Below are 121,896 nucleotides of genomic sequence, written 5' to 3'. Positions count from 1 at the left end.
GATCTGCCACGGCTGAGGTGTTCATCCTACCGTGTTTCAGGTCTGCTTTATGTTCACGGATGCGGTCTGAGACATGTCGTTTGGTTTCTCCAATGTAACTGCTACCACAGAGGCAACTTAGTTTGTAGACGCCAGGGTACTGTATGTCTGGAACCACGTCTTTTATAGACGGGACCAGATCACGGATTTTATGTACTGTGTTGAATCGGACCTGGATCTTGTGTTTATTCAGGATTTTGGAGATCTTTTTTGTGACCTCCGCAATGTAGGGTAAGGTGATGGTTTTGAATGGCTCCTCATGAGGATCCTTCTTGATGGTTGGAGTGATGGCTTTGCGAATTGTGTAGTCGGAGTAACCATTAGCCTTGAGAGCTTGGCGTACGTGCTTGAGTTCACTGGCAATGTGTTCCTGGTTGGAGATGCATTGGGCTCTATGGTGTAGAGTCTTGATGAGGGAATTCTTCTGGAATGGATGGTGGTGGGAATCTGGTTTTAGGTAAGCATCCGTATGGGTAGCTTTCCTGTAGACAGAGTGGCTCATTGAACCATCAGGTCTTCTTTTAATTAGGACATCCAAAAAGGGTTGCTTGCCATCTTTTTCGACTTCCTTGGTGAATCTGATGGCTGGGTGTATGGAATTGATGTGGTCGAGGAATTGGTCTAGAGCAGGCCGGCCATGTGGCCAAATGACAAAAGTGTCATCCACGTACCTCTTCCATAAGGTCGGGCGTAGAGTGGCAGTCTGGATGGCGTTAGTCTAAAATTTATCCATGAAAACATTGGCTACAACCGGAGATAGGAGGGAGCCCATTGGGGTGCCCTGAATTAGTTTGTAGAAAGTTCCATTCCAGGTGAAGCATGTATTGGTTAAGCAGTGTATCACCAGGGAGGGTACCTCAGTATTCAGTCCTTGATGAACCAAGTCTTCAATGATTGCGATGGTGTCAGGTACAGAAACTTTGGTGAATAAGGAAACCACATCAAAACTGACAAGCAGGTCGTCTTGGGACAGGGAAATACCCTTGATTGTCGATACCAGGTGAGTAGAGTTTAGTACCGCAGATGTAGTATATATATTTTTTGTTTTTTTTACGTGGTGGTTTGGCTGCTGCAGCTCCTTACAATAAAAAAAAATTCCCTCCCTTTATTACTGATAATCCTACTTCCTCCCTTTATGACTGCTAATCCTACATAATAAACGAGCATAATATGACTTTGAGACCCCCCCCACTACCTACACATTCTACAAGTAGTGACTAATCCCATATCTGCATTTTACATAAATATGCTAAATTCCTCTGTTGATATGTACCGAAAGAACCAAAGAATAATTCCTGCAGTCACGAAAGCTCCAAATTAAGTTTGAAAAAAAAACACAACCAAAAAAACCCCCCATCTGATCTGGCAACAACCTCGCAGTAGCTCTCAACGTGCAGGTCCCCAAAAAAACTCTCTAACATGGTAAGCGTCGGGTGGTGGTGTTCACCGCGGTCATTATTCAAGCTTGGTGGTGGTGGGGGGTGGTTGGTGTTGGTGGGGGGTGGGGGTGGTTGGTGTTGGTGGGGGGTGGTTGTGGGGGGTGGTTGTGGGGGGTGGTTGTGGGGGGTGGTTGTGGGGGGTGGGGGTGGTGGTGGTGGGTGAGGGGTGGGGGGTGGTGGAGGGGGTTGGGGGGGTGCGAGTCGAGAGAGAAGTAGAGCAGCGGTGCAAGTGGCAGTGACCACAACCAGCACCAACCACCGCCACCACTTTCCCACCACTCCTCGCGCCTCGCCACCCAACGGCGGCCACGCACATTTATCAGCAGCGGCAGAAGCGGCAAGCCGGTGGTGGTGGCGGCGGTGAAGGGGCCACGGCAGAACGAGCTGAGGGGACGTTAATAAAACAAATACACGGACGGAGAGAGAGAGGAGAGAAGGAGACATCTCTGCCCCGAGACATGACTTCGAGAAGGTGAGGAGGAGGAGGAGAGGGATGGAGTTGAAACTCTTAACATCCATCCAAGCCTAGTGCGTGCTCCGTCATCATCGTCATTATCATCATCAGCCATCGCCAATCCACTGCTGGATGAAGCCTTGTCCCCACGCCCGTGTCTCATCGAAATGTTCCCTCATCGGGGTCGTGGTGGTTCAAGTCCACTGCTGTAAGGGGCGGCCGAACCAATCGGTCTTTCTCAAAGCCATCATTTTCATCGTCGGTCATGTTCGATCCACTGCTGGATGAAGGCCTCTTTCCCCCCATTCTCGTGTCTCACGATAACATCGCTGTAACACTACGCTTTTTAATGCATATGCAACGTAAACGATCGAGATGGAATGGGCTGTGTGATGTTATATATTACAACAACAAAAAACTCCGTTTGCGTCGTTAATGAATGCCCGAGGTTGGGCCTAGTTGCTGTTGGGGCGCCTCGTTCTTGCCTAGATTTTGGCACGGGGCTGAGGGCTTCCTCGCCCCGTTGAGGCGGGCGGCGAAGGGTGGTCGCGCTATGCGAACAACTTTAGTCTCTTATAAACAAAAAAACATGCCATTTATACATCTTGTGTTTGTTGCAACAATATGCTGCAGTGTTTAAACCTTTAATATCTCTTACAATAGACATACCGTTAGGTGTCCGAAGTTATGCGACAGAGTGTGCCCTTTGGTTGGGATTAAAGTCACTTAAAATGTGACGTCAAGTTTTGGGTTTTAAACAACATTTTATATTTTAGAGCGGTTAGCAAATTAACACAAGATACAATTTCACTAAATGTTAGCCCGTTGGGTCCCGTTATAGACAGCAGATGTGTTCTGTGGTGGAATTAGTCGTGTTTTTTTCAGCTGATGTACTTGTTTAAAAGTGTAGTGTGATTTGGTAAAAGATAACTGGACTTAGCACCATTTACAATTACGCAATCTATGCAACAAGGACCATTTTCAAATCCAAATGCTGCTTTTTACTATTATTATAATTAACGTCATCCTCCGTTTCCCTGGACAGCGTATACAACACGACATTAGAGAAAAAAAAATTGGTTTTCATTTGTATACGTGTGTTTTGGGTTTTGTTTTAAATCTATCACACCATAATGGCATTTGCCTTCACAAATGGAAAGCATGCATGGGATATTCACAAGCAATGTTTTTTGAAAATGGTAAGATGGGCAACCTTTGCACTTCCTCTCTACATACATACTCGAGCTTAGTTAAGTTGAATTGCATGTACTAAAACATGCTTTAACCCCGATGTTGCGTGGCTGGGTGACCAACATGCACAGCTGCTCGTGATAGAATGCGTGGCAACGCGGTTAACATCAAAGGCCCGTGCCACAAAATCCATTGTTGTACCGTACTTGTTAGCTCTCACGTCATTACCTTGACAAACCCGCGCCAACTAGCGTGGTGAAGTATGGTATAATAAGCTCCGCGAACCGCACGGTGGTAGTAAGGCCCTCATCCAGAAGTGGGTTTGACAGCACACATTTACATGCTTCAGAACTCCATTCATCTGCCTGGATATAGGGGGAGAGTGGCATTTCTCGGATGCTGTCATCTGCGACACCGTGTACTGTAGGTCTGTCCGCTATATATGTTTAATGTATATTCGACGCCGTATTTCGCGGTAAACAGGAGGAATTAGCTGAGCTCCGGAGGATGAGCGAACCGAGGGTAATCCGCGAATTTCAGGAATGCGCGGATTTATGGAGTTGTGCTTTACACTGCATTGAAACGCGCAATTTTTTGCACGCGTAATGTTTTATCTGGGAACGTTAGAATGCTTAATGCTGTTTTGGTCAGTTATGTTGCACTTACAACAAAATGATGACATTTAAATAAAATAGTATTACACTTTATTTCCAATGCGGTGTACTATTTTGCATGAATGCCGGTTGTATTTGTAGCGATTATACGAAGTACTCCGACCTCTGCATTCATCTCGGATCCCTTTTGCGAGCAAGATGTCACTGGACCCTCGCTTGGTTTTACTCAAGGAAAATAATGAAGCCGTTAAAATGGATCAATTCAAATGACTCTGTCTATTTGACAGACCTGTTCTCCACCTGAAGACGGCTGCTTGCGTTGTGGCCGAAACGTCGTGAGAATTATTTTATTATGTTTTATTTTTATTATTTTCCTTCTACGTGACTTTACCGAAAGAACCAAGAAGGTGGTGCAGTGGTTAGTGCGTTTCTTAGTGAACCCCTTGGGACCTGAATTTGGTTCCCCTTTTACTGACATCGCTGGTGACTAATATCCGAACTAGTCCTGGTGCCACACATCTTCACAAACTCACACTGACCAGTGTGGTCAACTGTGGTCAAACAGTCGACGTGACAAACGCAGCATGGGGAGGCCTTCATCCAGCAAAGGGCATGATTGACAAAGTGTTCACAATATGCGGAAAAGGGCTTTCAGAAATTCCTGTGCATTCTAAGTTTTCCTGTAGGGCGTGGTATAAAGGCTACACAGTAATGCACTGTAATTGTATATTTAAGTGTAAATGACTTCAAATTTCTATCTTTACTCTTTTTTCTAATTTAAGTTAATTTAAAACAGAGTAATGGGACAGGTTTCGACATTTATAAAACATGAGATGAGATTAGAATGGTGAACATTTTTGTTCAGTTTTTTTTAAAGTTAAGGTTATACGTGAGATGATCGACACCTTTTTGTAGTAGACTACAAACTAAGTGCTTTGTCTTACACTAACTCTGCTTAGATTTTGCAATCTGATGACATTGGGCGCATTAGAACATGGTGGTTATCAATTGACTAAAAATGTAGATAACTTTTGTCATATGTCGTTATGGTTCACGCAAAACAAAAAGCTGTAAAGGTATGAGCCCGAATGATGCTTGGATGGGCCACCCCCAGGTAGAACGGATTGTCATAGGCTGCTGCGAGGCTACGTGGTGAGCAGCAGAGGGCATTGCAGCAATTTCCATTGTTGCACTATACTTCTATGTTCCCACATTTTATTCTCCCCGCTTTCAGCAACCCACACATATAATCAAATAACCCCCATGACCAGAAAGGCACGCTACATGTACATTGTTTTTCCAGGTCTACTGTAGTTGTGTACGAAAGGCAAATCTCGGTATCCACCATTAGAAAAATGTGGTTCGAAATGGCACGCAATGACATCTCGCGGTGCCTCCCAAAAATGTTGATCACTGGTGCTCACAGCTCGTGAAGAAAATCGTCATTTGGAGTTGTCCATTACTTTACTTTGAAAACAGCGTGAAACAATGTGGTGGTTAAGACCGTGATTTCACGCTGCCGTCGTGGTCACACACTTAACATGCTACGCACGAGAGTATAGAACACGTGCGGTGTTTCGGTACTGAGCTATACAAATTATACAGTCGATAAAGTGTGGTACAATATTGCTAATTGGCGATGTACATACAACATTTAATATGGAGAGCAAATATCCTTCATTGCATTTTTGTGTTAAGTTTAGGTATTGTAATACCTAAACTAAGATGGCCACTGCATCTCACGATTTCAGATGCGCTTCTGCGGCCGTCTGGAATTCTCCTCCTTCCGATATTAGGAAGCCACTGGAGCTATGCACTTTTAAATTTAGATTGAAAACTCTATTCTTTAGTACTGCTTTTTTGTGTTAATTTATTGTCCTTCCCCCACACCTGTGATTAGCACGGTTGGCTACATACGGTGCGAAAGAAGTTCAACATACATACAAACAAAAGTGTCCAATTTTTTATTAGGGGTATGTATTTTACTACATTTCGATTTAAAGCTTTCGTGACTGCAGGGATTCATCTTCTTGGTTCTTTCGGTAAAGTCACGTAGAAGGGAAGTAATAAAATAATAAAAATAAAACATAATAAAACAATTCTCACGACGTTTCGGCCACAACGCAAGCAGCCGTCCTCAGGCGAAGAATGAGAACATTATCAAGCTAGGAGCTTATATAGGTGTAGCGAGGAGGAGCGCCTTAACAAAAGAATGTGCATATGAAGAGGAATTTAGCATACCAATGGACAATTCGTAGGGGGTGGGCGGAGGGGTTTCAAAGTCCCATTATGCCCATGCATTATGCAGGATCAACAGCACCACGGGGGGGCGCAAGGAACAGCGTTAATAAAGGACAGGAATGTTAGTGATATGTAGCTGCATTTACCAAACAACCACGTAGAAAACCGAAGTGAAAACTACATAAAAAAAAACTAAAATATAAACTGATACTTACTATACTCTACAATAAGCTGAGTTACTAACAACAAATAATAAAATTACAATTCTACGTCGTAAGAAGTATATAATATACTTCCATCTAAACTTTATTCTCTTAGCATATACAGTACTATATACTGCCATAGATAAACCCAACATTAAATTATATACTGTATTGCTGTAAACCACCCTATACTTTATACATTTTAATATAACACTATGTATTATTCAACTCACCCTAATGTGTATCGAAATGGTTTATTACGTCCTTCCAATGATTGCTAAGCCTGAATCCATCTTCTCGGTTAAAATTGTCTCTGTGTTTGTATATGTGGATCGCCTCATGAACGAATCTCTCATGATAGCCAGATGGCTTGCAGAGAACCTCCGTCTTGGAGAAGTCAATGTCATGTGAGCCCACTGAGTTGTAACAGTGGTCTGCCACGGCTGAGGTGTTTGTCCTACCGTGTTTTAGATCAGCTTTATGTTCACGAATGCGGTCTGAGACGTGTCGTTTGGTTTCCCCAATGTAACTGCTACCACAGAGGCAACTTAGTTTGTAGACGCCAGGGTAGATCACGGATTTTATGTACTGTGTTGAATCGGACCTGGATCTTGTGTTTAATCAGGATTTTGGAGATCTTTTTTGTGACCCCAGCAATGTAGGGTAAGGTGATGGTCTTGAAAGGCTCCTCAACAGGATCTTTCTTGATGGTTGGAGTGATGGCTTTGCGGATTGTGTAGTCGGAGTAACCATTAGCTTTAAGAGCTTGGCGTACGTGTTTGAGTTCACTGGAAATGTGTTCATGGTCGGAGATGCATTGGGCTCTATGATATAGAGTCTTGATGAGGGAATTCTTCTGGGATGGATGGTGGTGGGAATCCGGTTTTAGATAAGCATCCGTGTGGGTGGCTTTCCTGTAGACAGAGTGGCTCATTGAACCATCAGGTCTCCTTTTGATTAGGACATCCAAAAAGGGTAGCTTGCCATCATTTTCGACTTCCATGGTGAATCTGATGGCTGGGTGTATGGAATTGATGTGGTCGAGAAATTGGTCTAGAGCAGGCCGGCCATGTGGCCAGATGACAAAAGTGTCGTCTACGTACCTCTTCCATAAGGTCGGGCGTAGAGTGGCAGTCTGGATGGCGTCCGTCTCAAATTTTTCCATGAAGATGTTGGCTACAACCGGAGATAGGGGGGAGCCCATTGGGGTGCCCTCAATTTGCTTGTAGAAGGTTCCATTCCAGGTGAAGTATGTATTGGTTAAGCAGTGTCTCACCAGGGGGGGTACCCCAGCATTTAATCCTTGATGAACCAAGTCTTCAATGATTGCGATGGTGTCAGGCACAGGCACCTTGGTGAACAAGGAAACCACATCAAAACTGACAAGCAGGTCCTCTGGGGACAGGGCAATCCCCTTGATTGTCGATACCAGGTCAGTAGAGTTTAGTACTGCAGAGGTGGTTTTTCCAGTGAAAGGCCGTAGGATTTCGGACAAAAAACGAGCCAGTTTGTAAGTGGGGGAGTTGATAGTAGAGACAATGGGACGAAGAGGTGTATCTTCTTTATGTATCTTTGGCAAGCCGTACAATCTTGGTGGCCTGGCTGCAGAAGGTTTCAACGAGAACTGTTTGGTCTGATCAATTAATGCGGTTGAAGCAGAAATGATGTTGTTGGTTTTGGAGACGAGGCTGTTGGTGGGGTCTCTTTTTATTTTTGTGTAGCTGCCATCGTTGAGTAGTTCTTGAATTTTGTTGTTGTATTCTATTTTGTCCATGATGACAGTGGCATTGCCTTTGTCGGCTGAGAGGATGACAATGTCATCCCTCTTTTTTAATTGAGCTAATTCAAAACGCTCATCTTTGCTGATGTTGCTAGCTGGCATCTTAGCGTTTTTGAGGGTTACAGAGATTTCAGATCTTGCTACGTCTGCAGCGATGTGACTCAAGCCCTTGAGAGCTACATCTACTCGAGCAATTAATCGCAGTAACAGTCCTATTTCTGAAGGTTTGAAATCCGTCTTAGCTAAAGGACTAAACTTTGCAGTCACACCTAGACACATACCAGTTAATGATATAATTGCTCGAGTAGATGTAGCTCTCAAGGGCTTGAGTCACATCGCTGCAGACGTAGCAAGATCTGAAATCTCTGTAACCCTCAAAAACGCTAAGATGCCAGCTAGCAACATCAGCAAAGATGAGCGTTTTGAATTAGCTCAATTAAAAAAGAGGGATGACATTGTCATCCTCTCAGCCGACAAAGGCAATGCCACTGTCATCATGGACAAAATAGAATACAACAACAAAATTCAAGAACTACTCAACGATGGCAGCTACACAAAAATAAAAAGAGACCCCACCAACAGCCTCGTCTCCAAAACCAACAACATCATTTCTGCTTCAACCGCATTAATTGATCAGACCAAACAGTTCTCGTTGAAACCTTCTGCAGCCAGGCCACCAAGATTGTACGGCTTGCCAAAGATACATAAAGAAGATACACCTCTTCGTCCCATTGTCTCTACTATCAACTCCCCCACTTACAAACTGGCTCGTTTTTTGTCCGAAATCCTACGGCCTTTCACTGGAAAAACCACCTCTGCAGTACTAAACTCTACTGACCTGGTATCGACAATCAAGGGGATTGCCCTGTCCCCAGAGGACCTGCTTGTCAGTTTTGATGTGGTTTCCTTGTTCACCAAGGTGCCTGTGCCTGACACCATCGCAATCATTGAAGACTTGGTTCATCAAGGATTAAATGCTGGGGTACCCCCCCTGGTGAGACACTGCTTAACCAATACATACTTCACCTGGAATGGAACCTTCTACAAGCAAATTGAGGGCACCCCAATGGGCTCCCCCCTATCTCCGGTTGTAGCCAACATCTTCATGGAAAAATTTGAGACGGACGCCATCCAGACTGCCACTCTACGCCCGACCTTATGGAAGAGGTACGTAGACGACACTTTTGTCATCTGGCCACATGGCCGGCCTGCTCTAGACCAATTTCTCGACCACATCAATTCCATACACCCAGCCATCAGATTCACCATGGAAGTCGAAAATGATGGCAAGCTACCCTTTTTGGATGTCCTAATCAAAAGGAGACCTGATGGTTCAATGAGCCACTCTGTCTACAGGAAAGCCACCCACACGGATGCTTATCTAAAACCGGATTCCCACCACCATCCATCCCAGAAGAATTCCCTCATCAAGACTCTATATCATAGAGCCCAATGCATCTCCGACCATGAACACATTTCCAGTGAACTCAAACACGTACGCCAAGCTCTTAAAGCTAATGGTTACTCCGACTACACAATCCGCAAAGCCATCACTCCAACCATCAAGAAAGATCCTGTTGAGGAGCCTTTCAAGACCATCACCTTACCCTACATTGCTGGGGTCACAAAAAAGATCTCCAAAATCCTGATTAAACACAAGATCCAGGTCCGATTCAACACAGTACATAAAATCCGTGATCTGGTACCATCTGTAAAAGATGTGATTCCAGACATACAGTACCCTGGCGTCTACAAACTAAGTTGCCTCTGTGGTAGCAGTTACATTGGGGAAACCAAACGACACGTCTCAGACCGCATTCGTGAACATAAAGCTGATCTAAAACACGGTAGGACAAACACCTCAGCCGTGGCAGACCACTGTTACAACTCAGTGGGCTCACATGACATTGACTTCTCCAAGACGGAGGTTCTCTGCAAGCCATCTGGCTATCATGAGAGATTCGTTCATGAGGCGATCCACATATACAAACACAGAGACAATTTTAACCGAGAAGATGGATTCAGGCTTAGCAATCATTGGAAGGACGTAATAAACCATTTCGATACACATTAGGGTGAGTTGAATAATACATAGTGTTATATTAAAATGTATAAAGTATAGGGTGGTTTACAGCAATACAGTATATAATTTAATGTTGGGTTTATCTATGGCAGTATATAGTACTGTATATGCTAAGAGAATAAAGTTTAGATGGAAGTATATTATATACTTCTTACGACGTAGAATTGTAATTTTATTATTTGTTGTTAGTAACTCAGCTTATTGTAGAGTATAGTAAGTATCAGTTTATATTTTAGTTTTTTTTTTATGTAGTTTTCACTTCGGTTTTCTACGTGGTTGTTTGGTAAATGCAGCTACATATCACTAACATTCCTGTCCTTTATTAACGCTGTTCCTTGCGCCCCCCCGTGGTGCTGTTGATCCTGCATAATGCATGGGCATAATGGGACTTTGAAACCCCTCCGCCCACCCCCTACGCATTGTCCATTGGTATGCTAAATTCCTCTTCATATGCACATTCTTTTGTTAAGGCGCTCCTCCTCGCTACACCTATATAAGCTCCTAGCTTGATAATGTTCTCATTCTTCGCCTGAGGACGGCTGCTTGCGTTGTGGCCGAAACGTCGTGAGAATTGTTTTATTATGTTTTATTTTTATTATTTTTTTATTATTTTTTTTATTATTTTATTACTTCCCTTCTACGTGACTTTACCGAAAGAACCAAGAAGATATTTTACTACAGTTTTACTTGTCTAATAGAGTAGTAACACCACAGTATCGTATTTAGAGCAGTTCACTGAATCTCAAGGTTGATTGCCAGGAGGGTCCTCCTTGGGATGTTTGGCCGGAAGCATTTGTCTACATTCAAGAGTATGATTAATGCTATACTGATATCCAACATAGGAATGTGGTCTGTACAGCACTGGCTCGGAAAGATCCAGATGTGCAATGTTTGACCTTAAAAGCCACGATTGAGTTGGGACAATTATTACAATGCAGTATTTTGCAATTCATCATTGACCTCATAGCACTTCTGAAGCACGTTGCATCGGTTGAAGAGTTAGTCCCTCGTTCGAAAGATAACTTACTTGTTTACGGTATTGTTACACAGTATTTTATTAATTCTCATGATTCAGGGTGGTGTTAAATGGCCATTTATGGATTTTTTTTAAAGCAGACATTAAAGAGATCCTATGACGTATTTCCCAACCAACAGTATGCAATTGTGTACGGATGTTGTATCCACAATTATAAGTCTTAAAATGAAAACTTGTAGTGATTTACGACACACTTGGACATGGTACAAGTGGCAATCCGCACTTTCAATCGCTTAATTTGGGTGGTTACATTGCCTCATCGCAGCGCGTTCACTACTTTTTGTATAGGTTCATGCGTCAGATTCCCATTGGCCATCCTGGTTCATACCATGGGTGTTATTAACCACAAAATACACGCTGTCTGCTTCACATTGGACCGTTAAAGATCCCGTGACGTGATTTGCAAGGGTAGGCCATTGTGTGCCGCCGTCATTGTGCAAAGTTGTCAAATTGTAAAAATTACACCGCAAATTGTTGAATTTGAATTTATAATCCCACCATCGCTCCGTACTGGCAGGGGGTTACTATTGGCAGGAGCCTGCCGAAAAAGTCACGAGGCTTGGTGAAACTCTCACGGGTAAGAAAGCCATAAGAGTATAAAATAGGAAAACATCGGAAGGGTCAGGATGAATGGAGATGCTTAACGCTTGAAATGCAGTGAATGTGCGCCTTTGAGAGGCAGTACAGAAAGTAGATTCTAACAGACTTTCTGTACAGTGGAGATGAAGTTGTTTCCCCATGTATGGGTTTTATCAGGGCGCTCTAGTTTCCTCCCACATGCGAAAAACTAAAATTATTTAATAGTATTTGGCCAAACATAACTACAAACCAGACCCTTTAAAATATATTCTTTAAATTCAGTCAGGCTTTTCTGGGTAAATATTTGAAAGTACTGTATTGTAAGAATAATTGTCCTTTATGTAGCTTGTATTACAAACCTCCTGAGTTACACAGCAAATTGGTTTTAAAGGGGAATGGGGTCCATACAGATCGGAAACATGGACTGATACGGAACATGGAACAAAAGCTGAGACGTACACAAAGATGCGTGAAGTATGCATTTTGGAAATTACCCTGAGAGAGAAAGAGGAATACATTCGTCAGAAAACAAATGCAATTTCGAGACATCGTTTTTGACTGTTAAAAAAAAAGTGAAGTGGTGGGCATGTCTAGGACGATAACGAATGGACGAGACTGGTCATGGAATGGGAGGGGAAACGCAAAGATGGAGCAGCTGTATCAGCTCGCACGCAGGAGCGGAGATGGATTTTGGCAACGCAGGACCACGAGGGATGACTACAATGTTTGGCGAGGGGGTGGCTTAATACAGCAGTTGATAGATAATGTACACTGATGACCTAAACCAAAGCATTTAAATCGTACATAGGACAATATGTATGTGTGGGTACATAATTGACACCTGCGGCTATGTCAACCATTTATTTATAATCAAACTTTCAACATGAATTCTTCACACGCCTCAGTAACTTTGCCGGAGCAGTCAACACCTGATGACGGTTGCTTGTGTTGCTTCTGAAACGTCGTGATTTAATTTATTTTCTTTACCTACGGGACTTTACCGAAAAAACCAAAGAGTATGAATTCGTGTAGCAATGAAAATGTGTTGCATCATCAACTTGCCCTTGTGTTTTCTGTATCTATTAAGATAGATCAATTCCGATTGTGTTGTCATCAACATTAGACAGTCCCAATTCTCACTTTGAATTGCCACAGCTAATAGTGCACCACCCTGTGTCAAGAGAATGGCCCCTGAAGAGATGATATCACTTCAATAGCCCTCTCTGGACACACTCGTGGCGTATCGTTTAAATGCCCCGCAAATAGTGTTTTGCTGCATGTCAATGAAAGTTAAAACATTTGCGAGAAAAAATCTTTTGCTCAAAAATCCAGATTAAGTAGGGGGGGGGGGAAACCAAATTTTTTTTAGTTCAATCAATTGTCACCGGACCGAGACCATAGACTTACTGCTCTTGGAAACCCGGTTTATTCATGGGTGGCTGCCTGGTTTTGAATTCAACGAGCTCGGTGGTGATGACAGCTCGGTGCTCTGACCTGGTATTACCCCCACAGACCCACGTGTTCATTTACGTAGATTTTATTTCCCCCCCTTCTCACCACGCGTTGTAAAAGACAACACTGACGGAATTGGCCGCGTGACTGCGCAATATAAACTCGCAAACATGTCCACAGTTTGAGCACGTGATCACACGCTGTTTTGGCTCTTGCAATACCGTACATCCGTTATCAAGACCATTGTAGTGACCTTTGTTGAGTTGTAAATATAATTGCATACTTGAGTTGTAAATATAATTGCATACCATATTTTTTTTATCTTTAAGTAGACTTTTTCGCTGCGCCAGGTTGCCGTCGATGTGAGCTACCCAAGCTTGCAGTCCAGCAATGCATTTATGAATCCATCTGTGTGGAGGTGTGTGTGCATCCCCCTTTTATGCTTGGTGGGTTTTGTCCAGGTATTCAGGTTTACTCCCACAAACCCAACGGGGTTTCCCTCCAGATTTAGAGACACGCATTTAGATGATTATTTATCTGCTATCAATTTCCACGTGATAAGCCACTTGGTTGAGTTGTCATTTGTGGCCAGCTCGCGTCTGTATATTAAGTTAATGCCTCAGTGGGATTTTCCTGGTAGGATGGGAAAGGTTTAGTTTTATGTTTTTTGGGTGAGTTGTTTACCTTTCTTGTACTTTGCACTGCTGTCGTGTTTTGTTGTTGTAACGTTATTACTCCGTGCCCCTACTGGACATCTGTGGCAAAAGAGCTTTATAGCTGATCGGATTCCTCCAGTATAAATATTTAGATTTTGATTCTGTTCAATGGTATTGGCCAAACACCCGATGCAGGAGGACCCTCCTGAAAAAGGATTGAGACAAAGGTCAGGCTTTCCTTGGTAATAAAGGCCATTTATGTATTGACGACGACTACGATGATGAGAACCCTGGAATTGAGCTGAGATTTTAGCTCTGCAAGTAGCTTGACTGCTGTGAGCTTTACCTGTCTTTAAGTAAAGCTTCGGCATTGCACACATTCTGTGGGCTGATCTACTTGCGCAGCCACATGCTTCTGTATATTTTTGAGCCAGAGGACTCTTCAGAAATGAGTTCCTGGGAGAGATGGCGGTTATGTAAACGTTGTGATGAAAATACATTGCACTGCGCAGTCGTAATACCTCGATATGCATATAATCGATAATCGAAAGATTTGGTATATAACGAACTTTGGATTTGTCATCATTATTTTACGCAGAAAACTAAAAATTAAGTAAAATAATGAATAAATGCACTGCCATTTATAAACAAATTAATTGCTCTACAGTGCTATATACATAAGAATAAAATAACGTTTCTTTACCGTTTCTTTTATTCGTCAGTTTTTTTATTCTAATACTGTACAGTAGAAAATATCATATTTTCAACATGAATTGTGTTTGTTTACAATATGAATAGCAAGTTATGAAGTGTTTATAGCTTGAGTTACGAAGGCTGGGAACACATCCTCCGAGTACTAATGTTATAAGTTATTCAATATACGAAGTCTCAACATACTGACGAAGCTCCAGGAACACATCTACTTCGTATATTGAGGTATCACTATTTATAAACGGTTGTGCTGCTTTTTCCAAGGTATTGGTACTAGTTTCAAGGAAACATACAACCACTAATCTTAATCGCATAGTTCTGTTTTTTTTATAGCAGTAAACATGCAGCGTTCGACTTGCTTTGGCATGTGGTTTGAACGTTTTGATCAAAGTTGGCCCAATGTTCCATGTTTCCTGGTAGTCGTTGTTGGCAGGAGTGGTGTAAACATTAGTCTGCTTGACATTTGAGCAATTGTAATGATCTCGGTTATCGATTTGATTCAAATAGCGATTCATTGACTTTTTACAATTGTCGTGGATGTAGTGGCCTATTGCTGCTGGAAGGAGTCGCAAAAACCCATTAAGTACAACATATACTAATGTAAAAACATCGATAATGTGATGCAAATATTGTCAGTGAATTTTAACCGATGATGACTATTACCCGTAGTTTGTAGTCGTGTAGAAAAATGTTTGAATTCACTCTGATGGACATTGTTCCCTGTACGCTTCATGAGCGGCAACCAATCCCTCAAGCAGTCAAAGGTGGATAAGCTCAACATGTTGTGATTGCCATCAGTTACGCGTTCAACGACTCGAGCCAGCCCCCTTCGGCTGCCTAGGTTTTTTTTCAATGCGCAGTGTTTTGCTCTCAAGAATATGACAATTTTTAAGTAAGAACTTAATTTGGCGGAGTGCCGGGCGCATTTCTGCGTGCATTGTGCTCCGAATGCGATGACCCGAGTCCAGTTCCCGGCTATGACTAATGTCGGTGACTTGAATGATGTTCTGAATTTGCCTTGAGCTCTCCATCAAGCCGCTGTGGCCAGTCTGCTTGGGTTAGGTCAAACAAACCCTATGGCCAAGTGGGGTATTATTTAGGGCAATAGGTTTCCATGTCTGCTGAAGAATACATTACATTATTGTACAACATGGTAATCTAGGATTTAATGTAAATCTAACTACTGTGATTGAATACCTATCCCTCTATTTAAGGAATTAAATAGGAAGGTTTATCCACATATCTGGCTGTCCGCTTATGATGCTAGTTGTAATTACTGGCGAAACGTCATACTCAGATTGCACATGTTGTGGATTTGCTCTCCAACACACAACCCGTGTGCTGTACTAGTAACGAATGGCATGTTCTGTTTACGTGACAAACCTTACTAGTTGGCTGTGTTGGGTGGTGGCAGGTTTAACGACATATTTATATTAACGCAATGTAACCCAAAAAACTATATTACTTTGATGTAGTTTGGAGACAAATGTACATCTGATGAGTCTGATTAATTAACTTGACGAAGAATTATATTATTTGGCAGGTATTAATTAGCAAAGTGGCCACATAAAAAGTGTTGCTGGCTCCACAAACATAGAATGGTGGAGTCCAAAACCCAGTTGGATAAATATTCTCTATATATCCTGTATTAGTGATAGGATAGTGGGTTTTGCACCATTCTTAGTGACAGGCTTGTAGGTTCGATACCTTAATAGGATAATGGATTTTGCAGCCAATTTTGAGTGTTCTGTTAATGGGCTATTACACTCGGATCAAAAGTTAAAATGGTGTGTTTGACAAACATAGGGTTTGATGGTCGTTTCAGTCATGGAGATGTAACAATCTCACCTGCTCCTGTAATTCAATGAATTGTCATTGGTATGAATGTCAGGGATGGGGTTGTGAAGTAAAGTAGTCTGTGCTGGAAAAAAAAACCCAAAAAGCTCTAAGTCAGCTTCAATGCCAAGTAACAGAAACATTCAAGACATGCATACACAGGATGTTACCAAACACCTGCGCGGCTGTTAAATATTGATATGGTGTGTGTGTGCGTCACCAATGCCATCGCAGGCATCTAAAGCTTTAGAAGGATGATCCTAATACGAAAAAAAACTTCACTCGACCATGTTTGCAAGTGTGTTAGTGTGTATAGTTTTATCGATCAAGCTCTAAACTGGTTTTTATTTTATAATTATTTAATGATGGATGATACGTTTTTATGGATACCCTGCACAATCGATTCTTGCACACACACTTCATTTACCAGATATGTAAGAAACGATTTTAATGAATGTCTCATTTAATCGCTACGTTCCTCTTTGGCAACCGGCCCCTCTGTTGACGTCTTTGTCATCGCTCGGGCATGCCATGATAAAGTTGACAGAATACCCCATTTCCACCAAAGCACTGCAGCATTGGCAGGCAGCCTTGAAGATAGAGTAGTGCTGTAAAGTATTAGCACACTGCCCTTTCTGCCAACTGACGAAATGAGTCCCTTAAACTCCAATCATCACCAAAAAAGAAAATTCCCTTTTTTTTTAAGTTGACCATTACAGTAATTGACCAAAATTATTCGCTCGAGCCTTTAGCGATGGGCGTAGTTGAAGCTGTTTGTATACAAAATTGATTAAACTCTTAACAATCCTTGCTTTTTTTTTAAGCGTGTATTTTCTTGTGACATGAAACGGCCCAAACCTTGTCATGATCGGTATTGTATGGGTCGTGGTGATTCCGCAAGACCTCTTTCTGCGTGAAAAATCCCAATTCTGCTCTTGGGCTGCCGTCGCATGTTTAGCGAAATGTTTAGCGGAAAAAAGACCCTGTCGATCGCGTGAGAGGCATGTTTATGCATAGAACACGCCATATACAATTTAATTGATTCGTGGATCTTGCAAATTGCATTCAAACATTTTTCGGCAACTTTTTTATATCAGTGGGGAATTTAATAATGATGAGCAAGAATATAAAGCTGGGAGAAATTGTTAAGATCTCGATTGGTTATTAATTGAATGCTAAGTTGCAGCCCTTCATCAATCGACTGCTGAAGCCCCCCCCCCCCCACACCGCTGCAGTCATGGGGTTTTGACCATACTTCACCACACCGGTCGGTGCCGAGTTAAGGTTGCGGTGGCACAGTTGTTTACGCACTGCGCTTTATGGACCTGGCGACATAATTTCAATTACTGGCCATGGCCAACAGTGACGAGTGATATCTGAACTGGTGCAGGGCCACTTCGATCGTGATAGCAATCAAGTGAAGTCCTCTGAAAATGTCTTTCTTTCTTTCTTATTTTTCTAGTCAAGGATACAGTTGGTGGTTAGAATCTTTTCAGAAACCATCGGCCACATCATACCTAGTTACGTTATTCAGTGAAGTCATTCCTGTCTCTTTAGAAAGCATTGGGATCATAGAAAGTCGGCCAACTCCATACTATCTAGAACTCTTGGCTCATTAGAGGGTGCGTGACGATCACAGAGGGTCTGGCACCTCCTTCCGATATGGAAACCTCGTCTCGTTAGGATCCTTAAGTTTGTCTTTTGTGTTACTCAATGTATCTGTTGTAGAACCCTCATGTCGTAAAAGTATTTGTGGCTCATTGAATGCTGGCTATAATGCCTGCAACAAGACATGTTTAATACCTTTAATATTTTGCTTGCGATTGTTAGCCACTGAGTTTATGTCAACTACTTTTTAGCCTTAAAAAAAATCGACCCCTAAAATTGTTTCAATATGAATAATTCCTGTAATCTATCATCATCCAGCTTTGCCTTGGATTAAAGTTGGACTTAACTATGTTTTTTTCAGAATTTTTAGATGGGAAAGTTTTTTGTCATTCACACAGGCAGACACAGTATAGCTAAAACAATTTTGCGGGTGAAAAGGTTAATAACGGATCGCCGGGCGAGAGTTGCATTCGTATCTCCCCTGATCTCTGAAGCTTTTGCGCAACCCTCCGGAAAATACTAATTCGGGGACTATGATACCTCGATGGAACAACTTCCCACCAGCCGCTGACGTCACGAGCTATGTTTAGTTGCTTGCCATTTATTTTATTCCGCGTCTGAATTAGGCGATCGCAAGCTGTACTTAATGTGCACACGCTGTACTTAAACTAATAATGTTTAGAAGAGAAACGGCTTAAAAAGTGTATTTTTGGGCGAGGGGGGCTGGGAAATTCCAACACATTTCTGAACTAGCGCTGCCTTTTAACCAGAGGTCGCAAACGGGTTTTGATTCCTTACCCGTACCCGGCCGGGTACGGGTACCCGTTCCCTACCCGTTACTCACCAGTGACTCACGGCCTACGCGTACCCGGCCGCACCAGGGTCGCAAACGGGTACCCGTACCCATACCTGGCCGGGTACGGGAAGCCGGGTATCGGGTAGGGGTACGGGTATCAGGTACCCGGTTGCGACCTCTGCTTTTAACGGAAAAGGTAGCATTTTAATGCGTTGGGTTTGTAATTTTCTGCAGGAGTGTCGTGTGAATGCTAGTCCCATATTCTTTGACGCGAATGAGGAAGCAAGTGCTCTACACTGATCGGGTTTTCCAATTCACCTTTTTTTTATTTTAATAAGTGCCCATCAGAATTAAAGAGCTTCGGGTAAATCGATACGACGGTTAAAAGTGTTCTTGCAACAAAAATATTCTCATTCGCGAACATGGTCAAAATAATATACGTCCCTTATATTTATTAGCATTAATGCATTATGGAGACGTTGAATAGGTTTTGAGTCAAATCGGCTACACGTGACGGATTCCATCCCATCACAAAGTTATAATTGGGAACGCTCCTGTTAAAATAACGTGTAATTTTCAGCACGTGACGTGAGCAATAGCCATTCAAGAGAAAGTATTTAATGCTGTAGAGCGGTAAGTTACTCAATCCGTACATTTACATTCTGTTTCGAATAAAGCCGAGTTGTTTCCCAAACATCGGAGTGTGGAAACCCCACGGTGACTGGTGCTGCAGTTGATCACGTATTGTCAAGTCTCTTAATTTGACATTACGTATAACTCTTACTTTTCAGTCAACAGGAACGTACGTTAAGCATGTTGAAATTATTCGCACCGTACATAGCCAATCGTGTTAAACTTGCGGTGTGGGGAAGAAGTAAGGACGAAACACCAAAAGCAGTTCTAAATAAATTTGTTTTCAATCCAACATTTCTGATTCGTCATGACCAATGACACACGCTTTCATTGTTTTTTTTTACTGGAGTGTGCTTCAGTGAGAATTGTTGCATTATCGTGCATCCTGTGATTCACTGGAAAATACCGACAATATGTTGGCCCAAGCTGAGACATCTATCGGAAAAAGCGGAGGGATTCTGTGTGGCGTGCATGGGGTCCATGTGGTGGATGCTACTTTTGATGCTGCTTTCACTGTGAGCTTCGCTCATGACAACTCAACATTCGGAGTCGTCGGCCCATTTTTGCCAAGTCGATCTCGGCCGTTCGGTACTCGACGGGCCGCGCCACTTATGTCGCAGCATTTGCAGTTTCGCCCTCGCTTCTGTCGGTGATCTGTTATTGATGTCCGCAACGTACTCCGCTGCATCAAGAGATTGTTCTGAGCCTTTTCGAAGCTGAATTGTGCCTTTAAAAATAGCTCCCGTTTAACATACCGCATGCGTTACTAGCCGCAGCGCTTTGCAGTGATCTTACGTGTGTAGAAAACTCGACACACACCGGTCTGTAACACTGCTGTGGCCTTAAACTGCAATATACTTGTAGGAACTTCCTGGTTACACCAGCCCACAGGGGATTATTGTGTTCGTCGTGCAGGGAGGGGCTGGGTGGGGAGGGAGGGGCTAGGTGGGGAGGGGCTGGGTGGGGAGGGTGGGGCTGGGTGGGGAGGGGAGGGTGGGGAGTGGAGGGGCTGGGTGGGGAGTGGAGGGGCTGGGTGGGGAGGGGAGGGTGGAGCTGGGTGGGGCTGGGTGGGGAGGGTGGGGCTGGGTGGGGAGGGTGGGGCTGGGTGGGGAGGGTGGGGCTGGGTGGGGAGGGTGGGGCTGGGTGGGGAGGGTGGGGCTGGGTGGAGAGGGTGGGGCTGGGTGGGGCTGGGTGGGGAGGGTGGGGAGGATGGGGCTGGGTGGGGAGGATGGGGCTGGGTGGGAGGGGTGGGGCTGGGTGGGGCTGGGTGGGAGGGGTGGGGCTGGGTGGGGAGGGGCTGGTCACCCCGTGGTGCCTTGTGCCCCCCCCCACAGTCGGGCATATTTGCGGAATACACCACGCCGCCATTGACCCTGGCCATTGACCGAGCAACCCAACTTTCCTACCAGCTCCCTCCGCAGGAATGTGTTAGAGTGGTTGACGTTTCAGGCAACGACCCTCTTTCAGAGCACATAAATTATTCGTGTGATATGAAGTTATTATGTGCTATGGAGAAGGGTGCCTGCCCGAAACGTCGCCTATTATTTCTTTTTAATTTTAATGCGGTGTTGTTATTGACAAATGCAAGGTTTTTTGTTGTTGTTATCTGCGCACCACTGCCAACACCGCAGTATCACCAAACAATGTTTTTAAATAATTTTCGTTTCTGGAGTAAAAAAAAGTATTTGCACTTGATGTTTTTTAAATAATATTTTATTTGTTTATTTTCTTTACGAAGGGTGGAAGGGTTCACCACACAGAATTTTGACAAATTGTCACAAACCAGGATGAAGATTACACTGATTCTTCACTTAACATTGTAAGTGAACGGTAATGCTAAAACAAATACGAATTCAGAATCTTTATTTATATTGGAGGAATCTGATGAGATATGAAGCTCTTTTTCTCACATGTCCAGGGCCGTGGTGTTATAAAGGAATGTTTAGTTTTTTTATGACGAGATGAATTAATGTATTTACTGAATGTATGTCGAACTTTTTTGGCACTTTACAAAGCCAACCGTGCTTATTGGATGTGTGGGGGAAAGTACAATAAACTAAACACAAAACAGCTCTAAAGAAATTAGTTTTCAATTTAGATTTAAAAGTGCACAGGTCCAGAATGGCTTCCTATTAATGTGTGGCATTATCAGTAACTTAACCATAAAAAAACATGACATTAACATTCAGAAACATTGAGAAAATTACTGCAACTTAAGTGAGAACAACTCGCGTACACGAGTAAAAACGTTTAAAAAACAAGTCATCGCAGGAAAGGGGAACTTAGGAGACCTGAAAACCATGTCCTCCTTTCAATTTGTTCCACGGAGGCATCATCCATCATCTTATAGCTGCGCCTTCCTGTCTTTTCCAAAAGCTTACGGGGTCGTTTCAGCGATCTGGCCACATGGCCTTTGGTGTAAGCTTCATTTAAACCAGCTGGAACCATAATGAGAAAAGCAGTGTCTCTCTTACTTATCAATAATAATAATTTACTTATCTTGGAAAACCACACTGCGTCAAAAGGACTCTTTTTTTCAGGAGGGTCCTGCTTTCGGTTTTAATTTGAATATGTTTTCAGCCAATTAAATGACGGGTGTTTATTAAACCGGAGCCCACGGAGAAAGTCCACACATGTGCAAGTGGGGGGGAGGGGAGGGCACCACCATCCCTGTACAGATGGAAAAAGATGGCAACAATGAGTCCACTTGCTGCTCTGCCTTCTCGTGGGCGAGCCGGTGCTCGACGCCCGCGGGAAAGGAGTATCGCAACATTTTTGCGTGATCCGCGAGCCCTTGGCCCCTCCACACCCGGTGGATTACAAGCAAATGTGCAAATAGCCACCAAACCAGAGGTCGCAAACGGGTTTTGATTCCTTACCCGTACCTTACCCGGCCGCACCAGGGTCGCAAATGGGTACCCGTACCCGGCCAGGTACGGGTACCCGTTCCCTACCCGTACCTGTACCCTACCCGAAATGAGTGACAAACGGTTACTCGCCAGTGACTCACGGCCTACCCGTACCCGATACCCGGCTACCCGTACCCGGCTGGGTACGGGTAGCCGGGTATCAGGTAGGGTACGGGTATCGGGTACCCGGTTGCGACCTCTGATTACAAGCAAATGTGCAAATAGCCACCAAACCCGCCTTGGCTTACGAAGAAGGAGACCCTTGTGTAGGGATGGCTAGGTGTAGAGTCATCATCATTATGATCAGATCTGATTAATCCACCACTAAAGGAGTTTGAAACTTCATTGATGGAAAAATAAAGCAATTATGACATCTAGATTTGTATTATTAAATTATCAAATGTCACTTTTTCTAGCACATTGCCTCTGATAATACGAAAAATGCAAGAGTACTGATAGTAAAATTAGAATAAATTTCTTAGCGTGCATGGGCATTGGAAAACACGCTTAATTTAAACACAGATGAGAGTGGTTGTGTACAGTTAAAGCTGGCAATAAGCACAGTTCTTGGATTAGCACTGTTCTTATATAAGCAACACACGTTTACACTACACTGGGAGGGGGAAGACGAAGGGCAACTTCTGATAGAAGCACACTCCAAATATAAGCACAGCTGGACTTTCTCCCAAAGGGGTTGTGCTTGTACCTGGTCTCTACTGTATATATGTGGTAGTTCAAGCAATGTGCGTATGGTCATTGCATCACGAATGTACAGTCACAAATGACTGGGTGGAGACCTTCAAAAACCAGCTGTGCACGAGAACCTGTCCAGACCAGGGAAGCGCCAGTCAGATTTCACTCTTTGCCCCGAGGGCTCTCAACCAGGATCCCAAAAAGCACTGGCTCATCAAGCTTGCAGAGGTGCATTCACGTCTGTTGGAGCAATCGGCAAGCGAAAACATGCCGGCTTCCAAAGATTCTTGGCCCAGCTGTAGCATGCGAGCACTTGGCATTGCTTGGACTCGACATCGGGAGAAGGAGGGGAGGGGGGGGAATGTCAGAACCCACCGAGTGGCCGGAGACGTCTTCACTCGCGTGGCTATCGCTTATCGAGCGAAACTGCGTTGCGTGTGTTTGCTCCGAACGGCGTCAGTTGGTGCCCCCTTGGTGTCAAAGTGCGAGGATAAGAAGTGAGGCTCCTGCTGTCCTTGCGGCGTGAAGTCACCGTGCCCGTGAACAGCCCTGTAAAATGACACCGCAACCACTACCTCCCATGTCGGCTGAATAGCACCTCGCTAACCCAATGCCAGCCGGTGCTCCCCATCGTGCATGGCAGAGCGACGTGTGGACCATGTCCAGAATCCTTGTGTGTTTCAAGGAACTGTGAACTTTAGATTCGCAATAGGCAAATTAAGTTATAAACCACCATTCGCTGCACATGGTGGTTGGGTGTTTTTTGTAGTCAACAGTATCCCTGTAATTAATTCCCCTTCCCCCCGTTTAGGTGTCACATATTAATTAAATAACAGAACGGATTATTTCGTGTTGTGATGAACGTAGTGGCAGTGTAGGTTACACAAACCTATTGTATACAAGATGTTCAAATTGGAAATGATCAATTCTCACACCGCTGATTTAAATGCATATGAATCGATTTATAACTCATGCATCGTTCCACCCTGAGCCACTGCTGATCACACGCAAATTATTATCGTGCCCTTGCGAATCTTAAGAGGCCTGTTTGCATTTGAACTTTACATTCTTTGTCGATGATAGTGACCACTGGCTGGAGCGGGGGGGGGGCCTGAGAGAGACCCAGCCATCTCCAACAGGATGCACGTACCAACGCAACACGCACATTCACAGCAGCGTGGGCTCCACAAAAGCATCCGTCGTCACCTTCCTAGCATCTCCGCTCGTCGGACCACAGCGGACGCAGATGCATTCCACGCCCAACCCTGCTTTTCCAGATAATGTAAAAAAAAACATGAACAAAATATAAATTTTTTTAAACTTTCTTTAATATGAAAGGGGCATCGCGTAGAAGCTGCCAGATTTTGTTTTGTAATAGGAAGCCAAGTTGTTGAGTACTGAGCTGTGTAGACTGGTGAATCGCGGTTCAGTCAACTGTCTGCACGCAATTTACTGCACGCAAGTGATAGCTAATTGAGCTTCGTTTCTAGGTCCAAGGTTAACGCGCATTTTTGTAAAGCCACCCCTACACTTGCCATCTCGCCATTCGTTGTCCTTGGTGGCTGATCTTATTCATGAACAATCGCAAGCTTTCTGCCCAGTGGCAGGGTCATCACTTAATCTCCCTCCATCCCGTCCGATCCCACTTCTCATTCTTCACCTCCCTTACTTGGGAAGGACAGTCAAGGTTGGTGTTCTTTTGGCATCCTTGACACTGTTTATGGGATACCCTTACTGACTGGGTTGGTTTGAAAATCTCCCTTGAATAATTAGCATCATAAATTCTCTCCAAATGCTGTATACATTTTTAAAAATACATTTTCTACAAGAAATATTATTCTGATGAATTCTTAGTATATGCAGTGTAAAGTCATACCCAGGATAAATTATAATAAAAAATGTAAAGCAATATCCATTTAACCGCTACAGGGGGTCCTCCGTTAATCGAGAATCGCGCTTCATTTTTTGTATAATATATTTTCTCGCTCGGGTATTCAGCGCCCAGTGGCATCCGCGACGGCGGCAACAAGCTCGCCGAACAATAACCGTGACGCGTCGGATAGGGGGCCCCCCCCCGTGCCAGGATAAGGTGAGGCTCCTTTGTGAGCGAGGCGAGTGTGAGCGCGCGCACACAGCTCGCCGCTCAGCGGGGGCCTGCCGTTTGGGTGGGTGGGGGCAGGAGGGGCCGACAATGTCGAGGAAGGAAGCACGTTGCACAACACAAAGCGGGCCGGGTTGAGCGCCCGGTTATGTCTCCGACACAAACACCGCCATTGAGTTTGGGGTTTTTTTTGTCCAACGCACATCGGCTTAATCATATCCTGCCCTCGGCGGGACAAAGCCAAGCCTTATTTTTTTTCTCTTCGGCCCCTACAATTTATCACACGTTTGTTCTGCGCGGGCGTCGGGTGCCGCGTTGTGCAATGAGCTGAATCGTAAACCCCCCATAAACGGCGAGCAAGCGGGCTGGCGGGCGAGCGAACGTGTAATTTTAACCTCTCGGTAGGGCGAGTAGAACGGAGTGAGTTGAGGATACACTTGTCAAAACATTTATCCGGAGTTCAATGAAGAGGGGAAAAAAAGAAATATCAGGCTCTGTTTGTGTTACGAGTTGAATTGCTGCAATCGCAGCATTGTTCGATAACAATTTGTAAAAGAAAAAATGTGTTCGATATTTTTCAGGCAGGGCTGCTCCGTCATGTTGAATGCATTGTTTATAAAGAAATGCCTTGTTTTTTTGGGCAGATTTGGCAATTAAACCTGTTTGTAAGTGCGAAAGCATGTTTGTTTATGGCCTTCAATTGTACGGACTTGTCCATAAAGGTAATATCCATAATGAATTATAATTGAACAGCAATTTGAATGGCAAGGTTCACATTTTGCTAACGAGTTCCTTAAATACTTGTGTTTTTAAAACCAAAAAACTTGAGTGATCTTCAACAACGCATTCATGAGAGAAACATTCTTAACGATCACAGCCTCCATGTTGGTGAACACTTAGTACTCCCAAGTCCTGGGATTCCAAAATCCCATACCTGTCGACCAAACACGGTTTGCCCACATTCTTGCACAGGGAAATTGAGTTTTCAGGTCCATACTGCGTACAGCTGCTTAAATTTGTGCACCAAAGAAAATGCGTCTATTTGTGATGGGACTTTGTGGGATGAACGTTGAGATTTATAAGGGCACGGGATGACCAAGAAGGTCTGGTGTGAAATCCCAATGTTGCGTGCGCCCCCCATGACTATGGCGCACATTCGGAGGTTTAAAGGGATGATGACACTTGTATAATACATTCTTGACATAGCCGAAGCTGCTGTACTTTTATCATCTGTAGTAATTAGATAGCTTTTGTGGTCACATTTACAATGTGCTCGTAGTTTGGTTTAGTTTCAGGAAAGTTTCCCAAACTCGACTGCCTGTGTGGCCCTCCATGGTCCACCTTTCCATGTTTTACCTGTCTTCTGATTTCAGATATTGATGCTCTCCAATGCATACTGCACACACCAGATGATTGGTAATGCAGAAAGTGCTAATGCAAAAGAAGGTACATCTTTTGTGTACGTGTGTGATCCACATGATTTCAAGACTGCTCTTTATTTGAGTGTGTGCCCTCTCGGTATCTTTATATCCAAGCGCCCTTTTATATCCCTTGCCACGATTGGTTATCGCACGTCATTCTAAAATATATATAACATGTATGTATCTACTTGGAACTTCTTTTTGCTGTGGTTGTCCCACCTGATGACGGAAGCTTGTGTTGCCTCCGAAACGTCGTGATTTAATTTAGTTGTTTTCATTTTTATTTTATTTTCACCTACGTGACTTTACCGAAAGAACCAAAGAGTATGGATTCCTGCAGTCACGAAAACTTCAAATCTAGAATTACTTTGAACTTCTTTCGCACTGCACGTAGCCAACCATGCTAATTAGAGGTGCAGGAGAAGAACAACCAACTAAATCCTCGGAGCTGTTCTATGACAAATTGATTTTGATTGTTTTACGCAGTCATTAGAAACTGGATCGTGACCATACTCTTTGGTTCTTTCGGTAAAGTCACATCAGGTGGGAAAGGTGGGAAAGCTTTCCCACCTGATGTTGCGCCCGAAACGTCGTGATTTATTTTATTTTATACCCACGTGACTTTACCTAAAGAACCAAAGAGTATGGACTCCTGCAGTCACAAAAGCTTCAAATCAAGATTGGGTCGTGACCATCATCATCACCCCGCTTCACTTGAGAACCCAGTTGAATTACCGGTGGCTAAAACCCGGATTTGAAAACCAGGATCTCAACCCAAGATCTGAATGTTGCCAGCTCGGTGTGCTCTGGACAGCCCCCCCCCCCCCGGGCCATCTCGGCAAACTCGCTGCAACACATTTTGAGCATAAAACTACAAACGTGCATGTCGCAAGAAACCTACCCCGCATAAGCGCCAGCTCACCTGAGTCAGAACGTCGTTGGCAAGTTGTAGGAGAGATGGTCGTCCCGTACGGAGTGTTTCACCACATGTCAATTTCCTGGTATTTGTAAACTTAAACGCTCGCAGCTTGGCGAGCCTGATTTAAGTGAAAAGCCATATTTATATCCTGCAGTGGCTTTTTTTTTTCATCGCCCACTGATACTTCAACTTTGCCAGTCGGGTTCGTGGTCGAGACTAAATGACAGAGTGGCAGCCCCAAGGGAGTGGATACTCCCGAGAGGTATTTTTACTCCACGAAGGTGGATTCAGCCACGTCCAGATGCACTATGCAGTTTGGTTATTGCATCGGGTTATCAGGAGAGAATAGTGATGGCTTGGGGGGGGGAGGCATTGATCCAGCAGTGGCGAGATCAACCCCGCTGGGGTGACTTGGTTAGAGGTTCCACAGGTACCTCGATCGTAATAAACATGTGGAGAGAGTTCAGTTAGATATTTTCCGTTCTTGTATTTTTTTCCCCCGCTCCAAATGCGCTGCCTGCAGAGTACTGACCTGTTCCACTTTCTTCCTCCCCGTGTGCTCTGTGCTGCCACCACAGATGGTTCCACCCCAACATTTCAGGGATCGAGGCGGAACATCTGCTAATGACGCGTGGCGTGGACGGCAGCTTCCTTGCCCGACCCAGCAAGAGCAACCCCGGGGATTTCACACTCTCCGTGAGGTGGGTTCGGGTGGTGAAGCATGCTCGATTATTCCCCCCGGCCCCATTGGACGGAGTGGGGGAGGCCTTAATCCAGCAGCGGATTGACAAGGGTTCGACATGTGTATATCACGTGGGTTCCTCCCCTCCCGCACCTCTCTGCCCTTCCCCCTCTCTTCTCGCCTCTCTCCTCTCCCTCCTGCCACCTCTCCCGTTCCCTCTCTCCGTCCCTCTATCCCACCCGCTCCTCCCCTCCCTTCGCACACTCGCACTCATTTCCTCTCCTTTCCTGAAATCTCTCCGTCCTTATTATGCTCAACACTCCACTTGTATCTCATCTCTTAATCTGCTTCCTCTCTCCGATCTTTCCATCTCTCCATCCTGCCTGTAGTTCTCTCTGACCTCTCACTCTCTCGTTCTCTCACTCCCTTCTCCGAGACTCTCCTCCATCTTGCCTCTGTTTTTGTTTATATCCCCACTGCTCCCTCCCTCCCTCCCCACCTTCATCCTTCTTTTGCCATCGTCCCAAACACATGGTGCTTCCCCCTCCCGCTCACGGTGGAAAAAAAAGTCCTGGATCCACACATGCCCCACGGTCCTAAAATTTAACACTCTATCCATTACACAGTCCGACTGTCAACTTTGTCTATTGACGCACGCGCGCTGTCATGACGTCCCCAAGCCCTCTTGCGCCAGAGTAATTCGGGTCGACTCCCGCTAATCTGTGACAAACCGGAGCAGCGCTCGCGCAAGCCGGGTATTTGAATGGGTGACTTTAATCCATGGATTGGCAGCGCCGTGAATTCACAAGCACGCTGGGGAAGTGGGGGGGGGGGGGCGCGCGGCTCTGCGCCGATATTGATCTCGGCGTCTCTTAATATCAGGTTCGTAAAATCCCGCACGTGGATTTTTACGCACGGTGTCGGCATGTGACGGTTTGCGTTACGCGCGAGGCCACCGTAAAGAAGGCATATGGCGGCGAACGTTGGCTCTGTTCGTGGCGTTAATCAGAACCTATACCATTCATCGTACAGGCTATGTTGCGCTATTTCTATCTCTCCCATTTAAATCTCTCCCATTTAAATTGCGTGTAAGGATGATCCTGTGTGTATGTGTGTGCGCATTTGTTTGCATGGTGTGGAGCAGAGTGTTACGGTTACCGATCCACACTCGAACTCATTAACACTAGTTCAATTCCTGCTCATGACCGATACCAGTAACGATTATGTCAACCGGTCTTGGGCCTCACCTAGGTCAGCTTGGTCTCAAATGAGTACCTGCTGTCATGTGTAAGCATCGCCATTGGGGAGACAAATGCGGTCGGGCGTGGTGCTGGCTACCCACCCCCTCGTGTGCTGTGCCGGCCTTCATAGGTGCTGCTCACTAACAGCACTTGCCCCAACAGTCTGTTAAGGCTATACGGGGGATCTTTTCTTTGCTTGCATAAAACTGTGAACAGTGGTGGAACTGGTTTCACGCACCTCACTATGATTTGAGTGACATGTTAAATTTTTGGGTATCCGGTATCATGTATTATGTGGTAACAATATTAGTGGCATGTGATATCTAAACCTCACCTGGGTCTCTCCTCCTAGGTTCTTACCGAGCTTCATAAAGAGTGACTGGCGTGTTCAAGCAAATGTTGGTGCGAGTGAAACATTGTATGTTGGACTTGACCCATGCCATACCAACCCTTCATGTCCTTTGCTGGCCATATGTACTTGCTAAAACAGCTTTCCTCTATGGTCTCTTGAGACTGCAAGTGGGCATTTGAGTTTTTACATATTTTATATTCACCAAGACTCTCAAGGCAAATGTTGTTCTCAAGAAATAATTAGTGGTGTTGCACGACCAAGTAGATGGCATGGCAACTACTATGCATATTCCCTGTGTCTTTCGGTAAAGCCACGTAGATAGAAAAATAATCATACAAAATAATAAAATATCACGAGGTTTCGATCGCAACACAAGCAATCGTCATCGGGTGAAAAAATATAGCGGGAGAGCTGCTGAGGCAGGATGTTCTAAAGGTTTGAGATGGGTGTAGCCCAAGGGTCAAAAGCGAAGTGGGCAGGGCTAGAGATGAAATTTGCATGTCAATGTAAGATCGGACGACGAAGCTGTGGAGGTGGTCATTGTATTGTGAGAGAATAGCATGTTTTCAGTTTTCCTACATATGACATGCTAATCTCTCACAATACAATGGCCACCTCCACAGGTTTGTCATCGTGGTGGAGCTCAGCTCTCCGATCTTACATTGACATGCCTCAGTAGCTATCCCGCTCTATTTTTCACCTGATGACGATTGCTTGTGTTGCGATGGAAACGTCGTGATATTTTTTTTTAATTTTCTATCTACGTGGCTTTACCGAAAGACCCAGGGAATATGAATTCCTGCAGTCACGAAAGCTTTAAGTCAAGATTTAACTACGATGCATGTCTCACCATCTCTGTGTTCTCATTGTTCACCCATCGCTGATAATATTTATCACACAGCACCAGGTACTCTGTTTAGGCTGAATCAAGTAAACTTGAGCGAGTCGCATGCATGTACAGTACAGTGTACGGGTGGGAATCAAACCCAGGCTCCTCGGGTTCATGACGGAATATAGTAAATTCCGACCACCACTCGTATAAATGATCGGCGTTGGCTGAGTAAGTGAGCACTTGGCTCCACGATTCCAGTGATTTGCGATCACTTCCTCCCCGTGGTGTGCAACGTCGGTGGCGATTTTTTATTTGTTCTTGGCCCAGATTCTCTCGGTCAGCTCGGCGTACGGTCGTAGACTATTTAAAAGTATTTGTATTTTACCAGCTAAGGCCCACTGAGCTCTATACTGTAGCTCTTTTCCAGAAGTGACCTGGCTATCACAAATGGTAGCCCAAAGAAGTGGCTTATCATCACGAGTAAATTTATAGCAGCCAAATACTCTAAACGATAAGTTGATTCTAAATGTGGAGTGGAAAACCGGAGGACCCAGAGAAAAATCCATCTAGGCACGGGGAGAATATACAAACTCCAAATACACAGGTGTCGGGATTGAACCCACTACCTCTTGTATATTAGGCGAGGTAGTTAACATCTCGCCACCGTGGTTGCTGGTGTGGTTTTTAACGCCAGCGTTGGGGAGACGAAGGTGGCAAGGCATGCGTGGTGCTGACTGCACCACCCCCTCGTGTACACTTTTAGCCTAGTGTTCAATGCAGGCTTTCCGCGGGCTAAATTGTGATCTTTGTCTCAGTGTGGGGGTGTGAGTGTGTGTGTATTTGGTCGTGTACAGTTCCTGGAAAGCACTCATGAATTCGCTTCAAGCTTTTAATCTGCTTACAGTGGATATTGTGTAGTGTTTTTGGAAAATGAGAATTTGGGATTGCCAAGTGCTGTGTTTGCCAGCTGTCCATGGCAAGCACACAGAATTTCTTGGAAGCCGTCATTAACCTGTTTCATATGTCTCGCACCGTATAAATCACTTTCACGATATTGGCAAGTGGAGTTTTTGTGCAAGGGTCAATGTTGCACACATGGCCTGAAAATGAATTTGCTGCTTCGCTTTCAAATACAAGCGGTCTCCAGTTTACGTGGGACAGTCTGATATACACGATCCACATTTACGTTGTTTATATAACGCCACCACGAATCGATTTGCGACGCGGAAACTTGTTTGACAGTGCATCTTCCAACACAACACATTTGAACAGAGTCAATCTGGTTTCTGCTGTGACTTGGCGTGGCAAGTGATGTTTCTACTGATTCCACTCTCTATGGTGAAATAGGGTCCGATTTCCGACGATCCAATTTATGACGGGGATTTACAGGAAGGCGTTGTGTCACAAAAGTGGGGGGGGGACCGCCTGTACTGTGTCTATTGGGGTGGCGGCTGGGTGGCTCAGTGGGTCAGAGGACTGAGCTGGCACGGCTGAAATTTTGGGTTCAAATCTGGGTTTCGGCCTCCTGCAATTAAACTGGGTTCTCAAGTGGAGTGGGGTGATGCTCTCAGCCCAGTCACCAATGAATGCTTGCCTCGTGAGGGAAAAAAAGCATGAACTCTTTGGTTTTAACGAAATTTAGCTGATCTCCTAGATCGCCCTGCGATGAACATTTCTGTGTTGAAGGGCATGTGTGGGAAAGTGATCTCCTCCATAGTGTGTCGATAAGAAAAGGTCGCTTGAAGGAATTTCAGAATGGTTCGGTGACATCACCTTCCGTTGGCCAAAATCAACCATGCTCGGGGAACACAGTGCCCTGCAAGAGTTCTGAATGGATTGGTCTCGTAAGATGGTGCCAAGAGCTCAATTGCGATACAATTGGTTAAATAGCAGCGTCGATCAAGTTGGTAGCTCAGAGTATATAACATTTGTTTTTTATTGTCAATAAGCCATTTTCCGTGTATTTTTATTTCTATGTTTAAGTAGCACTGTCAATGCTCTAGCTTTGCAAACGTTCCAGTTGGCCTGATTGTGATTCCCAAACTGTTCATAATAAACACACAACAACAGCAACACTTTTCATGTCTCTACTCCATGTGGTGTGGTTTTACCTTGTAGGGTTTTGTTCTTATGACCCTGAAGAGCTTTTCTTTTTTTCCACAGTTACTGAGCACAGGCCCAAAGGGCCCAAAACATCAAGCAGCCAATGACAATAATGAGCGATCGATTTAAATGATGATGATGATGATTATTATAAGTATCCTGGCTCTCTTGTAAATTGTGAATTGCTCATTAATTGTCTTTGTATTATTGCAGTGTAATACAGCTGTGCTTTTATGTAATTTACGAAAACATTGAGGTCGCCTTAGCCCAATCGCTAAACACTACAATCCCAAGGAACCATCATCGAATTAAAAAATAAATGTTGTTCTTAAAGGTAGATTCAAGATAACGATTGATGAGCTCCCATCGTCCCGATAACTACTTAACCCTTTCCCATTTCGATGATGTACATATACGTCGTAGGTTTTTCTTCCGATTCAGAACCGGAAGAAAAATTAAAAAAACTTTATCGGTGCCGAGGCTCCCACAAGGCCACCTGGCAGGGCATGTGGCACAGTTTGGCGCCAGCTAACATGGAGTACGGTCTTGTCGCTACAGTTCTCTACCGTGAGTACAGTGTCTTTAAAAGCAATGGCATTCCGCCTCTAAATAAAATTAACGCTCAGCCTCTTGCACATTCTGAGAATCGGCAGCGAATGCGGCCTATCCTGCAACTTGCAGACGTCTCGGAACGGAAAGGGTTAAGGTGCGTATCCCAGGCTGTCCAACTACTTAACTTTGAATCATTGTTGGTGAGAAAGAACAAGACTGTAAGGGTTACTGTAAGAACCCCGGTACTTCTCTGCAATATTGATGGTTTTAGTCTTTGTTTTCTTGTTGTTGCTGATGTGCCCACGAAGCACCACGGATCTCCCTTGTTAAATGGCCGGGAAACTGCCTAAACGAGACCATGCATGTAACAAACAAGATAAACTCAAACCGTCAAATGCACTTATGGCACTCTCAATGTTGCTGCGACGTCATCCTCGTATGTTTTAATACAGCGTCAATGCATTTACGTCGTTTCTAAAGTTTGGTTTCTTTTTAACTAAAGTTAAAAATGCGCCTGACAGCCTACGATTTTTTTTGCATTGCGTATTCTTTCTCTAACTTGGTGTCACTTGGCCCGGCACTGAAGCACAAACTAAATAATTGGTCACTCATCTCGAAGCAGGGCACTCCATGTTTGAGATGTTGGGACACGTTTCGGTGTTCTAGTACACTTGTAATTTTTATTAAATAAATATGAACATTTCTAAACTTTACTTTTTATTTTACCAGGTAAGTCACCACTGAGCCCATATTGCTCTTTTTCAGAAGCAGCATGGCCACAAATGATAGTTCAACACGGTGGTTTATCACGTGGAAATAAATAAATAAATGTAGAGGGAAAATCCGGAGAACCCGGAGAAAAATGCATGCAAACACGGGGAGAACTCCAGACATAAAGCAGGCGTCAAGGTTGTGATCGAACCGACGACCTCCTGTATACCAGGTGAGGCAGTTAACATCTCGCCACCGCAGCATCCCTATGCTTTCTACTTCTGCAGTGCAGCTGTGTGAGGTTGCGGTTGCGAGTGCTGGGTGATAATATGTCGGGGGAGGTTTTGGGATGGCGGGCGGGTGGTTTGTGGTTGGTGGCGGTGGGTAGTAGTGGTGATGGGATGGTAGCGGTGATTGGGTGGTTGGCGATGGTAGGCAGTGGTCATTTGGTGGGTTTTGGCTGGTGGTAGTGGGTGATGGTACTGGTAGGGGTGAGGTATTTAGATAATGGCGGTGGGTTGTAGTTGGTGGTGGCTCTCTTACCCTACTGTTTGTGCACAAGTCCGCTGTTTGTCTCTGTATTGCTCGTCTCTTATCTACCATTGCTGTATTTGTCGTCTTTCCTTTTTTTTCTTTCCCCTCTCCTTCCCCCCCCCCGGTATTTTCCTCGATGTGATTCGTATTTTCGCGCATTCGTAAAGCGTCTCGGGGCCGCTACTGCCGCCGCATTCGGGCACCAAGTAAGCGTAAACTGAAAAAAAATCCTCATCTCTTTGACGGACGGATTGCAGGCGGAACGGCGAGGTGACACACATCAAGATCCAGAACACGGGCGACTACTACGACCTGTACGGCGGTGAGAAGTTCGCAACACTCGCCGAGCTCGTGCAGTACTACACGGATTACCAGGGCCAGCTGCGCGAGAAGAACGGAGACATCATCGAGCTGCGATTCCCGCTCAACTGCGCCGACCCCACGTCCGAGCGGTACGGCAGAGGCCCACACAATGCCGACGGAAGTCGGGGCAGACGGAGGGGGGAGAGGGTGGCGGGACAAAACGTTATTTTTATATTCTGATCTTGCTGCCGACTTTGCAGTCATGAGACTAAGCGTCTGTTCGCATCTCTTGCCAAACCAGGGTATCGCCACATCTGTTAAGAGGATGGCGCTGTGGAAGGGGGGTGTACAAAGTGTTTGTGAGATTCCCCTTAAAGTGACCCTTTTTTATATCCACAAATTAGGAGTTGACACGTTTTCTCACGCCCCTGCTTGCGTAGAGATGCGTTAGTCGCGTGGCAGTCTAACCGATATTGTTTTCATTGTCAGAGCTGGAATTTAGCCAAATTAAGTGAAAACCAAACTTAATGTAAAGGTAATTTTACGCAGTCATTGTTGACCAGGCTGAGGCCACGAACTCGCTATACCTGAGAACCAAATTAAATTATGGTTGGCTATTCAGATTTCAACCTGTATCTCAACAGTGGTGGTTTTGGGTCGCCCAATAAAGAGTTATAATTTTAAGTAGTTGGTGGCTCAAAACAACATATTAGCCAGTTCTTGTTGCTATTGATGATCTTGATGGAAATTTCATTCATCTGCGAGAAACGGCAGTCATGAAGTGTCTAACCAATTTTCAACACTCCAGGACACATAATCCAAGTTATTTAATTTCATCGTCATCATCATTCGCCGTGATCCATCCTCTCCTGAATGAAAGCCTCCCCATGCTGCCGCTCTCTCTCATGCTCCTAAAATGTAACGATCTTTCTAGCACCTGCACGCGAGTCGATCTCATCGCTCCATCTGTGCGGAGGACATTCTCTCTCTCTCTGGATTTTTTCTGCCTTTGGCCTGCCACTTTGTTTTTAGTCTCAACTACTGGACGTCATCCCTTCTAGTGACGTGCCCTACACAAGCCCACTTGCTTTTTGCGAACATTCAATGTGACGTTTTTAACCTGCGTGTGTTGCCGGGGGATTTATCTGCACGATAAGAGCTATTTGTTTTCCTGGGTTGCGTCGACACGGGCACGATTGTAGTTTTTTTTTCCCACAGAGACGCTACCGGTTGTTGGTTTCTTGTGTTGGTAATGCACTTTTTGCTATAAAGCCAAAAACTCTACGAGGTGTGGTGCCAAACACCAGCTGTTATTGTTTAGTTGTATTTTCAAAGAATCGGAGATGGAGCGGTGGCGCAGTGGTTAGCGCATTATGCTTTGGACCCAGTGACCTCCATTTGATTCTGGGCCACGGCTAATACCAGCCGCAAGCGATTATCCTTACCAGTCCTGTAAACCCTTTTAACGAACCTGCACTGTCCAGGGTAGTGAAGTATGGTAAAAAACGATGACCAAAAGGAGTGAGGAAGCCCTAATTTAGAAGTGGATGGATAAAATGCAAAATGTTAGTTACATCTTTTTTATTCTATAAAAGGATTCCCAGGTGCAGTATGACAGTTGAGAACACACGGTCATGCAGCCAAACTCGCAAGAGGAGAGCTCGTGCATGCGCTGGGCAGGAAAGAACAGGTCCATTGGTTTGTGTCTCGTTATGTTAAAACAACTAAGGAGAAATACACCTGTCCCATGTGTTTTGATCTGTGTGTTGCCATGAGCTGCGTTAGCCAAGCTACGACACACCAATAGTATTCACAGTGCGGCCTGTCAATAAACGATAAAAGTAATGAGTGTGGAGCCGGGGTGGTGGTGGGTGAAACATCCCGAGCCAGTCCGCATAGCTGCCTTGTTATTACATCAGAGTAATTAATAAACATGAAAACTGAAATGCTTTTCGGACAACAGCTGCAGTAGGGTTGCAGTTGTCTTTAACGTCCACTTCACAGCATGGGACCGCACGCGTCGGGCTGCGGAAATTCCCTGCAGACCTCTTCTGTTTGACGTTGTGATTGACCGACTGACATGACAATCGGCCCTCGGCCCCTCTCCCTGGGGTCGCGACCCCTGCATCACAGCACAGGGGGGGGGGGGGAGCAAGCAGGAATTCCCATGGTTAATTCCCAGTGGCAGGAGTTTCTGCTGTTTGGAATCCGTATCAAGGGTTGGACAGCTGCTGGGTATTGGGTGTGGGGTTTTTGTTGTTTTCTTCAGCACTCTTCGACGTGCGAGGGCGATGGGTTCATTGCGTGCATGCATGCGAGTGCCTAGCAAGGCACGGGCTTGTGTACCCCCCCCCCCCCACGGTGCAGTTTATAACGCAGGCGGGCGATGATATACGGTGGAATAAAGAGCAGAATTAGACTGTCCGTCTTTTGCTGATGGCTGCGCCGGGTCATTAATCCACCGAAATAAGCCGTAAAAACCTGAAGGGAAATTACACGATGAACTGCAGTAGTCCTGTCCTGCACGCCTGCGTTTTTTGTGATGCTGTAGCTGCATGGATTTTTATATATATTTTTTTTAATATGCAAGAGCCGCACCTGATGCCGTGTCGCAGGACCATGCATAAGCTTGGCTGGAGTCGAAAGTGAATCATCGATTGTTTGCTTGTGAAAGCGAATGCGTTTATTTTTCGTCAGAATTTTATAATGTTATAAACTAGGTGTGCAATGGTTTCCGTAGTCGAATTCAGCTTGAAAAATGCGCGGGAAATTATTGAGGAACGAACAAAAAATAAGCTTGGAGAGTTTGTTCCCAAAGATAAATATGAACTGACGAAAAGTCGGACGACAAGCTTTTGGAACAAATAAAAAATGTCGATAGATTAATTGTTTGCTTATGGGTTAGGTCGTGTAAAAAGCATGTGTCGTAAAACCCTCCTCCACCTGACACAGCCCAGGAATTAAATTGTCACGTGAACCGAACGTGGCCAGATATATTGCTTGCTTCAGCAGCGCCACTGGTGATGTCGTTGGAGAGGAATCTCAGAACATTCATAAACAGTTACCGACGTTTCACTGGAGACTACACCCAGCATCATCAGGTTGTTAACGGGAGCTCGGATCTCAAATGGAAGCGCTTCCTGTTGGGAAATGCAACAGATGATGATGTGTGCGTGTGTGTACCTCGGGAGATTTTTGAAGGCACACGAGCATCCAAATAATGAAACGGACGCAAGCAAGAGGAAGGCGGGGAGTGATTTTTGAAAACGGTATAGCGTAACAATTAAACATATTTAAATTCAATTTCGCATGCCTGACTTCGTAACGTTAAACATCGCCGCACAGCGTGACGCTTCAAAACATTCAATACCGCTCGTGTTCGATAATGAAATGGGAATGTTATCGGTCAATATGTGCAAGGTTAACCTACCGAGCCAACCCACGGCATGTCAGGTCGGCTTTTTGTACTTTCTGTTTCCGAAGGTTGTCTGACCCCATTAGCACTGATTTCATGAGAAGGGAAGGGCAAAGAATGAATGAAGTAATTTCAGATTCCCAATCAGTGTCAGTCACCTGTGATCGATGAACCGATGTGGTCCGTTCCAAGTGGAGCTCTTATTACGAAGACACGTACTCTATTTCATTTAATTACTTTTCTGTTAATTTCATTTGTGTTGAGTGCTTAAGTAATCTAATAGCATATACATACCATCTGTTTATTCAGGAGAAAAAAAAAACTGACTTGCTCTCTTTGAGAAGGTGGTCGTGCTTTTGAATGTTTTTTTTTTACCGGTCTACCTCTTGAATGAAACAAATGATTTGCTGATGCTATTGTGTTGGCAGTGGTGCACAAGCAGAATAAATAAACCTTCATCACAACTGTTAACAGCACTGCCTTTGAAGAATATATATAAATATAAAATCGGCGACATATCAGGCAATGGTCCTTCTTCATCGCACATATCTCTCGCGAGCGATTTGCCTTTGGAAGTAAAGCGGAGCATCCGAATGAAAGTAAGAGGGGATCGCGCTCAAAAGGTTCCCACACGGACGCGTTCACAAACTGCAGCGACCGTGCCATGGAAAGTGAGTGCGTAAATCTGTTCGGTCACAGCGTCCATCCAATCGATGAATCAAGTCATTTAGGGTTGCATGGGAAACCAAACCCCTTTTACGAGAGACACCGTGAGAGTAATTGACCTGAGCGTGTTTCGTTTGTATGTATGTTCAACTTCTTCTTGGTTCTTTCGGTAAAGTCACGTAGAAGGGAAATAATAAAATAATACAAATTTACCAATAAAATGATTCTCACGACGTTTCGGCATCTGAAGACGCTGTCTTTCCGACAGACCTGTTCTTCACCTGAAGACGGCTGCTTGCGTTGTGGCCGAAACGTCGTGAGAATTATTTTATTATGTTTTATTTTTATTATTTTATTATTTCTCTTCTACGTGACTTTACCGAAAGAACCAAGAAGATGAAACTTCGTATAGCTATGTCATACTGATGACAACACGATATTCTATCATAAGAAATCCAAAACATATATTTTCAAACTTTTTACACGCTTTTATTTAACTTACTGTATGTGTTGTCGTATCCAAAAATCTTGTAACTCAATTTCAACCGTATTCCCAATGTCGTATCGACTGCAAACTTGGTATAGGTATGTCATACTGAAGACAATACTATATTCTATAATTGAAAATAAAAAATAAATATTTTTAAACAATATTTTTTACGGCTCTAATTGTACCCGCTGTAAATCACCACGGTCCCTGACGTCACGGCAAGCCTTGGGGGGAGCCACGCCGAGGGGCGGGGGATGTGGAAGGAGGGGAGGGGCGATGGTGGAAGGGGGCAGGGGTAGGGGCAGCTCGGACAGTACATTTCATTAAAGCGTGTTTTTAAAAAAAGTGTTTTTTTTATATTTTATTCCCCCTTGGAATTTGACGAGGCTTTCATTGTGTATATATATACACACACATATAAAATTAGCCTGTTGCCCAGACTATAAGGTGAAATTTATTCCCTGAATTTTAGAGCAAAGCTGTATAGTAATCCAATAGGTATGTCTGAATCAGAATCTTTATTTATCCTGGAGAAATCCGATGAGCTCTGAAGCTTTTTTCACAGATGTCCAGTTAGGGGGGGTGGTCAGAAAGTTAAAACAATTGTTTGTTGATTACGGCATTTTCGTATAACTTTACAATTATAATAATTTAAACTTTTAACGCGCACACAGTATTCACTCGCTCTCAAAGAGCGAGAACGACTCGCAGGCTTGAGGAACCACACACAGCCTGGAAGGCAGCTATGTGGTAGCCGGTGACACCAAGTAATTTACACTGGCTGAAACTATTAATTTTTGTACATTATTGAATGCAGACCTACGTGCCAAATGTGTTTTGAACTTGTCTTGGCAAATTCATCCATACATGTGCAGTAGAACCATGCGGAAATGAGGAATACTCGAAGGCCTGTTGCCATTTATTAAACCACTGTCACACTCGACACTCTACGCTCACACCAGTGTAGGTGCGTTCTCTCTCGGTCCTTTATCCCGGACACTGAATACTATTTGGGTCCTGCCCTCGGCTGTCCTTTGGGGCCCTCTCTCACTCGTCTGCCGGAGCGGGAGTTCAGCCAACACCGCTTCCGCGACGAGAAGAGAGAAACCCTCTCCGAGCCGACCCTTACTGAATTCTCGGGACCCTATCCTCGGCTCTCCCCTTGGCTCTCCCACTCGTCTGCCCGGAGCGGGGGTTCAGCCAACACCGCTTCCGCGACGAGGAGGGAGAGACTCCCTGCAGCCGATCCTTAACCTGTCTTCCCACAACGACCCCGCCTCCGTCACGGGGTCCCCCTTAAGAACCCCTCGGGTGGCTCCTCCCCCCAGCTCGGACCCGCCTTTGTTTCCGAAGGTGCCTCTTAAACCACCCGTGACGTTACGTCATCCTTGACTGTCAACCCGCTCACACTTTCTTCTGTTCGCCCCCTCATGGTTACTCACAATACTCCTCTACACAGAGCGAGATAATCTCTGCTGTGCATAAAATGTAGAGCTGGTTTCTAACGACCTGCCAAATGTGTATGAACATGTGTAGTTGACTTAATTTACTCATGGGTAGAATGTCATATCTGCTTTGGTCCCCTACAAATGTTTGAGATGGGATGGGATATAAGGCGCGTTGAGCCGCCAAGGCATTTAAGAGCCATAATAATGCAAAATACATGAGCATAAAATGTCTCCTTCATGCATCCATCTCTCCACATTAAAAAAATAAATTGGCAGAACGCATCGACTGCACGGCTTTGTGTGAATGCATAATTTCGGCAGCATTGATTCAAGACGAGCAAACTCTGGACCAGTTTCGAGATTCAGTATCTCATTAGCAGGGTCAGGCTTACTTGAATCAATTTCTTACCGGCAATGACCGTCACTTTACGATGCAGGTCCTCGTTTGACGTGAATTTATTTCATCTAAACACAAAGATTATTAGTGTTATTAAACATGCAAAGAGTACATGTAGCTATTTATTAAGCCCATGATAATTAAGTGTATCGTTACACACACACACACTGCCTATTAAATGTTCTCCCACATTCACGCTTATCATTTCAGAGCTGGGTATGGCCAAACAATTTTTTCCTTTAGGTTTGCCAAATGTTATCGCCAATTATAATTTGCTGGAGTAATTTCACGTCGTCGGGTTAAGAAACGTTCCTTGCAGCCGTTTTTCCCAACAGAACTTTGCATTGTTATGTCATGAGATGGCTTCAGAATTTGTGATACCACAGGACTACTTATAGAGTCAACTTCTATAGACCTCTTCTTCAACACTGGATGGTGCCGATTCACACCTCCCTTGGCGTGCAGTCTCTACGCATGCCTATCAACCAGTATTTATACATTTACAAATTCTGAGCTGATCCCAATGAATCTCACACAACTGCTTTTTTTTGTTCAGTCATCGGTGACTGGGACGAGACAATAAAACTTGTTACGCTTGAGAACGTTTTTAATCGATTTTCATGCAACGTATGTGGTCATCACAAGAACCCATGGGCTCTGTTCGTGTGCGCTTGCTTCATGGCCTGGCCCGCTCCTTCCCTGCACTGTTCGTCTCGAGTGCCGCGCTGTAAAAACGTACTGCCGCTCATATTGACCCGTAAATCAGTCCGACTGAAAATGAGCTTTGCGGAATTCTACGGCAGTAAAGTTTATTTGCTTCCAATTGATTTTGCTCTTGCCCGTGCACCGTAACTTTACCGATGTAATATATATTACAATTCTTTGTAAAATATCGCTCGTTGGAATTTCGGTGCATGTCTTATGTATACGAACAACGTAATAGTTTGCATGTGGCTCCTGACCGTAATGTCAAATGTTGATACCCAGTAGCATTGGTTTAAGAGGCTTCGCTTTTGTTGAAGTCAGCTAGCCCAGAGGTAATAGAATTTATTCTCTACCTTAATGCAATCCAGCTGAGTGGCTCTATCATCCGAAGGTCGTAAGGGTCAATGGCCATCATCCCTCTTGGATCAATAACAACAAAGAAGAACCATGCTTATGCATAGCTTCTGTAATGCTCTCCAAAAATGCCGGTTGTCCTCGGGAGTGATTCATGAGCGATTAACCCTTTCCCGTTCTGAGACGTCTGCAAGTTGCAGGGTGGGTCCCATTCACCGCTAAATCTTGGAGCGCGCAAGCGGCTCGGCATTAATTTTATTTAGAGATGCACAGCGCCGTTGATTTTAAAGACATTGTACTCACCGCAGAGAAGTATAGCGATACGACCGCACTCTTATACCTGGCGCCAAACTGTACCACATGCCCTCCCGCATGGCCGAGTGGAAACCTCGGTACCGATAGTTATTTTATTTTAGTTTTTCTTCCTGCTTTGTTCATAATGGTAGTGATCGCTCCAAGCGGTACGTCGGTAGACCGCGATGGGGCTTGGATAGCGGTTCTGCCGGGGAGTGCATGGACAAATCCTTTGATCAATGTGGCCGGTTTTGAATAGGGTTAATCCCCAGAGTGACGCAACTTTATACAAAACTACATTTACATTGTGTCCCCTCCCCCAGTTAGAGACAGATGGACGGCCAATGCATTAATGCATTAAACTCCTGTATCGCTGTATTGGACGATGGCCAATAGACGAGACTGGCAAAGCAATGGTAGCCAAAGGAGAGGGGCCCAATCACCATGGAGATGGTGCGATGAGATCGATACATTTTCACGAGTGAAATAGATTGTAGCGGCGATGGCGTGAGGAGGCCTTCATCCGAAAGTGCGTAGACCATCGATGACGATGAGACGAGCTGGACATTGGGTTATGGTGAAGCTTGGGTAAGGGTGCTAGAGATGGGCTTGAGGAGGCCTTCATCAAGCAATGGATTTACCGCAGCTGATGATGACGATGATAAGAAGATACAGATTTGTAGAGGCCTTCATCCCACAGCGCATAGACAACAGCTGATGATACTGAAGATGCTAACGACGACGACGATGATGATTGATTCTAACCGTGGCCACATCCATTTTCGTGCTGCCCCCCTCACCTTCGCACTCCGCGTGAGCAGTTGGTTCCACGGTCATATCAGTGGGCGCGATGCCGAGAAGCTGCTGACGGAGAAGGGGCGTGCGGGCAGCTTCCTGGTGCGCGAGAGTCAAAGCAAGCCCGGAGACTTTGTGCTGTCTGTGCGCACGAGCGAGGACCGCCTCGACAACAACGAGATCCGGCCCAAGATCACGCACATCATGATCCGATTCCAGGTGCGACGTGGGCGGAGGACGGCGTCTTGCTGAATTCGGAGGCGCGGCGATAAACAATGTTGCGGCGGTCACGGAAAGTTGGGGGGGGGGGTGCCAGTTGGCAGATGGCAAGCAGGAATGGAGCAGCCTCTGAGTGTGTGGAGGAGCTGTACCTGATGGGACAGGATACAAGGAGGCTTCGTCGGAAATGTGTGGAGGAGCTGTAGCCGAGGGGAGAGGACTCGACGTGGCTCTGGTGAGCACGTGAAAATTAGTGATGAAACGTTGAGGGTGGGTGGCCGGGTGGCACAGGAGTAACACTCGTGTCTCACAGCAAGAAGCGCCTGGGTTCGATTCCCGACTGGCGCCTTTCTGTGTGGAGTTGTCCGTTCTCTCCACATGTTTTCCGTGGAGTTTCCTCCTTGTACTCCTGTTTCCTCCCATGGCTTAAATAAAACAATATATGTGTATGTATGTTGAACTCCTTTCGCACCATACATAGCCAACCGTGCTAATCGGAGGTGCACTCAATATAACTTATTTTGGCCAAACATCACAAATTACTCAAATTGCATATAACAACTTGGCAGGGCCCTCCTAAAAGATGTATTGAGACTCAGTGAGGCCCTCCTGGTTAAACAAGCAAAATAATAACAAGAGTAATAAAATGAAATTTCGCCAATACAAAACCGTCCTCTATTTATGCATTGCTTTCCTAAGTAAATCTGTCACCTAACCTCTATCTTGACCTTTTCTCCGCCCCCCCCTACGCTTAGGACGGCAAGTATGACGTGGGTGGTGGTGACAAGTTCGACTCCCTCACCGACCTGGTGGAGCATTACAAGAAGAACCCCATGGTGGAGACCTCTGGGACGGTGGTGCACCTCAAGCAGGTCGGTGCCGAAGCGTCATCCCGCTGGTTAAAAAAAGAAAAACAAATCAATTAAATCACGACGTTTCGGGGGCAACACAAGCTTCCATCTTCAGGTGTAACCGTTACAGCAAAATTACTGTGATACTGTGATACAGTGATTTTGCTGTGACGGTTCCACCTGAAGACGGAAGCTTTGTGTTGCCTCCGAAACGTCGTGATTAAATTTTTTGTTTTCCTTTTTTAATCTACGTGACTTTACCGAAAAAACCAAAGAGTATGGATCCTTGCAGTGACGAAAGCTTCAAATCTAGAATCGTCATCCCGCTCTCCGTGCTCGTGCGGCTCGCATCCAGGCCAGGAAGGCCTGCTCTATCCCACGTTATGTAGTTCTGTTCATACAGGAGGCTGATGGGCCCAGTCTCTGATATAAGATCTTTAGATAATAGGTAAATAGACCTCCCCTGGTATGCATGAGGTCGTGGGTTCAATTCCGACCGTGATGATGGCCGTATGTTTGGAGTTTGCGTGTCTCGCTCCCTGTGGTCGCGTGGATTTTTCTCCGGCTCCTCCAGTTTTTCCCTCCACATTTAGAAACAATCGTGTTGAGTATTTGCCTGCTATAAATTTCCACATGACAAGCCACTTCGTTGAGCTATCATTTGTGGCGAGGTCAGTCCTGAAAAAGAGCTATACAGCTCTGTGTGGGCCTTATTTCATAAAATAAATATAATCAGGAGTTAGTTAACCAGTGTATGTTGAGATCTCTGGGCAGTGAACAAACTGGTCTTTGGGGTATGTAGATTATAGCCTCATAGACCGGTGTCTGTATATATATCTGTATGTTGAACTTCTTTCACACTGTACATAGCCAACCGTGCTATTCGGAGGTGCGGCAAATGTAGTGTCTGACTATAAACTTATAAATCGGGCTCTGATGAGATCACTGGGTAATAGACAGACTGGTCTTAGTGTGGTGTGTGCACATTGTATCTCACCAAACTTTACATTATCTATGGGGAAATCGTTTCTGCTGAATGCGTTTTTTGCTTTGTGTGGCACTTTTCAAAGATGCATCTACCTGGTGCGTTAAACGAGGACTTGCCGTACTTGGATGACGATTATTCCGATGGTATATTTCTCACCCTCTGCGCCGAGGCAGCCGTTCAACGCCACTCGAATTAGCGCTTCGAGTATCGAGCACCGTGTGAAGGAGCTGAGCAAGACCGCTGACAGCATGGACAAGTCAAAGCAGGGCTTCTGGGAAGAATTTGAGGTGAGAGTCCGCAGTCCGTGGGAAAACCCCCGTGCCGTGTTATGATACCTTGCTGATCTCGTCAAGGAGTATACATTATCACACGAACTCCGGTCATCCTCGCAGCCGCTTTTGGCTAACCATCGGACAAAGATGGTCACTGCATCGCGCGCTTTCGGATGCGCTTCTGCGGCCGTCTGGAACGCTCTTCCTTTCTGTTATTAGGAAGCCACTGGAGCCTTTGCACTTTTAAGTCTAGATTGAAAACTCGTTTTTTTCTAACTGCTTTTTATGTTTAGTTTGTCCTTCCTCTGCACCTTTGATTAACACGGTTGGCTACGGTGCAAAAAGAAGTTCAATATACATACATTCCTGTACCATTTGTATTTTTTGGCCAAAATATGAAGAGGCTCAAAATCGCCTGGACTGCACCCAATCTCATCAGATCCCGGCAAGCTAAGCAAAGATTTGTGCCTGGATATTGCTTCAATGGGTGACCAGATTGTTGTGGACTGGCATGGGGGGGCGGGGGTTGGGTGTTTAATTTTTCAGTAGGAAAATCCATCATTCTAACTGTACAATGTCTTATGGTGGCCCCACGTGGCTTTGAGTGTGGCCCCTGATGACGTGCGGCCGCCAACAATACACAAATGTGAAAACACCCCTCCATCATCGTACTGTCAAACCCCAATGGTTTCAAATGTGTGGCAGCCCTCACACACTTATGATGTCTTATCGCCAAAAGTGCCCCCCCCACCCCTCTAAAAATTAGTGAAGAACACTCGTCTATGTGCTCGTCTCTGCCGGCCAACGTGTCATGAAGTACGATAAAATAATCTCTGCGAAACTTCACGGCTCGGGGAAGCCCTCGTCCAGGAGTGAATTGACAAAGGAGCCTTTCGCGTGCACACAGCCGCCACGTTTGACGGCGACAAACAGGGTGACCGACAAGCTCCTTCAACCTGCTATTGTAAAAGGCAAAATTGACTTGTGCCTTTACAATATGGAAACAGCAACGTATGTACGTTTGGTACACTGCACGTCTTTCGCACCGTACGTAGCCAACCGCGTTAATCGGACGACGACAACAACAACAACAAGCCCTGAGTGTGGGCGGCTAGCCATCGAGCTGTCTCAGCAGTAGCCGGGTAGAGAGAGAGAGGGAGCCGAGCGTTTGCGTGCGCTTTTTCCCCGTCGGTCACCCCTCCACCAATGCACGCGTAGTCCCCGGGCGCCTGCGGGAAGAGTGGATAAGATCGGCGATAAGTACAGCACCGCAAGCCCAGGCTGGCAGTCGCCGGATCGCGAGGGTGCTCTCAAGCTTTACCGACAGCGACCCCGTGGGAGTTTGCAGCAGTCAACGATGGGTGGGGGGTGGGGGGCATAGGCAAACGTACAACGAGGTAGTTTTTGACTTAAAGCTTTCGTGACTGCAGGAATTAATATTCTTGGGTCTTTCGGTAAAGTCACGATGATAGGTTCAAAGAAAATAACAAAAGATTACAAAAAACTACGACGTTTCGATCGCAACATAAGCGGTCGTCATCAGGAAAAAAAACAAACGCTTGTGTTGCGATTGAAACGTCGTAGTTTTTGGTAATTTTTTTGTTATTTTCTTTGAACCTTTCTACGTCACTTTACCGAAAGACCCTAGAATATGAGGTAGCTTTTATTAAATAATAATTTGGGGAAAAAACTGTGCGTGTTAGATTTGGTTCGTGTCTCCCAAGTTTTGGACAAAACTTGAGCGAATTTGGCTGTTTTTTTAAATGGTTAATCTCGAAAAGCAACATAACTATATACTGCAGTTTGGTTCATATTGGATGATCCCTGTGGCAGTTTTTGTACCCCCCATCTCCGATGGACAGAGCAAACCCATGGATCAGAATAATTATTTATTCTGGAGGAATCCCATGAGCTATAACGTTCTTTTTCACAGATGTCCAGTCGTTAAATTCTTTTAACTCCGTTGGAAAGCGTTGACTTTCCAACTTTTCCTGGATAGCCTCGCCGAACCTTGAATATTTGCTCAGGAAGTTTCTACTGGTGATGTTTGCCAATCAGAAAAACGGTATTTAGGTTTGTTATTTACTAATTAAATGCTTTTTACTTAAGTGGCATCATTGAATGCTTCTCGTGTCTACTTTTGGTTTTAAATTCAACATCTCGAATTGAACAGTTGGGATGAAACTTGGATTTCTTCTACGTTAGTTTGCACAGTTAGTTTTTGCACGTCCTCACTTGTTTTTGTTTTCATATTCCTTCCTGGCTTCCACGTTTTGTGTGCTGCTCTCTAATGTTGCACCTGTTTTCTGTGGGCCTTTGTGTTTGCTCCTTTCCTCCTTTGCAATGAGTCACGATCCAATTCACCCGTTGAATGAAAGGCAGTTTATTCCAATCAGTAACTGGGGGGGGGGGGGTGGGGAAACGACGGATTTTTTTTCTCTCTTCCCCACAATTTCCTGCCCATTTAAGCAGGTTTCCCACCGCTTTTCAGCGATAAGCAGCAACAGCATGTGACTCACTCGTTGTCCCCGACATGTGCTTACCTGGCTACACAGAGGCAACTGCGGCTGCCAAAAAGTACAGAGAGAAGCACGGCTAGACGCACGCTTGGAATGCCGTAGAGAGAGATAGAGAGTAACACATTAATTAGACGACATATTGAGGTGAAAGGTGTTAAGAAAAGTAAGTGATCTATGGCGGGATGTGTCGCTAGAAGGGTTGGTGGCCCGGTGGTCGGGAATAACGATGAAGTGGCAGCTGCAGGAACGAACACGCCTGACAGGACATCTACCGCAGAGACGGAACGATGAATTCGGCTAGTGTGCAGACGCTCGATGGATTGTTCTGCCGTGAGACCGTAAAAGATTGCGATGCCTTGGGGAGAGACCCCCCCAATCGAGCAGTGGATTTATAATGGCCGACAACGATGAATGCCACTTCGTGTTGAGGCAAACAATGGGGGCATGGGAGGGCAGCGAAGGCATCACATGCTGCCATCAGCTGCCTTTTATTAGTTCTGGCCCGTGCGTTGGCTGCACCGTGGAATCCTTGGCACGGGTGTGGGGTGGTCGGGGTAGAGCGCCTCGCCGTCGGTCGCGTACGGAACGGTTCGGCACCCGCTCCAGTCGTTCCCGTCTCTTAAAGAGCACACGGCTTTTAAAGAGACAAGACAGACAATGGAGGGCACTGAGAACCCTTGGCTATAGCCACCCACCACCGATGTTTATTCCACCACCCTCCATCCCCCGCGAGAGAAGGGAGCTCTTCTCCGTCGTGAATCATTAATGAGCGACGAATCAAACTAAACCGCTGTGAATTAGCGTGCGATTGATATCCGCCGGTCACACTCCGTGTTTCCCATGGGGAGCTGTAAGGGCGTTCCCGATATTAAGACATAGTGCTCGCATTCATTCACAATTTGTCTTTTGGTCTTCCAAAATTGTAATTCACAATGTGGTGTGATTTCGGATTGTGAGGCCTCCTAAGTGGGGTTACTACGCTGTTGGCAGCAGAGAGCAGTGTAAAAAAATTAATTGTTGTACTGTACTTCTGTGCGCTCGGGTGTGTGCTACATACCTTCACCAATCCACACTGACCAGCAATCCCACAAGACCCGCAAAGGGTTGTGGAGGCCTTTATCCAGCAGTGGATTGATAACGGATTGTTATATAAACTAAACAATGAAAAACTATTTTTATTTTATCAGGTAAGGCCCACTGAGCTATATAGTTCTTTTTTAGAAGCAACCTTGCCACATATGATAACCCAACAAAGTGACTTGTTACAGGGAAATTTACAGCAGCCAATTACTCTGAACGCACGTTTCTAAATGCGGAGGGAAAAAACGCTCTTAGTATCTAGACAGCCTGTCATCTGACCATGCCAACGGCGAGCTCTGTGGCATATCTCTTGAGCGCGTACAGGTGGTGCAACTAAACTGGAGGGGGCCCAGGTGTTGTGCTACAAATAAAGGGTGAAAATTGTACCAGTTAATGATGATCATTTCATTTTATACGGCATCATTCATGCCAATTGCATCTCGCAGTGCCGTACAATAATTGTATATTTAAGGGATCCGTCCTATTTATAACAATTCTTGAGTAAATGAAAACCCTAAGGACATTTTTTGGAATAAACGGAACAAGGAATGCCATGAAAACAAAAGGTGTAAACGACAACAAAACTCCGTCGCAACAGCAACTAGACTGGGTGCCCCATTTCAACCCTTGCACCAGAGTTCATGCTCATCACGCCACACCAGTGCAAACCAACGTGAGGTCTCCTTATCGTCGCTTGTCTTTGCCGCCCCCCTCTCCCCCAGGCTCTGCAGCAGCAGGAATGCAAACTTCTCTACAGCCGCAAAGAGGGGCAGAGGCCGGAGAGCAAAGCCAAGAACCGCTACAAGAACATCCTGCCGTGTAAGCGTGGGCTTTAGCGAGCCCAGGGCGGAATGCCCCCCCCCGCCCGCTGCTCCCAACCCTCTCTCGTGTCCACCGCGTCCCAGAGGCACGCTCGAGCTGCTGAGCAATCAGCTTGATTTGCGTCGCGTTGGCACACGTTTGTCGCTGCGTCAATGCTGGTGGCAATTCCTCCAGCGGCAAGTAATGTCGTCAGCAGCAGCAAATCTGCAGGTCTTCCCCGTGACTGAGATCCGCGGGGGTGCCGTCTCTGCACATCCGTGCACTCGGGACAAAGTTCACCCTTGGCGCACTTTGCAAATATCGCCGGCTCCATCGATTGCGAGTTGATGGAGTGTCACGATTGGCGGTTGCCAATCGATTCAGGACTATATTGTTTTTGTATTTTTGTCTCTGGCCACACTCTTATGAGGTACGTCTTGTTTATATATATATATAATCTACGCATTCATCAATAACACTGTGGCCTTAAAAGGAAAAAAATATATAATAGGTGACGTTTCGGGCAATCGCACAGCTGGAACCCCCTTCTCAGTGCCCTACCATATTACAGACCAATTCAGATCTTATTGGTCACCCCGTGCCCTTATAAATCTCAGTATTCATCCTGCAAAGTCTCATCACAAGGGAGGAACACAAACAAATAGACAAAACATTTATTTTTGTCGCCTGTATTGAAACGACTGTACGCTAATATGGACCTGAAAACTCAATTTCCCTGCACAAGAATACGGGGTAAACCGTATGGGTTGACAGGTATGCAATCGCCCTTCTTCATAGCTCGTGAAATTATCTGTACGTATTTTATATCCTCTGCAAATGATGTTATTTTTTTCACTCGGTAATCAAACTGAATGTTTTAATCCTCGGAAAGAAATGCGCCAAAGTACGTTGGAACATATTTAATGGGGCGTTTTTTTTTCAGTCGTCGGATATTTCACATCAACTCACTCGCTGCACTTGAGAACCCGGTTGATTCACAGGGGGCTGAAGCCTGCGATTGAAGCCCAGGAGCTCGGTGTTGATGACTCGTCGCAGTCACATGATGTTGGCCCACAGAAAGACCTCCCCCCCCCCTCTCCTGGCCACTAATCTTTTGAAGTTTGATATTGGCTGCCCGTCTACACAGTCAAGATCCCCGTTTTAAACTTATATGCCCACTGGTATCACTCTCACTAACCCAAGCGCACTTTTTTTTTTACAGCCAATATGAAGGCTCTATTTTGTGTTACCGAGTCACGAGTTAGATTTTCTGAAATTCTCACCAGGCACCTCTCCACACTTGTCAGTTTTTGTCCGATGTGCCTGTGTAACCCTCTGTCTCCAAGACCCCTCCACACCCTGTACGCACAGAGGGCCTTGTAGTGCTGAGACAGTTGCACATTAGCCCGAGCTGTTACATGTCCTTGCTTTGCTTATGCCGTATTGTTTGTGGAGTTAGGAGGTCAACCGGAGAGCCCAGAGAATACCCATGCACATGAGTGTTTTACATCCGACACTGCTATCTCCTGGCCACTTAGCATCCCTACCCTACGACACCTTGCAAGCCCTGGTGGTCTTCCCGTCCAAAGGACTAATCAGGCGAAACCCTGCTTCGCGTATTTCTGAGACTTGGTGAATGCGGGGTAATTTTGTCTCGGGCGAGTGAAGTCATTCGTGGCATCGCTGGCAAACACAAGTCATGTGCCACTTAGCATTGGTTTAATTTTATATATATATACATATACCGAAAAGACAAAGACACCCAGTATAGCCATAACAGATTGTTGGGACAAGTGCTGTTAGCGAGCACCTATGAAGGCTAGAACGGTACACGAGGGGGTGGGTGGCCAGCACCATGCCCGACTGCCTTTGTCTCCCCAGTTGCGATGTTTACACACCACACCATGTACTCATTTGGGCTGAGGCGACCTAGCGGAGGCCCATGACCGGTTCAGATAATCGTCACTTGTGTTGGCCGTGAGCGGGAATCGAACTCGGGTTGCCTGGTTCGTAGCACAGCATAGCTAACCGCTACACTATCACTCCCACGTAAATATATACACAAACACACACACAGGATAAAGCAGTGAACTGGTGCGGTGAAATGCTGATAACGCAGCATGGGGAAATGGCGCTGAGGTCACTAGATCTCCACTCATGCCCAGTCTTGCTGTTGTGTTTTTATGGAAAGTCGTGTTTTTCTTGGGAGTGAGACTCCTTCGCTGGGCAAAAGGGTGGCTCGCGACACCGCGCCGATGCTGTGTAAACCTCCAGTTTTTTGTCCATCCACTGCTGGATGGAAGGGAAACTCTCCCCCCCACCGCCGCCGAGTTGTGTTTGTCTTGGCCTTTGTTTGACCGTACTACACCGCGCTACTCAGTGCGAGTTTGCGAATGGGGTGGGGGGGTAACCCAGGAACCCGTTCAGATGTCGCTCGACACCCGAGGTAGCCGTAGCCAGGAATGAAACTCAGGTTTTCCGGGTGCATGGCTTTGTGCGTGAACCACTGATGCAGCTCCACCCATTAGCAACCCGTGCATTTGTCAAGTCAACAACTAATACCAGTTGATTGTGAATGTTCCTCTGGTTTTCTTTAATAAAGTGAGGAGCCTTGTAGTATTAGAACTTGTCAATTTTATCCTGGGCTGGGTGAGGACACATGTCTGTTGTTTTATTTGTCTTCTCTATCCATCTGCCATTCTGTAATTGAGTGTATGTATTTGTGTAAATATGTATTTACATCTGTAGGTATGTTAATTGTATGGATTTATGCTTGTCCATCGGGCTACCAGTCCGTATCTCCATCTGTCTGTAAATCTTTCAATTTCCATCTGTTAACATAGACATAGACCAACCTGTCAATGTTATTCCATCATTCTGTCGACACCAATAGTGCTATCTCATAAGCTAACACGGCATGTGTGACCGAGATGACAACATGTTGGGCATGAATGCAATCTGTTTAATCTGAAGGTTTAGATAAGCAATCTTTTACAACGTATGCTGCGGTAATTCTGTGCACTCTGTTCTCCTTGGTGTGTGCTTATCCGTTGTAGGAAATATCGTTTTTTTTGTAAGTCGCGAAACAGTAATATGGAATGTGTTCTATCATGGGGGTAATGTTTACCCATGGTAGCAAATATCATTGCGTGTGCTGCTAATTTGTAATAGGAAGTGTAGCCCACGTGTAATTTTCTGGTTATCAATAGTGGAAAATTTTGCCACCTCCAACTCAAAATAAAACAATGTAAAATCACGCAAAATGCTAGTAACTGCTACGCACGGCCCTTTTGTATAATCCACTCCTGTGCAGGTTGTGGGGGTTATTTGACCATACTTCACCATGTTGGTCAGTGTGAGATTTGGAGAAGGCTGGAAGCAGACATGTGGAAGTGTAGACATCCGGTACAACATTGGTTATTGCTCAAGCATTTTACTGGCCCACTATGTAGCCCTGAATGCCCTCGTCCTAAAACAGCAATATTCAATTAACCCTTTCCCATGACGAGATGTCTGCAAAATGCAGAGTGGGTCCAGTTCATCGCTGAATCCCGGAACGCGTTAATTGTATCTAGAGAGGCATGGCACCGTTGTTTTTTTGAAGACATTGTACTCACGGCAGAGAACTGTCGGGACACGACCACACTCTACGATAGCTGGAGCCAAACTGTGCCACACGCTCTCCGGCATGGCCTCGTGGGAGCCTCGGTACCGATAAAGTTATTTCATTTTTTCTTCTGATTCCGTTCCGATGATGTACGATCTTTTCCCATGACGTACACGTACATCATCGGAACGGAATCGGAAGAAAAACTTACGACGGACATGTACATCATTGGAATTGGGAACGGGTTAATTGCAACATAGGTTCAAAGGGCATTGTAGGTTTTTAAATCTCATCGCCATCCACTGGACTGCAATATTCTTAACATTTAGCAACCTGCCTCTGCCACGCAACGAGTGTTTTTTTTTTTAGGTGGGTGCCACGGAGTGTCTCGTCATTGTTGTCGTTGCCGTGTTGTTTTTCAGTCGATCACAACAGGGTGATTCTGAAGGATGGTGATCAGTCCATTCCTGGCTCCGACTACATCAACGCCAACGTGATCACAGTGAGTCTCCCGGGAAAAGGTCCAGCAAAAACAAGTCTCTATAAATAACACAAACCACGCGGCACAGGCACGTCGGCCAGCCTGCCCCCACGTGTATTCCCGCGCTATTAGAATTCTCATTTGTGGGATGACCTTTTTTTTCATTTGGATGGATGTTGGAGTTTTGGGCATGTCGTTCCGATCGCGAAGATCTTTGTTAAATACCGTAGTCCTTGAGTTCAGAATCGGAGTATTTAATTTTGCTGGAGGAATCCTCCGATGAGCTTTAAAACTCTCGTTCACAGATGTCCAGTAGGGGCGGTTCAGAACGATGGAACAACAAACAATATAAAGACACGATAGCAGTCCAAGCTGCAAGGAAGGCAAACAAATCCCCCAAAAACATTAAATTTATGGCCAGGACTAATATAAGCGGTGAGTCTCTGGACCTGTCGTGGTGCCTCCTCTAGGTCCAATCCACCTTAAATGAGTCCCTAAGGCGATATGTAATTATGAGCACTGAGGAGACAATCGCGACACCCCCACCACCCCCTTTTGTGCGCAGCGTCAACCTTCGTAGGAGCTCGCCAACAACAGCCCGTGTGGGGGCCACGTGGTATCTTTGTCTTGTGTCAGCGCACGCATACCCGTGCGTGGGTATGTGCTCACGAGTGTACGTGTGTGTCTGCGTTTGCGGGGAGCGGTAGTGCAGCGCGCGCGCTGTGCTATGAACTCGGCGACCCGAGTTTGATTCCCGATGATGGCCAACACCAGTGACGATTATCTGAAGCCGTCGACTCGGCCTCAAATGAGTACCTGGCGTGGTGTGTAAAAATCGCCAATAGGGAGACAAAGACGGTCGGGCGTGGTGCTGGCCAGCCACCCCCTCGCGTGTCTTTCTGGCCTTAATAGGCACTCGCTAACATTACTTGTCCCTACAGTCTGTTAAGGCTACACGGGGGATCATTGTCTTTGTGTAAGCAGGCAGACATCGACAATGGGCGAGTGGGCAGCAAAGCGCCGAAACGGTACATAGCAACGCAGGGCTGCCTACAGAACACCATCGTGGACTTCTGGAGGATGGTGTACCAGGAGAACTCGCGTGTCATCGTCATGACGACCAAGGAGGTGGAGCGCAGCCGGGTATGTCCCCTCCCTCCTCACCGTTATCCCATTCCACCCAGCCAGTCTCCCCCCCCTCCCGGCCAGTCTCCCCCCTCCCCTCCCCACCAGTCTCCCCCCCCTCCCGGCCAGTCTCCCCCCCCTCCCCACCAGTCTCCCCCTCCTCCCAGCCAGTCTCCCCCCCCCCCCTCCCGGCCAGTCTCCCCCCTCCCCTCCCCACCAGTCTCCCCCTCCTCCCAGCCAGTCTCCCCCCCCTCCCGGCCAGTCTCCCCCCCCTCCCCACCAGTCCCCCCCCCCTCCCCACCAGTCTCCCCTTCCTCCCCACCAGTCTCCCCCCCCCCATCCCCACCAGTCTCCCCCCCCTCCCCACCAGTCTCCCCCCCCCTCCCAGCCAGTTTTCCCCCCCCTCCCCACCAGTCCCCCCCCCCCCTCCCCACCAGTCTCCCCCCCTCTCCACCAGTCTCCCCCCCCCCTCCCCACCAGTCTCCCCCCCCCTCCCCACCAGTCTCCCCCCCCCTCCCCACCAGTCCCCCCCCCCTCCCCACCAGTCTCCCCCCCTCCCCACCAGTCTCCCCCCCCCTCCCCACCAGTCTCCCCTCCTCCCCACCAGTCTCCCCCCCCCTCCCCACCAGTCTCCCCCCCCCTCCCCACCAGTCTCACCCCCCCTCCCCACCAGTCCCCCCCCCCTCCCCACCAGTCTCCCCCCCTCCCCACCAGTCTCCCCCCCCCTCCCCACCAGTCCCCCCCCCCCTCCCCACCAGTCTCCCCCCCTCCCCACCAGTCTCCCCCCCCCTCCCCACCAGTCTCCCCTCCTCCCCACCAGTCTCCCCCCCCCTCCCCACCAGTCTCCCCTCCCCACCAGTCTCCCCCCCCCTCCCCACCGGTCTTTCCCCCCTCCCCACCAGTCTCTCCCCCCCTCCCCACCAGTCTCTCCCCCTCCCCACCAGTCTCCCCCCCCCTCCCCACCAGTCTCCCTCCCCCTCCCCACCAGTCTCCCCCCCCTCCCCACCAGTCTCCCCCCCCCTCCCCACCAGTCTCCCCCCCCCTCCCCACCAGTCTCCCCCCCCCTCCCCACCAGTCTCCCCACCCTCCCCACCAGTCTCTCCCCCCCTCCCCACCAGTCTCTCCCCCTCCCCACCAGTCTCCCTCCCCCTCCCCACCAGTCTCCCCCCCCTCCCCACCAGTCTCCCCCCCCCTCCCAGCCAGTCTCCCCCCCCTCCCGGCCAGTCTCCCCCCCCTCCCCACCAGTCCCCCCCCCCTCCCCACCAGTCTCCCCTTCCTCCCCACCAGTCTCCCCCCCCCCCTCCCCACCAGTCTCCCCCCCCTCCCCACCAGTCTCCCCCCCCCCCCTCCCAGCCAGTCTTCCCCCCCCCCCTCCCCACCAGTCTCCCCCCCCCCCCCTCCCCACCAGTCTCCCCCCCCTCCCCACCAGTCTCCCCCCCCCTCCCCACCAGTCTCCCCCCCCCTCCCCACCAGTCCCCCCCCCCCTCCCCACCAGTCTCCCCCCCTCCCCACCAGTCTCCCCCCCCCCTCCCCACCAGTCTCCCCTCCTCCCCACCCGTCTCCCCCCCCCTCCCCACCAGTCTCCCCTCCCCACCAGTCTCCCCCCCCCTCCCCACCGGTCTTTCCCCCCTCCCCACCAGTCTCTCCCCCCCTCCCCACCAGTCTCTCCCCCTCCCCACCAGTCTCCCTCCCCCTCCCCACCAGTCTCCCCCCCCTCCCCACCAGTCTCCCCTCCCCTCCCCACCAGTCTCCCCCCCCCTCCCCACCAGTCTCCCCCCCCCCTCCCCACCAGTCTCCCCCCCCCCTCCCCACCGGTCTCCCCACCCTCCCCACCAGTCTCTCCCCCCCTCCCCACCAGTCTCTCCCCCTCCCCACCAGTCTCCCCCCCCCCTCCCCACCAGTCTCCCTCCCCCTCCCCACCAGTCTCCCCCCCCCTCCCCACCAGTCTCCCCCCCCCTCCCCACCAGTCTCCCCCCCTCCCCACCAGTCTCCCCCCCCCCTCCCCACCAGTCTCCCCTCCTCCCCACCAGTCTCCCCCCCCCTCCCCACCAGTCTCCCCTCCCCACCAGTCTCCCCCCCCCCTCCCCACCGGTCTTTCCCCCCTCCCCACCGGTCTCTCCCCCCCTCCCCACCAGTCTCTCCCCCTCCCCACCAGTCTCCCTCCCCCTCCCCACCAGTCTTCCCCCCCTCCCCACCAGTCTCCCCCCCCCTCCCCACCAGTCTCCCCCCCCCTCCCCACCAGTCTCCCCCCCCCCTCCCCACCAGTCTCCCCCCCCTCCCCACCGGTCTCCCCACCCTCCCCACCAGTCTCTCCCCCCCTCCCCACCAGTCTCTCCCCCCCTCCCCACCAGTCTCTCCCCCTCCCCACCAGTCTCCCTCCCCCTCCCTACCAGTCTCCCCCCCCTCCCCACCAGTCTCCCCCCCCCTCCCCACCAGTCTCCCCCCCCCCCTCCCCACCAGTCTCTCCCCCCCTCCCCACCAGTCTCTCCCCCTCCCCACCAGTCTCCCTCCCCCTCCCCACCAGTCTCCCCCCCCTCCCCACCAGTCTCCCCCCCCCTCCCAGCCAGTCTCCCCCCCCTCCCGGCCAGTCTCCCCCCCCTCCCCACCAGTCCCCCCCCCCTCCCCACCAGTCTCCCCTTCCTCCCCACCAGTCTCCCCCCCCCCCCTCCCCACCAGTCTCCCCCCCCTCCCCACCAGTCTCCCCCCCCCCCTCCCAGCCAGTCTTCCCCCCCCCCCCTCCCCACCAGTCTTCCCCCCCCCCCCTCCCCACCCGTCTCCCCCCCCTCCCCACCAGTCTCCCCCCCCCTCCCCACCAGTCTCCCCCCCCCTCCCCACCAGTCCCCCCCCCCTCCCCACCAGTCTCCCCCCCCTCCCCACCAGTCTCCCCCCCCCCCTCCCCACCAGTCTCCTCTCCTCCCCACCCGTCTCCCCCCCCCTCCCCACCAGTCTCCCCTCCCCACCAGTCTCCCCCCCCCTCCCCACCGGTCTTTCCCCCCTCCCCACCAGTCTCTCCCCCCCTCCCCACCAGTCTCTCCCCCTCCCCACCAGTCTCCCTCCCCCTCCCCACCAGTCTCCCCCCCCTCCCCACCAGTCTCCCCTCCCCTCCCCACCAGTCTCCCCCCCCCTCCCCACCAGTCTCCCCCCCCCCTCCCCACCAGTCTCCCCCCCCCTCCCCACCGGTCTCCCCACCCTCCCCACCAGTCTCTCCCCCCCTCCCCACCAGTCTCTCCCCCTCCCCACCAGTCTCCCCCCCCCCTCCCCACCAGTCTCCCTCCCCCTCCCCACCAGTCTCCCCCCCCCTCCCCACCAGTCTCCCCCCCCCCTCCCCACCAGTCTCCCCCCCCTCCCCACCAGTCTCCCCCCCCCCCTCCCCACCAGTCTCCCCTCCTCCCCACCAGTCTCCCCCCCCCTCCCCACCAGTCTCCCCTCCCCACCAGTCTCCCCCCCCCCTCCCCACCGGTCTTTCCCCCCCTCCCCACCGGTCTCTCCCCCCCTCCCCACCAGTCTCTCCCCCTCCCCACCAGTCTCCCTCCCCCTCCCCACCAGTCTCCCCCCCCCTCCCCACCAGTCTCCCCCCCCCCTCCCCACCAGTCTCCCCCCCCCTCCCCACCAGTCTCCCCCCCCCCTCCCCACCAGTCTCCCCCCCCCTCCCCACCGGTCTCCCCACCCTCCCCACCAGTCTCTCCCCCCCTCCCCACCAGTCTCTCCCCCTCCCCACCAGTCTCCCTCCCCCTCCCTACCAGTCTCCCCCCCCTCCCCACCAGTCTCCCCCCCCCTCCCCACCAGTCTCCCCCCCCCCCCTCCCCACCAGTCTCCCCCCCCCCCTCCCCACCAGTCTCCCTCCCCCTCCCCACCAGTCTCCCCCCCCTCCCGGCCAGTCTCCCCTCACCATGTCTCTGACACGAACACTCGCGTGGTTGCAGAACAAGTGCGTGCGCTACTGGCCGGAGGAGAGCTGCACCAAGGACTACGGCTACCTGCGCGTGTACAACGTGCGCGAGCTCTCGCTGCACGACCACGTGCTGCGCCAGCTGGAGCTCACACACGTCGAGCACGTGAGTGGGAGGGGGCCGGGGTGGCGTTGGGGGTGGGTGGGCGAGCGGACGGGTCACCGGCACGTTGCCTCGCTGATTTCAGCATTCTGCACTCGACTGTGTTTTTGCCACGCCAAGGTTTTACGTTCTGGAATTCATTTTCAGGTTTCATTAATTTTTTTATGTTATTGTTTCCCTTCTTACGGCTTCTTCGCGATTGTACTTTCTGAAGGTTCCAATCTTTGGGTTTCACCCGTACTGATGTTACGATTGTAATTGCTAATTCCGTGAGATTGTCCATAGCGTATCAATTACTCTTTGGTTCTTTCGGTAAAGTCACATAGAAAGAAATTAAATAATAATCAAATACGATGTTTCGATTGCAACACAAGCAACCATCATCAGGTACACCCCACCTGGTTGATTACGTTCTTCCAAAGATTGCTAAATTTGAGAGAGAGACAAAACATAGACACGGAGACACACAGACAGACACACAAGCAGAGAGAGACTCACACAGAGACAAACAGAGAGAGACACACACATAGGCACACAGAAAGACAACATCTCTGTTTCGAGGCCTTAAATAGAGGGAGTGGGGGGGCAGAGGGGGAGTTGTGTGGAATTCCTGCCCATAGTGGCCGGAGGAGAGAATGGACCCATAAACGGAACAGGCACGGTCCAAATCAAATTGAGTAAAATTGTAATGCAATGCAACACAGAGAGTCGGTTAGCACACAGTTAATGCATCGCCTGGTTGATTACATCCTTCCAAAGATTGCTAAATTAGAAGTTAAGTGTGAAACAAACAAGCACGGCAAACCCTCCCCATAGAGGTGGTATAAACTAGATTTGAAGCTTTCACGACCGCAGGAATTACTCTTTGGTTCTTTCAATGACTTTATCAATTACTTTCAATGCCCTATTTGCTGCGTTGTACCTCTCTGTGATACAACACACGCAGAATCGAAAATAGCGTATTTCACGCAGCCAATTCTATTCGTGTCTCATACGCCTCGCAATAAATGATCTAGATTGAAAACTCATTTCTTTATAACTGCTTTTTGTGTTTAGTTTGTCCTTCCCCGCACCTCCGATTAGCACGGTTGGCTACGTATGGTGCGAACGAAGTTCAAAATACATGCATACAAGTGATAAGTTGCAGCAGCAGCCGTACTTGAGTGATCGCGATAATTTGTCTGAGGTGTTGCGGGGCTTTTGTATCTTGCGTTGACACGTGTCCGTCCATTCCGCTCGTTTGCTGAGACTTGGTCCTCACAGTCTCTTTCCGCCGCGCGTGTGTCTGGGCCACTCCACTCCGCAGCTGGATGACACGCGCGTCGTGTGGCAGTACCACTTCAAGGCGTGGCCCGACCACGGGGTCCCCAACGAGCCAGGAGGGGTCCTCAGCTTCCTCGACGAGGTCAACCGCCGCCAGGAGGGCATCTCCGAGGAGGGGCCCATAGTCGTCCACTGCAGGTGCCTGCGCACACGCGCGCGTGTGACTTCTGTAGCAGGCCTGGTGACGGTTCGGCCGGTTTGGAGAGTCACTGTATGTTTATTATGTAAATTCCAATAATCGTCATTATGAAGGTTAACATTTTCAAAAGAAGTTGAATCATAAGTAAAAAATAATGTTAAGTTTTTCATGGATGTAGAAATGGAGCAGTGGTTAGCACACTGCACTGTGAATCGAGTAGCTTGAGATTGAATCTCAGCCATGGCTGACGTCGGTGACGAGTGTGATATCTGAACTCACCCTGGGCCTACCTCTAACCGACACACTGACCAGCATCATGAAGCAATGGTCACATTGACAGCAGTGAATTGACAAAGGGCTGACCGAGTCTCAGTATTTTGCGCCCATAAGACAATGCATATACAGGCAGTCCCCGGGTTACGGAATGACCCGACTTACGGAAATCCGACTTTAGGGAAATTGTCCCATAAATCATATATTAAAAATATCTACATGCGGAAATGTTCGCGTTAGTTACGCAAGCGTAAATCGTGCATCGCGGATGAATACCACAGAGCGCCGCCTTCACTGAGCCCGAGCTTCACTAGGATTAAGGGAAATGGATTTTTTTTTTGCGTTACGTAATTATTTTCCTTTTGTAGCATTACTTAATTGTTTCTTTTCTATGCTTAGAACTATCTATTTTACCCATGTTTCTATTGCTAGTTTTCTTCATTTTAAGTTTGTTTCATGACTTGTTTACTGTATGTACTGTGTGTATCTGTGTGTGTGCGTGTCTATGTGTGTAAACGAGCCTAGTCCACCTTTGTGTGCGTGTGTATGTAAAGTCTAGGCCTAGCCGAATGCACGGTAAACATTTGGAAGTGACTGCTTTCTGTTAAAATGAATATTAAATCAAACAACTCGATACAGTATGTTCCATTAGTTTCATAATGGGTATTGTTAGGGTGGATATTCAATGAAATGAAAGAATCATAGGAAGTGCAGAGCGTATGTACAGCGATACGATACGGGTAGTGATAGAAAAATGTACGTCAGCGCGATACAGCACTGAGAGAATAGGGTAGGGGAGGTACAACTATTTCCCGCTAAGGGATTTTATCATCGATTTTGGGGGGAAATTGTTCAGTTTCCGACGTACAGAAAATTCTGGTTATGGATCGTTCTTTAGAACCCCTAACCCTTCCGTAACCCGGGGAACATATTTGTTTACATGTTTTGCCACAATTCTGTATTTGGTGTTTGAACATCTTGACACTTCCTGTTTCATCGCCAGAAATGGGCAAAGCCCGTTTTGATTTGTTTCCGCGTGTGACGCACGCGCAAAACACATCTTCGAGTAAATGTTCAAATTCACGGTGCTCGCCGTTTAACTTCTGCACTTTTTTTGTAGCGCCGGGATTGGCAGAACGGGCACTTTCATCGTCATCGACATCCTCATCGACATCATCCGCCAGAAAGGTGCGCACGCCGCGACGTCGTGGCCTGCTCTGCCGGCACCCCACTCGACATCGTGCCTTCTCACGAGAGAGCCGTGTGATCTATTACACTTAAACCAGCACCACTGAACAAAAATATCTCGTTAGTTTACCTGAGCTTGGCTCGGGTGGCTTATAAGGGGTCAGTCGCGCTAGGCCGGCACTGCTAAGATCCTGGGTTCGGTCCCAGACCCCGCGGATGCCCGTTGTATATTTAAGTAATACATCTTACAACTATAATTCCTTGCAGAGGAAAAACATGCTAATTAAATGATTACTAATCTATCATATAATTACAATAACCCCCACCCCGCCTCCGATCTCTGATGGGGTTCAGTTATGACATCGTCCTGCTCTATTTGAGACCGGAAGCAGGTGGATGGCTTCACTATTCTGGCAAATTGCACGATGATGCTGGATGTAATTGCCAGCGAAATATTGTATTGTAAATGTTGTGGATTTACTCTCTAACACACCGGTGGGCTGTATACGTGACAAACCTTACTGGCTGTGACAGCGTCTGTCTTTACGACACATTTATACTTACGCGATCTAACCCAAAACAACTTTTATGATGTATATTTTGAGTCTGTGTGTTCTTTCTCTCTCCCCGTGGTGGTCAAGTGGATTGTTCTCCGGGTTCCTCTAATTCGGCCTCCGCATTTATAAACGTGATGTGTTGAGATTGTTTGGCCGCCACTGTAAATCCCCACGTGTGATGGCGATATGATCCACTACGACATGTGGCCAGCTCACCTGTGAAAAAGAGCTAATATGTTCGGTGGGCTTTACCTGATCAATACCGTTTTTATAATAAACTTAAAAAATCTGGTTTTCAAGTATGTAGTGTGTTGATTGCCTCAGCCAAATCAGTAATTACTGCAAAGTAAATATTTTTGTTTGCACAACTTTGGCTTATTTTAGCTATCACACTAAAAAAAACACATTTCTGAGTGGCATGTGACGAACAATGTTTGAAGTCTGATCAAGTTGTGTGCCTTGTGTGAATAAAGAGGTCTGTTCACGACACTTTAGGATTGGTTTTGTGGCGTCAACTTCTGGGGTTAAGTTAATTTCTGTCCCTTTAATAGATCTCTATAACAGTGAAACGCATTTCGCTGTGCTAGACGTTGATGTGTTAATTGCAGTCCCGTTTAGAAGGCTGTGTGAGTTGCAGTGGAGACTGGCAAAGGTATGCATGGTATGTAATATATGGAGGTTGAACTTTTCGATTTAAAGCTTTCGTTACTGCAGGGATTCATCTTCTTGGTTCTTTCGTAAAGTCACATAGAAGGGAAATAATAAAATAATAAAAATAAAACATAATAAAATAATTCTCACAACGTTTCGACCACAACGCACAGACCTGTTCTTCACCTGAGGACGGCTGCTTGCTGTCTTTCCGACAGACCTGTTCTTCACCTGAGGACGGCTGCTTGCGTTGTGGCCGAAACGTCGTGAGAATTATTTTATTATGTTTTATTTTTATTATTTTATTATTTCCCTTCTATGTGACTTTACCGAAAGAACCAAGAAGATGAGGTTGAACTTCTTTCGCACCGTACGTAGCCAGCCGTGCTAAGCAGTACAACAACACTGATGCGATTTTGCCACACGTGCATATGGCCTCTCAACGACGTCTCATTGCTCGATTTCCCTTCCCTGCCCAGGGCTCGACTGCGACATCGACATTCCCAAAACCATCCAAATGGTGCGGGCGCAGCGGTCGGGCATGGTGCAGACGGAGGCGCAGTACAAGTTTGTCTACATGGCGGTGCAGCAGTACATCGAGACGGTGCAGAAGAGGCTAGCCGAGGAGCAGGCAAGTAACTCGTGCAGCGAAATAATCTGCGCTGTCATTTCTGTAACTTGCCACAACTCGGAGGGCCGGGGGGGGGGGGGGGGGGGGGCGCAGGGGGTTGATCCGGATTTTAATTGAGAATCTCTCCGGGGTTTTTCTCACCAGGCTTTTTATTTCTTTCTTGCGCAGGCTTCAGTGGGATCTTTTCTCGTTTTGTTCCGTCTCTCTTGTAGGCGTACCCACTTCGTTCGTCCGCCCGCATGTACAATTTGAATAAAAACGCGGGTGTAATTTGAACGAGCTCTAAAACAATTGACTTTCGCGCGCGCGGCTCGACGAGTGGATCACTTTTATCCAAGACAATAAAAAAAAGTGAATTTTTTATACGACGTCGCAACGTGCGACTGCATCTCAGGAGGCTGTACAGAATAAATGGTTGGCGTGTTTATAAAGGTAGGAACAACAGTGGGGCTGGGTGGGGGGTGGGAGGGGTGGGGCTGGGTGGGGAGGGGCTGGTCACCCCGTGGTGCCCTTATAAAACTCAACGTTTAACCTACACTATACACGACACGATACACTACACTTATACAGGTAGGAACAACAGGTTCCACACTGCCCACAAGGGATTATGTGTCTGTCTGTCTGTCGTGCATATCCGGAATTCGGAATTCCGCCCACCCATGCACCTCCCCCACCGAACACCAAGCTACGCCGCGATTGGTTGACGATGTCGGGGAGGGTGGGGGGGAAGGGTCAACATGCCCACTCATCCAACTGCCCCCCCCCCCCGAACGCCGCGCTGTCCAACCAAGTTCCTACCTGCCCACTCCGAAGGAACGTGTTTGTTATAGAGAGAAAGCGGCAGTCAAAGGCGGAGGGGGGGGAAAAGGAAGATCTTGAGCCGGGGCAGTGGGGGGGGGCCAGGGAGCCGTCAGCACAGACGGCTCGAGGAAGGCAGCTCCAAACCGTCATTACGCGCGCGATGATTGATTCTATGCTGCCTGGTAACCGTGTCGACCTTTCTCAGCAGAAGATCAAGAAGAAGGGAGTGGAGTACACCAATATCCAGTACTCTGCCGCCGACTTCGGGGGCGGCGAGGGGAACATGACGCCCCTCACACCGGGCCGAGTGTCCCTCTCGTAAGTCCGTCGTCGTTGTCGCCATGATCTATTCACTGCTGGATTAATCAAGGCCCAAATCACCAACCCCCCCCCCCCCCCTCGTCCCCGCTGGGCTCCACATATTCTTATTGGGATGAGAAGCAGGTGTCTGCAAATTCCAAGATTTACTGCAAACTTCATTTGGGGGTTCTAGATTTGAAGCTTTCGTGACTGCATTGATTCATATTCTTAGGTTTTTTCGGCAAAGTCACGTAGGTAAAAAATTAAAATTAATAAAAGTAAAATAAAATAAAGATCACGACGTTTCGGAGGCAACACAAGCTTCCGTCTTCAGATGGAACCGTCACAGCACGATTTCTGTATCAAGTAAGTTCATTTGGGGGGTTCTGTGCAAGGATAGTTTGGTTCCCAAACTGTCCTCTTGTCTGGGGGCCATCAAATTAACACGTGGCAGGGTGGTGCTCCAGTGGGTAAGACTCGTCCATCACAACCAAAAGGACCTGGATTTGATTCCTGACTTGGACGCTTTACTGCGTGGAATGTTTATATCTCCCTCCCCCTGTTCTGCATGGGTATTCTCTGGGTTTTCCATTAACCTGCCATAGCGATAAAAAAAATATATTCCATACACTCCATCTGGTATTCTCCTAACATTCATTATGCTAAACAATTACCTGCAAAATTACTCATTTGAGGTTACACACGGCGAAATCGGTTCCTACTGCGAAAAATAATCTGGAGACTCGGTGAGACCATGCCAGGTTTAACAAGCAGAATCATGATAATTACAACAACCCAAAAACTCACGACAGAGCAATGCAGCCACATCCGCGAAAACCCTACGGAGTAACGACGCCACACGCTGATGGAGTGCCACGTGTATTTACATCGTGGCTATTAGTGGGTACACTGTCCGAATCACTGATGTGGAGGATTTGTTTTCGCGGGACGTGGTGCAATACGACAATGCAGGTGTTGTGGCGCAATTCACGACTCCGAGGCAGGTTGCTGTTAGGGGCTCACGCCAGGTTTGTTAAGGGCTTACGCCGAACCAACACCCCCTAGCCAATAACTCCCCAGGGGACAGGGTACTGGTATCCCTACACCCCGGTTAACCCGGCTCTCCACCCTACCCCGGCCCGGGACCACCCCCAACCTCGGCCGGTCGGGCGGAGTAGCCTCCCCTAGCCTCGTGTGAGGACCAACTACCCGAGTCCCCACTCCTACCCCTGACGAACCCCGGTTACATCCCGAATCCCCTTTTAAATACCCCCCTGGGGGCATGACGTCACCATCCCCCACGGCCCGCCTGACGTCACGTCCCGCGACGCCACTCTCTCCGAGGGCGCTCGTGACGTGATGTCACCCACTACACCTCTACATAGGGAATGCTCCGCATTCTCATCACGAGGGTCCTGCATTGGGGTGTTTGGACAAATCCTTTTTTTAAATGGTGTTTTTTCTTGATTCGTAATAGATTTTTTTTCTTTGGGTAAAATCACGGAAGTAAAATGCGTGTCGTATAGCCTCCTCCACCAGACACGACTAATTCATGAAGTCGTCATGTGAACAAGCGTGCCATTTTGTTACTGCTTCAGCAGCACTGGTAGTAATAATAATAATAGAGGTTTTTCCCCATTTTCTGGCAACAAAACTGAAACCTGTTTACGAGGATTCATGTCTGCATTAACCACAATACTTGCAGTCAAAATGCAAACAAAAAACACACTCTGATAATATATGCAAAGGAGGTCTAATGATGTAGATGCTTACCCCGAGCCCTCATTACTTTGATAGTGCATTGTCTTTGAGCTGTACGCCTTTTGGCGTCATCTGGTCGAGCACCAATTGAGACGAGGCTCAAAAGAAAGCCGTCCCTTGGTGTGGACCAATCAGTTTCAAGGACAATGCATATATTATCAGTGTGTTTTTTGTTTGCATTTTGAGTGCAAATATTGTGGTTAATGCAGACATGAATCCTTGTAAAAAGGTTTCAGTTTTCTTGCCAAAAAAAGGGGAAAAACCCTATTATTATATTTTGGTACTGGCAAAGGAGGTCTAATGATGAAGCACTGGTAGTGTTGTTGGAGAGCAACGCACGATGTTTATCAGTTCGTTACGACGTTTCGCTGGTAGTTACAACCAAAACATTAATTGTGAAAGCCTACGTGTTTAAATGTAGTGTTCTTCTTACATGTTAAAGCCAATGTAGCCAGAGAAAACCCCATAAGTGGGAGAGGACAACTCAAAAATGGCTATGCAGCGAGGTCTACAAACTGCCATCTCCTGACGGACCCGGCAGTTCGGCGAGATTTTTGTGGAGCTTCACAAATGTACGCGCTCTCCCAACGCTTTTCCTTCCAAGACGCTTCATTTCATACATGTCTTGCCGCGCCGTGTTGTAATCTGATTTCCCCCCTCCCCGCCCATTGCATTTGCAACGGCCGCAGGAGCCAAGACTCTGCGCGACTTGGCCTCTATGAAAACGTCTCGAATCTGCCGCTTAGCAAGGCCTCCGGCAAGCTGTGATGGCGGAGCGTCTCGGTGCAGGTGGGTGCCGGGTGATGAGCCGTCGCTCAGAGTCGACATCGCAAACAAGATGACAGACTCGTGGGCATTGGTTGGATCACTTCCGCTACCTGAGAATTCTCTTTCTGGTGAAGCTTATAGTTTCGGTGACCTATTCATTTGACGCTCTCATCTCATCAGAAGTGGCCAGGTGGTACAAGGGACTGATATTTACGTGGAACTATGCTGCCTACTTGTTCCGCCAGCAATAATTGTATCTTGTTTGGCAGTTATAATCAATGATCATATGTATGCTAATGCTACACAGTTTGTTAAATACCATCTGTGCATGCGATGCCAGCTACTAATCAGCGACTCACCATCGTCCAAAAGAATTCTGCAGTTTACATATTCTTCTGGTGCAGTGGAAACACGCATCAAACCGAAACTGATGGCAAACCCAAGGTTTTTTTGGGGGGTTGAAGATCATGGCATACGCACGTTGTGTCTACAGCGCAACCTTTCCACATTCAGAACGTGTACCAACAACTTTGCGTTGCCATTTGTGATGATCACCAAAATGTTATTCAAAGTGTTTCGGTTGTCTCAATCGTTTTGGTAACATGAAGATCCAGGACGGTCACGGCTATGGGCTGCTTCTCTGTAGCTGCCCCCACAGTCTGGAACGCAATCCCCTCTGCACATTAGCAGCATCCACCTCCATCGTCTCCTTCAAGAGACACTTAAAAAACTCACCTCTACAACCTGACTTTCGAGTGACTCTGAGCTTGGCTTCGCACCTCTGAGTTGCGGCCATTCCGTCCGCAAATTTGCGCGCGTTACAAATTGCATTATTATTATTAGGAAAGTCACCTATTTACATATTGTTTTCTTTTTAAGGCCACACAATGTTACGTGGTAAATGTACACGTGGGCAGCATAGGGCAGTCCTGCAACATCCATTGTTGTATTGTACTTCTATGCTGTCATGTTTATGCTCTCCCGTCTTCACCATACCACACTGAAACCACCCAGGAAATATGGTTAGATAACCCACACCGCATGGGGGAGGCCCTCATCCATTAGTGGAACGACAAAAGGGTGATGTGAAGGGTGCTATTGGAGGATCCTATTACCCAAATATTGTCAAATATGATTTGGCAACAGGAATGAAAACTTCCAATCGGGTCGCAGACAGAGGTCACGTAACTGCCAAACGTTGTGTATTCTACAGACCACTTATACCTTTGTGAAATATACTGTTTAAAACAAAAACGACATTTTCATTGGCTAAACAGAACTCTGTGATCCTTTGTCATGGTAATACAAAGTTGTCTGCGGTCATTACTATCAATGATTGCCCTCGCATTGAACCTAAAGACAAACCAGGGCAGGCTTACCATTTTTAAGGGTCATATATGAAGTTTTCCAAAACTCAAAAGATAAAAACGATGGAAATCTGTCATTCTCAGAGTTGTAGTAGAAACACATCAAGATTATTTGTTGTGCGGACTTTTACACATATCTGATCAAAATATAGAAACATATATAAATAATGCTGGCATATAAAGAAATTGGTGGCTTTTTCCTGTTCCAGCTAATTTTAAGATTGTGGTTCGTCGTTAACTAAACACGCATCATTTGTGTTTTTTGCGTGCGCGTGTGTTTCTAAAGATGGGTGCCGGTTCAAGGAGGAGAGAAAACATTTTTTCTTTGTAAAGGAACAGTTTTTATTCTGACATGAGCCGATAAGCGCGTGTGCCCGCAGAAGCGAGATTGACTCTCATCGCATGGCACAGCACAGACTGATGGTAGGAAACTTCTGCTTTTTTTGTGCGGGGGGGGGGGGCGTGGTTTTGCTATTTTCGACTGAATCACAGAAGAAAAAAAAGCACGGGGAAAATAAAAATATGGAAGCCGTCGCAAAAAAATATCACGAAAAAAAAGTTGGGATATTTTTTTTCTGAAGTGCCTCCCCCTCCCTTGTCCGCCGTGGTCTACAGATTCCACCGTGAACAAAACCAACCTCTCCCTCCGGCTCCCGTGTTGTTTCTGTCGTTAATTTACACGCGAGACGTTCCTCCATGTGTCACACGGATGAGTCGACACTGCGGCAGTACACGGAAACGTTACTTTATTAATAGCGCGTTACTATTTTAGCAGTCACTATATATATACACAAAAATAATGGGTGTTTTAATGCGAAAAAAAACTTCCATCCACCCACTCGTCCACGCGGATCGTTGACAACGCTATTTGCAAACAGATTTATGGGAGGACAGGAAAACATAAAAGTGTTTTTACATATATATAGAAAACAAAAAAAGAACAAGAAAATATACATTTATCCGCTTAAATGTGTTTGCACAATGTGTGGTGTTCGGGTAATTTGGGTTGTATAATTGACACGATGCTTGATTATTATATTATTTTATATTGCTATGTAATGGTCTGCTTCATATTCCAGCACGAGGCAGCAAAAAAAAACATTGCACATCTTCAAGTTGACTAAAGGTATATCATTTTATGAATGCGCTACTTAAAAACATGTGTGTGGACATGAACGCTTTCAAGGAGTTCGCATTGTTTTATTCAAATTTTTTGTTGTCCTAGAGGCCTTGGCCTAATTTCGAATCTCGCATTTAAGTCGTAAAAATATCGTCGGTTTTTTTTAAAGTTTATTTTAGTTTTAGTTTGTTCGTTTTCTTTTTGCTTCAAACAAGTGCTTGCGTGTATAAAAAGCACCTGCCTAGTTCGGAGCAAATGCGTCATCGTCCGTCTTCAGACAGTGTTAGAAACTCGACTTTCCGTAGCCATCGAGAAAGGTTCCAGCTTTTAAAATTTATTTTTATAACTATTCTCATTGGTTACAAATGTTTTGTGTTTATTGGACTTGGGCGCGGTGGGGGGTTGGGGATATGCGACGAAGGGAGTGTCTGTTCTGGACCCGTCGTCCTGCTGGGCAGGCAGCAGGTTGATGGGTCAGATGCGGAGCAGTGAGGAACAGCAGGTGGTGACGTGGCAAGTGTGAGACTTAGTAGACACCCGTTGGAGGGACTAGATCCATTGGTCAATGGTCAGTGCAGAAGGGTAAAATGTTAAGCTTGGACGTAAGCAACAGGGGAAGGGAATCTGAAATGCGGACGCTCAAGCGGAGATAGTTGCTGACGGAGAGGTCAGTCGCAGAGGAGTGACCGCCCTCCCATTGAGTGGAGTTTTGATACCTTGACCATTAAAATGTAATGATGCGAGCACACTGCCCTGTGGTTTACGCTGAGATGTGGCCACCACTTCCGTCCGGTGTGGTGGGCTGATTTCCAGGACTGCTGGAGGACCTTCTGGAAAATTGAAAACAATATCTACGTACCAATGTTTTGTAAACTTAAAGCTGAAACCTTCCTCGATGCGACGCTAAGTACAGTACAGTTTAATAGGACGGCTTTTGGTAATATATATTTTCTATTGTAGGATATCCCTTGTGTTTATTTTATTCAGACTGTTATACTACTATTATGATATTGCTCTTATTGTTATTACAATTGTTAAGCACTAAAAAAAGACCGAAAGCAGCATACATGTCCAGAGGTGTTATTAGTATTTGAACTGAAATACTCAATGTTCCAGTGTTGAGATAACAAGCTATGCGATACATTTCAAGTTAGAATTGAAAGTAGTTTTTTCTGCCACCATGCCTAACATTTCATCCCTTTGGACGTTAAGCGTCTTCCCCGCCCCCACCCCGTACAGCTCTCCGATTGTATCTTCGGTTTGTACCTCGTGTCGTTGGGCACGACGTCCGACGTTTCGTTCCGCGTGCCGTGAGATACGGTCCTTGAATTAAGCAGCAAATTTTGTTTTCGTCATACTGCATTGCCAAGTGAGCACACAAGCATAGAAGAACAAAAACAGAACACGTTCGTTCGTCAGTAACGCTGCCCTCAACGGAAAAAGATAAATGTAATAACTTGTAGGGCAATGGCCCTTCATAGCAGAAGAAGCTCCCTTGCACGTGGAGCAAAACTTCGAACGTCGCGCCAGACAACACTCGGCGCTAAAAACCCGAACACCCATCGGAGATGTGGACGAAAATCCACGGCGGGCAGGTACACACCGCTAATGCGGGAGCCTCGGGTGTTTCACAGCCAATCGGCACTAACTAGGAGCTGTTTGGAAACACGTGGCCCATTGGTCGTTAGGTGGCTTGGATTTCGTAGCATGTACCGCTTTTAATTAACGATCTCGACACCTCTGTCATCACCGGTGGGTATGGCTACGATTGGCACGGAGGTCACAGAAATCGTGAGTTTGAATGAAGTCCCGGAACGATTATAAATGGCCATAGGAAAACACATTGCAATCAGGCGCTTCCTTTATTTCCTTTCGAGACTGCCGTACGTTACGCGCTGAAAATATTTTCTGTACGGAGGACTTACGGCATTCATCGCAGGTCGGCCAACAGCGTTTGCAGTGGCGGCTTGGTGGGTGGTGCTGGTGCCACGGTGATAAATAACTACTCTATTTGATTACCTGCAGCGTTGATCAGCTTTGTTTTCTCCCGCACCTCCGCCGTTTAATTCGACTCTAAGTTACCGTGCCAAAATCGTAGCCGCCGCCGCTCTCGGGTGTCCACAATGCCAACACGCGAGGGCAGGTTTTTTTTGGTTGTTGCGGCATTGCCAAAATCGTACACCCGGAGAGAATGCCACGACCAAACTGGCTGGCTCCTGGTTACTTGAACGAACCTCGCAAGGGAATTCCAGCAGGCGCTCTTATGGAGAAACGTACGTTCTTTAGTCCGTTTCAGACTCAGAAATGTCTGGATGGCGAATACACTTTTGGTGTGTGCCTGGCCCACGAGTTGCCAAAACCTCTTGTTGGCTCTTGGTAATGAATGGTACCCCCACCCCCCCCTCCCCCACATCCTGATTGAAGGGAAGTTCTGGAGATGCGTTTTGCATTGGACAGAAAAGGGCATTTGAGAAGTTTATTGAACCCCTGATTGTAAACTGATTTTATTTTGGTAATTTACCCGTTTGCATTTTTCTAGGGTGTGGTGAAGATAGGGCAGTGGCTGTTTTGCAAAAAAAAATGGAGGTAAAAAGACAAGAGGCCAGTTTATAAAAAAAAATGTTGAACATAAATGTAAGTTTTCACTGACAACACGCAGAATGTCTGACCTTGCCAATGTGTGCAATGCAGGTAGCAAGAGTGAGCACGCACGCACGCACCCACGCTCGCGTGTCCTCTTAACAGCCCGAAGCCGGCACGGCGAAACATTTTACCAAAATCCCATGGTGAATATTGTAGGCTTTACACGTAACGACCGCTGTAGCCTCAACCATACCCCACCCCCACTTTTCTCCGCCCACCCACCCCGATGGTGGTGGTGCCACTGTTGGTGATAATTAACGTCGCCTAAACCCGTCTCGTCGGTCACAGTAGTCGCGTTCAGTTTTAAATACAGGGCGATTCATTTGTAGATACCCTACTGGTTTGTAATTGACCGTCTCGCCTGCTTCTCAACACGTTGACCGCATATCGTGAAAGCGACAACTCCGTATCGTAATAGCGGGAGAGCATTGACAGATTGGTGCGAGGAATGTGTACATGCTTTGAAAAAATGCGGTTGTTTTCTCCGTAATTATTGTTTTAACGGGGGTAATCTGCTGATGGATCGCCCACAAGTCTGCCAGGAAAGCCTCCACCACCGAGTCTCTGCGAGAAATGATCACCGGCGCTCAGGTTTTGCTTGAGAGAAATGCGACGGCCGAATCATTTTTTTAAGAAAATTATTGTCTGCTAGTAGGCAGAGTGTAGAGTGCCCTAGCTGGAGAGGGCCCATTATTGTGAAGGGAATGAACCCTCAAGATGAGATTGAGAACAAAACTTTCAAACCTTGTAGGGCTGTAACCGCATCATAAAGTACTACACCGTGTTACTTTTCCAGTAGTTTGGCATTTCAAACACGTCGTCGTCATAATCGTGGCCCCCGTTGCTTAAAAGTCCACCAATGCAAGGTGGCCCCTGGTGGCTCATAGGTCAAGGCCACTGAGCTGGCACCCCTGAACTTATGAATTTGAATCCAGGTGGGGTTGCCTGCGACTAAAACTGGGTTCTCAAGTGCGGCGAGTTGGTGGTCTCAGCCCGGTCACCAATAATGACACGCAACTTGCACATCGCGTTAAATGTGATTCTGCGCTTAATTGTGCCACAGCTCGCCTCGGAGAATTAAAAACGCCAGTTTGACCGGCACGTAACGAACATTACTCTCGGTGGCCAGAACGCGTGGGTAGCTCTGTGACATCCGCTTCTGGGGGCGGTTCTCTGATGGCGTTTCACTTCTTTGTCGGATATCCGAATGGCAACCGTGCCGCTAATGAAGGCACTCTGCGGCTGCAGAGCGTAACGCGTGCGCGTGGCCGGCGATGTTGGTCGCGGGATGACAGGTGGAACGTTTCACGCTCGGTGAGCTGGCACATCCCATCCTCCGTGCCGCTCCGTGCGGCTCACTTTTAGGTTGTCTCAGCGCAGCGTTTCTCAACTCCAGTCCTCTCAACAATACGCACACCCCACCACGCCTCTGCCTCTTCGCAATTACCAAATTTATTTCAATTCATATGCAAAGTAAGCCATTGCACGCTGAACGCTCCTGATGGTTGGTGATGGCCGAAAGCTGTTACTGCAGGAGTTGGGGGTTGGTGGCGGTGGTTGTGGGCACGTTGATGGTGATTTTGAGAAACTCCGCTTTGGCGAATGTCAGGTCACCTTGGTGATGAATGTGCACAGATCATGTGCGTTGACCGCATTTCACTTGCGAGTAGTTCGTGGGTGATGTTTGTTTCCACTTTACGTCCAAGGAAATCAAAATCTCCTTTTAAAAAGATTATAACAGATGCGTCTTGCGAGTGAGAAATATCGAATACAACCCCCCCTGTGTGTTGGTGTAACATCGCCGTAATCCCCTCCTAAACTCTGCTCGTGATTTAAACTTCATTGTGACGACGGTGTCAGTAACAGCAACATTGTGGACGTGCAAAAGAGGCGGTTGAAATGTTTTAAGAACAAAGCGTTTTTGAAGAGCAATTATATTATCAGCCTAATAAGACAGAAGCCACAGTAGTGCGATTGTGGCCATGCAACACAAACTGTGGACCCATACTGCAAAACACTGCAGTCCCTGTGCTCCTTCAATGGAAAAGGAGGAACAGCAAAATCTGCTGAAGCCCTCTCGTCGTGGCCAACAGCAGACCTCGATATTGGTATTCGGCTCCTCGACGTATTGCCCCCATGTATGTTGAACTTCGTTCGCACCGTACGTAGCTAACCGTGGTAATCGTAGGTGCTGGGGAAGGGGGACAACAAGCTTCAACTCAAAAAGCAGTTCTAAAGGCAATTTGGAGTCTTTAATCTCGAGTGAGTTTTCAAGCCATCGTAGCGCGAGAAGAGAATTAACAGCAGATGCCAGTTCAAATTTTACATTGTGATTCGGATTGCATAGTCACAAGGTGGTCTCCGCTCTTGAACCCCCCCCCCCCCCCATCACTGACGGTGGAGAACATCTGCACCCGGGGGCGACCCCATGGGATGAACCCATGGGACGACTACGGTGATGACTCCACCACAGACGGCTCGGTGTCCCCGGGAGGGACCTCCGTGGCCGCCCGGGGGGGGCACCAGACCAGACCGTATTTGATATTCGTGCCATATTTCAAGGGGGCAATTTTTCCACCCAGGCTCTCGTCAACCAATTAATGCCGTCGGAGACTGCTTAGACCAAATGAAGGTGGAAAACTTGGCTTATTTATTTATCATGCGATTGGATAGGAGCGGGGGGGTTGTGTCGTCATGGCGACCGTGCTGATGCCACCCACCCAACTCGACGACTCCGGGTGAGGACGTGGCCAAACCCACGAGCAGCTGCTCCGAATTGGAACATGCGGCTGGGTTACTTCAGCGTTGGCTCAGCACTGCTGCTGTTTCAGCGATGATTGGTATAACCCCCCCTCCCCCCAGCCTTCCCGAGTCACCCGGCCACCCCGAGCTTGACCCCCAACTCGAATGAATCGATCATTTAACTAAGCTATTGAAGCTGTTTTTGAAGCTATTTTTAAATTTGAAGCTTTCGTGACTGCAAAGATTCAAACTCTTAGGTTTTTTTTCCGGTAAAGTCACGTAGGTAAAAATTAAAATTAATAAAAATAATAATAGAAATGAAATAAAATAATTATTTGATTAATAATAATTTCTATTATTACTTTTATTAATTTTGATAAGGTTAAATCATTATTTTATTTATTTCTATTATTACTTTTATTAATTATATTTTTTACCTACGTGACTTTACCGAAAAAAAAAACCTAAGAGTATTTTTATTTTAGCAGGTAAGGCCCATTGAGCTACCTAGCTCTTTTTCAGAAGCGACCTTGACCACAAATGATAGCTGAACGAGAAGTGGCTTATCATCGTGTGGGCATTCATAGCAGGAGCCAAATATGAAAGCGTGAAGTTGATTCTAAATGTGGAAGGAAAAATCTTAGGACCCGGAGAAAAATCAACGCAACCGCAAACTCCAAACATACAGCAAGGTGTCTGGGTTAGAATCGAACCCACGACCTCCTGTATACCAGGCAAGGTAGTTAACATCTCGCTACCGTGGCGCTAAAACAAGTGAATTCGTTGGATTTGGGGTGGAGCGGTGACGAAGTGGATCGTGGCACTGCGCGGTGAATCCGGCACCCCGAGTTCGGATTTCCCCAGCCGTGGCAAACATCGGTAAAGAGCGATATCTAAAAACGATCCTAGGTCCCACCTCCCTGCCCCCCTTCCTTCACCAACTCGCACTGAGCAGCGCGGTGAAGTATGGTCGCACAACCCCCACGACCGACCACGGCTTGGGGAGGCCATCATCTAGCAGTGGTACGACGAGAGGGCCAGATATAATTATTTTCATTAAATTGGATTTAAATACATTCGAACATTCAAAATCGTCTTCTCAAAACGTTTTGACCGACTCTTGAATTGTCGAATCTTGTTTTATTTTCCATGCCTTCAATTTGATCTTCATCAGCAAAGCAAGCGTCACCTTCCCGTGTGCGGTTTTGTTTATCGAACGCTGTGCGTGCCTGCAATACAGCAGACAACTGTGTTTGCGTGCACAAAGGCTAGTGTTAGGGCTCTCACAATTAATCCCGTTTGTCGCTCGAATCGTTTCCCGATTCACGTGACTTTTGTTTCCGATCGATCGACGGAACTTGCAGCTTGCTCGTCCCCACAAATCGCGGGCGACGAGTTCCAACAACCCAGCCGTTGTGACGAGCGATGCATTTTTAAACCCGGCTCGGCCCCCTTTATCCACCCTTGCCTCATTCCTGTCTCCCGTGTCTCCGCCGTCACAAACCTTGCGCCGTGTGCGGTTGGATAACACGGTCATCGTAAGACGGTGCAGTTCTGCAACAGATGTGTAGGAGCCACATTGCTCTCTCCATCGGCTGGATTATAAATGTGCGTTCGTTGATCTGTGGCGTAGGTCTCAAACTTGTTTGTGATGGCGCTAATAGATAAGAAATAGTAGAAGTAATCTGCCACTTAATTGTAGGATATGTCATCGCAGTGGCTGTGATAGTTGTTGTTGATATAGAGACACGCGCACAATGACAAGGTTATTGTGTGTGTGTGTGTGTATAATACACACACACACAATTCCACGTGGCCACAAACACAATTGCATTTACATCGTCGAAAAGTGATTGAAGCCTCGGGGGTGACTGGCGCTAATGAATGTTGGGTATTTTTTTTAATGCTTTGTCACTTTAATGAGCGCGTGGGGGGCGGGTTGTGGAGCTTTCGCTCGCGCTGAGAGAGATGCCTAAATCGGGGGAGGTGTCTCCACCGTACCGGGACGCGTCTAGGTCTGTGTGGGTGTAAAAAAGAAAAGTTTTCCCATCTGTGTTTTTAAATGCCATCTTTGACTTGAAATGAATTTTGACAACAACAAAAACAATCGTTTACAGACCACTCTTTGCACGCCGATTGGAGGGTCATTTGAAGTAGTGCGATCTCATGCTAAATTACAAAACAAAACATTTATATTGCGCGTGTAAACATTTTTTTTAAAACGATGTATTCAAGATTGCGGTTTAATACGTATGACTGTGCGGTGCGCAAAAGCTGGAATCGATTACGGGGGGCTCCGTTCCAGCGTTGGTGAATGAAGTGCTCTTTTATTTATTCGTCCTGTCAATAAACAACTGCACTATTAATATGTTTCAGGGACCGCCCCCCTTCCACTGGTAAGTGGTTGGAGAAGCCCAGGCTTGAGAGCATATGGTCGTGTGTTGTGTTCGTCTACTGATGAAAACCGATCGATTACCCACCCAGCTATTGTTGCTTGCACACCGCAGCGTAGTGTTGTTACAGACCGCGTTGGGTGGATGAGGGTGCATGACACACATTGGTAGTTTACTCGTGTGATCTGACCCAACACAAAACAAATCAATGATGAATTCTACCCTTATTTTGCTTTCTGTTCTGGAACAAACAAAAAACCTAACCTTCATGGTTGTGGCGGTGTTTTTAAAATCATGATAGTAATGCTCATGAAGGTTTTTGGTGAAAGTTAATCATTCTCAGCCTGCTATTGTTCTGTTAATATTTTACTAAACTATTTGAAAATGACAAATCGGTTCTGATAGAACAACGCCGAGGTCGTGTAAGGCATTTTTACGACCCCGTGCTTCGAAACCTCCTCATCCTGATTCGATTCACGAATGCATTTTTTGTTTTACATCGCGGTGGATGGCAGCGCCTCTAGTGGCGTGAACCCGTTACCTGGAGCATTCTTAACACGAATCGGCAACAACAAAAAAATAAATTCTTACACACGTGATTGGACATTTGTTATCGTGAGCTTAGGAATCCTAATGAACCGATACATTCGATATATTCGATGTATCGTGAACACCACTAGCGAACACCTTTCACCGACGCCGGAATCGATCCCCGCCTTCGATATTTGCATTAACACCACTTTTTTCTTTTGCTGAAATAACGAATCGACTGAAAAATAACGCTATACAGGACGGGTATAAACAAACAAAAAACTTTCAAAAAATCCTAAACTTGAAAAGAAAGATATTTTATAGCTTACACGTTCGTGGAAATAGAAGAGACTTGACGATTTCATGTAAAAAAAAAATCATTGTTGGGCGATGTTTAAAAAAAAAATCTTAAGAGAGTTTAGCATGACGATCGTTCTATATGCCTGGGCTGTAACTATTGATCCTGTCTGTCTACCCTTTTCCGCATTCTCACCGCCCCCCTACCCCCCTTGCAATCCCCACACCCCCCAGTGTCCCTCGGTCCCCCATAATCCACCTCAAAGCCCACCATGATATAAACTTGACTTTATGAATTAACTTTGAATTTTAAAAAAAAATGTACTTTGTAGATGTCGTAGCAGTATATCGTAAGCTCTAGATTAATTATATTACTTATTACAGGTTATATATTGTAATCTAAAACATACAGAGAAATGTTACTACGGTAATCGCAAGCTCTTGATTTGTGGCGTGACAACGAAACGGGGGAGAGAGAAAGAGAAACTGCCATTGATTTTGTCTTTCCCCCAACATGTTTGATTATCAGACACGCGAGTTGGATGTTACTGCTGTTCGCCGTTGTTGATTTTCTTTTGTACTTGGTGTTTGTACACGCGCGCACGCACGTGCACGGTAGTGTTATTTTTTGTTCAACGGAAACCTACGTTGAACGACAGATTGTCACTGCTGTAGCCAACAGACTGGCGGCAGCAGTGTTTGCACGAGAGACGCGGTTGACAGATCGTTAACAATTGCCCAATTGAACACACCACCGATGAGAAACCAATTTGGTTTTAACTGCCACGGTGATGATTATTTCTAGGCTGGCCCCTCCCCACTACTTTGTTCGCACGAGGTCACCGGAAGGAATCTCGGAATTAGTTCTATAGCATCCTCTTCCGTGGTGGGCCGTTCTGCAAAAAAAAAAACGGTGATTGCACCGCTCTGGGAGAGATCCGGAGTCTTCGTCTTGTGATGTTGGAATACATTTGGGAGATTTTCTTTTTTACCGATTGAAGCTAAACCAATTGAGAAAACGCACGTAAATGTATGTAGCGCAATCTTGTGCGGAACAAAAAGGCAAGTCCTTTGGGCGTGCCCCATGGCCTCACCGTTCCCGTCACATTGCCCGCAGTGACGGCATAATATTTGGGGGGGCGAAGTGTAATTAAATCGGCACGTTCAAACTAAAACTATAATATTCTTGGTTCTTTCGGTAAAGTCACGTAGAAGGGAAATAATAATGACTTTACCGAAAGAACCAAGAATATGAATCCCTGCAGTCACGAAAGCTTTAAATTAAAACTATAATTTAAATTTTACCAGGTAAGGCCCCACTGAGCTATGTAGCTCTTTTTCCGAAGCGACCTGGCCATCACATGGTAGCTCAACGAAGTGGCTTGTCATCATGTGGAAATTTATAGCAGCCAAATACTCTAAAACGCGTGATGTTCATTCAAAATGTGGAGGGAGGAAGCGGAGGACCCGGAGACAAATCCACGCGACCACGGGGAGAACATGCAGACTCCCAAGTAGACGTGCATCAGGGTCAGGATCGAACCCACGATCTGTTTCCCAGGCGACAACCGTCAGGGGGGTGGCACGTACGTCCCTAAAAGAAACGGCACTTAATGGAGCTTTCCTTTAGTTAATGACACATGTATGTTGAAATTATTTCGCACCGTACGTATCAAACCGCACTAATTGGAAGTGCCGGGAAAGTGCAACAAACGAAAAACAAAAATCGGTGCAAAAGAAATGAGTGCACAACCGAATAAACTTGGTCAAATCCATTACCCACATTTCTGTCACAAGTAGTTATGACATTTAAATACCGGAATCGCCGCATCACGACACGGTGCAAGATGGTGACCGCATCGAGCGGCGTGTCGTACAGCAGTGGATTGACAAAGGGCTTGACCACGTGTATGTGTGTGTGTTCCAGTTAATCAGTGGTCTCCAGTTCCGGCACCATTAATTCCCACTGGAACATACTTTGGGCTTCTAAAAATATATTGGTGAGAACACATGTTGACAACCGAGTGTGAATTGCGTTATATTATCTCAGTGTTTCTTGTTTTTGTTGTGACCAAGCTGGGTTGTGGTAATGAGTAAAAGTCTCCCGAGTGTAAATACACCATGTGACAGCTACTTTGTTTGGTGAATTCTGTCCAATTTAAAATCTAACGGAAGGAAAGCTCACAACCTTATCCTAGAATTATGACTTATTTGTTGTCATTGAATGGAATAACCCATTGATATTTCACTATAAAGTGTTAATCTAAGACTAATAACACCATTTTTGTTCCTCGGTAGTAAGTATTATTTCCTAATTGCTTATGCCTAAAAAATATATAAAATGGCTATTATTCCCCACAAACTTTGCTTTTGTGACCAGGACAGTGATATTTTGAAATGTACCTATTTTTAATGAGAAAACAGGCAAATTTGTGTATTTTCGTTCACATAAAGTCAGAAAAAAAACCATATGAATCAAAATGTCTATGTATTTATACTAAAGTAATAGAAAAATTACTACAAAAGATTTAGAAGTGAGTCGTTTTTCGAGATTTACGCTTATACTGTAAATCACTTTCACGAATCGGCCCCCAAATGTAGTCTCCCATCATGTTCTCGTTATACTGTCCTTGGTAGCGGCGTTCAAAGTCCAGTATATCCTGGTGGAAGCGCTCGCCTTGCTCCTCCGAGTGAGCTCCCATGTTCTTCTTGAATTGATCAAGATGAGCATCAAGGATATGGACTTTTAGGGACATCCTACAGCCCATTGTGCCGTGGTTCTTCACCAGTCTCAACCAGTTCCACATAGTTTTCGACCTTGTGATTGCCCAGGAAGCCACGAACTACTGCGACATAGCTGTTCCAAGCCGCTTTCTCCTTACTCGTGAGCTTCTTGGGGAATTAATTGCACTCCAGGATCTTCTTTATCTGTGGTCCAATGAAAACACCGGCTTTGACCTTTGCCTCAGACCGCTTAGGGAAGATATAAAGCTCTTTTTCACAGATGTCCTGTCACTCCTGTGCAATCCCCCACATCATCTTCCACTCACTCTGGGACCCCCATCCCCTGCTTGCTTTCCCACACCCTCTCTGCGCCATCACCCCACCCTGCCCCCAGCCCCCGGATTCCACGTGCACCCTTACTTGCACCTACACCTCGACGACGCCACCATCAACAAAGCGTCCTCTTCCCCCAGTCCTCCACAGTCGCTATTTGATTTTCATGGGGTTCAATTGATCGCTAAATTTGCCAGCCCGCAAAAGGATCCCTCCCTTTGCCGTGTTTTAAATCGTGAATCTCCCGCATGAATGTACACTGCAGCCCCCTTTTATCAATCCACTGCTGGATGAAGGCTTTCCCCGCATTGTGTCGGTCGTGGTGGGGGGGGGGGTGGGGGTTACCTGACCGTACTTCACCTCGCTGGTCAGTGCGGGGTTGGACGGAAGGGGTCCGATGCCCAGGAACCGGTGCGGATCTGACTCGGCCACGGACTTTATCGGCGGCTGGGAATCTTGACTCGATAGAGCAGCACGATAGCCACCACTGCTCTGCACCCACTGCATACAGTTAATTAGGGCGTGATTCTATATATTTTTTTTATACGCCTGTGATGATAAAAAGAAAACAAAACACGGAGCGGATTTCACCGCTGTTCCCCGGGCAGGATCCACGATGTATTGTCCGATGGCATTGGGCTACTGGTGATGGTGATGCGATGGTTTCCTGTGTCGTGATTATTCGCGCACGTTCACAGTGCAGCGCTGTGTGTGTGTATGCACGCGCCTTTAGTCACCCCGCGCTGCTGTTCCGGTTTGTGAAAGATACCACCGGTGTTGTGGAGACCCGAGAAAGTTGCATACAACATAATACTGTGAAATGTTCGGAATGTTCTGCACTCGCCTTCGTAGAGATCTCTGTTCAGGCCAGAATTCGCTGTGGGTATTTCAGAGCGATCATCAATGACAGTTTTTTTTACATGAACTATGTAAAAAAAACTTTTTCTTATTTTTACCAAACATGGACTAATCTGACCGCTGCTGTCCCTCGTGGGCCACTGTGATGGCGCCATCTAATCAGATGACAAACAAGAGGTCACGTGACTACCAGAGGTTGTTTGCTCTGTAAACGAATCTATTTTGTTCATGCATTGTTGATGGACATGTTATCTTCATTGGCTGGGCAGAACTGCGTTGCTCTGTCATAGTTGCTCATTCTAAATGTGTTGCCGCTGACAAACGATCAACAATTATCGTTTTTCCCAAGACATTCAAAGTAAAACTGCAATTCACGTCAAATTTGAGAGCCATTCTTTTTTACAGGCAATCATTAAATTAATTCACCGGCTGTCCAATTTATTTACTTAACTGTCATCCCCTGGCCACCACATCGGTCGAGGGAGTTCGAACATAAATCTTTCCGTGATCCACCAACCCTGACCACTATATAAACGCACGTGTCAAGCCGCACACGCACGCGACTTCCGCAACATTCTAGTGCGATGACGTTACCGCCTTAGCGTTGTGTTCGGTGACCCCCGGCCCGCAGAGCTGGAGATAACGCAGCAACAACAATAATACAATCCCGTCACTGCGTTTGTAATGGATCTCTATGAACACGTGAAAGGACCGTCGGTCAAAAGTCACGTCGAAATCGAGCGAGCTTTGTGAGATGTGTTCGTCCCTGCTTCTGTCACGGGCCAGGTGAATGACGCTGCTTGTCTCCGATCTACCCAAATGGTATTTCACGCAAACGCATTTCCTTCCGCGGTTGATGATCCTCATCTGTTGAGGGGGCGGGCGGAGGGAATGTGTGCAAGGCGAATACAGAATTGTCAAGTAACACTTACGAGGATTTACCAGCATCATGAGTCACAAGATCATCATGGGAGGAACATGCAATACCCACACGTGACGTTGTTGGCATGTTTACGCACGTGCACAGACGTGTTAGCTTTGAACTCCGGGTTTTTCATTTTATTTTCTATTCGGCAAACATTCAAGGGTCCATTCACGGGTTGGTGGAGAGACCACTGTCCACCAATATTTGGAATGAAAATCGGCGACATTTCCCGCTGTTAAGCTACAGAGGGGGGCGGTTTCCACGCACGTGAATCATGCCCCCGCTGATGGTTACAATTTTCGTGTCGGGTTTTTTACGGTTTGCGTTGTTTTTGCCATTATTAGGGCTCATCGGAGCAGTGTGGCCATGCTACCATCCCTGGCAGCTGCATACAAGTTCGGATTCGGTTGTACAGCATGGTCCCTGCAACTCTTAAGACGTGTATAAACGCTTGTTAATTGGCTGATAACACCCTAATATATAGAGAACCGCAGAGCTTGCGGGAGAGGGGGAGGGGGGGGAATTTGGTTCCGGTTCACTGCCTGGCTGTTTAATTCCCCACTCATCCATGGTTCCTCCCCGTGCCTCCGAATCGTTCTCTCTTTCCGAGAGCGAGCGAAATAAGTGTTCAGCGACGCGTTCAAATTCTTTAACGAGTATCCTTAATACTAATAATAGGTTGCCATTTCGGCTGTAACAGAGGACCTCATCCGTCTGTGTCCTTTGGTGACCCCCTTTTAAAACCATTCTGCTGGCCAAGAATCACTCTGCTGTGCATGTGTACACACACCAGCGTCCACGGGGCTTGTGGGTTTTCTTCCTTGATGCCCTTAGGCATGTGAAAACACGCTCGTGTTTGTGTTTTGTGGCCGCAAAGGCACACACGCACGGTACCCCATTGTGCAAATAAGGACCTTTTTTATTTTAATGGAATGTCTCCGCAGTATCTCGAGTTCCCTGCCATACCAAAGTGACCCAGTACGGCGATCGGGTTTGACTCTTGGGTGATTGAAGTTGATCAGGGTTCCCACATTTTATTTTGGGGTGCTTTTGACAATGACATCTTGTAACCCAGCAGCATTTGTTCGACAAGTCTTGACTGCTTTTGAGACCCGTAAATATCAAAACCGGTCCCCATTTGCTCACTTCGACACATGCTCCATGATAAATAATCTTGATTGGTCTGGAAGCCAGTAAGTAGGCTGATGGACTAACAATGTTGTTTGTGTTAAGACGCAGAATGGAGTTGTTTGGCCTACTTAGGCTGCGCCTGCCATGTGCGTGGAAAAGTTGTTTTTTTAATGCCCCGAGTTGGCCCACTTGTTTTAAAAGGCAGTGTCTGATGCGGATGAAGTTGACCTGAAATAGGGGGGTGGAGGTGGGAGGGTGGTCTGTGTTTGCCATCTGGTTCTGGCAACTCTGACCACCGGCGCGAGTTTATCCTTGGACAAAGCATGCAATATCGGTCAACCACTGAAATCATCCGGTCGCGCGGTAGCAGAAATATCTGCGTGAGAAAAAAAACCGTGCCAAAAACGTTTGCACTTTTGAAGACCAAACAATCCTGGCATGTTCCCATCGCTATTGTCCCCCTTTTCCTCCCGTGATATTGCACTGAGTTAAGACTCTTAGGTGTTGGCAAAAAAGTGGGAAGATTGGGACGTTATGAATAAGCGGCGCGAGTGCAACTGTGCGTCTGATTTCGTGCGATGTTTTTTTTGTTGGCGCGGTCAGAAAAGACGTTGGTGTGCGCGCGTGTACGGCTTGGACTTTAGTGGGGCTATTGTGGCCTCGTGCACCCGCGTACGTACGCGCAAGCGCAGTGTTCGAACGTGTGGAACCTTTTTGTAATGGAATGGCCCAATTTTTGCCATGAGTTTTCACAGTGTCCAAGTAGTTATTTTTTTTCCCCGGAAAGTCTGTAAGAGAAAAGTTTGTTCTTGTGAAAGGGCTGTGTTGAGCCCTAACGGAGGTATACCATGTACAAAGGTGTTGCATAAATAGCTAAATAAACTAATAACTTGTTGAGCGTACGGATTGTTTCTTTATCTGTGACTGATGCAATCCCTTGTCCTTATGATGGTGTCCACGGTCTTCATCTCACTGCCTTCGTAAGCACTTTTTTTCGTTATGGAACACAAGCCGAGCCAACTTGTCGTTGTCCTGAATTAACTTGATTCCTCCCAGATACCAGAGTTAGAAGACAACTCAAGTTGGTTGCCAAATAAAAAAAAGTGGCGTTTCCATGAATTTTCGAGTTACTCCAGGCTTGCAAGTGAGATGGGCAGGTCTTTCCTCAAAGTATGTCCAAGTGAGACTTTCTCAGAAATGCTTCCTCATCAAAGGTCACAAGAACAGGGTTGCTGGCAAAAAATGTTTTGAACTTGTGAATGTTAAATTAAATGTCGCCCATCACCTGCACCATCCCACGTATTCCTCTCTGACGGGGATATCAGACCAGGGCTGTGACACACGATCAACCCAGAAAATCAACGGGTTCAGTTTGAATTTGCGACCACCAACCTGAGTTTTAAAAATATATGCATATACACTGTAACTCGAGTTAAAAATTGCGTTATGTGCCCCATGAAAACGACACATCGGTTTTAAAACTGGGGCACCAGTCTCCACACTCGCCAGGGGAGGCCAAGCGTTGCTGACCTGGATCTCAATCTCGGGACAGCTGCTTGAGCCTAAAGCTTATTGTACAAGGTGGTCCCGATGACTTGTGGCCTCTGTACGACCAAGAAGGCCTCTGTACGACCTTCACGCCAACACCCGTCCCGTGGGGGACATCCGAATAGTGAACCCGATAAGCCAGATATCCAGGTACCAGATCATTAAGCTGGTGGAGACGCCCAAAAGGATCGAGTTGCATCTTCTTCCCATCACACTTTCTGGTGTCGAGAAGTCCTGTCTCAATTCGCCACTGCTGCCGACCACTCCTTAAAGAGAAAAAAAAAGTGGCACTGCCAACCACCCGACAAAGGGGATCCCGAGAGATGGCTCGGGTAAATCGCACCGAGCTGGCACCGATGAAATCGTGCGTTCGATTCCAGCCACTTGTAATTAAACTGGGTTCCCGAGTGTAGCAAATTCATGATCTCTGAATGGCCACCACTGTCCCCACGCAAATAAACCGTCACATTCAATGTGGATGAATCCCAACTCTAAATGTGGAACATTGGTACGACTGCCGTGTGACGAACATTACTAATCATGTACAGAGCAGGCGTGATGGTGCTACCCCCGACTGCGTAGACCAGAGGTCACTTGAAGTGATCTCGGAGGCAGCTCTGGGACATCCGATTCCGTTTGGCATTCTCTAACACGACTGGATGCACTGCTCTTTGGGAGATTTGAATGGAGGCGCGTGATGGGACGCTCAAGTGATCCCATCACGCTGGCCGTACTGTCTGCTGCAGCTCTGAACTAAGCTGAAGTTTGGCTATTGAACAGGTAGGTGCATCCACGGTGTGGATGAGAACCAGATCCACATTGGGTAGAAAGCATTGCAGTCGGGGGCTGCCTTTGGTCAAACGTATCGGCATATTTTTCATAATCAAAATCTTTATTTATACTGGAGGAACCTGATGTGCTATACATCTCTCTTTCATAAAGTATAGGAGAGGTAAGCAAGTCACTTAAAATCCTTTACTTTTTTTTAATTTTGCCAGGTAAAGCCCACTGAGCAATGAGTTTTTTCAGAAGCAACCTGGCCACAAATGAAAGCTCAACGAAGTGGCTTGCCATGTGGAAATTTATAGCGGCCAAACAATCTAAACTGTGTACTCCAGACCCTGCGACACGCTACAGCGCATTGAGTGAAAAGCTGCGTGTATTTGCCCTCCACAGAATTTCAGACCTCAGAAGATTAGGAAAGTCAGCTTTGCAAACATGCAGTTTGACTTGTATTTTCACATTGTCTTGGGTTTCCACACGGCGGTTTGCATCATGGAAATATTATTTTGTAATTGGGCGTACTCGAGCGAACGCTGAGGTCACAGGCATCAGCCTGTGTTATGTTCACTTTTTTTAATGACTTTTTTTAAGCAGAACAAGGTGGTTTCGGAACTAATAATATTGCCCATGTCAGAGTAATTGGGCGAGCACTGCCAAGTTCCAAGGTTATAAATCCAGATGGCAGCTGCAATTAAACCAGTTTATTTTGGGGGAAATAATTAACCAGGAGGGGAAACGTTTCATTTTTAAAGGTATCATGTGGCAGTCAACAGAGAAAACAGCAGCCAATACACGTAAATAGACGAAGATCAAAAGTAAACCAGCCATTATAACCGCTGGGTGATGGCCTTCCCACGCTGTCGCCATCTCTCAAGGTCTCGGTGGCTAGGAGATGATAACGACCTTGCCTGGTATGCAGGAGATCGTGGGTTCGATCCCAACCCTGACGCCTGCTGTATATTTGGAGTTTGCATGTTCTCCCCGTGGTCGAGTGGATTTTTCTCCGGGTCCTCCGGTCTTCTCTTCACATTGAGAAGCGTGTGTTTAGAGTATTTGGTTACTGCTATAAATTTCCACACGATGTGCCACTTCATTGCGCTACCATTTGTGGCCAGGTCGCTTCTAACGAAGAGCTGCAAAGTCCAGTGGGGCCTTACCTCGTAAAATAAAATAAAAAGTTTAACTTTTTATTCGATCTTGCGCATGGCACACGAGCGTGACCTTACCGCTCCATCTCCGTGATGGTCAGATTCTCTCACGTGGTTTCCCCATCTTCCGTCGGCCACAGTCCCATCGGTAACGAATACATTACATGGCAAGGGTTGATACGACGTTCATGAAAACGTTACATGGCGAGGGTTACAAGGGCTACATGGGATAAAAACAGGGACATTTTTTTTTCATAGGCAACCAGAACTATGTACCATGGACGTCTTAATATAGAAATCCAAAACAAACTCTAAGCACACCAGTGAGGAACGGGCGTGCCGTTTAATGCGTCTGTGACTTGCGTCCTCTTCTTATGAATGACCCGTTCCGTATCTCCGCGTAACCATAAAAAAAGCTTTCGGGCCGCACTCTCAAGATCGCGTATCCCAAGCGACCCTTATCTTTGCAACCCCTTTTGCTCCTTCACAAATCACCGGCCGGGGTCGTGTGTTCATCGCAAGGTATCCGTTTGCAAAATACGTGTCTCGAGTACGCCTTCTCGCCTGAAAACAAAAGGGGGATGAATAAATAACTTCCAGGGCTTCTATATCCTTTCACGGGTGTGAAAGGCTACGCCCGTCACCGACTGTGTTGAGCTGACTAGGAACATGAAGCAGAGCTGCTGCTGCTGCTGCTGCTTCGAGTGGAGTTTCACAACTCGTCTCAAATTTAAAGCACTCGACCTCGTGGCAAACAAGCGTCGCGACGTAACTACGGGGTTATGCTCGTTCCTAAGCATCGATTCGTCGGTTACAATATTTATATGTAACGACTCGACGACAGCGCATTTGTGGTCTGTCCTGGGCTCCTGAAATATGATAACACGCGGTTCGTCGAGCGCAAAACTGAGTTGTTGCTGCTGTTGCAGTGTCCTCTGATGACAAGCCTATAACCTTATAAATTATACAGTTTATATATAAGCAATTGGACATCTATAGAAGAAAAGAGCTTCATAGCTCATCGGATTTCTCCATGATAAAGGTTCTAAGCTTGCAGTTCATAATAAGAGTTTTTTTTTTGTGTGAGATCGAGTAAATATAAATGTGTCGTTAAACCCGCCACAGCCAATTAGTAAGGTTGTATTACGTAAACAGAAGACGCGGATTCGTGACTAGTACAGCACACCACAACATTTTATCCTTATGGCGGTACCCCGGGGTACCAAATAAGGGACCGTCCCTAAATGACGTCACGCACCTGGGGTGGGGGGTGGGGTCAGACATTTGTGACGATGTGTGACGAGGGGGGAGTTGAGAAATGTGACGTCACATCAAAATGCGCAACTTTAAATAAATATCGACAACACGTTCCACTTAATTAAATAGACTTTTTAATAAATGTTTTCTCCTACAACATCAGAGTGCAGCGCCACATTAAATACGCACTACAATGACAATAGTTTAAAGCGATTTGAAGCATGTTTTATTTGGGGGGGGCAGGGCTTTGTGATGTCATTTGAGGGGGGGGTCTGACTTTTTGTGACGCCGTGTGACGGGGGGGGTCAAAAATCGTCCAAAATCGGGTGACGTCATTTATGGACGCCCCCTAATACAAATTGGGACACAATTTTTTTCCAGGAGTGTACTTAACTCCGCGACTGGGGTACCAATCAATCCGAAATCAGTGCTACTACGCGATGTCGAAAAGCCAAACATCAGCATACAAAAATCCGCCATCGAAAATTTCAACTCTGAATAGTGCATCGTGTACAGCTCGTCAAGATGAGTCGATTGCCGCATCGCCGACCATCAGCAGACTAAAAGTGACTGCATCACGGACATTATGCGAGAGCCGGGGTATCGCCATAAGGTTAATTTAACAATTCCAGTCCGACGTTTTGCCAGCGATTACAACCAGTGCCGGATTCAGCTAGTGCGAGGCCTGTAGCATATGTTATGAAGGGGCCCTAAATATAAAAAAACATTAATATTAAAACACACATTTTTAACTTGCATAGTAAATGATATTTTTTCATTTGCTATACAGCCAGATAATACGACACATCTCTCACGTCAAACACCCAGTCGTTCATAAAAGTTGAAGGCGGTATAGTACTATAGTAATAGAGCAAGCGCAGATTCACTGAACCGGAATTTCAGTCACGAAAGCTTCAAATATAGACGGAATTGATAGCTTGAAAGCATTTAGCGCGGGGCCCTTGAAAGTGCGGCGCCCGTAGCTGCATATGTATCTACTAGGATCATCCGGCACTGATTACAACCCGAGCGTCATCAAGCGACAGCCAGAGTTGTGGAGAAATCCTCCTCCTGTTGAGTGCGGTTGTCGGCTGTGTGGGATGGTGGGTGGGGTTTAACGATTATACAGGGTGTCCCATATAAGTCTGGGATCATAGGAAAAAAATTACTCAATTAATATTTTTTGTTTGTTTCTGCAGGCCCAAAATGTTTCTGAGTAGTAAGAACGAGTCCAGATAATTCTACTCGTAGCAAATCGGAGACAGAGGGAGGTAGGTCGCTGTTGAATTTAACAGACTGCATCCAGACCGCGCGCCAATAACACAGCGCTGTGTTAGCAAACTTGTTACAAAGTTTAGGAAAACGGGATCCATACAATATTTAAAAAAAACACGCAATGGACCTTCGATGAGTGGTGTACCAGGAACAACGGTGAACAAATTGAGCACGTTGCTCTGTGATAAAAAAAAGCGTTATTATTGCCTTTTTGTGTGTGTAGTATTTCCCCTGTTACTCCAAACTGAACTGCACCCACCTCTCGAACCCACCGTGCCACTGCTGCCCACGTGCGTCTCACGCCGGGCCCCTTCCCGCTTCCGCATTGCCCCCCCCCCAACACCTCATCCCTGCATCCCCATTGGCCAGAGGGCCCGCCGCCCCCGCGGGCCAATTGGACGCGCGCGCGGTGTCACCCGCGCATAGCAACGGCAATTGTTGGTGCGCCGTTGCCAGGGAAGCCACTTTTAAAAACATTTTTTTTCCAACCAGATAGCAACTTTCGGAGCTTTTCCAAGCGGCGTTGGAGAGTCGCGGGCAAGAAAGTCGCGGCCGCCCCCCCCCCGCCCCCGGTTACTCGTTAACCCGAGGGCAGCCCCGACGCAACCACGCGACGCGAAATCTCTCGTTCACGAACGCCCCCCCCCACACCGGCTCGCGGCACTTGTTTACGCGTTGCCTAGAAATTAGCCCCGGGAGCCTGCGCTAGGCCGCAGGGTGGTTGCGACGTCCGCCTGGGGTTGTGGGTGGGTGGATGAAGTGAATCGGGTTGGGCTGTTTCCCTACTTTGGCCCCGGGGGGCATGGCACTGGAGGTGAGCGGGGTCGGGAGGTGTGGGCAGCACGGGTCGGCTTCCACGGCGTCCACGGAGAAGTCATCGAGTTACCGAGGCCATAGCGACCGTGGTGGTGGTGGTGATGAACATGCGGAGTCCTGCTGCGGTGGACAGAATAAAGAGAACGTGGATCTGCAGAGCGCGTTCCGCCAGTTCAGGGAGAAGAGAAAGGTAGGGCGGGCACACACAGACACCTAGACACTCGTACATGCACACTCGCATAGACATAAACACACTCGCATAGACATACATACATACATAGACATAAACACTCACATAGACATGCACACACACATGTACACACGGACATAAACACACATACACATACAAAGACATAAACACGTATACATAAACACACAAGCATACATGTACACACGGACATAAACACAGACACATACAAAGACATAGACACGTATGCATAAACACACATACATACATGCACACACGGACATATATCCATACTTAGACATAAATACTAACATAGACACATGCATAGACGTAAACGCACACTTAGACATAAATACTCACATATACACTGACATACATAAACACAAAGAAATGACCAAAGCCAGACATAAACACTCGCATAGACATAGACACACACATACATAGACATACATGCACGCACACACGTTAAACATATCTAAAGGCATATACATGAATACGCACATAAACATGCATGTACACGGACATAAACACATACATACACATATACATAAACAAACCCATAGGCATACATTCACAGACAAACACATACAAATACATGAACGCACGTGCACATACATAAATACATGTAAACATAAAACGTATACATAAGCACACACGGAGACAGACATAAATACAAAGACACACAAATAAGACATTACAGTAAAACTGCTGACGCCACCTGTTCCGTCTGCACTAAATAGCGCGTTTCCCCCTCGCACGCGTGGCTCAGTTGGCTAATAACACCTTAAGGTGTAGAGGAGCGTAGAGCTTGGGCAATTGTTGGCACCGGTTCACCGCCTGGCTGTCGGTAGCTCCATCCCGCGGCCCTTGAGTCGTCATCCTCTCTCTATCTCTCTCTGAGAGTGAACGAATGCTGCACGTGTTACAGGTTTGTCTACGTACGGTGCGAATGAAGTTCAACATACATCAACTAGTATTACGACCATCTGTTGGAGTAAGAAGTTTGTAGTTTGTTTTTAAGGCAGAGCAAAGTTTACCTATTTAATTGCGTCACTTTCAGCCCGGTTAACGTTTGACAACAGTTCTAATTTTTTACTATTAAAGATTATCTTCTGGTGGTGGTGTTGGTGACTTATAATCTGGTCAGCATGTCTGTCCATTTGCAATATCTTGGTCGCTTCACCGAACACTCAAAATGCGCATTTGAGCCAGGAAATCACTTTGGCTTTTGCCATGCAAGTCATTGCATGCGTTGAAAACACGTGGCATATATATTGTTCATTGCCCGACTATTTAACACACTAACTTGTTATAAATATATATTTTAAAAATGTAAGTTGTTTCATATGGGCTACCTTGATTACTTTTCAAAGGGAGTGTCAAGTTGCGTGCTATCGTACGCACACTGAAACTTGGCTATTGTTCTATGGCATATCCCTAGCCTATGGGATCTGATCTATCAAAGTGAGTTGCGGCCACCGTAACAGATCACCTGGAAAGTGAAATTGTGGTGGCTTTGATGTCCCTATGAAAGGGAAAGAAGATTGACTTTCAGAAATAAATGTGGAACTTCGACACTGGGCTTGCATTCGAGGGGTCGCCTGTTCTGTCTCCGGGAGGGGCAGTTGAAACAAAGGGACACGCCTCCCACCCACAACCCCTCCCCCCTCGAGCCCCCCACTTCCATTGCTGTCCACCCAACAGTATGAATACGTACACACAACCACAGTTATGTCAAACGTCAGGTCGCGTGTGGTAGGATCAAACGATATCTGGTCAGCGTGGAAGACTTGGCCCAAAATGCCCAGCTTGAGCCCCACCCCCAGCAGGGGCGGTAGCAAGACATTGCAGGGCTGCACCTTTAACTTTTACCTTTTCTTTTTAAAATAAATCCATGGTTTGACTTTCTTTATTTTACCAGGCAAGGCCCACTGAGCTACGTAGCTCTTTTTCATAAGCGACCTGGCCATTACAAATGATAGCCCAACGAAGTGGCTTATCATCACGTGGACATCTATAGCAGCCAAATACTCTTAAGCGCGTGATGTTGATTATAAATGTGGAGGGGAAAACCGGAGGGCCTGGAGAAAAATCCACGCGACCACATATAGAAGGACATGCAAACTCCAAATATACAACAGGTGTCAAGGTCAAGATCGAACCCACGAACACATGTATACCAGGCGAGGTAGTTAACATCTCGCCCCCGCGGCACACATATCAAATATAATCTCCACCACCCGAGCGTGGATGATAGTTCAAGTACATCTGACACCTTTGTATTTTATGAGCATTTCTCCCTTATCGAGAAAGGCAGATGTATTGTTGCTATCTGAATTACAGTCCTAACCGAAGAAGATGTGATGATTGTTGGTGAGAGTAATTCAATGTAAGGGGTGTAACAACGCGCAGTAGGTATACACGTTCATCGATTGACATCGATCATCAAGCTCACAATACATTGTTCCATCACATTGCGCGTGAAAGACTTGCCATGTGACAGCCTACGTAATGGATTCACAAATGATCGGCTGCCCCAACATCGTGCCTCCTGAAAGCGGCAAACCCACCCCCACCGAGCCCCACCCTCCATCACCACCTGTCCAGTGGCGCACGAAGGCACCTCCGATTCGCACGGTTGGCAACGTACGGTGCGAAAGAAGTTCAAACATACACTACACAACGCCGAAGCGCGACGCTTATTTCAACCCCGGATTATTTTCGTTTTATCCGATTGGTCACGCAATCAAACCGATAATCGGTGAAGTGCAATAATCGATTGCTCGGAGGCGGTAATCGGATCTTCCACCTCTAGTTCTTGTTTCCGCTTCTAACGTGTTCGTGATCATGCTTTCGCTCGCTCGCTCGCTCACACAAAGATCCCCTGTGTAGCGTGAACAGGCTGTTGGAGAAAGTGCCGTGAGCGAGCACTTATGAAGGCCGGAACGGTTAACGAGACAATATATGGCCAGCACAAGCGCTGATGCTTAAACACCATGCACAAGGTACTCGTTTAAGGCTGAGTCTACCTAGGGGAGGCATCAGGACCGGTTCAGATATTTGCCGCCGATGTTGGCCGCCGGACGGCAATCGAACTCGTGCCGCTGGGTTCGTGGCGCGGCACCCTCACCGCTGCGCCACACGCTAAACAATCGTGAAACAGGATGCCCCAGTGTCTGATGTCTGGCAGATATTAATGAGCGAGTGAGGTCATCCGTCGATCCCAAAGGGCTCAGACTTCTTCCCCATTGTGTGCCCGAGTCTGAGAGCTGGGAAAAGCCGTCAATCGCAAGGTGCGTGCGTTCGTTCGTTGTCGGTGAACGTTATATATGGTTAAAATATATATATACTGTGTATGGTGCATTTCGGTGGTGTGTGCCTTCTGATGTTAAGTGTTTTCGAGGAAGACTGATTTGGTGAAAGATGGTCGTAGTCCACGTGACCAGACGTCTCTCACTCGTCGGTACCACTTCAGGTGGACTCAGTTTAGCATTTTAAATTTCTCATTGTGGTCAATAACGGTGAATTGTGTGATAAACGTTTGAAATGAGTTTGGTTATCAAGCCATTACCGCCTAATGGCCGTGTAAATAAGTGGGTACTATTCTGCTCTGGCCCATGGACTAATGTATAGTCTGCATTGATACTTAAAAATGTGCTGTTTCTCAAGATCACTGGTGCATGAGAAATAAATTAGACAGCCCATACCCTTGCGCCAGGAGAAGGCGGTGCAGCAAAGTGTGGACAACTCTCCATCTGTTCCATCTCCATGGTGTATAGCGTTGCCCACTCACCCGCGTGGGTTTTCTCCGGGCGCTCCGGTTTTGCTCAACACATTAATTCAGTTTGGCCAAACTTTGCAATGTAGGGCCCGCAGAGCTTGGATAATTGTTCTGGCTCCCTTGGCGCATCTTTGAATCTACGGGAAACTGTGAGCGTTATAGAATCTTTAAAATGTAACTTTGAAGGAATAACCCGACAGGAACAGAAAATTAGGCTATTTCGATCAAAGTGTTGCCCAAAACTTGGTGACAAAATCGCAGCGAAAAACGGGATCAGCCCTATATTTCGATTTAAAGCTTTCATGACTGCAGGGATTCATCTTCTTGGTTCTTTTGGTAAAGTCACGTAGAAGGGAAGTAATAAAATAATAAAAATAAAACATAATAAAACAATTCTCACGACGTTTCGGCCACGGCTGCTTGCGTTGTGGCCGAAACGTCGTGAGAATTGTTTTATTATGTTTTATTTTTATTATTTTATTACTTCCCTTCTACGTGACTTTACCGAAAGAACCAAGAAGAGGGATCAGCCCTTTCGGCCAAGGTGATTCTGCCGTCACCTCTACTTGATGCCACGACGCGTGGCGGCGTTATCCCGCGGCATCTCACGTCGCGCGCCGTGCGGCTTCGCGTCCTTGAGCGACTCGGAGGGTTCGCGGCCGTCACTGCCCATGAAACACTTGCGAGAGCGGACGCACGTTGGAAAGCGTTTGAGAATCCACGAATAAGCCTGATTTTTCTTCCGTTTTTTTACCGTTTCATTCGTGCGCTCACTCAGAATCTCTTCTTTTTTTTACGACGCAGAAGAAAGCAGTGTACAGGTGGTTTGTACGCCGCGGTGCAATGCCACTTAAACCAGTTCGATTCTTGCCCCGCGATGTACATCGCCTGTTGGCGAGCTGGCTTATCTGAACTTGCCGCGTGCCCCGATGGTCGCATTTCCACGGCCACTTCATCCGTGTTTACAACAAAGAACAAAGATCCCCCGTATAGCCTTACCAGACTGTAGGGGCAAGTGCTGTTAGCGAGCACCTATGAAGGCCGCAACGGTACACGAGGGGGTGGGTGGCCAGCACCACGCCCGACCGCCTTTGTCTCCCTAGTGGTGATGTTTACACACCGTACCAGGTACTCATTTGAGGCTGAGTCGACCTAGGGGAGACCCAGGACCGGTTCAGATAATCGCCACTGGTGTTGGCCGTGAGCGGGAATCGAACTCGGGTCGCCGGGGTTATAGCGCAGCGTAGCGCTAACCGCTACACTACCGCTCCCCACACACTCATGTGCCCACGAGTGTCCGAAAGGACCATGGATGCTCCACCGGACTGGAGCGTCTGCACTTGATTAGCCGTCATCTCACCAGACCCCGTGCCCGTGACTGCCCCCGCCCTCGTTGGCCCGCTCGGAGGAGTGCCGGGCTGGTGCAAGGTCTGACACGTCGCGACCACCCCCACGAGCGGACAGGCTCGTCGTGTTGGTTTTAACTCCTTGAGCTGCCGCTCTATCACCAGTCACAACCGTTGGCCATTGGCCTCCTACCAGCAACGGATGTCTGCCCAAGCCTGCCTGCTTTTCATTCGCTGTGTGAATGATTCATAATTAGTTTTTGAGATCGCATCGCCACGTGAGTACAATGCCAATGTGTGTCGTATGCCTTCCGCCACCCGACATGGCAAAATAAATAACTCTTAAACTTTTAGTTTTTGTTGTAAAGTTTGCCAAGTAACAAACTGACATTATACACTTCAGAACTTAAATGTAGTCAAATTAAGTGCAAAACGACATCTTATATACGATATTCACAGAGGAGCAGTTGCCCGGGCTGAGTCCATCACCTCGCTACGTTTGAGAACTGGATTTAAATGACGGATGTGCTGCCTGGTTTCATGTCCAGGATTTCAATGGTGCTGGGGTCAGGGCTGTGACCTCTGAGCTGCACGGCCAATTCAAGACGGGATTCTGGTATCAAAATCACGGCCCGCAATTTTGAGAAATGTGATCGAATCGCCGGCGGTGTGAATCGTTACGCGAATATATTTCTTACCTCCCCCCCACCCGTCCACGATGTTTTTTTTTCCAGCATCCTCGGCGCGCACCTGCGTTCAACGTGCTCGAAGCTTCTATTCAAAAATATAATTAACGATATTTGCACTGCGGCAAGCTATTGTTTTGTTTGCTATTTGGCGTGCGGATACAGCAACGCAGGCAAACAGAGTTCAGTGTTTCCTGTAGCCTGAGCTGGGAAATTTAAACACAAAGATAAATATCCCCTGTATAGCTTTAACAGGCTTGTTGGGGTAAATGCTGTTAGCGAACACTTATGAAGGCTGGAATGGTAAACGAGACAATAGGTGGGCAGCACAATGCCCAGTCGCCTTGGTCTCCCCAGTGTTGATGCTTAAACACCATGCGCTTGGTACTCGTTTAAGGCAGAGTCTACCTAGGGGAGGCCTCAAGACCGGTTCAGATATTTGCCGCCAATCGAACTCATGTCGCCGGGTTTGTGGCGCAGCACCCTAACCGCTGCGCCACCGCTCCCCATTTGCACGCACACGCAAAACAACCGCCTGAGCTGGGAAATGAAACACAAAGATAAAGATTCCCCGTGTAGCTATAACAGGCTTGTTGGGGCAAGTGCTGTGAGCGAGCATCTCTAAAGGCCGGCACGGCACACAATGTGGTGAGTGGCCAGCACCACCCCCGGCCGCCTTTATCTTCCCAGTGGCGATATTTACACATCGTACCAGGTACTAATTTGCGGCTGAGTCGACCTAGGGGAGGCCCAGGAGCGGTTCAGATAATCGTCACCGGTGTTGGTGGCTGTGAGCGGGAATCGAAAGCAGATCGCCGGGTTCGTAGACCAGTGAGCTAACCGCTGCACTACCGCTCCCACGAAATTAAACACACACACACACACGTGTGTGTACACACACACACACAAAGATCAAAGATCCCCCATGTAGCCTTAACAGACTGTAGGGGCAAGTGCTGTTAGCGAGCACCTATGAAGGCCGGAACGGTACACGAGGGGGTGGGTGGTCAGCACCACGCCCGGCCGCCTTTGTCTCCCTAGTGGCAATGTTTACACACCGCACCAGGTACTCAGTTGAGGCTGAGTCGACCTAGGGGAGGCCGGGGACCGGTTCAGATAATCGTCACTGGTGTTGGCCGTGAGCGGGAATCGAACCCGTGTCGCCGGGTTCATAGCGCAGCGCGCTAACCGCTACACTATCGTACACACACATGTGTACACGTGTGTGTGTACACACACACAGGGGCAGCGGGCGATCGAGTTTTTTTTGTTGCTCAACAAAAGTGTGGTCATGACAGCGTCAAACAATGCCGCACCGAGGGATATCGTTTTCCCTCGCCCCCAGGTGGAGACGCCCGCGTGTCTCGCCAGCCGAACGTGATCACCTTCCCGAACGGCTTTGTCAGCGCGGGGGTGGTTGTGGGCGGGGGGTGGGGATATTGAGGACAGGTGATTAGTGCTTGACTCGGGTAACCCTGGCGATGGATGCGTGGGGAACGAGTGTGGGCGGTGAACGGGGGGGGGGGGACCCTTCGGCCCCTTCGCGATCACTTAACGAGGGTTTCTGTCACCTCGTTTCAGAGTCGGAATCTTTATTGATGCCGGAGGAATCCGATGAGCTTTGTATGAGGTTGTTTTATCACAGATTGCCGGTATTTACACCATTGGAACCTCATTTGCCAGTAAAAATATGATAATTGGTTTTTTACCCTTCTATCTGGCAACAAAACTGACACCTTTTTACAAGGAGTCATGTTTGCATAGACCACAATACCTGCAGTCATAATGCAAACAAAAAACACAACTCTGATAATGTGCACTGTCCTTGAAGTTGATTGGTCCACACCCGAGACAGCTTTCCTTAGAGCCTAGTCTCACATGGGTTGGACCAGATGACGCCAAAAGACTAGGCTCTAAGGAAAGCTGTCTCGGGTGTGGACCAATCAACTTGAAGGACAGTGCACATACATTATCAGAGTTGTGTTTTTTGTTTGCATTATGACTGTAGGTATTGTGGTCTATGCAAACATGACTCCTTGTAAAAAGGTGTCAGTTTTGTTGCCAGATAGAAGGGTAAAAAAACAATTATCAGATTGCCGGTAGTTTGTTCGTGACGACCCGACTTTTAGCTCTTCTTCTTCTTGCACACTTACCCAGGAGAGCCTCACTGAGTTGCAGGACTCATTTTCACCAGGGTCCTGAACGACGTTGTCAGCCAAGGTAACGGTGGGTTGCTTACTATGCAAGCGGGAGGAAACTGAAGAAAGCCCACGGGTGCACGAGGGGGCAACGCTCTATCCCCCCCCCCCCCCCCCCGTACAGATAGGGGGCCGTCCAGAAATGACGTCACGCGATTTTGGACGATTTTTGACCCCCCCCCTTCGTCACACGTCGTCACAAAAAGTCAGAACCCCCCTCAAATATGACGTCACAAATCTCTGCCCCCCCTCCCCCCAAAAAAACATGCTTCAAATCGCTTTAAATTATTGTCATTGTAATGCGTATTTAATGTGCCGCTGCACTCTGATGTAGGAGAAAACATTTATTAAAAAATAAATTTAATTAAGTAGAACGTGTTGGTTATATTATTTAAAGTTGCGCATTTTGATGTAACGTCACATTTCTCAAACCTCCCCCCCCCTCGTCACAGATCGTCACAAATGTCTGACCCCCCCCCCCCAGTGCGTGACGTCATTTATGGACGGCACCTAGAAAGAGATGGCAATGAGTCCACTGGCTGGTGAGCCTTGGGCTCATCGAGTGGCCCGCCGAGAAAGCTTAAAATCTAGAATTAAGACGTGGTTTGGTCAAGCCCTAGAGAGAGAGGTACAGATGAGTTGAGGCGAATGAGAGATAAACAAGAGAGCGACCCGCAGATTCGCGGCCACGTGCACGGGCATTATGACGTCACAACGCCGCGTGACGTCACAACGACCATAGTTGAGGAACTCGCTGTAGGGTTAAGACGTCACATGACACGTGGCAACACGTGGCCAGCAGCCCACCCGAGTTTTGTCACGCGGCCCCGACGGAAAATATAGTTGAAGATCCGTGATCTACGCGATGTGCTGCATGAGTGGCCTTTAGTTGTTCGTAGCAAATGTGTCGCCGGTGAAGATTGCCAGTGACCGTTGCTCGAATATTGCCCTGGGGGATCATGAACTTGAGAAATCTGCCAGCGAATCCCCCCCCCACGCCGCCCTATCACTGGGGGGAGGGTGAGGAGCACTGTTAACCTGATCTGAGGTTAACCGCACGCTAGGGGTCGCTGCAAGAGAAATGACCGCGTCCCCGAGGTGATTCACACCTCTGCTCCGAGTCGTGCCATTCACAAAGGGCTGCGTTGTTGCCGGGCCAACTGCTGCCAGGGCCCTCGCAAAGCGCGCTCCGAGGGACGCGACGTCCCAGCGGGTGAACTCGCAAAGGTTCACGCGAGCACGCGAGCTGCCGTGCGGGTCGTGATGTCACCACCATCATCGTCATCACCACCATCACCATCTTCAGCAGCAGCATGAGTTGTTGTTTTGTTGTGTTGCCCAGCAAGCCGTTGCGGTATCCTTGCGGTCCACCACGTGGTTCGACAAGCCACCGAGCGCCTGGACACGAGTTCATCTTGCCCCCCTTTGTCCTTTTCTGTGGACGCGGTTTCCCTCCTTCAGCTGCCGCTGCCCTCCGTCATCCCTTCTGGTGACGTGGTTCTGCCCGGTCACCACTCACGAATATATTTTTTTTTCTTAAGAGTCGATGTGAACTGGATGTGATAATAGAATCAACATAGCGACACGATTCATCATTGATTTGCTGGGTCAGGTGTCGTAACACCCTCCCTCCACCCGGCAGCTGATTCACGAATGTTGTCACGTGAACAGACTGCTTGGGGCAGCACTCCGCTGGTGTGTTGGAGAGCGATCTGTAGGGTGCAAAAGAAGTTCACCATACGTAGTCTTTTGCTGGTAGTTGCAACCAGCGTCATCAGGCAGTTTGCAGAGTTGTGAAAACGTCCTCAAGCCTTGCGCCGCGACCATTAAGTCGGTGTGATCTCATCAATGTGCGCCCAAAAATAAATTCCAATATTCGGAATCATATCGGTCGCGAGAGCTCACGTATATTTTAAAAATAAAAGTACCAACGGTGCCTTGGGCATGAAGCTCTCGTTCACACCCACACATACCACGCGTGGATCGGAGAGGCACGGTCATTGCAACAACGAAAGCCGAGGAGAGCCGCACGCTTGAAATCGCACCCAGAGACTCGGAAGAGGAACGCGTGGTGATGTCATCACGTGGGCCCATTGCGACTCTGTCACGCTGTGAGAGAGTCGCCCCACAGTACAGACCCTTTCCATTGGGGGGGGGGAAGGAAGGAGGGGGGAGTGGAGGAGGGGAGAGCTTCAAGGTGAGCAGGTAAAACGAGGTGAGAAAGAGAGACGGGCGCGAGATTGGAGGGATGACAGCGGGCGGGGTGGGGGGAGTTCTCGATTGAAGGCGAAGGCGATTTTGCAAACGACCAGCCGCAATTCACCCCGGGGACAATCCGGCCTCCGCACTGACGCAGCGTGTCACACGCTACGGACAATGATGCGAAAGCGAAAAATCTGTGAGCGAATCGCCAGCCTGTCAAGTACAGGTTTCCCCTCGCTCTATGCGATTTCGGATTGTGCGATTTCGCGCATAATTCGACTAAAAATTCGCAACATGCGGGTTGAATTCACTCCGCATGCGGCTATGCGGTTGCACGTGGGACAACATTTTGTCTGTGTGTGTGGTGTGGTCCATGCTCCGCCGTTTCGCTTTGCGCGTCTTTTTTTCTCTTTTGGAACGCATCTACTACCGCACGAAGCGTGGACACCCTGTGCTCGAATGGGTGACCCACCAGTACTTTGCCAGGTGATGTAGAGGCTGCGAATGTGCGTGGGAGATGGCATTGCAGCAGTGGATTGATTGATGTTTAACTCTGCGAACCTATTGTCATACCTCCTCGTGTGTGGGGGGGGGTCTTCTTAGGCGTGCTACGCTGGCGAGATGTTAACTATCTCGCCTTATATGCAAGAGGTCGTGGGTTCGATCCCGACCCTGCTCCCTGCTGTATATTTGGAGTTTGCGCGCGTCTCTCTCGCCGTGCTCGCGTGGATTTTACTCCGGGTCCTCTGCTGTATCCCTCCAAATTTATAAACACGTGATTAGAGTATTTAACTGCTGTATATTTCCACGTGATGATAAGCCACTTCGTTGAGCTATCATTTGTGGCCAGGTCGTTTCTGAAAAAAGAGCTACGTAGTTCAGTGGGGCCTTACTCGGTAAAATAAAAAACATTTGTTTGGTTTACTTTTCTCCTCGGAGACTCGGCGAGGCTTTCCTGTGGAGATGTAACACGTGCAGATACATACACGTGTGTTGGAATCTTTCGCCTAACATCTCGGTTCTAAACGTGGCGAGCACACGTCAGCACGAGAAGAGGTAAGAGTGCTTGTTACGGTGAATGAGTCACCTTTCCTACGCATTTCTTCACTTTAATACAACATTCTAAATATAACTTTAAGTCACGATTGCCAGGGCGTGCGAAAGGGCATTGTCATAATAGTCGAAGTTGCGTCTTGCTCCGGATATTTGTTTCTCTCTTTTAAATATATTGTATCCTCACGAGCTTCATGTCGATCATTTAGTAGTTCAGTGGGGCCTTAACACAAATGGCATGTCTATTGTCTTATGATCTCAGCAACCATCAATCGTCATCCTCCCGTTCGGCTGAGATCGCATTTGTCAACAACCACATGGCAATGTTTTATTTTGTAAAGACAAAGAGAGACGGTCAGCCATGGCGCAGAGTCAGCAAAGGCTTCGAGTCTGGACTTGACTCGGGGCAGGGAGTCAACAGCACGGGGGCAGGGGGAAGGGAGTTCAATTTTCATTCCGCGGGGGGGGGGGGGCGCGACGAGGTGGTGTGGGGGCAGCAGCAGAGGAGGAGGATGTGAAATTGAAGTCCTCCTACCTCCTTACCACCAAACTGAACATCTTAAGCGTGCGCGTGTTCAGTACGGCTCAGAGGTCGCAAACGGGTTTTGATTCCTTACCCGTACCCGGCCCCTCCCCACCCAGCCCCTCCACAACCTCCCCACCCAGCCCCTCCCCACCCTCCCCACCCAGCCCCTCCCCTCCCCACCCAGCCCCTCCCTCCTTACCCAGCCTCTCCGTTCCACGACGGACGGACGGACACAATAATCCCCTGTGGGCTGGTGTAACCAGGAGGTTCCTACCAGTGTAAACCGGTTGTGGTAGATGGCTGCAATGCTCCGTGATGTGCAACAGAGGCGTCTTGCAACACCCGAACACCCGGCGTTGTTCTACCATCTCGATGCCGGAAACGAAAAGGGGCCCCGTGAATGTGACTGCTTATTAACACCCCGAGCTATGAATGCTTCGGCAATTGCATCGTCCTTGTACCGGTCGTCTTTTTGGCGTTCTTTGGTCGACAGCACCCGCGAGAGACGAGGCTACGACGAGAGAGGCTGTAGCAGCGGTATCGGCCAATCAGTTTCGAGCACAATGCGCACATTAAATCAACAACAACACACACGTGAATACGGAACGATGTGGGGTTTTTGTTGTTGTATTCGTACGAATAAAACCGTCATGTGCGATAAACCGCATTTGTTTGTGCATCGCGAATTAGCATTCCCGTGCCGGTCCCGGTCACCACCGCCACCACCACCTCATCCGTATACGACTACACGCTACTCCCAGTGCGAGCTACATTCAGAGCCGTTGCTGCTGTTGAACTAATTAACCCGGGCCACCTTGCAGCAAAGGTAAGGCGGCGACGTCTCAACGCGTTCTCGCCCGGTGAAATAAACCCCACCCACCTTGCCCACGGGCTACCGCGACTGCCCTTATTGCCGCAATCGCCGTCGTCGCCTTCACAGATGTCACTGGCGTAATGTTCACACTCGAAATCGGGGGAGGTGGGAGCGGCGGGGAGGGGTAGCTCAGCAAATTTAAGTTTTTTCAGTTTTCATTTATTTGGTATAGCCCTGTGAGCCATTCGGCTCTTGAATTCGGGTGCAACCGCAACAAACAAAAAAACTAAAACATGAACAAGAAAACATCTTAAAGTGACTATGTGACTATGTGCAAAGTCTTCCAGAAAAAAGCACCGTACACCAACGCTGAGCAAAAATCACAGTGGGATGCAAGTCAAACAACAACAACCACAAGACAACTTAGATTAAATCCATCATTCTATCTCCGTACTACAACAAACAAACATAGCCAAACAAAAAAACGTTTTCGAAATCACCAAAATAAAGCCATATGCAATGTAACAACTGAAGGCCCCAGATAGCTCAAGGAGTTCCCCCCGGATGGTTGGTCAAATATGGGTGAATCAAATATCAAGCTCATATTTAAATCCTAATCTCCCATCTCGAGGGTGCCTGTATCTCTCCTCTCTCTCTGTCGTCTAACTCAGTTTTTATCTCTTGTCTGTCTCTCTCTTTTTACTCGATACGGTGTCTCATCCACATCTCCTCTTGTCACGAATACATCTCGATGTTTTGTCAACATCTCGCATGTCATCTCATTTAAAAGTGGAAACATAATTTCTGCTTGGGGCTCAAAAATCTGCCAGCAGCACCACCACCAGCAGCACCACCACCAGCACCACTAGAAGCACCACTACCACCAGCAGCACCACCACCAGCAGCAGCAGAATCACCACCACCAGCACCACTAGAAGCACCACTACCACCAGCAGCACCACCACCAGCAGCAGCAGAATCACCACCACCAGCACCACTAGAAGCACCACTACCACCAGCAGCACCACGAGAAGCACCACCACCAGCAGCACCACCAGCAGCATCACCACCACCAGCACCACAACTAGCAGCAGCAGAATCACCACCACCAACACCACTAGAAGCACCACTACCACCAGCAGCACCACCCGCAGCATCACCACCACCAGCACCACGAGAAGCACCACCAGCACCACCAGCAGCACCACCAGCAGCATCACCAACAGCACCACTAGAAGCACCACTACCACCAGCACAACCAGCAGCACCACCGCCAGCACCACTGACTGGGTCTCAACAGCACGTGGCCGGCTCGCCGCTGCGGCAGGTGTACGCGCACGGCGACTAATTGAGTGGCGAGTGAAGACCCCCAATGTAGCTCAGGTTGGGCTGCTTTTTTGTGGTGGTGGTTGTTGTTAAAGCACAACAACAAAAGATCTGCCGGGTGTGTTCTTTTCTCTCTCTCTTTCACCTCGGACTCGATTACAGCCACGCCCAGCCGAATTGTTCTCGAACAAAAACGCGGAGCTAAGGTGGCCGGATGGCTCCAGGGGGTGGGGGGACGGGGTGGGGGTCCTTGTCAAAGCGCCGAGCCGCCCACCGTCTAACGAAACATGTGGGTTCGACTCCCGAGCCGGCCTCACGCGACCGAGATGTAATCTCTGTCTCGGACGATAATGCCCCCTCCCGAGTCTCTCGTTGCTTGAGCCTATTGGGTGATAACAGCGAACGCAAACGAACACCAATGAATATATAAACGTTGGGGGGGGGGGGTGGTTTGCATAGACTGCATTTTAAAAAAAAGTGCCAAGACCATCTCTCAGCGGAAGACTCGGGAGGAATACTGACGAGGCTCAACGCGAGCCACGCTTCTGCACAGTCCAACAGCATCATCCGGTTGAGTTGGATATGTCCGGGTGTTGGTGGCTGCGACGCAGCACGTGGTTGCATCGACGTAATCCAGCACGGTGGAAGCGCCAGCAAGGGTTGGCGGATCACCGCGCACGAATGTTGTTGCGAGACTCGAGGAGGTGCCATGCCCTTGGCTGTCCAGGAGGCGGCGGTAGAGCGAAACAAATGTGTACCCTTCATCTGTTCCGTCTGCATGGGGGATCGAGAGTTGCCCCCTCGCCTGCACGCGTGTGTTTTCTGCGGGTGCTCCGGTTTCCTCGCACGTGTAAAATGATCATTAATTGGCGGCCATAAACACCTGACTGTATAGAATCAGAATATTTTTTCATAGCGCAGGAATCCGATGAGTTATACAGCTCGTTTTTTCACGGTGAGTTCTTATAGAGGACCGCAGAGCTTGATCGGTGGGGGGGGGGGTGGGACTTGGTCTTCGTGGATGCTACTCGCTAACAGAACTTGCCCCAGATGTCTGCTTAGGCTATACGAGAGGGGGGCTTTGTGGTGGCGTGAGAGGCTGAATGGACGGGCGGGCGAGGGCGTAGGGGGAGGTTGTCCCTGCTGGTGAGCGGGGGGGAGGTAGTTGTCGACATGAGATATGACTGTACTCGCTTCACGCGTGCGACAAACCTGTTCTTCCCGTCGTCGAACTTCCGTAAAGGCGGCTTCTCCTTTAAATTATTACTTAAATTTTTCCCCTCCTCCTTTTTTGTGCGTTTCATCCGATAGCGCAGAAATCCGACACCCCTCCGGATTATGTTTTTGAGTCGCGGGCTTTTATAAAGTACCGCCTACTCTTTAAAGCACGCTACTGGGAGGTGGTTTTTGTTTAAGTCTCCTAAACCTTAAGCCACGTGAGTTTGATTCCAGACACAGGGTCAAGCACAGCCTTATTTATTTTCATCATCATCGCCATGATCTATTTTGGGGTGGATAAAATAGGAGTCTTCTCATGGTTGCTCTGCCAAAACAATTGGCGAGTGTCGTTCGAGTTTAGACGATCGATATTTAGGTGAGGAAATCCATGGCCGAGGAAGAAGTAAGCTGTTGTTGTTGTTGAATGACAACGAGGCTGCAGGGAATGAGGAATAAACGTTTCACAAACGTTGAGCGGAAAGAAAAAAAACTGGCTTCCTCCGCTGTTTGACTGTTTGCGTGGCAGCACCCCGTGGCTCTGGAATTAGTCTCTTTACCCAACGTTGGGCCCAACGTTAGCCCAACGTTGGGCCAACGTTAGCCCGACGTGAGCCCAACGTCGGGCTAACGTTCCGTGTTTACTGGGTAGCCACTCGTGACGCACTACTCCCATTCGACTGGTGAACGGATGTCCTCGGTGCTGACATAATCTTCTTGCCGAGACGGACGGATGGCACCGATCTTTCCAACCTTTTTGCACTCCAAATCCCAAACTCTCATTCTAGCTTCTAACCGTAACCCTAGTAGTACAAGCCGCTATTATAGAGCAGAATTACAATCTATTATAGAGCAGAATTACAATGTATTATAGAGCAGAATTACAATCTATTATACAGCAGAAATCCAATCTATTATAAAGCAGGACTCCAATATATTATAAAGCAAAACTCAAATCTATTATAAAGCAAAACTCCAATGGGACTCTTGGCTTTTCCAGAACAATATTATCCAGCAGGACTTGTTTATCGAGCACAATCTGGGTTGGCTTCGATCACTTCGGGCCTCGTCAGCAGAGTAAGACGTGTTAAATAAATGCTGCTGGGTTGACACGTGTTGTTTAACCCTTGTAATCACTGCGCAAATCACCAATTCGATCTCTAACTTCTCGCGGGTCACCCGCGCAGAGAGAGGTACACCAAATATAAGTGCCACCTTGAGAGGCTGCGTGCCAGAAGGGTTTATTTCAAGTAACCTACAGTAATGTGGAATGTGCATACGTTTGGCTCGGCGAGACAGCCTGCGGGAATGAACATCGTCCAAAGGGCTCACGTGAGTGTGGGGACACTGACATTTTCATTCGGCGTTGTTAGGGTGTGTTTGGCAGATGTCTGACTTTTAAAACATTTCATTTTAATTTAACCAGGTAAGGCCCACTAAGCTTTATAGGTCTTTTGTAGAAGCGACCTGGCCACAAATGATAACTCAACGAAGCGGCGTATCATCACGTGGACATTTATGGCAGCCATATACTTGAAACGCGTGTCGATTCTACATGTGCATTGAACACCCGGAGAACCCGGACAAAAATCAAATCGACCACGAGGAGAGAGAGAGAGACACGCAAACTCCAAATATACAGCAGCAGGCATCAGGCTCGGGGTCGAACCCACGACCTCCTGCATACCAGGCGAGGTAGTTAACATCTACTAGCCACCGTGGCGCCCCTAGTAAGAAACCCGCCCACACACGAGGAGAGATGACAACAGAATGTTCGCAGAGTTGATCATCAATAAATCCACTGCTGCACTGCCATTTTCCCACGCACCTCGCAACCTCTGCAGCAACCTGGCTAATCACTGGTGGGTCACCCATTCGAGCACAGGCTTCTCTCGCTTTATGCGGTAGTAGATACGTTCCAACAAGAAAAAGGCGCACAAAGCGAAACGGCGTAGCATGGACCACATGCTCAACCCACACACATACACCGACCTCCTGTATACTCAGCGAGGGAGTTAACATCTCGCTACCGTGGCGCCCCATGCCCCGAGGCACGGATGACGAATGTCGCCTGTTTGTTCAGCTGCCAATATGTGTGTGTATTTAGGAAAATAATTATGGTGACTGTGCGTGGGTGTTTGCCCCGTTCCGTGAGATTACAAACATTACCCTGTTGAGCTTGAATGCACAATGTGCAGGCGAGTGCATCGCTTGTGTCACTCCACTGCTGGATTGCAAGCCTCTCTCCGTTCCGCTTGATCATACTTCCCCACGCCCGTGCGCGCGTGCTGGTGAATGATGTCGGGAGCGTCGACGTGGGAACACAGTGAAGTGCGTGACAGTACAGTACAACAATGGGGTTGACTGCACTGATCTGAACTGGTCACAACGATTCGCCACAGCAGCAGCAGCAGCCTATAACACCCGTTACAACGTTTCGCTGCAGCAGCCTATAACACCCATCAAAGTACCGTCCAGGCTCAAGTTTTGCTCAGCTTCCAATTTCTCACGAGATCGGACGCGTTCAGGGTAGTTTGGTTCGAGACAACAAAGGTCCCCCGTGTAGCCTTTAACAGACTGTCGGGGCAAGTGCTGTCAGCGAGCACCTACGAAGGCCGGCACGGCACACGAGGGGGTGGTGGGTGGCCAACACCACGCCCGGCCGCCTTTGTCTCCCTATTTGGCGATTTATACACACCGCACCAGGTACTCATTTGAGGCCGAGTCGGCCTAGCGGGTGCCCAGGACCGATTCAGATAATCGTCACCGGCGTTGACCGTGAGCTGGACATCGAACTCGGGTCGCCGGGTTCGTAGCGCAGCGCGCTAACCACTGCGCCACCGCTCCCCTGTAGGTCACAGACAGCATATTGCAAAGGACAGGCATGACATGACCTAAAATGTCAACGTGTTGATTTTTGTTTTTGTCAGTCTGGCATTTGAACTCCAGCACAATAAATGGCACCCGAAACGCTTCTCACACGGTATGTGTACGTTTCGGGCGGAGCGGTGGCATGGTGGTTAGCGCGCGGTGCTATGAAGTCGTGGCCCAACCTGAGTTCAATTCCCGGCCAAGGCTAACAGAAGTGACGGGCTTTGTTACCTGAACCCCCCTCCCCCCACTCCTCCACTCCCCCCACTTTCCACCGCCGTGGCCAGCATGGAGAAAGGGCGGTACAATAACCCCATCGTGGCATGGGTAGGCCTTCATGTACGAGTGCAATGACAGTGGGATGTATATTATTAAGCCATTATTTAGTAAGTGAGTAAGCGTTGTGTGCTCAGTCTTCGTGTGCCATATCAAGAGTGTTTGTTCATTGTGTTATTGCGTTGCGAAGGCATGACTCAGATGCACTCATCAGCGATTCGATGGATTGCAACAATTTGGTGTCATTCTGACCGTATCGTTAGGATTGTTTCTCAATGTTGTTTAATGTTGTCAAATGTTGTTCACTGCATTAGCCCGTACATGTATGGATTATGGGCACGTCATTTGCATGTCATTCCCATAATTCCTGAACAACCTGTTTTCATGCAAACGATGCAGTTTCATCTATCGAGAGCGCGATTATGAAAACGAATTATTAAATCGATTATGAAAACGAATCGATTATTGGCTTTACAGCTCTCGGAGGGGCTTTTCAGGCTGTGCCGCGTGTCGTTCGGCACGATGGTCCGACGTTTCGCACCACGTGCTGGCTGTGGGAGTTTTTTTTTTTGCAGGAGCTTCAGATGGAATGTACATACATGGTCCCAATGTAGGCCTCTCGTTCCACGACGTCGAGTTTAACTCGCGCACACCTCGTGAGTGGCAGATCTCCTGGACGTCGGTGTAAAACAAAGAGCTTCACCGCTCATCGGATTTCTCCAGGATAAACGCACATTCTGGAATGTCAAACCGCATAGTCGCGGCCGCGTAGCCACTGCTCGCTCGGGGTATTCGGACATCCCATTGTGAGTACAGCGCCACATCGCAATCGAACGAAATGTAGCCCATCGCAAACAACAATCGAGTCGGTGCCGAGTGTGTGGCGTCAATGGCAGGGCGGTGCGTCGTTGCCTTGAAGGGAAATGGTGGTGGGGAGGAAGGTGGGGGGGGGGGAAGGTGTGGGGGGGACGTGGGTGGGGAGGAAGGTGGGGGGGACGTGGTGGGGGAAAAGGTGGGGGGGGCGTGTCGGGGGTGGGGGAAAAGGTGGGGGGGACGTGGGTGGGGGGTGGGGGGAAAGGTGGGGGGTGGGGGGAAAGGTGGGTGGGACGTGGTGGGAGGTGGGGGGAAATGTGGGTGGGACGTGGTGGGGGGTGGGAGGAAAGGTGGGGGGGACGTGTTGGATGCGGAAGGTTGGGGGAGTGGTAGGGGGGTGTGGTGGGGGGAAGGTGAGGGTAACGTGGGGGGGGACGTGGTGGTGGGGGGAAGGTAGGGGGGGAGAAGGGCGCCTGTCCTTGCGTTTATGAGCAAAGTGAAGTGACCGACATTTCTACCCGATTAACATTCCTGAGCCACTGCACTGACACCGCCAAGGTGAATGCAGCCTCTGTGCTGGGCAGGGGTGGGGGGCAGGCGGCTGTGGAGAGTGGGGGGAGGGGATGCACGGGGGGCCTCCTCTGGCCGGTGTGGTCGTGAGTACAGGCCGCAGTGAAGGGGACTGGGACTAAAAATCGGCCCAGGCATTTGTGATCGCATCGGGCCCCACATTTCCACGCGATCCTCATTTGGGCCCATTTTGGTGGCTGGGTCCAAAAAAAAAACGAAACACAAATGGGCCGGCGAGGAAGAATCTTTGGGGCTGCCGAATATCTGGGGACTCAATGCTAACTGGGAGCGTAAATAAGCCAAGAGGCGTGACGCATGAAAGGTAATAACATATTTAAATTTTTAAAAAATTACTCTGATCAAATGTGCAATTTGCCCACGCAGACCGGCCCACCTGCCCCCAGAATGGTCCGGCCCACTGGACATTTGCCCTATGGACTGCTGCCCCCCTGGCCATAGTCGTTTGCGCTCCGCGTGAGCGTCAGCCCGGCCTGTGATCATTCGTGGAGCAAAGAGGGGAGTTGCGCCATTGATGAGATGTTAGTCATCGTAATCCCGGGCCGCAGAGAACTGGCTTATGCCTGTGTTGTTGTGTGTGTCGTTGTTGTCGTTGTGTGTGTGTGTGTTTTGTCTGCGTGTATTTAGTAAATATAGTGGGGAGCGGTGGCGAGCGCACTGCGCATGCGGACCCGGCAAACCCCGAGTTCGATTCCCGCTCACGGCCGATGACAGTGGCGGCGAGTATTTTGAACCGGTTCTGGGTCGTCCCCTAGGTCGACTCAGCCTCAAGTGAGCAACCTGTCGCAGATGCGTTAAAACGGCACTGGGGAGACAAATGCGGCTGGGTGTTGGCGTTGGCCGAAACATCCCCTCCCACAGGTGCTCGCTAACAACGCTTGCCCGAGGCGTCTGTCGAAGGCTACGCGGTGAGGGGGTGGGGGGATCTTTGCGTTTATTCTACAGCGCACGATCGCCCCGTGTTACCAATGTTGACCGGTGGGTCAAGGGCTGTGCAGCTTTCATTTGTGTCTTACAGACGGTCTTAGTTATCGCGCTCACTTTGTTGACCGCCCCCCCCAAGGACTGCCATTGTGTCTGTCCGGTCTTGACAGAGGCCGCTGGAATCCTTCTCATCGCAGTCCTTAAATACCCGCTGTCCCTATTATCTGCACGGATAATAATACATCTGCGAGGGGTGAAAAAAAACTCCTCTTGTTATCCACGTATCCATGCCCCCCTCCCTCCCCCCGATGTTTTTACGGATAAAACTACGGGGGTGACACATGCGTCCTATCATCCGCAATGATCCGCGGACGAGAGGAGTTTAGTCGAGTGGCGGTCTGCCTGGAATCGCTCAAATGAAACCGACGCGAGCCACGTGTTTTTCGCAAACGACACGAGCGACGTCGGATAATTCATCTAATTCATTTAATTTTTCCCGCATGCATTGAGTAGGTGGGGGAGGGGAGAAGAAGGGGGAAGGGGGGACGAGTCACCCCGAAAGGACGAGGGAGACAGAGAGATTCTTAACTTAAAGCTTTCGTGACTGTAGAAATACACATTCTAGGGGTCTTTCGGTAAAGCCACGTAGATAGAAAAATAATAATACAAAATATCGCCACGTTTCGATCGCGACACAAGCTATCGTCTCTCACCTGAAGACGATTGCTTGTGTTGCGATCGAAACGTCGCGATATTTTTTTTATTTTTATTTTACTATCTACGTGGCTTTACTGAAAGACCCGTAGAATATAGATTCGTCCTTGCTGTCCGGGTTAAACTCTGTGCCGCTGCCTTCATCCAAAAGAAGAAATGTGATTTGGTGGTGGTGGTGGTGGTGGTGATGCTGCTGCTGCGTTGGCAGTGGTACACAAGGACAAACAACAACAACAACAAAACAACAAAAAACTCAACACATTCGCCGATAGCTCTGTGTGGCCTTAAAATGAAAACAAAGTACCGCATAGGTGACGTTTCGGGCAGTAGCCCCCTTCTACAGAGCATATATGAGTTTTTTAAAAAATGAAAAAGAAGAGCGTAGCCAATCGCCTACAAGGAAAAAAGTACAAATCTTTGAGCCAGTGTTTCGCCAGTAAACAAAGCATGGGGGCGCGTTACACGTCGATTATAAGGGAGTGGGGGGGGTAATTGGGGAGGATGGGTGGTGGGGGGTGATGGTGGAGTGGTGGGGGGGGTTGGGTGGTGGGGGTGATGGGGGGGAATGGGGGAGGGTGATTGGGGGGGGGGTGGTGGGGTGATAGGGGGTGTTGGGTGATGGTGGGGGGAGGTCGCGATATGAATCTCTCAGAGGCCACGGGAGCTTGCGGCCACGGTTCCGTGAAGGTGCGCGTAGGCGATGTCGAGGAAGCGGAGTTCAATACCCGAGTCAAGCGTCGGGCAGCAACTCGGGCATGCGCCACTGTCGGGCAGCAGTAGAAGCAGCAGCAGCAGCTCACGCCCTCGGTAGTGGGGGGGGGGTCTTGTCTGGTGGCTGCTGCTGCGTATGTCCCAGTGTGTCTTGTATCGTTTTGGCTGGGCCATCGAACAAAGACGGCCACTGCATCGCGCGCTTTCAGACGCGCTTCTGCGGCCGTCTGAAAGCGCCTTTCCTTCCGATATTAGGAAGCCACTGGAGCTATGCACTTTTAAATAATCATCGAGATTGAAAACTCATTTCTTTAGAACAACCTTTTGTGTTTAGATTGTTGTCCTTCCCCGCATCTGCGGTTAACACGGTTGGCTACGTACGATGGAAAAGACGTTCAACATACAACATACTTACGTTGGGGGAAGCGGCAGGGCAGCGGTGTGAGCACGCCGAGCTATGAAACCCGGCCGCCCGAGTTCGACTCCCACGCACGGCCACCAACACCAGGAACGATTATCTAAACCCGGTCCTGCGTCTCCCCTCGGTCGACTTAGCCTCAAATGTGTACCTGGTGTGATGTGTAAACATCGCCACTACGTTGATAAAGGCGGCCGGGTGTGATGCTGGCTACCCACCCCCTCGTGTGCTGGCTACTCATCCGCCTTCATAGGCGCTCGCTAACAAGGGGTGACTTTGTCTTGTATGCACTGGGCAGTGAGCTTATGACCAGCTCCGGTTTGGCAGCAGAGGTCTCACTCCGAATCACTCGAGCGGAATTATCGTTTCATCAGCTGCGTAACGCTGCTCTGTGGAAGCTGCCTGACCCGTCGCTCCGTACGGAGCTCTGGTTCTTCTCGGCCACAGCTATGCCCTCCCTTCTCTATGCTTGCGAAACTTGGACCCCTTTGAAGGAACATCTGCACCGGTTTGACACATTCAGGCTGGCCTGCCTACGATCAATCCTGGGCTGAACCGCACTGTATTATGTGAGAAGCTCACAGATCATTTAAAAGATCTGGACACAGTCACATCAGTGAGCTTCTCCGGCAGGCGAAGCTGCGTTGTCTGTCATGTAGCCCGCATGCCCAGCTACCGCATGCACAAGCAGCTTTTGTTTGGCCAGATAGATGGGGCTAAACGGGCGCGGCACAGGTTGGAGAAGAGATGATGTGGTGCAGAAGGATGTGGAGCTGAAAAACGGTACCGGCGATATTAAGATCGGCCTCTGTAGAGAAGACTCGTGAAGGACGCGAATGGGTCGTTAGTTAGAGGCAGTCGCCCTCCAACAAAAACACAGGGCGGAGGAGCGTTTCTCACAACAACGAACGGATGAGCGCCGGGCGTCTAAAACGCAGCAAGTTGGCACAGTGGGGGCACATGTGGTGCAATCTGCCGATTCATCTCAGTCATCGACCCCATGGCACCACCTGGGTCTGTTCCTTGACCTCCCAGCGAGTCTTCGACACTTCTTGTGCACCTATCCTTACGCAACTCGCCGTGGTGACGCGATGACCTCACAGCCACTTCGTGACGAACAGGGGGTTGTCATTGTGACTGTCGGTTGGAGTGTCGTGGTGAACACACTGCGCTACGAAGCAGGTAAGTTCGATTCGCGCTCACGGGGCAACACCGGTGACGATCATCTGAACCGATCCTGGGCCTCCCCTAGGTCGCTTCGGCCTCAAACGAGGTGCTGGCGCGATGTGTAGACATCGCCGCTCGGAAGACAACATTTTGGCCGGGATCGATGCCGTAGTCACCCCTCCAAGCTGCTCGTGAGCCACCTTTCCGACTGTGAACAGGTGCTGCGACTCGCCAACAACCGCACTTGTTCCATCGGTCTGTTGAGGCTCCACGGGGGATCTTTGTCTTTGTGGTTGTAGGTGGTGGCGGCGAGGGAGGTGCTGGGGGTGGTGGGGGGGTGGCAGGCGTTAAGAACAGGTGTGGCGCTCAGGTTATCAGTCTGTAAAAATACGCATAATTGCAGGGTGTGGTCTTTACTTGCCGCCTTGTTTATTGATGCCCCCCCACCGACGCCGCCTGGCTCTGCTTCCTACACCACCACCCACCACTCTCCCCCACCACTCCCCCCCATACCACTCCTCCACCCACTCCCCCCCACCACTCCCCCCCCACCACTCCTCCCACAGGTAAAGACAAAGACCCCCCCTCCCCCCGTATAGCCTGAACAGACTGTTGGGGCAAGTGCTGTTAGCGAACATCACCTATGAAGGCCGGCACGGCACACGAGGGGGTGGGTGACCAACACCACGCCCAGTCGCCTTTGTCTCCCCAGTGGCGATGTTTACACACCGCACCAGGTAGTCGTTCGAGGCCGAGTGGACCTAGGCGAGGCCCTGGACCTGCTCAGATTAATTGTCGCCGGGTGCCCTTCGTGAGCAAGGGAATCGAACCCAGGTCCCCGGGTTTCAGTAGCGCAGCGCGCTAACCGCCACACCACCGCTCCCCAGCCCTCCACAGGTGCCCCTGCACAAACACCCGTTCCACCCACTGAGCGAGGAGCCTCACCCGCTGCACGAAGTCAGCCCGAGCGAGCGAGCGAGCGCCGTCGTTGTTGACACAAGGCGAAACACACAAAAACACGCGCGCGCGCAAAAAAGCCCACGTGAAGTCTACGCCTAATGACATCGCGATTAACTGCTGAGGCCACCAGCACCGCACGTGGTATTTGCTGTGTACGTGTGTGTGTGTACGTGTGCGTGTGTGCACGTGCGTGTGTGCACGTGCGTGTGTGCGCGTACGTGCGTGCGTACGTGCGTGCGTACGTGCGTGCGCACGTGTGTGTGCACGTGCGTGTGTAGTGCACGTGTGTGTGTATACGTGTGTGTATGTGTGTGTACGTGTGTGTGTGTCGATGGTAGCGTTAAGGTTAGCGGTACGCTGCGCTACGAACCCGGCGATCCGGGTTCAATTCCCGCTCACGGCCAACACCGGCGACAATTGTCTGAACCGATCCTGGGCCTCCCCTAGGTCGACTCAGCCTCAAAAATTACTACCGGGTACGATGTGTGTAAACATCGCTACTGGGGAGACAAAGGCGGCCGGGCGTGGTGTTGGCCACCTACCTCCTCGTGTGCCGTGCCGGCCTTTATAGGTGGTAACTAACAGCACTTGCCCCGACAGCCAGTTAAGGCTTTGCGGGGGATCTTTGTTTATGTGATCGCGCTGCGCTCCGAGCCGAACTTCCCGAGTTGGAATCCCGCTCACGGACAACACCAGTGACGATTATCTGAACCGGTCCTGGGCCACCCCCAGGTCTGTTCAGCCTCAAATGAGTGCCTTGTGCGATGTGTAATCCTGTATATCGCCACGAGTGGAGACAAAAGTACATAATACGCTTATATAATACAGTTGACGTTTCGGGCAATGACCCTTCCCCGTCGCAGAAACATCAGGCACACCAAAAAAATATCTGGCACGGGGCGGCGTGCACCGTGAGGCTGAGTTGGCTTGGAGCGTCGCGATCGATGAGTGCGCAGGCGATGCAACTGTGCCGGGGGGCATGTGGACCGGATGGATCCAAGTGCTCCGACGTGAGAGAAGGGGGGGGGGCGATGGGGAATTGTACCGGGGTTGGAGGGGGGGGTGGTTGTTTAATTGGTGGCGCCAGGTCTCGTGCCAACCACCGCGACTCAATGCCCCCCCCCCACTGCCGCGTGGACATTGCCCCCGTTCATGTGCCCCCGTTCATGTGCCCCCGTTCATGTGCCCCCGTTCATGTGCCCCCGTTCATGTGTCCCCTCCTCGTGCCCGAGACTGCCAGCCGAGTCGGTGGCAGCAGCGTCGCATCGCGGAGTTGCGAGGCGATTTCGTGGCCACGGCGTGCCAATGAATGGACAGACGCAACAATGAATGGACAGGTTGACGATCATCGTCGGCTTGTGATAATGTAACGCTGATTATAATTAGCCGTTGTCACTCCACTGCTGGTGCCCACGAGGAGTTGATTGACCATACTTCACCGCGCCGGTCAGTGACGGTTGAGCAACGCGTTTGCCCGTGGCGGTGATTGTTGAGCCGTGGCCCAGAGTCGAACTCTCGACTCGCTGGCTAATTAACGCAGTGGCAGCTAACCGCTGCGCCAACGCCTCCGTCCCCAGCATCATCATGATCATCATGATCGTGATGAGTCAGTTTATCAAAACGAAAGCGACAGCCGCGTAAGCTCGGTTTCGGTTTCATTTATTTGGTATAGCCCTGTGAGCCATTCGGCTCTTGAATCGGGTGCAACCGCAACAAACAAAACATGAACAAGAAACATTTTAGTGACTACGCACAAACAGAAAAATCCAGGAAGAAACAGCAAAGTCTTCCAGAAAAAGAACCGTATATCAATGCTGTGTGCAAAAATCCCAGTGGGATGCAAGTCAGACAATAACAACCATAAGACAATTTAGATTAAAGTTATCAGTAACTCTGTACTACAACACACAAATATGGCTAAACCAAAAGTTTTTGAAATAAAAAAATAAAGCTATAAAAGCAATGTAACAGTGATCATAGGAGCTGTGATTGAAATTTTACAATAAACGATATACATAACATGTACTACCAAACTTTGCAGCCATAGCTGGCTGCATGAGTCACTCTGTGACGTTGCGCGGAACGTAGCGAGTACCCCGAACGACGTTGACAGGGCGACCAATCTGCCTTGCGAACGGAACGTTCCCGGGGGGGAAATGGAACCGCATCCGTCCCCTGCCGCCCGTCGTCGCCCCCTGCCCGCGTGGCGCTGTGTCCGCCCTTTCGGACACGCAGCGACGTTCATGCGACGTTCACGCGACGAGGACGCGACGTTCACACGACGTTCACGCGACGAGGACGCGATGCGGGGCAACGGCGGTGGAGGCGGCGACCGCTGACGATCCTGAATCGGATTTCTAACACAGAATTGGCGCGGGTGATAATCAAACCGGTCCAGCGTGCCCCCCTCCCCCTCCCCTCCCCACCGTTCGCCAGTCTGCAATGTCGGGCATGGTAAAGTATGGTCACTGAACCCGCTGCTTCCACCCGCCCCCCCCCCCTATTGTTGGTCGTACGCGTTGCATGCTCCTCGTGCAGGGTTGTGTTGCCGCACGCTCGTGCGGTGGGTCACGTGTCACCCCGTGTGAGACGTCGACCTCTGTCCAGAACAGCAGGGGAAGTCGGCAGGAGGCCGGCCTGTCTTTGTGTGTGTGTATATGTGTGTATGTGTGTGTATATGTGCTGGCCACCCACCCCCTCGTGTACCGTTCCGGCCTTCATAGGTGCTCGCTAACAGCACTTGCCCCTACAGTCTGTTAAGGCTATACGGGGGATCTTTATCTTTGTGTATATGTGTGTGTGTGTATATATATATGTGTGTATATATGTGTGTGGGGAGCGGTAGTGTAGGGGTTAGCGCGCTGCGCTATGAACCCGGCAACCCAGGTTCGATTCCCGCTCACGGCCAACACCAGTGACGATTATCTGAAGCGGTCCTGGGCCTCCCCTAGGTCGACTCAGCCTAAAATGAGTACCTGGTGCGGTGTGTAAACATCGCCACTGGGGAGACAAAGGCGGTCGGGCGTGGTGCTGGCCACCCACCCCCTCGTGTACCGTTCTGGCCTTCATTGGTGCTCGCTAACAGCACTTGCCCCTACAGTCTGTTAAGGCTATACGGGGGATCTTTGTGTGTGTGTGTGTGTATATCTTTGTGTGTGTGTATATCTTTGTGTGTGTGTATATCTTTGTGTGTGTGTATATCTTTGTGTGTGTGTATATCTTTGTGTGTGTGTATATCTTTGTGTGTGTGTGTGTTGAACTTATTTCGCACCGCACGTAGCCAATTGTGCTAATCGGAGGTGCGGGATAAGGGGACTCCACGGTGGCGATATGTTAACTACCTCGCCTGGTATACAGGAGGTCGTGGGTTCGGTCCCCACCCTCACACCTGTAAAATTAGGAGTTTTCTTGTTCACCCCGTGATCGCGTAGATTTTTTTTATCCCGGGTCCTCTGGTTTTTCCTCCACATTTAGAATCATCAGCACGCGTTTAGAGTATCTGGCTGCTATACATTTCCACGCGATCAGCCACACTTCATTGGGCTATCATTTGCTGGCCAGATCCTTTATGAAAAAATTGCTAATAGCTCAGGTGGGCCTTACCTGGTAAAATAAAATAAAAAAAATCGTTGTTTAGTTTTAATCTTAATTTTGGAGCTTTCGTGACTGCAGGAATTATTCTTTGGTTCTTTCGGTAAAGTCACGTATAAAGATCAAATAATAAATTAAATAATAGCATACGCCGTTTCGATTGCAACACAAGCACAACCAGTTTAGTTTTAAGTTGATGTCACTATGGAGTACGTGCGTTCTCCCCTCTTCTTCTCGAGGCGCCTCCGTTTTCATCGACGTGCAAAGAAATGAAGAAACGTCGCAACAGCAGCTCTCTGCCGGAACGAGACACACAGAGAGAGAGATATTCGGGACTCGGCGATCCTTTCGCCAGCTCATCATTCATTGGGAAGATAAACTCTCTGTTACAACAACCTGAGGTTTGAGTCCCGGCCTATGGCTCACATCAGTGGAGAGTGAAATCTAAACCAGCCCTGGGCTGCCCCCCCCCCCTCGCCTGCTGCCCCCCCCCCTTTCACCAACTTGCACTGGTGGTGACGTGTAATCCCCCCCCCTCCCGCATGAACGATTTGACTTTGGGTGACTTTCATCCAGCAGTGGATTAAAAAAAGCCCTACCAACTATCGTCGTTATTATTATTATTAGAACTTTGACTTGTTGTAAGAGCCAGACTCTTCGCGGCCCCTTGTCCTTGGCGGCGTGTTCACGAGAGTCGTTCGTTCATTTGTTCGCTCTATTTTTTGACCGAAATTCCCCCAGGGCGGTGGGGGGGGTGTTCCAATTCGCATCGCCGCTAACACTCCCTGCTGGCCTCACGCGCGAGCTCTTTGCCGAGCAGTTTATTTTTCTTTTTTGCTGAAGAGTAAAATTAATGACCCCCACCGAAGCACGGCAGCAAGGGAGCTGAAAGGGGCCGGTAAAAGTTATGGGATTCATCGTTACGTACGCAGATGCACTCCCACTCAGAGAGAGAGAGAGAGAGGGGACGACTCAGAGAGAGAGAGAAAGAGAGAGGGGACGACTCAGAGAGGGAGGGGGGCGATTCAGAGAGAGAGAGAAAGAGAGGGGATGACTCAGAGAGGGGGGGACGACGACTCAGAGAGAGAGAGAGAGAGACAGAGAATGGACGACTCAGAGAGAGAAAGAGAGGAGGGGGACGACTCAGAGAGAGAGACAGAGAGAATGGACGACTCAGAGAGAGAGAAAGAGAGGGGGGGGGGGCGATTCAGAGAGAGAGAAAGAGAGGGGACGACTCGGAGAGAGACAGAGAGAGGGGACGACTCAGAGAGAGAGAAAGAGAGGGGACGACTCAGAGAGAGACAGAGAGGGGACGACTCAGAAAGAGAGAGAGGACGACTCAGAGAGAGTGAGAGAGACAGAGAGAGGGGACGACTCAGAGAGAGAGAAAGAGAGGGGACGACTCAGAAAGAGAGAGAGAGAGGGGACGACTCAGAGAGAGACAGAGAGAGGGGACGACTCAGAGAGAGAGAGAGAGAGGGGGGACGACTCAGAGAGAGAGAGACAGAGAGGGGACGACTCAGAAAGAGAGAGAGGACGACTCAGAGAGAGTGAGAGAGACAGAGAGAGGGGACGACTCAGAGAGAGAGAAAGAGAGGGGACGACTCAGAAAGAGAGAGAGAGGACGACTCAGAGAGAGTGAGAGAGACAGAGAGAGGGGACGACTCAGAGAGAGAGAGGGGACGACTCAGAGAGAGAAAGAGTCATCCCCTCGTCCTTTCTCTCTCTGAGTCGTCACTGGATCGTGCGCTTTCAGATGCGCTTGTGCGGGCGTCTGGAACACTCTTCCTTCCAATATGAGGAAGCCAGTGGAGCTATGCACTTAGAAATCATCTCGATTGAAGACTCTTTCTTCAGAACTGCTTTTTAAATCCTTTATATTAAGTTCGCTTGCTTGCTTGCTTGCGTGCTTGCTTGCTTATGACCGTGCAAATCTTTTGGTCGTTTTTTAACCCACTTCCCGTGATCCAATCGAGCTGACAT

General features: G+C 48.2%; 1 protein-coding gene across 5 annotated transcripts; it reads left to right on the top strand.

Annotated features, from left to right (window-relative positions):
• Nucleotides 1-1,715: 1,715 nt before the first annotated feature.
• LOC144945069 (tyrosine-protein phosphatase non-receptor type 11-like) lies at nucleotides 1,716-85,621 on the top strand. 5 transcript variants are annotated; one of them, XM_078873290.1, is made up of 16 exons: nucleotides 1,716-1,950; nucleotides 27,973-28,095; nucleotides 34,659-34,723; nucleotides 43,295-43,487; nucleotides 44,243-44,359; nucleotides 45,500-45,613; nucleotides 49,920-50,016; nucleotides 54,028-54,107; nucleotides 55,068-55,229; nucleotides 59,135-59,266; nucleotides 60,570-60,724; nucleotides 62,119-62,186; nucleotides 63,874-64,025; nucleotides 65,032-65,144; nucleotides 67,577-67,676; nucleotides 69,309-85,621. In XM_078873290.1, exons 2-15 carry the CDS (start codon nucleotides 27,973-27,975, stop codon nucleotides 67,653-67,655), a joined length of 1,650 nt encoding a protein of 549 aa, XP_078729416.1. In that variant the 5' UTR covers nucleotides 1,716-1,950; the 3' UTR covers nucleotides 67,656-67,676; nucleotides 69,309-85,621. The 5 variants fall into 5 exon arrangements, with proteins under 5 accessions (XP_078729416.1, XP_078729414.1, XP_078729413.1 ...); XM_078873288.1 differs by having other exon boundaries at nucleotides 1,719-1,950; nucleotides 34,659-34,853; nucleotides 55,071-55,229; XM_078873287.1 differs by having other exon boundaries at nucleotides 1,719-1,950; nucleotides 34,659-34,853; nucleotides 65,035-65,144.
• Nucleotides 85,622-121,896: the final 36,275 nt, after the last annotated feature.

This window comes from Lampetra fluviatilis, chromosome 36, assembly GCF_964198595.1.
Source record: "Lampetra fluviatilis chromosome 36, kcLamFluv1.1, whole genome shotgun sequence".
Lineage (NCBI taxonomy): Eukaryota > Metazoa > Chordata > Hyperoartia > Petromyzontiformes > Petromyzontidae > Lampetra > Lampetra fluviatilis.
The sequence above is the reverse complement of the archived record's forward strand: the minus strand, read 5'-3'. Positions and strand labels throughout refer to the sequence as shown.

Bases quoted from the DNA above. Each gene is read 5' to 3' on its own strand.
- LOC144945069 (XM_078873286.1), top strand. The intron at 43,488-44,242 runs GTGCGACGTGGG...CCCTACGCTTAG, and splicing joins ACATCATGATCCGATTCCAG to GACGGCAAGTATGACGTGGG. The intron at 59,267-60,569 runs GTGAGTGGGAGG...TCCACTCCGCAG, and splicing joins AGCTCACACACGTCGAGCAC to CTGGATGACACGCGCGTCGT.